Genomic DNA, 140,140 nt, shown 5'->3' on the forward strand with positions numbered 1-140,140 from the left:
TCCCTTTACCTTTACCATACCCGGAGGTTCTGATAATTGCAGGTAGAGAAACTTCTGGCTCCTCACCCTGAGACTTTACTCCCCATAGATGCTAAGGCAGCAATAGCTGAAACCCTGAAACTTTGGGTCAGACCTCCGAGATCCAACAACTTGAGTTTTCCCATGCTCACATGCAGTCCAGTTAAGATGTTTGTTTACCTGCAAGCAACTGCTGAGTTAGAGAAGAATTGAGATTTGCACCGAGCATTTCCACGTGTACAGCTTCCTCATTTAATTGAAGATCTTAATGTGACCTATGCTCGTGAGTCATCATGAAACCAGTGTGGCGTTGTGGTTACTGTGTTGGACTAGGATCTGGGAGACCAGGGTTCTTTCTAGTCCCCATTCAGCCTAAGGCCAGTCACCATCTTTCAGCCTAGTCTACCTCACAGGGTTGTTGTAAGCATGAGAAGAGGGATAACCATATATGTCACCTTGAGCTCCTTGGTGGAAAGGTAAATAAAAATAATAAATATTACCATAAACACTCATCCTCCCACCCCCATTATTCTGCCTGTATAGCATAAACTTCAATACCTTGATTCTAAGATATCAAAACTTTACACCAGGCATCCCCAAACTCGGCCCTCCAGATGTTTTGGGACTACAATTCCCATCATCCCTGACCACTGGTCCTGTTAGCTAGGGATGATGGGAGTTGTAGTCCCAAAACATCTGGAGGGCCGAGTTTGGGGGTGCCTGCTTTACACCATCATTTCTCACATTTTTAGGGTTGATGACCTCTCCTACGAAGGTTGCCCATGAAAATAAATTTGTCTATGCAGCAGAAACACGTTATGCCCTTTGGATGCTACACATAAAGCCTAGCAAGTGATTTTGATCTTTGATGCATGGTTGGATAATGAATGTAGCCTGTTCACTTGGAAGGCATGAGCCAGAAACCAAGATTCAAATCCTATTCAGTCATAAAATTAACGGAGTAAACTCAGGTCACACTTCCAGCAGCCTGAATTAATTCACATAACTGTTGCAAGGATAATAATAATACTAAAAAGTGGGGGGACGGGATCCATGCATACCAGTCTTAAGCTAAGAAGTGGGATACAGATGTAATAATTATGAGACCAAAAAGAGGTACATTTCAGACCATCATTTTTATTGTTTTAAGACAGCAAAGTCTGGTGATCTTACGCATTCATAAAAAAATTACAAGGGTTGATAAAAACTGAAGCCACAATAAACTTAGAAATGTGACAGTTTGGTTGTTTTTTTAAAATCCACAGTATGCTTTACATTTTAAGGCTTAGACATTTTATTTAGTATATTAAGTGCATTGCTCTAACATGCTACATTTTATCAACCCCCTCAAAACATAAAAAAATAAAAAGGCCAATCTGGGGAGTTCAGGAGTATTGCTTAGCAGCTTGAGATAACAGCATGGCTAAAAATTCAAAAAACATTTTCCATAGAAGCAATCTTTCCTACAGATGGTACCCGAGGTCCTCACATTCAAGCAGAACAATGAATGTACAACAGGTGTTACTAAATTCCAAGTTTCTGTAAAATTACCTCTGCAACTGATGTTTTATGCCAAGTTAAATCCAACAAAATTGCTCTGGGTTGCTGAGGAATCTCATGACTATAAATGGCCAGGAATCCACAATAAACTTCTGATTCACAGTCTGGTTTGGACTGAGCTGCTATCCAACAATTCAAAGGAGCGGGCTCTTAATATATTAGTAACTGGAGGTTTCCACTTTGGCGTCAGCTGATGTATTTAATGGGCATTGATAACAGTTTCAAGAAATATAATATTGTGATTGATCAATATATTAACCTTTTCCATTCTCCATCTATACAAGTGAACCACAAAGAATCGAGACAAGGCAATAGCTATGCAAAGAGACAAGCTGTATGTGCATTCCTAAAAAATGTAATGTCACCCTAAATCCTGAACTCAGTCTACAAATACACCTTGGGAGACCCTGAAGTATCAATAAAGGACATTGAACATGCCTTCATCTTCTTTTCCCTATAAGGATTTGTTTAAGCATTAAGAAAGTGGTCTGCAGCTGGTTCAACTGTTGCTGGGCAGGGGGGAGAACGCTACCTGTGAGTGATTTAGAGAATATTCTCACACAGCCCCACCTGTACCGTTTATAGATGGAGGAGTTCATCAGCACTCCTCCACCTGTTCATCTATTTCCAACGTATAACCTGAGAGCTTCATATATATTAATTGGACCCATTTAAACAATTTCACTTTTTTAAAAAAGCAGGGGTGAAATCTACACACACATTGCTTGTGGGATGTACATCACACAATATAATTTAAGTATGTGAGGGACATAAATTTGAGGCTCATTCCTATTTTCACCCTCAAAGTGTTGATGCAGAAGGAAAGAGGGATACAAGCCTCACCATTTAGGGGGTTTGTGTATTCTGTTAAAAAAACAAACCACCAGAGCATAAAAAACTATGAAATAATTAAGTTTCCTTCGGATTTGCAGGAATAATTTGGTCTTTCATGTCATTTATTCTCCAAATTAAGATGTAATAGTATTGGTCCCAGATCTCCACAGTAAACTGATCAAGATATAATTCTGTAACATTTGAGAATATAAATCTGTAATATTTGAGAATATAAACCTGTAAGAAACCCATGCAGATATTTGGTAATTGTTGCAAAAGTTCAAGCAGCTTTCTTGCAGTAGAGGAATGAGAAGGCTGTGCTTCATTTCCAACAAGGAAAATTAGACTTTGATTTCTGACATTTGTATCCAACAGAGCAGTTCTTTCCTACAATTTATGCAAAAGTAGTCTTTGGCATCTGTAAACTTCTTTTCCCTTTTAATGTTAGATACAGAAAACATTAAACTGTCTATAAAAATACAGTATAGGACAAGCGCATTTCCCTGAAGTAAAATTTCACAATTTTAAACTGTAAACGTATTACATTCAAAACACAAAACTTTTAAAAGTTCTGAGGTTTTGGCAGTCCAGCACTTTGTGTACAGCAGAATTACATTATTCTAAAACTTTCACACAACAGAAAGTCTTGCTAAATTGAAGACATTTACGTGTCTCTACCAAGAGGAAAAGAATGGCTTCCGGCTGTGGAAAGTCTGTGTAAACGCATTGCTCAGGTGAACAATTCGTCCTTGACTTCCACCATGACTTCTTTCCACAATCACACGAGGCATCTGAACAAGCTGAAGAGGACTTCTTCCATCCTTTAATGCCTGAATAAGATTAAGTATCTGTAGGCACAAAAGTATATGGCATCAAACTGCCTATAAAGAGATAGCAGTATAGTACAAGCATCTTTTCCTGAAGTAAAATTTCAGAAAATTTCAGTAAAACTTGATGTGTGAATGGGACTGCTTTGTGGTGGCACCCTGGCAATATGACATTTGGGTAGCACCCACTTTGATAGCATTCAGGCACCAGCTCAAAACATGGTTTTTTAACCCGGGCTTTTGTGAATGGTCACTGGTGTGTAGTACCGTATTTTTTGCTCTATAGGACGCACCTGACCATAGGATGCACCTTGTTTTAGAGGGGGAGAACAAGAAAAAAAAAATCTCCCCCTCTCTGCTCAGCACCCCTTCAGCGAAGCGGCAGGAGAAAGAGAAACCCTTCCATTTCTCCTCCCGCTTGGCTGAAGGGGCACTGTGCAGTTCTCCCTCTCTGCTGAAGCCAGGAGAGTCTTGCTCTCCCGGCTTCATGCGGCTATCCCTGAAGCCTTCAGAGCGCAGTGCAAGTTCCCGCTGCGCACACCGACCCCTCTCGCTCTCCAGGCTTCAGCGAAAGCAACGTGAAGCCTCCGGAGCACGGAGGAAGCACTCCCTCTGCGCTTCGGAGGCTTCGCATTGCTATTGCTGAAGCCAAGGAGCCTGCATTCACTCCATAGGACGCACACACATTCCCCCTTAATTTTTGGAGGGGGAAAAAAAGTGTCCTATAGGGAAAAAGTGTGTCCTATAGAGTGAAAAATACGGTAATTGCTGTGATTTATGCAATTCCAGTGATTTTATGATCTTAGGTATATGGCATTTTATTGAATTTTGCCACTACCTGCCCTGAGATCTTCAGATGAAGGGCAAGATGCGAACTGTCTAAATAAGAATTTAACATGTTTAGAGGGGACAGGTGGTTTGCACAAGAAGTTTAGGGGACAGGTGGTTTGCATTAGGAGATGGCTGTTTCCTTGCCGTACTATCCAGTACTGGGGCCCCAAGTATCAGAAGTACTATGAGGTGCCTTTCTGACCTTTCAAGTAGAGGTATAGAAGCTTTTGAAGGAGGGACAGTTGCTAGGAACTAATGTTCTCAGCTGTGTGGCTACCCTAGGATGCAAAGGTATTGGATATTTTTAACTGACCTACTGCTAAATTTTAGGCTAACTTATATTTCTGATATATTTGAAATGAAAATTGTTTAATGATCAAGTTGTATCATAGTGATGTAGTGTGACTACATGGAAATATTTAGACTTCCATTTTCTATTAACTACTCTGAATACAAATGTATTTGTAGACAATGCAATATACAAATAAATTAGAATGGGCAATACGGCAACATCCATAAGGGTTGAAGTGTGTGGTGATCCTTACTAGGTCAACTGCAAGATGATCAGCAAAGTCAAGAAACTACTTGGAGGAACAGGGGGTTTGTTATACAGACTGACACATTAGTTTCCAGGCTGTTTAAGAATATGAAGTTATTGGTTACGTGGCCCATCAGTTTATAGTACCGGTTAAGTCATAACCAGATTCAATGTAGTTTATAGCACAATGCTATATACCTCTAATCAGAAGTACCATTAAGTCCTAGATAAGTCTGAATAGGATTACTGACTTTGTCTTTAATAAAGAGCAACTGAGGAATAATTGTTTTCCGTGCATATATATTGCAAAGTGTATTTTTAAAGGAACAGTTACAATGAAAAGCATTCTTACCTGTCCTCTCATCACAGACATTTGCTTTTCAAATGTAGCCTTGTCAAAACCTTTGTCGGTCTTAATTGAAAGAAATGAAAAAGTAAAGTTTCAGAAAGTTTCTTAACTCAAACCAAACTTATCCCTTATGCAACCAGAGATTTATAGCAGTACACAGCATGCCACCTTAAATAATAAATCATATTTTGCCAGGGGTCCAAATTTGTCATAAATATTTTGCGGGCAGAATGCTTTCACAGCTATCGCCAATTCAGAACATTTACATTTCCTGCCAGGTATCGCACACTACTTTAACTAGTTCTGCCGAATATATATTTGAAGTTACCTTGAACAATTCATAAAGATCTTCGCAAAGATCCTGTACAAAGTTCATGTCAGAAATACGAGGAAGAATCAAATCTATTGTTTCTTGAGAAAAGGGGACCTTTGCTTGTGGAAGCCAAGCCCAATGAAATGGATCTAGCGGAAGATAGGAAGAAAAAAAGGTGGTTTACATAGTCAAGCTTTTAGATGCATTTGCTGACTTCAGGAAATGCAACTTGATATACACAATCCTGCTTACAACCTTGTGCTAAAAATTAACTAAAATTAACCTGTTAACTGACAAGTTGAAAGACTGAAAAAAAAACGCAGCTGAGAAGAGCAATTTATGCCAATTTAGTGCTTAAAACACAATAAATACAAAATATAATAAATATAAAACAACCAGCTACAAGTTAATAATAGATAACATCGTTCTCTTTCTTTTCAAAAGCAGTTATAAATAATGACATTCTGCTAAGATGATGAAAGCTCAAAAAAGTGGGGGAATAGTGAACTTCCTTTGAAAGGGTTTTTCAAAAGGATGGGTAAAAAGGTAAAGGACCCGTGACAGTCAAGTCCAGTTGTGAACGACTATGGAGTTGCGGTGCTCATCTCACTTTACTGGCTGAGGGAGCTGACATTTGTCCACAGTTTTTCCGGGTCATGTGGCCAGCATGACTAAGCCGCTTCTGGCGAACCAGAGCAGCGCACGGAAACGCCATTTACCTTTCTGCCAGAGTGGTACCTATTTATCTACTTGCACTTTGATGTGCTTTCGAACTGCTAGGTTGGCAGGAGCTGGGACTGAGAAACGGGAGCTCACCCCGTCACAGGGATTCGAACTGCCGACCTTCCGATCGGCAAGCCCTAGGCTCAGTGGTTTAGACCACAGCGCCACCCGCGTCCATATAAAATGCCCCACTATGCACCTTTGCCACTACAAGAGACAGAATGCAGAGTCTTGCATTCCCAGCAGACCTTAGTGCTTAGGGAGGTTCACATAGGCAACAGTGATAGCTCTCAGATTTTATACCATCTATGAGCAAAATGCATAATCACTATGATGAACCACTAGACAAAAAAGTTATTTAGAAAGAGATAGTCACACATATGAAAAGTAGATACATTTATTCAACTTCTTGTTGTGTTTTTTTAAAACTTACATGCTCTCCATTCATCAGGATGTTTGAAAGGAAAAGCTAAACCATTATCAATTGCTGCAATTTTAATAATAGGTTCTTTTTTATCAATCCACTGAATATCCTGAAAGAAAAGTACTTTTAGTTTTAAAATTATTTTTATTCTGAATAGTCACAGAAACAGGATTATACAATAAACAAAGATACTTATAATGCTACATAGGTGAAAACCAACTCAAAAAATATCAAATATATTAATTACTGGTTATAACATGCTCATTATCACATCACAAGCTCGATCCAACAATATAAAAAATTCCACGTTGTACATATATTCCACCACTGGATAGAACTTAACTCTTGCCTTATTGCAACACTAGCTTAGTGTTTTTATTAGTCTGAGAGGGCGTGCTCACTTGTGTTGCTCTTGGCCTAATGTAACGGGATGATAGTTGTTATCAACTATTTGTTCTACCTGCGGTAATTCACATAACATTAATAATTTTGAATGTAACATGTGGTATAGCATAGTAAGTGTAATCTTTGTGGGGGATAAAAAAAAAACCTTCAAATATGATATCTGACATAACAACAAAGCTTTCATATTTGAATTTAGGGTTTAGGAAACATCACTGCAACATAGCTGTGTGCCTGTTATTTCATTTCTCTCCAACTGTCATCTATCAGCAGCCATTATACGAGGCTACAGCTGAGAGACACACACATGCATATGGGGCTTCAGGACTGAGCTGAGAGATCAGCAACCTTTGGCTCCTCCTCTTGTGGAACTCTTTCAATTTATTCTGGTTGTTACAAGAACTAAGAACTACTGCCTACGCCTGCTATTTTCCTCCTCCCTCCCATTTCCTTTTCCTTTCCCCTCATGGCATTTAGATAGTAAGCCTGAACGCAGACACTGTCTTATTACCAATATCTGTATTATTTAATGATAGCACAAGCATCTTTTGTCTTACCTTATCAGAAAGTTCACTCTCATCACTCTGCTTTTCATATCTGACTAGCCAATTGTCATTGCCTCTATCTTCAAATAAAATAAGGGAGGAAGGGGGCAGAATCAGTGAAATGCATTAGAATAAAGCATATATTTGAAATGAAAAAAATCCAATATAATTATCATAAATGTATCATTTTTTAGAGAACTGGGATAGTTAAATAAATAAAAATTGCATATAAATTACAATGCCACGTTTTTTCATGAAGCAGCAATAGTCAGAACATGCAATCCTCATGATACAATTCATATTTTGAATTTCATTATATGGGGAGTTTTTTGTCCTCCCTCTTTAACTACAAGGGGGACTTTATTTGTGCTGAGGCAGAAGTTCACAAAAATATTTGGGTCCCTTTTTCAGAACAGTAAGAATCCTTTGCTTAAATACTCCTTTACTTATAAAGGAAGAAACACAACAATTTCCTCCTCCTCTCACTAAACATTTGAGGAAGCTACAGCAGAATGGAGCTGGACATGGGCCAAGATTCAACTAACATAAATATTGATAAAGCTAAAGGAAAATGTTTATTAAAAGCTATACCAATCTAACACCATGCTGATCAAGTCACATATATCCAACTGTGCAAAACTGTTTCTGCAAAGTCCACAGATCTCTTTCAGATTTTATACTGTACACATATTTTTACACTGTCCAATAATAATAAAAAAATATTGGAGGACAATTTGTAATTCCATTACAGAAATAATAGTGGATCCAATACCATATGACCTTAAAACACTACTATTGTGTTATCTGAAATATACAGTACTGGGGGGAGATCTGGAAGTAATACATTACCTCCCAGCTCTGAAAATATGTATTGTCAAAGCTTGTAAAAACATGATGGGACCATTAGTTTCAGAAAGGCTGTGGAGAATCTGGGATGTTGTACTAATGACAAAATTAATGTACTACAGAAAAGCAAGCAATGAACAAAGTTTCTTGGAACGATGGTTTTTATTTATGTTATTTTGGAATGAAAAATTCCAGGACAATATCAATATAACCTAGTCCTATTATAACACTGTCTTATGAACTGCATCATGTCCATGTCTGGTTTTTTTTTAAAATGATAAAATAAATAAGCATTTGAGGAAGGAGCTTCCTTCTACCTATCAGAACAACTGGTGGGACAGTTTTTGGAGACTTAAGAATATATGGGACTATCAGAAAGAAGAAACAGGAGCTGGTACCCAACACTAGTTAATTCTCCTCTGCAGCTCCAGTTGCCTTTTAGAAGTGACATTTTCTAACAGGAGCCATTTCCCGCTACAGTGGTGCCTCGCAAGACGAAAAGAATCCGTTCCGCGAGTCTCTTCGTCTTGCGGTTTTTTCGTCTTGTGAAGCAAGCCCATTAGCGGCTTAGCGGATCAGCTGATAAGCGGCTTAGCAGATCAGCTGTTAAGCAGCTTAGCGGATCAGCTGTTAAGCGACTTAGCGGATCAGCTGTTAAGCGGCTTGGAAAAAGGGGGGGAGGGGAAAAAACCCGCAGGAACTCGCAAGACATTTTCGTCTTGCAAAGCAAGCCCATAGGAAATTCGTTTTGCAAAGTCCCTCCAAAACGGAAAACCCTTTCGTCTAGCGGGTTTTCCATCTTGCGAGGCATTTGTCTTGCGGGGCACCACTGTATGTCAAAGTAGCTGCTAAGAGATCAAATGGGAACCTTAAAAAAGATATCCACAAGTGTAAGCATTGGGGAATCATAGAATCATAGGATTGCAGACTTGGAAGGGACCACGAGCGTCATCTAGTCCAACCCCCTGCAATGCAGGATCCTTTCGCCCAGCGTGGAGCTCAAATCCACGACCCGGAGATTAATAAGAATCTCATGCTCTACCAACTGAGCTATCTTCAGCTGAGTGTGAAGGTCAAACATCTCTGAAGAACCTCTGCTGCAAATAACACTATGTTGCTACAGTGTATATCATTTTAATGGTCCCATAGATCAGTGTTTTTCAACCACTGTTCCGCGGCACACTAGTGTGCCGCGAGATGTTGCCTAGTGTGCCGTGGGAAAAATTGAAAAATTCGAAAGATTTAAAAATAAAGTATTTTATAATTTTTTCATATTTCTGTTTACTTACTATTTCATAATAAAGTAATTATAAAATACTTTCTTTGTGTTTATTTGATTCCTATTCAAGAGAATTACTTTATATATAGTCAATATAGGCACAGAGTTAAATTTTTTAACATTTTCTAATGGTGGTGTGCTTCGTGATTTTTTTCATGAAACAAGTGTGCCTTTGCCCAAAAAAGGTTGAAAAACACTGCCATAGATAAATCTCACAGTGAGGCAGTAGATCAGAGATTTCCAAACTTTTCATGTCAGTGGTACGCTTTTCAGACATGCATCATTCCACAACAAAGTAATTCAGTTTTACAGTGGTACCTACTTTAGGGAGTTGTTCCAAGGATTACTTAAGCTTGGTCTGAACATGCAAAAGAAAGAATGGTATGGTGGAACAGACTATACCACCTTAGGATTCAGGTGAAGGGATGTGTTTTGGGTTTGTTGATCACAGAGTTTAAGACTTGTGTTCATGGCATTATCCCCATAATAACCCTAACGAGGTGGATTAGACTGAGGCAGAGTGACTAGCCCAGGTCATCCAGTGAGCTACCAGGCCAAGTGGGGATTTGAAGCTGGGTCTCCCCAGTTGTGATCCAACAGCAAGTAACGTATCCAATTGGTCCAATAAAATATTCCCAACACGCAAGTACATGGGGATGAAAGGCTCCAGCCCGGTCTCCTGGTTTCCTACACCTGCAAGAAGCTTCTTTTTAAAAAATAAAAAATAAAGATCAGCAATCACAAGCAGCCAGCACCTGCCACCTCATTCTGTTGCACCAGGTTTGCGGACCAGGGGGAATTAAGCACTTGGAAAGCTAAAAACAACAACTACAGTGATACCTCAGGTCAAGTACTTAATTCGTTCCGGAGGTCCGTACTTAACCTGAAACTGTTCTTAACCTGAAGCACCACTTTAGCTAATGGGGCCTCCTGCTGCCGCTGCACCGCCGGAGCACAATTTCTGTTCTCATCCTGAAGCAAAGTTCTTAACCTGAAGCACTATTTCTGTGTTAGCGGAGTCTGTAAACTGAAGCATATGTAACCCGAGGTACCACTGTACTAGCAAACTGGAGGTTACACTAACCCCTTTCCAACCCCAGGAGGAGTGTGGGGAGCGCTTGTGCGACACACTGCAGCCGATACACTAACGGTGTTGTGACACACAGTTTGGGAAGTTCTGCGGTAGATGAAGCCACAGCTATTCTGCTACATGGGCCAGTTATGACATTTTGCTGCCCACACCAGCTAAACTACTGAGAGCACACTGATGAGGAAGCCCTTGAACACAACCATCTTGACTATGATGTGACAGTTTCTGTTTGGTTGAGCCCACACTTTCTCATTTGTTCCTAGGAACAAATATGAAAACCTGATGATGATGATGAAACGGTAAAGATTTCTACTCCCCTACGAGCAACAAAAGAATACTGCTGCTGCAAGAGACAAACACAGCTACCCTTCTAGAAAGGGTTTATGCATAAATGAGCTACCTTTTATAATCTCAGGAACAGAGAGAGATGCAAGTATCAGTCCAACCCAAACATTTGACTGGCAACAACTCTCAGAAGCCCTTCTCAAATTAACAGTATGTGAAGCCTTTCCTCTAAAATGCAGAGGAATGCCTTGCTTGATTCATAGTACGTCATTAGTACATGACAGCAAAGAATGGACATTCATAGCAATTGCCCTTTTTGGGGCACAGAGATAGGACCCTGGGGCCAAATGCAGCCCTGTGTCTGGCCCTTGGGACTCTTCCTAGGCTCACCAGCCCTGCTTTGCACCCTCCTTGAGTAGTTTTGCAAAGCTGAAATATGACCCTGGGTTCTGACAATGCTTCTTGTTTTCCCAGCTGGGGGGTAGTCTACTATACAAAATTAAAATCCACATCTATTGTCTGCTCAAGCCTACCACTGCCATGCGGCCTCCAAAAGGTTGCTCAAATGGGAATGTGATCCTTAAGCTGAAACAGATTCCCCATCCCTGCTCTAGCACAGTATAAGCATATTCCTTCAAACAGTGTCAAATCTCTCAAATAGGGTTTGAAAACCTCCAGCCAAGGACCTAATGAATACTGGCATGTCTCCCAATTTTATCTGTGAGGCTGTTCCCCACAAACCACCACCACTTGTCCCAGCCCTGACTTCACCTGTGTGGGGCAAGTACAGATAGGGCTACAAAGGAACAAATGAGAATTTAAGGATCAGCACTAACATGGACCCCCACGAGCTGTCCTAGGAAATTTCCCACTGGGAGCCCACCTAATTATTTGTTGAGCAGGTATGCCAGAAAAATGAGTATGAGCTATGGAAGTAAAAAACAAACAAACTATTAAATACCAGTGTTTCTGATTACGTAATCAAGCACTACCAATCTTTCAAACTGAGACTGAAACTGTTTCCTTGTATTCTCGGGCAAAGGGTCTGTTTCAAATTTCCTGAGCCAATAGTCAGCTTCTTTGTAGCCTTCCACAAATAGCTGAAAGGAGCCAACCTGAAATTTAAAATAAACCCTGCATTAAGAAAAGGAACAAAATCGATTCTTAAAGTACCTAATATCCAAAGTAGTGTTCTGTTCTCGATTTGCATGATATCAACTACTTATTTTAACTTTATTAATTTAAATTGTTTATTTATTTAGCATCCTGCCTCAAGAACAAATGTAGCATATGAACAAAAGAGCACCCCTGCTGATTCTGACATAAATAAGAACATAAAAGAGCCTGCTGGTTCAGGTTAGTAGCCCTTCCAGTCCAGCATCTTGTTGTCGCAGTGGCCAACAGAGGCCTACAGAAAGCCCACAACCAGGATACAAGTTGCACCCACAAGCAGCATGCACCCACTTTTATCCTTAGCACCTGGTATTCAGAGGCATATTGGAGAAATAATAATAATCATAACCAGAAGCTTTTAATAGACTTATCCTCCAAAACTTTGGACTTGGAATAGATTCAGCCCATGAAACTGATTCAAGTTGAGATCTGAGAGCTGTTAAATTTGAGTTAAAATAGACAAAAATATTCCAGTATGTGCTAGGGGAAAAGAAAACTGAAGCAATAGGTAAGGCTGGGGTTGCCATATTTCAATACAGTAACCGAAAATCTGGACACAAAAATTATTGAGCAAAAAAGAGCTATTTTTAAGGATAATTGCCAAAATGACACTGCCGAGATGGGTTGCCATACATCTGGATTTCCTTGGACATTTCAGCGATTTCCACCCAGACACTGTTTCTGACAGCCGAATCCTGGCTATGTCCAGAAAATTCTGGACGTATGGCAACCCTAGATAAGTCTGGCGGTTGTGGAACTATTAGAGACATTCCCTGTTACAGACACATTAGAACTCTGAATTTGAACAGCCTGGTTGTGGAAACCTGTGAAAATAATGCAAGTTTGAGATATATCTCTTGATTTGTATTATTTTGACTATGCTAATCATGGTGGGAGGCATGAACTATGCAGGAAATTGCATCACCGCCTGCAACAACTGAAAATGTTATTCAGCAATTTTCTTGGCCATATTCTTGTTTCTGCACTTCTTCTGAATTGTGCCAAACAGACAGCTGTGCCTATATTTTCCTAGAGCCTGGGTAACTTCTCAGTGTCATTTGTAGGACTCTTTTGAGCAACGGGGATTATACAGAAATCTGAAGATAATAAGAGTTAATGGGAAGTGGCAGCAATAAGGAGATAGTAATAACAGTCTTAATAAGGCCAAACAAACAAAGAAGATCAAAGAAAAGACATACAAAACACACAAAGTATTATTTCGGAACGAAAGTAAAACCATGAGCATTGGTATACCCAGTGAGGTGCTTAGTTTTCTTTCTAACTTTTCTTGAGACGCAATCCCACTTTTAAGAATTGGGCATTTGGTATGAGGAGATAGTGCTTTTTGAATTCTGACCATCAGAAAGGGAGGAAATCCCTTGAAACACTATGGAAATAAAGCATTTCAAAGGGCTTACCTTAGGAGGTAGTCCTATTCGATGAAATTTTTTGCCAACTTTTGGCACTTTTTCCAAAGCATATTTTTTGCCTCTTGATTTAGCACGATCTATTGCACTGTAGTTGAAGGTCTCACTAACTATCCAGATAACCTTAAAACAAACAACATAAAACAGGATTTAGAGTCTTTAGCTTTGGAGACTATAAGTGTGGACACTTAATATAAGGAATAAGGTGTTGGCTTAGATAACTGGGCCTCAACCATTTTGAACTTCAAAGATTAAAAACACTTTGTCTAATCCAGAAACAACAGGAAGCCAGTTTAAATGTTCTGAACGTAAGTGCAATGTGCTTCCTTCAGCTTAATCCTGTAATTAAATGGGCAGCCTCAGTTTGAACTGACTTAAGTATAGGGATAGGCTTCAAAAGCAGCCCGTGTAGAAAATGTTGCAGCTGTCCTGGTTAGTCATTAAGATATGTGCTACAGTGACTTTGGTCATTACTTCCTAGGAACAGAATCCCAGTGCCCAAGTCCCATTTTGCTCTGGCGCCTTGCAGGCCCACATTGCTTTTTCGGGCAGCACGAAACCTGCAGGTTCCCAAGCCACCGCATCACTTCCAGGTGGCTTGGGCACAGTAAGTGGGCCCCCCCCCCCGCTGTGGCTCCCAGTGCCCCTCCCCCACCCTCCCTGCACCCCTTAGTTACACAGTTTAGGTTGCAAAGTCTTATTTCTACAGAGTCAGCTCCTGGTACAAATCTTTCTTACCTTTGTTTTAGGCACCACTCCCAATCCCAATTTACTGTCCACAAGATAGGCACCAGTTTCAGAGAGGTATCCTTGATTAGGAACAAGACAGCCTCTGCCAAAACAGCAAGGGCAACACATTTTGTGAAAATACTTGGTCCATTTTGGGTTTAGGTGACCATAAGGCTCTTCGGATTTTGGTTTAAATACTCCAATAGATTTCTGAGGAAAGAAGTACATAAGTAGTTTGTATTTATTGCAATGCCTTCATTCTGAAAGCAGTCAAAGAACGTATTATGTCCACCTGGTATTTTACAATCTATGGAACAGTTTGGCTCCTGAATAGCCTTGGCTAGAGTTCTCACTAGGGCCACACCTATTACAACTCACACTGTGGAATGCAACCATGTTGTTGTGTGCTGTGTGATGTGACTTAGCGTCACACAGTTGGAGAGAACAACAAGACTATTTCTCTGGGTTTTGTTAAGGTGACTAGCAGCTCTTACAAAATCTCTTCTTTGTGGCTCAAGTACAATATAAATACACTTTAAATAAAGGCAGCAAAACAGGAAACAAAACGTCAACATCTTCATTTGGTACAGTATAAAATTGTCTGCAAATTCTAAATTCGTGAGAAAAATGGTCCATGAATGTGTGAGCATTCCCTTCAAACAAGTACACACACTTTCTCAAACAGTGTACACAGTAACACATATTTCACATTTTAAGCGGGAGGAATCAGATTCTGTGCCTTTAGCTTCTGAGTTCCAATGCCTTCACTAAACTACTCAAGTGAGGGGCCTAACAGAATGGCTTAGAGAATATACGCAGCAGAAATACAACCTGCTTTACCCATAGAAATTGAGTATTTAAAAAATAAAAAGACAAAAGGAATTGCTTTTTGTTTTATCTGGGATCACAACTGATCTATGTTAGAATGGAAATAATATAATGCAATTCTATTCAGCTGAACTCTATTTCTTTTCAGCTGAACTTATATTTAGCTGAACTCTAGCTCTGCATATGAGCATTGAAAGTGGCAATTTTATTAGATTTACCTTTGCAGCAACCAGAAGTATGCTGAAAGACTGACTATGCACTGAACCGAGTACTAACTGAGAATAATGTCAATTTGGCCAATCCTTATTCTTATCTATGAGGTTTGCTATACTGAACGACCAAAATGATGATGAAACCTACAGTAAAATACCCTAAGGCACTATGGATAACGACTAAAAATGTGCAAATGGAGTTTTCAAAAGTAATTCATTTACAGCTTGCATCAAAATACTGTATATAATTAAGCTCAAACTCTTTTTAGAAGGAAGCATTCTGCTAAAACATACAATGCAAGCTTTGCTGTAAAGTGTGTACATGACTGGCTGCTTTGGGTTGATCTGCTGACAGTAAAAGACCCCTAGAGAGAGATGATAGATATCAAGCCTAAGTCACTGACAAGAGTATGACTGGACCCAGTATCTACTGCTTTATTACCAAGGGCTCATTCATAAATACAGTACATTCACCAGTTACACATCCTGCAATCAATGACCTCCATTAGACACTGTCCAAAGGAATAGTTAAGTAAGAGAATTAGTGAGCATACATTTTGCATTAAAATAGGATTATAACAAAAGGAAGAGCATTCAGTCACTTTAAGTCAGACAGAAAGTCTTAGTTACAAATAGGTAGCCGTGTTGGTCTGCCATAGTCAAAGAAAAAAAAATCCTTCCAGTAGCACCTTAAAGACCAACTAAGTTAGTTCTTGGTATGAGCTTTCGTGTGCATGCACACTTCTTCAGATGCACACGAAGGCTCATACCAAGAACTAACTTAGTTGGTATCTGAAGAAGTGTGCATGCACACGAAAGCTCATACCAAGAACTAACTTAGTTGGTCTTTAAGGTGCTACTGGAAGAAAGTCTTAGGTTGGCAATCAGTATTTGAGTTCATTAGATCACCATTATCTTTCACTATATTAAATTGCTTTGTCTGCAGCATCCTTCAGCTCACATAAACATACACAACCACTTTCTCAGTTCCAGTTGACTTCCTGAAAATGATAAGTAAGTTGTTCCCTAGAGACAAGTCTTTAAAATGTAGTGAGACATATGGGTGGCCTGAAGATGTGCAATGCAGTTCTACTATTGAAGTTGAGCAGGCCTGTACCTGTAAACTGCTTAAATGGGAGAGAACGAGGAAAAGGGGAGTAGTTTAATAATGATTTCTTGTTTTGTGTTGGAACAACATGGCACAGGGCAAACAACTGAACTCACTGCTATAGTAGTGTGGGGTATGTCATCTGCATTCTAAACAAAAGAGAAATTTGAGTTCATATTTTAATAAGGATGAGCCAAAAACCCACGTCACAGCAAATCAGCCAACCTCTAAGGTGCCACAATACCTTTTGTCTTATTGGTTCTACTGCTCAGAACGGTTCTCTTAGGATTTTACGAACCATTAGCCTCTCTATATAATAAAAGTTCTGCTAGAAATCTTCTATAGGTAAGAAGTAAAGGTAAAGGGACCCCTGACCATTAGGTCCAGTCATGACCGACTCTGGGGATCATCTCGCTTTATGGCCGCGGGAGCCGGCGTACAGCTTCCAGGTCATGTGGCCAGCAGGACTAAGCCGCTTCTGGCGAACCAGAGCAGCGCATGGATATGCCATTTACCTTCCCGCCGGAGTGGTACCTATTTATCTACTTGCACTTTGACGTGCTTTCGAACTGCTAGGTTGGCAGGAGCAGGGACTGAGCAACGGGAGCTCACCCTGTTGCATGGATTCGAACCGCTGACCTTCTGATCAGCACGTCCTAGGCTCTGTGGTTTAACCCACAGCGCCATCCGCGTCCCTCGTAGGTAAGAAACATTAGCTAAATAAGACAAATTTAAAAGGCTCAGAATGGCTGAGTCAGTACCTTGGTTTCTCTTTTGCTACCAATGGTACACACATGGCATGGCACGGGACAATCCCCCTGCCAATAATCATTAATATGGTATACCAGAAACTAGATGCTGCCTCAGGGAAATGAGCTTCTGGCTCTGAATATACATTAGCTATTGTCTCTTACAGCTAATCACATAGCTCCAGCTAAAATGGTTGCTACTAAAAACACCTGTGCCTGCTAGTCAATATTCTATTTTCTGACCTTACTATCCTATCTACAGCCCTGTGTCTTCCCCCTTTTTATAGCCAGCCCTGTATCGGGCAGTTTTTAATGTTTCATTATGTTTTTATATTTTGCTGGAAGCCGCCCAGGGTGGTTGGGTTAACCCAACCAGATGGGCAAGGTATAAATATCACTATTACTAAAGTACGAGTTTCCAGAAAAACTCCCAGTGCCCTAAGGTCAACTGCGATCTTGACTTAACACAGTTCATTTATATTCAGCAAACCAAACTGAAATAATACACCATGTTAATAGAATTGTAGAGTTGGAAGGGACGCAAGGGTCATCTAGTCCAAATTAACATTTGATGTTAATTTGATGTCCATATATAAATATATCAAATGCTTTTCAGAACAGTCAAAAGTTGCTGAACTCAGAGGTCCTGCTGAATTAAATGGAGTATACTCCCAGGTAAAGTGGAGTTAGGATTATAACCTAAACCTGTGCTCACCCACACAATTCTCCAAACTATCCCTAAACAAGGACACAAGCCACACGAGTTACAACTACACCCCGGCACTCCTGATGTATTCTGGAACATACTTTGGCAATATAGCTGTTGCAGAGCTCTCACTTAGATATTGCATGTGAATACAAATGAGTTGAGAAAGAGACAAAGATTTGCTTATTGCCACAGGTAGTCATGAGAAAGTCACAGAACTGGTTTGAAATACAATGCTGCAACCCAACAGATTTCATGTTAAAGCTGCTTTACTTGAATTCTTCAAGCCCAATTTCTTCACTCAAGAGACCACGAGACCATGGCAAGAAATAAATATTTTCTGCCACTCTCTGGTCCACATTTTTCAATCTCCTTCTCAAGGATGCCATGCTGGATGAAATCTTCCTGAAGTTTAGTTAATATACCAAAATGTATTCTATTAAGCAAAGGCCATAACAATTTCATACGCAACTTGTTCCTTTGTCTTTAAGATCTTACGTTATAAAAGTAAGCAAGTGTTTTTTGACCCTTTACCATCATTTTAATATGATCATTTGAGGGGGGGTGTATTTTTTTCCAGGCTCTTCATTTCATCTGCAGAAACCGTAGTGTGGGATTAACAAAACAAGCCCCAATATGACAATGCGTACTTAACTTTGCCCATTAGTTCAGCATTCCACCTTTTGTTTTTTTACCAATCAGGTATACACTTGTCTGGGAACCAATGCACTCACTCTCTTAGGATCTTTGACGAAGTAGCTCCCACTGGATCCCTGTGAGATTCTTTCCGGAAAGACTCCACTTTCTATGGCTTGTTCTGCTTGCTGCATGATTTCAGCAAATTCTGGATCATCCAAGAAGAAGTTCATTTCTGCAATACTTCCAACATTTCCTGTATGTGCTAAATAAAACAGTTTAAATTAGGACTCTCAACAGCGTTTATCACTTACCACACAATCCTTGGCATGTCTTTGCAAAATTAATTCCCATTAGGTCCCAACATAGAGTATACTCCCAGGTAAGCAGGCATGGGATTACAATAATAGTTATAAAGCACCTATATTTCCTAAGTGCTATAGGTAAAGGTAAAGGGACCCCTGACCGTTAGGTCCAGTTGCAGACGACTCTGTGGTTGCGGTGCTCATCTCGCTTTACTGGCCGAGGGAGCCAGTACAGCTTCCGGGTCATGTGGCCAGCATGACTAAGCCGCTTCTGGGGAACCAGAGCAGCGCACGGAAACGCCGTTTACCTTTCTGCCAGAGTGGTACCTATTTATCTACTTGAACTTTGACATGCTTTCGAACTGCTAGGTTGGCAGGAGCAGGGACCGAGCAACGGGAGCTCACCCCATTGCGGGGATTCGAACCGCCGACCTTCTGATCGGCAAGCCCTAGGCTCAGTGGTTTAGACCACAGTGCCACCCACATCCCAATTCCTAAGTGCTATACAGAGGTTAAAATACGAGGTAGCCAGCTGCTGCCTGAAGGTTCACAATCTATCATATGAGAAAAAGGAATGGGAGAGAGAAAAGCAAACTAATTCAGGTACCAATTCAGGTTATCTAAACTTTGTACCTATTAGCAACTGTTCACTATGATAGCAAAATGGAATATCTATACCTACTGAAAAAAACCATGTCTGTTTGCCAGACACAAGGGCCAAACAGTGCTTTCATGCACTGTTTTGCTAGCATGCATCTGACCAGCCATATCATCAGGTGGACTTTTTGCTTTAAGACAGAATGGCATTTCTGAATTGGGGACTTCTTGGTTCACAACTCACTTCTAAAAGGAGCTCATGGAGTAAGCAAAGACAGATTATTAATCCTCCCCTTCACGTGCAATGTACAGATAACAGCAGTAACCTACTTTAGGGAGTTGTTCCAAGGATTACTTAAGCTTGGTCTGAACATGCAAAAGAAAGAATGACATGGTGGAATATACTATACCACCTTAGTATTCAGGCGAAGGGATGTGTTTTGGGTTTGTTGATCACAGAGTTTAAGACTTGTGTTCATGGCATTATCCCCATAATAACCCTAACGAGGTGGATTAGACTGAGGCAGAGTGACTAGCCCAGGTCATCCAGTGAGCTACCAGGCCGAGTGGGGATTTGAAGCTGGGTCTCCCCAGTTGTGATCCAACAGCAAGTAACGTATCCAATTGGTCCAATAAAATATCCCCAACATGCAAGTACATGGGGGCAGTGGCGTAGCGTGGGTTGTCAGCACCCGGGGCAAGGCAAGTAATTTGTGCCCTCTAACCCTAACCCCCAGATGTTGCGCCCGGTGCGGATGGCCCCCCTGCACCCCCACGCTACGCCACTGCATGGGGGTGAAAGGCTCCAGCCCGGTCTCCTGGCTTCCTACACCTGCAAGAAGCTTCTTTTTTAAAAAAAATAAAGATTAGCAATCACAAGCAGCCAGCACCTGCCACCTCATTCTGTTGCACCAGGTTTGCAGACCAGGGGGAATTAAGCACTTGGAAAGCTAAAAACAACAACTACAGTGATACCTCAGGTCAAGTACTTAATTCGTTCCGGAGGTCCGTACTTAACCTGAAACTGTTCTTAACCTGAAGCACCACTTTAGCTACTGGGGCCTCCTGCTGCTGCTGCCAAGCCGCCGGAGCACGATTTCTGTTCTCATCCTGAAGCAAAGTTCTTAACCTGAAGCACTATTTCCGGGTTAGCGGAGTCTGTAACCTGAGGCACCACTTTATTTACGGATGCTAAAAATCAGGAGGACTTAAAAGAAAGTCGAAATGCAGATGATACGCAAGATAAAAGCGGATGGCAGTGGGCACACAAATGTCAAAAACACAAGCAGAAAAAATAGCTTTTTCCCTGCTCTCCCCCCCCCCCCAGATTAACCTGACAAGAGAAGCCACGTCCTGTTTTCATTGGAGGGGGGGCAAGGGGCAAGGTTACACTCGAGGAAGCAAAACGGACGGTTCTATTTCAGCTGCGGGGATGTGGGAAAATTCACATACTGGGGGGAAGCCCACCACCTTAATTAAGAGAAAGGGGGGAGTGGACATTCGTAAAGAAACCGGAGGCTTTTCTCTTGGGCATGGTCGGCCAACTGGTACCAAAAAAGGATAGGACATTTTTTATGTATGCAACTACAGCAGCAAGAATCCTGTTGGCAAAGTATTGGAAGATGCAAGAACTACCTACTCTAGAAGAATGGCAGACGAAGGTGACGGAATATATGGGACTGGCAGAGATGACCGGCGGATAATCCGCGACCAGAGGAAAGAGACAGTGGAGGAGGACTGGGGAAAATTTAAAGTATATCTTAAAAACTGTTGTAAAATTGTGGATTGATAAGATGTTAAGGGGTAAGAAACAGAGAATTACAGCTGTAAATGTTACTCTTAAGACAATTCAAAAGAGAGTTAATTAGAAAAATTGATTTAAGGGTTGCTAAAAAATGGAAAAATGAGGATGCGGTAAAAGGGAGGTATGGGGAAGTCAATTTTATTGGTATGTTTTTGTTTGTTGAGATATATGTGTTTTCTTTTGTATGTTATATGATTTGAAAATCATTAAAAATTATTATTAAAAAAAAATTAAGAGAAAGGGGGGAGGAGCTCTAACCCCCTCCCCCTCTTTTTTTTTTTTAGGGAAAAATAATAATAAATTAAAATACTCACGAGGCCCCGGGTGACAGCCCGACCACCACCTCCCCCCCCCCCACCTGGGCGCTGCGAACTCGCCTCACCCTGGAAACGAGCAAACAAACCGGGGCAGAACCCGGGCGCGCGGAGGCGGCTCTGACCTGTGGCGCTGCGGCGGCGGCGGCGGCCGCCCCTCCGGCCCGAGCCCAGCAGAGGCTCCTCTTCTTCGTCGTCGTCGTCGTCGCTCCCGTCGCCCTCCGCGTCGCCGGCTCTCCCCTCGTAGTCCAGCTGCGGCCCAGCCGCCGCCCTGCCGACCCTGACGGCGCCGCCCGGAGCCCCCCTGGCGGCCCGGCTGCCGGGCGCCGCCTCCGTCCCCAGCTGGAGCAGCTCCTCGTCGTCAGCCTCTTCCTCGTCCTCTGGGCCGAGAACCGGCTCGGCCCCGGACTCCGCCATGAGGGGAAAGGAGCAGCGCGCGCTTCGGGGAGGGGGGGGAGGGGAGGAGGAAAAGGTCCGGCCGCCTCTCCCTCTCGCGAAGTTGAGGGGAAAGTCAGGGCAGCATTGGGAGAGCGAGGGGGAGCGCGGGTGGCCTACTGCGCGTGCGCACGGTGGGCGCGGGAGGAGGGGAGGAGGCAGGCAGGCAGGCAGGGCGGAAGCGCCTTACCTGAGAATTTAAAGGGCCAGTATCCCGTTGCTACAGGTGGTGGTGGAGGAAGGCCTGTCATCGCCCGGGAGGGGAAACTCAGTTTTATTATTAGTATTTCCCCCCCCCCAAAGAAATGTTTAGGGGTACTCTCATCCTGGATGAGGCTGTTGCAGGAATTTATGTATAGGTTGGGGCAGGGGCGCCGACTTATAAAAAATATTGGGGGGCCCAAGACCTCCAAACCACTGCTGCTGGGGGAATGAAAGGGGCGAGCCCCGGGCTGCCCCGACCTTAAGTGAACCTGTGAGGGCCCGCCCTTTGCGGCAACCGATTGGCTGCCACCGTGGGCGGTGAATATTAATGAGCTAGGCGGAATCCCCGCTTCTCGCGGGGCTGACGCCAGCCCCGCGAGATTGTTGATGGGTCGAGAGCCCGCAACCCCACCCCCTCTCTAGATCGGGAGTGGCTTTGTTTTAACTCATTACTGAATGTATTTTAAAAGGTAACTATCGTCAAACAAGGAAAATAAAAAATACCAACATAATTTTGTGATTTTACAAAGCATAATATAACTAATAATTTTCTTAAATTATTGGGGGCGGAGCCTCCCCAAACGAATTTTTGAGGGGGCTCGGGCCCCCTCAGGCGCCATGGAGTCGGCGCCTATGGGTTGGGGGGGTGTTTGCCCCTCCAGCAGATATCATGCACATACAGCCCACTACCAAAATCAGCACCATCACTTTTGGGACTTTGGTGATTTGAAACTTCATCACAGTTTCTTCCATAGCTGTCCACTTACTGATTTGAAAATAAGGGACCATCAGCCTCGAAAATAAGGGATCAGCAGCCAAAACAAGGGATTTTAGTCGACCACCTGAAATACGAATCTAAGTTTGGCCTTGTTAACGAAGAAATCTGAGGGGTCCCTTGGACAAAAAACAAGGACACCAGCCAGGCATACCAGAGCAAAACAACAGCCAGTAGGCTTGGTCTTTATTGAAGACTGTCATGACAGCTCTCCCACCTGCCTCAAGGTGGAACAAGATGGAAGCCCCAAACAAAAGAGCCCCCAGACTTTTATTAGCTGCTAATCCCCATGTTACACTCCCCAAAACTACATCACTCATACATCACGGTTACATCATGAAAGGGGAGATCTGGTGGCAGTAATCTGAGCATCCTGGACCCTGCCCTGTGGTTCTCCTTGCCCTCCACCAAACACCCATCAAGTGTAACATGGCTACATGTTTGATGGAGTAGCGCGTAGAATAGCCTACCTCTCAGAGTTCTTGTGAGGATGAAATTGGGAAGGAGGAGGCCATCTATACCACCACCTCAAGCTCCTTGGAAGGAAAATAGGTTGCAAATAAATAAACTGTAGCCCACCCCTTTCCAATGCAGGCTCCTGGACTAGATCATCCATGACAGATGGTGTGGAGGTAACACTCCGCTTTGTGAAGGCAAACCTCGCACCAGACATGCAACAGTATATCAAGGAGCGTTAATGCCTGCTTTCCCTGACCTTTTGCCTTCTTGGCTAGAAAACAGGGTTTCCCCCCTGACCCTTTGTCCTCTTACAATTTGTTTGTTAGACATATCGCTTGGCTGGGGTATGACAGGGGACGCAGACGTAATCAGGTATTGGGGGGGAATATTTGAGGGAAACACCTGCTGACGTGTATTTGCTGACGCTGGAAATGTACTTAGATGGAAGTATGTTAAGTTCAGGGTGATTTCACTACTGTTTCCATTTGTTGACTTCTGCTAATAAAAGGAGCCTCTGCAGAGCTAGACGGCAGCTTGCTTGGAGCATGCTTGCCAGTGTGCTTCTGCACAGCTCACCTGCATTCAACCTCCTGTCGTCTCTGTTATTCCTACAAGATGGCCATCCAACCTCTGCTTTTAAACCTCTAGGGAGGGAGAGTCTGTTAAAGAACAATGCTGCAGTCCCACACACTTTTATATGGGAGTAAATCCTTTGGGTAGGAGCAGTGGAAGGCAAATAGGGAAGTGTCCTATCAAGCACAGTATAATCCATGGGTTGGCAACCTAAGGCCCGGGGGGCTGGATGCGGCCCAATCGTCTTCTCAGTTGGCCTGAGCACAGGCCAGGCCATGGTGTTTTATACCTGTTGCTGGGATTGACAAAGCTGCCTCTGATTGGTTGCAATGCTGCTGGGATTGACAAAGCTGCCTCTGATTGGTTGACAAGGCATTCTTTGATTGACAAGGCATCTGACCCTCCCCTTCATCTCATAGCTCACCAATTAACCACTTAACCAAGGCATAGCCAAACCAATCAACCCACTTGAAGGATTACTGTTAATCTCTTTTCCTTAGGGTGTCCCTATTTTCAATGGAGAAATGTTGGGGGGTATGGCGTTCTCCGACTCCCGAGCCTCTGAAGGCAATCCTGTACAGTGAAGGGTGTTTTTTTTTAAACGTCTAGTGTTTTATTATGTTTTTATACATGTTGGATGCCGCCCAGAGTGGCTGGAGCAACCCAGTCAGTCGTGTGGGGTATAAAGAATAAAATTATCATTATGGAATGGGGCGTCCCTCTTTTCATCAGAGAAATGTTGGGGGCATACTTGGTATATTTCAAAAAGGAAAGGGTATGAAAAGCTCTGGATTGGGAAAAGGTAACGTGTGGGAACGCACTGAACTGATTTGGAGGAGAAGGGCAAGAAGAGCTTGCTATCCACATTACACAACAATCCAGAGGAGATCTGGACGTCTGGGTGACCTTGGGCCAGAAACCCAATCTCATCTACCCCATCAATGTTATTGTTCTTCCTAACCGTGAACTCAAGATGACGGGTGCACCTCAATTGCAGCCAAAGGAGGGTACTGAGAAATATTACTATGCTTGGGAGAACTTGTGTTTCGTGTGTGTGTGTGTGTGTGTGTGTGTGTGTGTAATGCACTTGGAGGGAAGAGCTGGCTGGAACTCTAAACAGAAGCAGCAGAACGCAGGAATTGGGCAGCCTGAGCACAGGCCATGGATGTTCTGGGAATCAGAGTGTTTTTACATGAGTAGAATGTGTGCTTTTATTTGTGACTTTAAGAAAGAATGGGAACTTTTTACAAATTATCTAAAAAGACAACAAAATGAACTGGACTCCTTGGCAGGTTTTGAATAAACATACACAAATTTATTGGTTGAGAACATGAAAGATACATAGACAAGGCAAGGATATGTATAGTTTTATAACATGCAGAGAATAATATGTGCAGAGAAATCAGAGAGAGGAGCTGAGGGAAGTCCCTGGTGGGGGGGGGGAGGGAGGGAGGGATGGAAGTGGGGGAGGAAAAAAGGGAAATAATGTATGTGATTATATGATTTGATAATTTGTTATGTTGAAATTGCTTAATAAAAATACTTATAAAAATAAAATAAAATGCATCTCTGGGTTATTTGTGGGGAATAGGAATTCGTTCATTTTTTTTTTTTCAAAATACAGTCCAGCCCCCTCACAAGGTCTGAAGGACAGTGCATCGGCCCCCTGCTGAAAAAGTTTGCTGACCCCTGGTACAATCTCATCCAGCCGCCACCTGCCTACCATCTTACTTACACCCAGTCCAAGGGGTGGCACCTTCCTCTCTTTGGAGAACTCAGCAGGGAGGAGAAAGAAGACAAAACTAGAAATTGGCTCCCCTGCCTGTCATTGACTTCCTGGTGACCTTCCTTCCTTCTGTCCGACCAGTTCCAATAGTCATCAGTCACCACAGGATATGAGTAATGCACACGATTGCACTGAAATTAATGGACATGCCCTAGGGGTAAGGAATGGAATGATGTACCTGTAAAATAGAAATTTTTATTAGTTGTATTTTAAAAGCTTTTTTCTGTTTAGTTATGGAAGATGCTAGAGGTTTTGAATAAAGCATTCCATGGAAATGAATGATGCAGAAGTTTTGTAAACTGTAATTTTGTAAAAATTCTATCCTTCCCTTTGTCATAAAGAAGCCCAGGATGGCAAACAGCAAAACACTGCATTTTTAATAATAATAATAATAAAACAATCAAAAACTCTCAAATATCCCCACAGCTAATAATGTCACACTTGCACACTTAGTAATCAGTAAACAGGAATATTGCTAAATTTCTCCTGAATTTCAATAATGAGTGAGGAATATTAATACTGAGATCAACAGACACATCACCACCAGGGATGACATGCCATACAGAAGGAACCACTACCAAAAATCATAATTTGGTTATTAGTAATAGATTAATTATATGTATTCTTACACATATAATGCATTTATATGACTTAAATGAGATTTCATGCTTGTTGTTTAACTTGTTGTACCTAAAAGGTATGTCAGCTTTTCTCTCTTTCTCTAGCCTTGTGTTCAGTTGTGGCTGTAGGAGGATTAAAGGCAATTTAATGAAAATATTGTAAATTAGTGTGTGATTGAGTTGTACGATGGCGCCCTCTTGTGATACATATTCAACACACACTGTAGGCGGCATTGCAGAACAGCATCATGAAGCAAAAATATTTCCTGTTTGAAAACATCACTAAATATTTACATCACTAAATTCTGAGCACATTAATTCCACGATACATTGTCAAATTATGATCAGGGCCACAGATCTTCAAATTCTAAACACAAAACTTTGATCCCATGCAAGCAAACAAGGTTAGGGCAACTTTAAAACTCAATTTTAATTTTCAGTCGTTAAAAATATAGCAAAACAGGGAGGGGATGCACAAAACTAATAATTAAAATGGGGGGGGGGAGGGATGGAAAACCTTAGCATCATGGGTGTAGCCGGGGAGGGCAAAGGGGTAGCTGCCCCTCCCTAAATCAATAAAACTAACTCAGGTTCTGCCCCTTCAACAAAAGCCTACCCCCCCAATAAAAATCACGGTTATGCCCATGCAGTGAGAGGAAATCACAGCTATGCCCAGGCAGTGAGAGATTTTACTTTCTTGGGCTCCATGATCACTGCAGATGGTGACAGCAGTCACGAAATTAAAAGACGCCTACTCCTTGGGAGAAAGGCGATGGCAAACCTAGACAGCATCTTAAAAAGCAGAGACATCACCTTGCCAACAAAGGTCCGTCTAGTTAAAGCTATGGTTTTCCCAGTAGTGATGTATGGGAGTGAGAGCTGGACCATAAAGAAGGCTGATCGCCGAAGAATTGATGCTTTTGAATTATGGTGCTGGAGGAGACTCTTGAGAGACCCATGGACTGCAAGAAGATCAAACCTATCCATTCTGAAGGAAATCAGCCCTGAGTGCTCACTGGAAGGACAGATCCTGAAGCTGAGACTCCAATACTTAGGCCACCTCATGAGAAGAGAAGACTCCCTGGAAAAGACCCTGATGTTGGGAAAGATGGAGGGCACAAGGAGAAGGGGACGACAGAGGACGAGATGGTTGGACAGTGTTCTCGAAGCTACCAGCATGAGTTTGACCAAACTGCAGGAGGCAGTGGAAGACAGGAGTGCCTGGTGTGCTCTGGTCCATGGGGTCACGAAGAGTCGGACACGACTAAACGACTAAACAACAACATGTCCATGCTTAGCATCTTTTCAGGATTCTGTCCACATGATCACTACACCTTGGGCACTTTTTGCTCATTTTGATGACCTGCCCAGACTCGTTAACTTGACTGAAAGCTCCTTGACAAAGTTTTCATTCAAATACACTCAAAACAAGACATGGCAGCACCTTTTGTCTGCAGTACTTCCTTCTGTTCTCTGTCCAGCCCCCTTCTTTAAAATGTTTGGCCTGAGAAGGAGGCCTGAGAAATCCAAAACGCTGCTCACTCCTGGTAACTTTGCCCTGGACAATATATAAAGCGACTAACAAATGCGATAAATTGCTGTGAACTGCCCTGAAATCTACTGATGATGGGTTTAATAAATGAAATAAATAATAATAATATTGCTGCTGGAGTTTCTCCGCACCAGGGCTAGGGGAACCAGCAGGAGGGACCCACTGGCTCTCCAGATGTTGTCAAGAGACTCCAAGGATGAAGATACTGTGGTCCAACATCTGTAGAGCCCCATCCCTGACCTAACTGCGCGTGCGCAGAACGAAAGCTACGTTCTGTGGAGCGGCGCCGTTGGAAAAGCGGGCGGCGAGTCCCTTCCCCCTTCGTCCTCCTCTCCGATAGGGGGCGCCAGTCGCTCACGTTCTTCTAACGTCCAGAGCGCCCCTCTGTCTCACTGCCACTGACCGACGAAAGCGTCGCGCGCGGAGTGCGCATGCGCACGGAAACCCAGCCCCGCCTCTTCATTCCCTCGCTTTCCTCCGCCATGAATACGGAGAACTTCGTGGCCAGCGAGAGGCTCGTGAACGCGGCCTACGTGCGGCAGGGGTCGCAGGGGCGCCGCGCGCACGAGCTCCGCTTGCGGGCCTTGCTGGAGCAGGTAAAAAGCCGGGCCGGCGGGGAGTTACTCGTCGTTTCTTTCTGAGGGAAAGCGGGAGCTGGGGGCGTGGCCTCGTCTCCGGAGGCTCCGCCCACCCGCCCGCCTGCTTTTCAGGCCACGCCCCCCGGAGGTGTCATTCTCATGGAACAGGCATAAGCAAACGGCCCTCCAGATTGGACTACAACTCCCATCATCCCCTGAGCACTGTTCCTGTTAGCTAGGGATGATGGGACTTGTAGTCCCAAAACAGCTGGAGGGCTGAGTTTGCCTATGCCTGTCATGGAACACAGAACGTAGGGAGCTGCCTAACAACAAAAAGCAAGGTTCTAGTCCTCATGGTCTGAATAAAAGGCTAATTTAAGGAGGAATATCTGACTTTTCTGGGACACGGGTGGCACTGTGGGTTAAACCACAGAGCCTAGGACTTGCCAGTCAGAAGGTCGGTGGTTCGAATCCCCGTGACAGGGTGAGCTCCCGTTGCTTGTGCCAACCTAGCAGTTCGAAAGCACGTCAAAGTGCAAGTAGATAAATAGGTACCACTCCGGTGGGAAGGTAAACGGCGTTTCCGTGTGCTGCTCTGGTTCGCCAGAAGCGGCTTAGTCATGCTGGCCACATGACCCGGAAGCTGTACGCCGGCTCCCTCGGCCATTAAAGGGAGATGAGTGCCGCAACCCCAGAGTCGGTCACGACTGGGCCTAATGGTCAGCGGTCCTTTACCGTTTTATCTGACTTTTAGAAGACATCTGAAGGCAGCCCTGTATCTGGAAGTTTTTAATGTTTGATGTTTTATCTTGTTTTTAATATTCTGCCGGGAGCCTCTCAGAGTAATTGGGGAAACCCAGCCAGATGGGCAGGGTATAAATAAATTATTATTATTATTACAGAGTCATTTAGTCCATCTAGCCCAGTATTGTCCACACTAACTGGCAGCAGCTCTCCAGGGCATGGGTAGGCAATCTAAGGCCCAGGGGCCAGATCAAGCCCTTCGCCTTCTAAATCTGGCCCGTGAATCAGCGTTTTTTTTACATGACTAGAATGTGTCCTTTTATTTAAAATGGGTTATTTGTGGGGCATAAGAATTCTTTCATTCTTTCTTTCTTTCTTTTCAAAATATGGTCCGGCCCCTCACAAGTTCTGAGGGACAGAGGACCGGCCCCCTGCTGAAAAAGTTTGCTGACCCCTGCTCCAGGGTTTAGACTCCACCTGGAGGTGCCATCGGGGACTGAACATGGCAAGGCAGACACTATGCCACTGAGATACGGCTCTTATGCAGCCCTGGGCGCAAAAGGACACCCCATCCCGGCCGTTCTGTTTCTGAGCGTAGTTGTGGTGGGAGCGCCTCTGATTTCAGTGATGTAAAACCCTGGAGGCCAATAATAATAATAAATTTTATTTATACCCCGCCCTCCCCAGCCAAGACCGGGCTCAGGGTGGCTAACAACCAATAATAAAAACAAGTTCATTCAAATACAATTTAAACAGGATTAAAATACAACATTAAAACATTAGGATGCAGCCTCTTCACCGGAGGAGAAAGGAAAAAAAAGAAAGAGGGGGAGGGAATCAAACTGATTCTAAGCCAAAGGCCAGGTGGAACAACTCTGTCTTATAGGCCCTGTGGAAAGAAATCAGATCCCGCAGGGCCCTGGTCTCATGAGACAGAGCGTTCCACCACGCTGGAGACAGTGTTGAGAAGGCCCTGGCTCTGGTTGAGGCTAATCTAACTTCCTTAGGGCCCGGGACCTCTAGGGTGTTGCTATTTATGGACCTTAAGGTGGCTTCTCCACATAGCAGGGAGGTCAGAAGCTTCCCACTGGCGCCTTGGTATGGTTTTAGCTACTGGCAGCCTTTGTCTCTTTGCAGTTAAGGGCCATTTACTCTGCCACGTCTCTGAATGCACTTTAAAGTGCATCCAACACACATTTGAAGTGTGTGACCCCCCCAAAAAAACAGAACGCCGGGAACTGTAGTTTTTTAAGGGTTCTGGGTCTTGTAGCTCTGTGAGTGGGCAGCTATAGTTTCTCAGGGCTCTTTGGGGGACGTCATGTGCTTTAAATGCTTCTTGGGTGTTCTTAAAATGTATGGTATGGGTCTGAGAATTGTCTACTCATAGAAGAAGCAGCACACTATAAACAGTGATGAGTTTTGTATTATATATATTTTGTGATTTTCCATACCTAGCCAGGCCCATCGAGATGCAGAGGAGGAAAGGCAGGAAGTAATAATGCCTTATTTTTGGCAGAAACCTTTGTTCTTCTGACGTGTTAGTTACATCTGTTAGGTCCGGCCAGCTTAATACGTAACCTAATACTATTGAGTAAGCATTCATAGAAAGTCCCACTGAATTTGTTTGCTTACTCTCTACCTACCTAAGACACTTTACTGAAGAAAATAACCTTGAATAATTTGCACAGTCTTTTTTCATCCTCAGAATAATGTGTGATCTACATATGCACACTTAATTGTGAACATAGCTTGAGATAACTTCATCCTTCTGCTTCTGGACTAGGTTTCCCTGTTAGCTTTGAAATTCAAGGAAAAGTGGTAGCTATATTGCAGGCACGTCCAATAGGTGGATCGTGAACTACCGGTAGATCACTGGATGTGTGTGGTAAATCAGTGGCTCCCCTCAAATAAGCTGTACAACTTTTGCTCCCCTAGAAAAAGCTCAATTTTTTTGCCTTGCATCCCCCAAACAGGGCTTTCCTTCCTTAAAAAAAGGAATTTTGACCTGAACCCCCCAAAAGGGGGTAGATCACTGCCAGCAGATCGCAGTCTCTTGGGAGTTGGCCACCCCTGCTATATTGGAAATGGTGCCTCAGTTCAGACAGTCTTTCACTGTTTTCTAAACAACTAAACTAAACTAATCTAATTTGTAATTGAGATTTTCTCTTTTCTACGTTTTGTTTTAATCATGGTTAAAGCCTTGTGGTTTAGAGCTTACCAGGATTTGGGAAGAAATTGTGGTTTCAGGCAATCCTGGTCAACTGTTGTTTTTAGCCCCAATGAAGATGTAACCCTAAACTGTGGTTATAATGAGCCATAGAAGGGAGTTCAAAATTTGCATTTGAGAGGGGGAAAGGAAGTGTGCAAACCTGCTGCATGTTCACCTCCAAACCATGGGTACAGCACCAGAAGTGAGCCAATGTTGCAATCCTGCAAGGCAAATGGTGTGAGTTTGAACCCCTTGATATTTTTCTGCATGGAACTAAATGACAATGGTGGGTTTAAAAAGAAGTTTCTTTGCAGTAATAGAGTACTTTTCAATTAAAAACATGTGTTTTTTTCAAGTTACAGTTTCATTTTTCCTTATTCTAGTTTAGCTTATCTAAGAAAATAAAACAACAATGTACTTTATGTATGTACTTTAACTGTACTGTATTTAATTGTACTGTTTTCTGAAGGGCAAATGTCCTGAAGATGGATGGGATGAAAGCACTATTGAACTTTTTCTACATGAACTGGCAATTATGGACAGCAATAATTTCCTAGGCAACTGTGGTGTGGGTGAGAGGGAAGGAAGAGTGGCATCAGGGCTAGTAGCCCGCCGACATTACAGGTAAATATGGCATTTTTAATATGACAAGTGACTTATTTCTCTTTTTACCTGTTTTCCTCCCGTGAAGGAATGTGCATAACTAGGTAACAACTAGATTTTATATTCCCCAAAATGAGGGCTCAGCCATTGTATTGCTATGTGTTTATGGGTGCTAGAATTTACCGGTAATTAAGGTTTGGGGTGTGAAAGCTAGTTTTCTTGGAGGTGATACCCAGTGTGTATCTAAGCCAGGGGTCTGCAAGGTTTACTGGTCATGGGCTGGATCACTCCCACGGAGATTATCCGTGGGCCAGACCAGTGCAGTGCGACACCAAAAATAACGTCTGCGCATGTCCGTGGCGCCAGAAATTGCTTCTGCGCATGCCCAGACGCTGAAAATCATGCCTGCGCAGAAGCGATTTTCAGCATCTGGACATGCGCAGATGTGATTTCCAGTATCTGTGTGTGCGCAGACGCGATTTCCAGTGCCGCTCAGCGAGTCTGGTTTAGCAGTGTGCGGGTGACTCAGTGAGTGGGCGGCTCGGTTCAGGGGTGGCTCGTGGGCCGGTAAAATGGTCTTCATGGGCCGCACGTTGCCAACCCCTGATCACATGTACTAGCCAGTGTGGTGTAGTGGTTAAGAGCGGTAGTCTCGTAATCTGGAGAACCGGGTTCGAGTCTCTGCTCCTCCACATGCAGCTGCTGGGTGACCTTGGGCCAGTCACGCTTCTTTGAAGTCTCTCAGCCCCACTCACCCCACAGAGTGTTTGTTGTGGGGGAGGAAGGGAAAGGAGAATGTTAGCCGCTTTGAGACTCCTTAAAGGGAGTGAAAGGCGGGATATCAAATCCAAACTCTTCTTCTTCTTCTTCTTCTTCTTCTTCGTTAAGCCAAGTATAAAAGCTGACTAACTCAGATAATTTCTTTTTGAGGTGTTAGCCTAGGGATGAACCGTTTAGGCAACACAAAGGATCAAAAGCATATCTCACTTGGAAATGAGTGGGTTTCCTTCCTTCCTCAAAGAGGTTTAGTTTAAAAGACAATGCTGGTGTTTTCGGAAAGGTTAGCGTTTAGAATGGCAGTTAGGAGTTAAGCAGCAGAGTTACTAAGCAGTGGACTTGGGAGAGAGTCAGAAAGCAGGATGCTGATGTCTTAATCCAACACTGACTATGGAGAAACCATAACCTCTTGCATTGTAATGCTGAAGGTCCCTCTATGGTAGTCTTAGGTTGTAAATATGTTTAAATAAACCATATATCATAAGGACAACACAGTTTCCACTGCTCCTCATTGTTCAAAAGGAAACACAGACCCTGGATAAACGTAGCTGGTATTCCTGGAATCTGGAATCTTTCACTACTCAGAAGTAGGGGTAGCATGTAACAGTATATTCCTTCTTCCCAGCATCCTTCGGTGCAGTCTGAAACCTCCATAGCACACAAGAGTCTTGTTTGAATGTTGACTACTTCCTCCCATGTTCCACCTTGAGCTCTTCAATCTTAGTTCCATTGTTTAACAACTGAAAATTCAAAAATCTTCACAGCATTTTCTGACATTTTGATTTGTTTAATGTACCAGTATCATCTTTAGAATGGTTCTTATGGGTTATGATAGCTAGCTCTACTTTTTTTGCTGCTTTTTCAAGTTGCTTGGTTTTTTTTTTAATACAGATATTGTGTTTAAATCTCCTTTTTATTTTTAAAACAAACAGTGCAACAAACTCAGTACATATCACTTAAACAAAAAGATTGGCACTTTAACCTGGCTTATTGGCCAATTCCAATGCTTACTAGAGTAGCAATATATATATGGTTTGCTTCACCATTACTTTCTCACGAAACATGGCGTCACACTAATGTTTGTTTTATTTAGATCATTAGTATACCACATTAGATTTTCTTTTTTTAAAAAAATCTTAAGCAGTTTACAGCATATCTTAAAATATTTGAAGTACAACATTACTGAATATCAGAATAGATTTTCAGATTTATTTCTATACAAATTACAAATCGTATACAAAAGTGCAATAGTAACCCACATTTAAAAACAACATAATCACTGTTGAAACAAAATGTCCTCTTAAAGATTACAAAAAAGAAGTAAAAATCAAATAGAAAAAAAAATAAAAATCCTTATAAAACATTATTAGCAACTAAACAAAATCACTGAAGTAGAAGTTATGCCCATGCTTTCCTTCATAGTAATGTCTCCTAAACACATCCTTAGTACTCTCTAACATACAGATCTCAGCCATTCACACCAACCGTATCCATAATGCAGATATCTGTTGCAGACAGATAACAGTATTGCAGTTGTGTAGCCCTGGTCCAGTTTGTGGATTGCAGGTAGAATCTCATTACGCTAATTTACGGGTTTGGGTTTGTCCATTTGCAAATTTCTGAATTTGCTTATACTGTACATTTATAGCTTGATATTGTGTTATGAGCAGAAATAATTTTCATTATTCCAATATTCCCTTCATCCAAGGCAAAAGAGTTAAGGGTAGGATGGGAGATGCATACAGCACTTGGGGGATATATTCATGGTGCTTCTCGCACCATGTGTGCATTACTTAACAGAAGGTCAGCCAACTATAACAAGTAGGAGCAGTCTTCTGCTCAAGTACATCTTTCTTCCAACAGAGTTGGTTTCATCTTAAGGACATAAGGACAGGTATTTCAGTTTAACTGTGTACCTGTTCTCTGTCATCCTAAACCATAACTGTAGGTTCATGGTTCCTGAAAAGAGAGACCACAATTATAAAAAGGTCCTTTTCTCAGATGTCATGTTCCTAATGCGAGTAGAATGCTTGTATGAGCAGGTTTTTATATCTTTTTGAACATATGAACCCCTGCTTGGTATGCTAAAAATGTGAAAATAATTTCTTTGCTGCTATGTTAACAAATATTAGCATAGTGAAATTGAATTTTTGGATGAAGAAATAAATGATGTATTCTTCTCTTCCACTTCAGCTTAATTAGTTTTACAGTGGAACATTTACCCTTCACCAGCACACTAATCAGAATTTCTTCTATCCCATATATTAAAACAAAAACATATTAAACATCAGTTACATGCATATATTGAATTATGGGAGTTGCATTTTTAAATGACCCTTATGACAGATTAATTGCGGCTAACATGAACAAAAGCCCATTAAAATTGATTTTATTCAAATGAAGCAGAGCTTATGGGCAAACTCAGCTTCTAAGGGCCTAAAATCCCAGGTCATCTGGCACTCGATTGGGCTGTTGTATAATTTACAGCCAACACATTTTTAAATATAAGCTTACTCTGCTGCTCCAAACAGTATGCATTTGTTGTTCCAGCTGTCATTATAAGTGACACTCTGTCACTTACAATTATTCCAACACTGTAAGAATTATAATTCTTACAGTGTTGGAATATTTGTAAGTGATAAAATGACAAAGAGCTCCAGGTTTTTTGGCATGCCCACCCCTTATATGTGGTTGCCACCTGCCCCTCACCTAAGTCTTCTGTGCGTGTTAAAGAAGTGGGGAGAATGGGATCAATATGTCTCCCTTAATGGCTTAGCAGAAGGCAGAATCAATGCAGAGACCTATTTTGCTTCTGTCCTTGCAAGAAACCTCCATGTGAAATGGAACTACGCATCCTTTGCATTCAGGTCCTCTGGCATGAACAGAGGACTTCGACAGAGCTCAGGGTCTTGTTTTACCTTGCCCAGCTCCTTAAGGAAGCCAAACATTGGGATGAGGGGCTTGTAATGTTTGGAATGTATTGAGGAACCATCAAATGCAACTGCAAGAGCATCCTGTAGGAGAGGGAGACAGGGAACCTAGACAGTTCGTTTCATTCTGTGTCATGTAACCATGGATGAGATACTGGCCACAGATCATGGTTAAGACAAAGAGACCTTAATCATAAACCTTGACTCAGCTGCCAATCCACTCTGTGCTGAAAGGACCGTCAAGTAGCAAAGTGAATGCAAACTCCTCTACTGGAGTCAGCATGTTCACGTGGTGCAAGTAAACCAGAGTTTAGCATACCATGATAATGCAAACTAGGTCACTGGGTCCCTCCAGGGGCTCAGCATCCCCTCTTGTGTTTGCAGGGTAGGCAGCAGAACTGGCTAAATTGCCGAGCTGCCATAGACAGCTGTTGGCTGCCTTCAAGTTGGTGGGTCGCAAGTTTTGTAGGTCTACATAGTGGTAGATACAATAATTGAATTTACAGTAAGCCACATAGGTAAAGGTAAAGGGACCCCTGACCATTAGGACCAGTCGTGACCGACTGTATTGGCCGAGGGAGCTGGCGTACAGTTTCCGGGTCATGTGGCCACCATGACTAAGCCGCTTCTGGCAAACCAGAGCTGCACACAGAAACACCGTTTACCTTCTTGCCGGAGCAGTACCTATTTATCTACTTGCACTGGTGTGCTTTCGAACTGCTAGGTGGGCAGGAGCAGGGACCGAGCAACGGAAGCTCACCCCATCGCAGGGATTCAAACCGCCAACCTTCTGATCGGCAAGCTCTAGGCTCTGTTGTTTAACCCACAGCGCCAAGTCACATATTTTGAAGTTAATGGCAGTACAATTCATGAAGTTGGTTCTCACTAAGTCACAGTGCAAAACTCTGTATCTGAGTATCTATTTTTCTGTTAAAAGTTGCATTTCCCTCCCAACCTTCTGTTTTGTTTCCAGGCTGATCCATGGGATTGGAAGGTCAGGCGATATTTCTGCTGTTCAGCCAAAAGCCGCAGGCTCCAGTCTCTTGAACAAACTTACTAATTCAGTTGCCTTGGATATCATAAAACTTGCCGGTAAGCGTGGAGCCAAGCGCATGTGTTCCCTTACAGGTACTTGCAATATTTTAAGAGCATTTGTTTTTCACATCTGATTTTTGTCTTTTACCTGCAGGTGTCAGGACAGCGAGTAGCTGCTTTGTGGTCCCCATGGCAACTGGCATGAGCCTAACATTATGCTTCCTAACCCTGCGGCACAAGAGACCGAAGGCAAAATACATTATCTGGCCCCGTATAGACCAGAAATCCTGTTTCAAGTCAATGATCACTGCAGGTAAAAGGGTTTGTGTGGAGTGCTGGGGATTCTTGTTGCTTGCTTAGCGCAAGCTCTGAACATGTTGTTTGATTCTTGGTAAACCTCTAGCTGTTGATGCCTTCCTGGGACTGCAATAAAAGGTTGTCAAATACCTTGCAATACATGACTAGAGGTTTTGTTTTTGTTTTTTGCATGGTAGGTCAGAAATTGTGTAGGTCTGCAATATATATAACTTTCCGGAAGCCTGAAACAAGCTATGATTTTAAGTAATTATATGCAAAATTCAGTTTCCTTCCTTCTCTTCTTCTATAGTTTTCTGGCTTACCAGTTGTCTTTGAAACACACAGTCTCTTTTGTCCCTGGGCCACACAAACCTTACACTTCTCGGCAGAAATCGTACCGATTTTCAATATTCTATTGCTCACCTTCTATTTGAAGTGTGAGAATGTGTGTGAACATTCTGTAGCATCTTAACAGCTTGTCTAGAGGCTGATTTAAGAACTTGCAGACAAGCACTTGTGGTAGAGATCAACAAAATCTGCAATAGCTGCTAAGAAGCGAAATAACCAATAAGCTCCTGAAAGGCTAACTTACAATACGTTTGTGAATTTTTTGAGATTTACGTCAAGTGTGATGTAAACTGCCTCAACACCTTTGCTATATTCTGCAGCATTTCTTTTCAGAGTGTTCAAACCACTGTTGACACACTTAGAATATTATGTCCACCTTCCAGTTTTTTTTACTGGAAGCTGGATGTTTACTCCATCTTGCAGGACGTTTCTGCTAGCAATATTTTAAATTGAGTCTAGAGAGAGTAGCCCTTAATTTTAATTTTCCATGGGATGTTGTATGGCGAGTGCCAGTGAGATAATTTCCTGGACTGATGGTGCAATACCAGTTTATTTACTGATATCCATAGTGGCTAATATTAAAGTTTAATACTAATTTTAATAGAATAGTCTCTGTAATTTTAAATAGAATAGGTGTCTCTGTAGTAAGCAATGAGAATAAAATCAAACAAAGGAGGCACACTGCAGTGAAGATAGGCACATAGAGTGAAGATTAAATTGTAGGAGAATCCAGGATGCCCACTCATATATTGTTTTTGTTGGCTGGACTAGGTTTTGAGCCCGTGGTGGTAGAAAATGTATTAGAAGGTGACGAGCTGCGTACAGACCTCAAGGCAGTGGAAGCTAAAATCCAGGATCTTGAGGCTGATAATATACTCTGTGTTCATTCTACCACATCATGTTTTGCTCCAAGGGTGCCTGACAGGTAAATAAAGCAACATGTAAACTATTGGTAGCTATAATTTATATTTGACTTTGAGGGTAGTAATGATACTTTGAGGGTAGTAATGTGATTGACTAAGTTTCCCTAATGTCCAAGAGCAGGCATAGGCAAGCTACAGCCCTCCAGATGTTTTGAGACTACAATTCCCATCATCCCTGACCACTGGTCCTGTTAGCTAGGGATGATGGGAATTGTAGTTCAAAACATCTGGAGGGCTGGAGTTTGCCTATGCCTGTCCACGAGGGATCAGATAATGGAGAAGGGTCTCTGGCTGTCGTTGGTTGAGCTTCTCATGTCCTAGAATGAGTCATCCACAGGCAGAGGGACAGGAGGAAATAGAAAATAGAGAGACAGGATCGTGAGCAGGCCTCAAGCTAATGGAAGCAGTGTAGGGGAGATGGGGATGGGAACTAGGAAAGAAAGACTGGGAATTGTCCAGAGCTGCGAGAAGGACCAAGGAACATACTTTATCGAGGAAGGAAAGTGGGGATAAAGTTGGCAGAAACAAGAGGTCCACATGGCCAGGAACTCAGGAAGGAGTATGTAATCGACACAGTCTGCCAGATATTTGATGGAGATCTATGACTGAGATACATTTTATGGTCTGGTTTTAAGCTGACTGTATCCTTGCTAGAGTAAGAGTTCAACCACAAGACTGGGGGAATCTCTTTGTACAGCTCTTACGATACTACTCTAGACTACAGGTAAGGAATTGTATGTTTGAATGCTCTCTTGTATTAAAGCGAAACCTCCTACACTTAAAAAAATAGCATTTTATAGGTAAGGTTCTGTTGTGCTGGCTTATTTGCGCAGAGAAATCTTAAATGTGAGAATATTTGCATGTTAGTATTCAACAATTCACGGAAAGACAGGAGGGAGTTCCTGATTAGGATATGAATATTACCAGGTGGAACAAAAGTCAGACAAACGATTTTTATCATACCTGCTTTAGATTAATGATCCTCCACAACTGTACTTTGGAGTAAAGTTATTCTTGCAAATTGCTTTTCCTGAGGGCCTCTAATTAGGATGGAGATCATCTTTAGCTGCTGGAATTATTGATAGAAAAGCAACTTCTTTAACATCTAATGTTTCTGCTACCTCTCTGTTGATGTTCATTTGATAAGCCTATAGGAAGTGCTGACTAACTGTGCAATCCTAATCGTGCCTACTCTGAAGTAAGTAAGCTCTGTTGAATTCAGCGGGGCTCACACCCATGTAGGTGGAGCTAGGATTGAAGCCTAAGCCATTCCATTCCGAGCAGTTAAAACAAAGGCAATTAACAAAATTTTAAATTCCCTAAAAATGCATCACTATTCATTTTGTCAACTCTTCATCTGTGGTTGTCAGCAAAAATTTGTTCGGAACACTTCTGGACTCCACAAAATATAACACTTCAAGTCTGCTTTTCTCTTCAAAGTTGAAGCATATTCCAATTTTGTGGGTAAATGATTTGGGCTTGTGGATGGGAGACAAAGAGTCGGCTGAGAAACTAATAAATTGTGATTGCGGTTGCAGAGGGTAAGAAAATTTATCCTCTAAATTGGATTGTCTTTCAAGTAGTGGTGGTAAAAATGATCTGTAGTATAAACTGTGTAAATAACTTCCTTCATGCATGCAAATATGTATCTGCAGTACGTAATGAGGAGCACAGTCAAGGGTTTTACAGGTTTAGTGATTCATATTAACACATTTACCACTGTTACATATTATAGCAATGGCCAAAAGCATCTCCTAGCATAAGATAGTCTTCCTCTGTTTAGACCTTTATCTTGCCTTACTTCTTCTTTTTTCTTCCTCATTTCCATATTACTTTTTTGTATTTTTTAAATTTAGTTGTTTCAGAAATGGCAGATCCATAGGATTTTGCATCCTGTGATCTTAATCCAGAATGTTCTGCATATAATCCTTGACCTAGCTATATATTATGGGGTAGATAGGATAGTAGTTTTAGACTGCGTCCAAGGAATTTCTGGGGTTTCACAGAAAGCTAGTGGAAGGGATATTCTCCAGTGAATGTATCGGTAATGACTGACAAGTTTCCCTGCAAAACACCTTGTGTACCAGTACCTCCTGCACTCTGTGCCCCTCCTGCAGTAACACTGTCCTAGTGAGGCCTGTCAGGCCCCGCCCTGGGCCAGATGGTAAGTGGCAGGAAGGAGCAGGGCCCTCAGGCATTCACTCAGGGGAGTCCTCCTGGGCAGCAGGCAGCAAGCACCACGCAGTCCTTGTGAGGCCTGTCAGGCCCCGCCCTGGGCCAGATGGTAAGTGGCAGAAAAGAGCAGGGCCCTCAGGCACTCACTCAGGGGAGTCCTCCTGGGCAGCAGGCAGCAAGCACCACGCAGTCCTTGTGAGGCCTGTCAGGCCCCGCCCTGGGCCACCTGATGGTAAGTGGCAGAAAGGAGCAGGGCCCTCAGGCACTCACTCAGGGGAGTCCTCCTGGGCAGCAGGCAGCAAGCACCACGCAGTCCTTGTGAGGCCTGTCAGGCCCCGCCCTGGGCCACCTGATGGTAAGTGGCAGAAAGGAGCAGGGCCCTCAGGCACTCACTCAGGGGAGTCCTCCTGGGCAGCAGGCAGCAAGCACCACGCAGTCCTTGTGAGGCCTGTCAGGCCCCGCCCTGGGCCACCTGATGGTAAGTGGCAGAAAGGAGCAGGGCCCTCAGGCACTCACTCAGGGGAGTCCTCCTGGGCAGCAGGCAGCAAGCACCACGCAGTCCTTGTGAGGCCTGTCAGGCCCCGCCCTGGGCCAGATGGTAAGTGGCAGAAAAGAGCAGGGCCCTCAGGCACTCACTCAGGGGAGTCCTCCTGGGCAGCAGGCAGCAAGCACCACGCAGTCCTTGTGAGGCCTGTCAGGCCCCGCCCCGGGCCAGATGGTAAGTGAAGAAAGGAGCAGGGCCCTCGGCACTCACTCAGGGGAGTCCTCCTGGGCAGCAGGCAGCAAGCAGCACGCAGTCCTTATGAGGCCTGTCAGGCCCCGCCCCAGGCCAGATGGTAAGTGGGACATGTTTCACAGGGGGGAATGCACTGGGACAACCGATCTCAGTGATCACGGGTAGGAGGAGGAGTTACGCTAAGACCAGACCATGTCATTACAGAGGAGGCAGGTTTAGTCGTTGTCTGAGGACTATTCCTACCTCCGGGTCTGGTCCTGACCGGATGGATACTAGAATCAGCAAGGGATACCCACATGACCTGAAAGTGTTGCTGTGCAATGCCAGGTCAATGATTCATAAGACCACTGCCATCCATGACTTGATCATGGATGGAGGATTTGACCTGGCATGTGTGACAGAGACTTGGTTGGATGAAGCAGATGGGCCTGTCCTTGCCGCTGCTTGCCCACCACGTTTCTCTTACGCACAGCAACCCAGGTCATGTGGGCGGGGAGGGGGGGTTGCAGTGATTTTTAGGAAGTCATTAGTCTGCACCAGGCGTCCTATTGGGAAGACCCAGTTTTCTGAGTGCATGTTCTGGAAGTTGGGCAATAGGGGCAGTACAGGATTCCTACTGGTGTACCGACCTCCCCGCTGCACCAAGGATTCCCTGCCCGAGCTGCTTCAGGTCGTGGCGGATATGCTCCTGGAGACACCTAGCCTGGTTGTCCTGGGGGATTTTAACATCCATGCCGACACGACCTTACAAGGGGCCGCTCGGGACTTCGTGGAAAGCATGGCCTCCATGGGGCTGTCCCTGAATAAGTCTGGCCCAACTCATAGCCACGGACATGCCTTAGACTTGGTGTTTACCTCTACGGATGCTGGTGATCTGACATTAACTAAAAGCGAAACAAAAGAAGTGCCATGGTCAGATCACTTCCTGGTGCAACTGGACTTCTCCGCAACCCTTCCCCTCCGCAGGGAGGTGGGACCGATTCGGATGGTCCGCCCCCGCCACTTAATGGATCCAATTGGCTTCCAGAGAGTGGTAGGGGATGCTCTATCCCAAGTTGATGGCCTTTCAGCTGATTCCCTGGTGGCCCGCTGGAATGCGGAGTTATCCAGGGCTATTGACTGTCTGGCTCCGAAGCGCCCTCTCCGACTGCATGGAGCCCGGACAGCCCCGTGGTTTTCCCCGGAGCTGAGGGTGATGAAACAATCGTTGAGACGGCTAGAGCGCCGGTGGCGGAAAACTCATTCTGAATCAGACCGGACACGGGTTAGAGCTCAACGTCGAGCCTACCAAGTGGCAATGGCGACGGCGAAGAGGGCCTTCTTCACCGCCTCCATTGCATCTGCAGAAAACAGCAGCAGGAGACTTTTTCAGGTGGTTCGCAATCTATCAGAACCACCTGTACCACCGGGGCCTGGTAGGGACCCCAAGATCTCCTGCAATGCTTTTGCAAAGTTTTTTGCAGATAAAATCGCTCAGATTCAGAAGGAGGTAGACTCCACCGTGGGAGCAGGGCCAGGGCGGGAGAGTGCTAGAGTTCTGTCTGGTCCTGTTACATGGGATCAATTCCAATCTGTTACCTCCGAGGATGTGGACAGGCTGCTTGGACGAGTGAAACCGACCACCTGTCTCCTTGATCCTTGCCCATCCTGGCTGATAAAAGCGAGCCGGGAAGGGCTGGGCGATGGGCTCTGCGGGGTGGTGAATGCTTCCCTCTGTGAGGGAGCCTTCCCAGACCCGCTGAAAGAGGCGGTCATTAAACCGCTTCTTAAAAAAAACATCTTTAGACCCGACCAATTTGGCCAACTATCGCCCAGTCTCAAATCTGCCATTCTTGGGTAAGGTGATTGAGCGGGTGGTTGCTGAACAACTCCAAGCACGCCTGGAGGAAACGGACCATTTGGATCCCTTCCAATCGGGATTCAGGCCTCACCATGGGACTGAAACTGCCTTGGTCGCGCTGGTTGATGATCTCCTGCGGGCTAGGGACAAAGGTGAGAGCTGTTTCCTAGTTCTGCTGGATCTCTCAGTGGCGTTTGACACCATCGACCATAACATCCTTCTGGACCGTCTAGAGGGGCTGGGAGCTGGGGGCACTGTTATACAGTGGTTCCGCTCCTTCCTCCTGGTCCGTGTCCAGAAGGTGGTGGTGGGGGGTGAGTGTTCAGACCCCTGGGCTCTCACTTGTGGGGTGCCTCAGGGTTCTGTCCTCTCCCCCATGCTTTTTAATATCTATATGAAGCCGCTGGGAGAGATCATCAGGGGGTTTGGACTGGGTGTTCATCAGTATGCAGATGACACCCAGCTCTACCTCTCCTTTAAATCAGAACCAGTGAAGGCGGTGAAGGTCCTGTGTGAGTGCCTGGAGGCGGTTGGAGGTTGGATGGCGGCTAACAGATTGAGGTTGAATCCTGACAAGACAGAAGTACTGTTTTTGGGGGACAGGAGGCGGGCAGGTGTGGAGGATTCCCTGGTCCTGAATGGGGTAACTGTGCCCCTGAAGGACCAGGTGCGCAGCCTGGGAGTCATTTTGGACTCACAGCTGTCCATGGAGGCGCAGATTAACTCTGTGTCCAGGGCAGCTGTCTACCAGCTCCACCTGGTACGCAGGCTTAGACCCTACCTCCCCGCAGACTGTCTCGCCAGAGTGGTGCATGCTCTAGTTATCTCCCGCTTGGACTACTGCAATGCACTCTACGTGGGGCTACCTTTGAAGGTGACCCGGAAACTGCAATTAATCCAGAATGCGGCAGCTAGACTGGTAACTGGGAGTGGCCGCCGGGACCACATAACACCGGTTCTGAGAGATCTGCATTGGCTCCCAGTACGTTTCCGAGCACAATTCAAAGTGTTGGTGCTGACCTTTAAAGCCCTAAACGGCCTCGGTCCTGTATACCTGAAGGAGCGTCTCCACCCCCATCGTTCAGCCCGGACACTGAGATCCAGCGCCGAGGGCCTTCTGGCGGTTCCCTCATTGCGAGAAGTGAGGTTACAGGGAACCAGACAGAGGGCCTTCTCGGTAGTGGCGCCCGCCCTGTGGAACGCCCTCCCATCAGATGTCAAAGAGATAAAGAATTACCTGACGTTCAGAAGACATCTTAAGGCAGCCCTGTTTAGGGATGTTTTTAATATGTAATGCTGTATTGTTTTTAATACTGATTGGGAGCCGCCCAGAGTGGCTGGGGAAACTCAGCCAGATGGGCGGGGTATAAATAATAAATTATTATTATTATTATTATTATTACCCATCTTCTCCCACAGGACATGGGTGTGTGGGTGTCTGGTATGTCCAAAGTTTCATGGCAGGCAAGCTAGGAAAGTATTTCCTAAAGGCGAAAAGTTTGAAAATTACTGATGTAGGGGAAAGATGATCAAGATCAACTGAAACAGCAACACACACACACACACACCAGCATTGAACTGTTGGATTGTGACCTCAGTGTCAAGTACTAGCTGGAATTTGCAGTCCTCCTCTGGAAGTCTGCATTTAGAAATATAAAAAGGTAAAGGGACCCCTGACCATTAGGTCCAGTCGTGACCGACTCTGGGGTTGCGGCGCTCATCTTGCTCTATTGGCCGAGGGAGCTGGTGTACAGCTTCCGGGACATGTGGTCAGCATGACTAAGCCGCTTCTGGTGAACCAGAGCAGTGCACGGAAACACCGTTTACCTTCCCACCAGAGTGGTACCTATTTATCTACTTGCACTTTGACATGCTTTTGAACTGTTAGGTTGGCAAGAGCAGGGACCAAGCAACGGGAGCTCACCCCGGCGCGGGGATTCGAACTGCCAACCTTCTGATCGGCAAGTCCTAGGCTCTGTGGTTTAACCCACAGCGCCACCCGTGTCCCTTCTTTAGAAATATAGTCACATATAAAAGTTGAACTTCTGAGTAAGAATCTTTTTTTCCTTTTACTGTAAATTAATTTCGGCTAGACTGAATTGGTTTTTGAAATATATTGTTTATTGATTGATTTAATAAACGTGTGTACAAGTATGTGGTAAAAGGATATAAAGTTGGTCCAATAATTCTGTCTTTGTGTCGTGAATGTTGTCTAAACTGAGTTGGGAAAAAATTCTGAATTGAACCAGGGATGTGAAAATAAAAATAACCTAATCTCAGGCCATTGCAATTTGCCGTTCACTTCTCTGCCGCCAGCTTTGTAATCCGGTACATTGTTGTGCGCTGTCTCATTCCTGAAACTATGAATTTAAAATATTCAATGGCATTTGAAGGGCCTTTTTTTTTATTAAAGGACTGCTGTCAACCCCTGAAGGTCACACATTTATCTTTTCAGCAGGATTGCCCCCATTGCTGCAACCTCAGAAAATGTATTTCAACTTTGCTATAACATTTTGTCTAGGTATCAGATGAAATGGCATTTTCCTTTTATAACTTTTATATGGTCATTTCTTCCAGCACTATACCTTTGCATGTAAAGATTATTTGAACTCCCATGTTAGGGACCCCTGCCTGAGGAAAGTTTAGGCATAATTGTATTCCTTCCTCCAAAGTTTCATACTTCATATAATTATTTCTCGGGAGCACCTGTCTCCTCAGCCAGCTCACTTGTTCTACCCTTAGACTGCAATCCATTGAACTCTTACTTCTCAGTAAGCATGTATAAGATCATGCAGTTACAATGCAAACCAAACTAGAAATAGGTGTTGTCAGGGGCTCAGGAGCAGAGGCACAGGAAATGTAAGCGATGACAGTGGTCCGAGGTCTCTGAGTCTTTCCAGCGAATCGGAAGATTCACAGAAAGGGGCTCCCATGGTCAGAGCAAGGGGGGTGCCTAGGGGGACACCCCAGGAAGAAGGGGCCAGAGGGGACTCAGAGAGCAGCAGTTGGAAATCAGGACCAGCTTCCCCACCAGAGCGCAGTAGGGGGGAGGAGTCCCAGGTATCGGGATCAGGCTGCTCACCACCAGCGGGAGGAGATGAGTCAGGATTGGCCACGCCTCCATCGGAGAGCGGGGAAACGGTCAAGAGGAATGTTGGAGGCTGGGCGCGCGCGCCAAGTTCAAATGTACAGGCGAGCGGCACAGTCGGTAGCCCGAATAGGGAGCCAGGTCCTAAAGCCCGCCGAAAGGAGGGACAGGAGTCAGGGGGGTCAGCGTCAGAAGAGTCCAGAAAGGAGGAGACCCAGGGGGGCAGAAGGACCCAGAGGAGAAAGGAGAGACGGAAGAGGTGGAGTAAGGCTAGAGTCTTAAATTGGTGTACAGGGGGTGGAGACTCAGACGGAGCTTCGCCGATCTAGCTTCTAGACGTAGAGCTGCACGCTGCAGCTTGTAAATGGAAACTGAACTTCAATAAAGACTTTTGTACATTACTACCGGCTAGCGTTGGTCCTCTGTGAGCTGGGACCTGGAGGCAGCTCTGACAGGTGTGCACATTGATTTGAGTGGTTCTAAATGCACCTTACTTGTTGATTGGATTGCGACCTGTTGCTGTTGTTCTAAACCAGAGATGGCAAATGCCCATATTCTTAAGCTAATATATTCTGCAAAAATTCAGTAGCCAGATCTACCTGAGCCTAGGGTTTGCCGACCGGAAGGTCGACGGTTCAAACCCCCACAATGGAGTGAGCTCCTGTGGTTTGGTCTCAGCTCCTGCCCACCTAGCAGTTCGAAAGCACATCATAGTGCAAGTAGATAAATAGGTACCACTGTGGTGGGAAGGTAAACGGCATTTCCGTGTGCTGCTCTGGTTCGCCAGAAGCAGCTTAGTCATGCTGGCCACATGACCTGGAAGCTGTCTGCGGACAAACGCCGGCTCCCTCGGCCTATAGAGCGAGATGAGCGCTGCAACCCCAGAGTTGGTCATGACTGGACCTAACAGTCAGGGGGACCTTTACCTTTTACATATCTATATAAAATAAAGCACACAGCAGATGGTTTTAAAACATTCTTTTCCTCCTGCATTTCACTTTAAAGACATTTGAGAGTGGCCCTTTGAATCTCTTTGAACTCTGGCATCTCTGCAACCTACTGTTCAAAGCTCCTGCAACCAAGAGCAAAAGTAATTGATGTTCCTGCAAGGAGGACATCCTAGTCTATAACATCAAACTTAATGATTGCTGCCCGAACTCGCAAACCATTAAATGTTGAGAAAAGTGGTGGTTCAGTTGCTATACAGCAGCCTACCTTGCATTGGTTTCTGAAGCAGGGCGTGCTTAGCAAATGGGCTGTAACATTTTTAAAAACAATATTTGGAATGGTTTCACTTGGGGTTGGTACTGGTTTGTAGGCAAGCACCCCACACTTTGGGAAAAGGAAGAAGGAGCAGGCATGTGAACCCTGCAGCTTGTGTCTGCTCATTGTTAAACTGCCATCCTACTGCAGTTTGGCATTATGTCTGAATATTATTAGGCTACAGTGAGCTTCGTAGCTGAATGAGGATTTGACCCCAAGCCTCTCTGATACATGTTCAACATGCTATTTACTGCACCAGTATTTCCCAGGCTTATAAAAATCGTATATCCCTTTTGAGACTTTAGTACCTCTTTTTGGGCAAAGATAATTTGGGGGGGGGGGTAGTTTTCATAATACTGTTTTATCTCTGATTCTCTCTCTCTCTCTCTCTCTCTCTGTGTGTGTGTGTGGCTGTGTACCCTTTGAAACCCTTTCTCCTACCCCCCCCCCCACTGGTACTTTAAATAATAACCTGATTTTTGCAGTTCAGACTTCGTACTCCTCCACTTGCTTCGCTACAGTAGTAAAGACCTACTTCAGAATAGAGTGACCTTTGGATTAGTTGCTTGTGTACATAGATTACCAGCTCATTTAAACTAAGGCGGTAGGAAGAGAATGATAATTTTAATTGCTGACAAATTAGCTTGGATTGGATTTATAGCTCAGAGGCGCAATTTTTCATCTCTTGGGCCAGGGTGGATTAAAAATGGATGATTTTATATAAATGGATTTTTGAATAAATGAAATTATACCAAGTGCTCCCTAAAATAACTTGGTTTTAAGTTGTTTCTGAGTTTGAAAAAGCCATTAGAATCTACATTTACATTCTCTTAAAACCAAATCTGTTATCCCCCTGCTCAATATAGTACATTGAACCTAAGCCTGATTTCCTATGTTAAAGAATGAATGAGAAGCAAAAAAAAAAAAGGGGTCATGAAGTTGAGCATTACACAGATGACACAATAGGTTATGAATCGTATTAATTGTTGTGAAAATTGTACATATGTAGGCAGTCCAGTCAACCTAGCAGTTCGAAAGCACCTCCGGGTGCAAGTAGATAAATAGGGACCGCTTACCAGCGGGAAGGTAAACGGCGTTTCCGTGTGCGGCTCTGGCTCGCCAGAGCAGCGATGTCACGCTGGCCACGTGACCCGGAAGTGTCTCCGGACAGCGCAGGCCCCTGGCCTCTTAAGTGAGATGGGCGCACAACCCCAGAATCTGCCAAGACTGGCCCGTACGGGCAGGGGTACCTTTACCTTTAGGCAGTCCAGTAGATAGGCAGTCCAGTAGACAGGATGTTATAGCGGTATACTGTTCTTGGTAGCGCTGCAGCTGTACAGTGAATCAGATAAAAAAATTGGGACTTCCATTTTCTCTCCTCCTGTGTCGAGGGCTCCCAGGGGGCTGGAGGGGTCAGGAGAAGAACCACCTATGGAACCGCATGATTGGATATGGTCCTTAATTTCACAGCTGTTCCTGTAACTAGACCTAGATTCTGTAGTATAAAAGACATGGGAGCTGCACCCTAAGATCTTTGGGTTTTTGTTGTTTAGTCGTTTAGTCGTGTCCGACTCTTCGTGACCCCATGGACCAGAGAACGCCAGGCACCTCTGTCCTCCACTGCCTCCCGCAGTTTGGTCAAACTCATGCTGGTAACCTTGAAAACACTATCCAACCATCTCGTCCTCTCCCGTCCCCTTCTCCTTCTGCCCTCCATCTTTCCCAACATCAGGGTCTTTTCCAGGGAGTCTTCTCTTCTCATGAGGTGGCCAAAGTACTGGAGCCTCAGCTTCACAATCTGTCCTTCCAGTGAGCACTCAGGGTTGATTTCCTTCAGTATGGAGAGGTTTGATCTTCTTGCAGTCCATGGGACTCTCAAGAGTCTCCTCCAGCACCATAATTCAAAAGCATCAATTCTTCGGCGATCAGCCTTCTTTATGGTCCAGCTCTCACTTCCATACATCACTACTGGGAAAACCATAGCTTTAACTATACAAACCTTTGTTGGCAAGGTGATGTCTCTACTTCTCAAGATGCTGTCTAGGCCTGTCATTGCCCTTCTCCCAAGAAGCAGGCGTCTTTTAATTTTGTGGCTGCTGTCACCATCTGCAGTGATCATGGAGCCCAAGAAAGTAAAATCTCTCACTACCTCCATTTCTTCCCCTTCTATTTGCCAGGAGGTGATGGGACCAGTGGCCATGATCTTCGTTTTTTTGATGTTGAGCTTCAGACCATATTTTGCGCTCTCCTCTTTCACCCTCATTAAAAGGTCCTTTAATTCCTCCTCACTTTCTGCCATCAAGGTTGTGTCATCTGCATATCTGAGGTTGTTGATATTTCTTCCGGCAATCTTAATTCCATCTTGGGATTCATCCAGCCCAGCCTTTCGCATGATGAATTCTGCATATAAGTTAAATAAGCAGGGAGACAAAATACAGCCTTGTCGTACTCCTTTCCCAATTTTGAACCAATCAGTTGTTCCATATCCAGTTCTAACTGTAGCTTCTTGTCCCACATAGAGATTTCTCAGGAGACAGATGAGGTGATCTGGCACTCCCATTTCTTTAAGAACTTGCCATAGTTTGCCGTGGTCGACACAGTCAAAGGCTTTTGCATAGTCAATGAAGCAGAAGTAGATGTCTTTCTGGAACTCTCTAGCTTTCTCCATAATCCAGCGCATGTTTGCAATTTGGTCTCTGGTTCCTCTGCCTCTTCTAAATCCAGCTTGCACTTCTGGGAGTTCTCGGTCCACATACTGCTTGAGCCTTCCTTGTAGAATTTTAAGCATAACCTTGCTAGCGTGTGAAATGAGTGCAATTGTGCGGTAGTTGGAGCATTCTTTGGCACTGCCCTTCTTTGGGATTGGGATGTAGACTGATCTTCTCCAATCTTCTGGCCACTGCTGAGTTTTCCAAACTTGCTGGCATATTGAGTGTAGCACCTTAACAGCATCATCTTTTAAAATTTTAAATAGTTCAGCTGGAATACCATCACTTCCACTGGCCTTGTTATTTGCAGTGCTTTTTAAGGCCCATTTGACTTCACTTTCCAGGATGTCTGGCTCAAGGTCAGCAACCACACTACCTGGGGTATACGAGACATCCATTTCTTTCTGGTATAATTCCTCTGTGTATTCTTGCCACCTCTTCTTGATGTCTTCTGCTTCTGTTAGGTCCTTTCCACTTTTGTCCTTTATTATGGAAATCTTTGTATGAAATGTTCCTTTCATATCTCCAATTTTCTTGAACAGATCTCTGGTTCTTCCCATTCTATTGCTTTCCTCTATTTCTTTGCATTCCTCGTTTAAGAAGGTCTTCTTGTCTCTCCTTGCTATTCTTTGGAAATCTGCATTCAATTTCCTGTATCTTTCACCATCTCCCTCGCATTTTGCTTGCCTTCTCTCCCCCGCTATTTGTAAGGCCTCATTGGACAGCCACTTTGCTTTCTTGCATTTCCTTTTCATTGGGATGGTTTTCGTTGCTGCCTCCTGTATAATGTTACGAGCCTCCATCCATAGTTCTTCAGGCATTCTGTCCACCAAATCTAAATCCTTAAACCTGGGTACTGTTCAAGTATTTTAGCTGTTCTAGCATTCAATTAGTAGGCATACATTCCCCCTGCCCCAAAAAATGCCCTAATCAGAAAGTTGGATTTTTTTGGTTTAAATCATTTCAATATGTCCTGAACTATTTAATTTTCACAACAGACTTTATACCAGGCATAGGCAAACTCGCCCTTCCAGATGTTTTGGGACTACAACTCCCATCATCCCTAGCTAACAGGACTGGTGTTCAGGGATGATGGGAGCTGTAGTCCCAAAACATCTGGAGGGTGGAGTTTGCCTATGCCTGCATTATATGTTTGGACCCCATTGAAGTTGAAATCTAGATAGATGGGAAGGTTGTGATTTAAAAAGAAATTGAACGCCTCTAAATAATTACAACTATGTTTATATAATTACCACTACAGTGGTACCTTGGTTGTTGAATGGCTTGGCTCCCGAACAAATTGGCTCCCGAACGCCGCAAACCCAGAAGTGAGTGTTCCGGTTTGTGAACGTTTTTCAGAAGCCAAATGTATTCCGCAGCTTCCGATTGAATGCAGGAAGCTTCTGCACTCAATCGGAAGCCGCGCCTTGGTTTTTGAACAGCTCCGGGCTTCGAACGGACTCCCGGAATGGATTAAATTCGACAACGAAGGTACCACTGTATTGGACCGTAAAATAAGTGCTTTTTAAACTGAATTCTTAGTCCAAATACACATTAGAAAAATAGATAAGAATGCAACTTTAGCTAACGTCTAAATAACTCTTGAACTAATACCATAGTCTAAGGGCTTTGGTCTCAAACAGCATGAAACTTAGGAAGTTGCAAAAGCTTTTGGTGATATGCTCTTCTGTTCAAAGTCAATGCCAAACATGTCACCGGGTTTCCATAATCTCCTTGTAGGTTATGCAGCGATTTGAACTGTTTGAACTGTTTCTATCCCATCTTAAGCAGTAGGAGGCTAACTGAGATACTCGGCTTTGTTTCCCTTACATTTCCTTTTAATTTATTTCAGTCTTTCCTCCCAGGTTAGTTCTATTACTTTTCTCTCATTGACTGTGTTTGCCCAAATTTCAATTTTATATTTGCAGATTGGAAGAATTGGCCGAGATTTGTGCAAGATATGACATCCCCCACATTGTCAATAATGCATATGGAGTCCAGTCCTCCAAATGTATGCATCTCATTCAGCAGGTAAGGGACATTTACCTTTATCTTGGATGTTGTGTCTCTAGATTAACTAGAGTTTTACACCAAACTTTGAAACTTGGAGCTTTCTAGCTGGCAATACTGTGTTTCTTTTATTATTATTATTATTATTATTAATTATACCCCGCCCATCTGGCTGGGTTTCCCCATCCACTCTGGGCGGCTTCCAACAAAATATTAAAATGCAGTAGTCTATCAAACATTAAAAGCTTCCCTAAACCGGGCTGCCTTCAGATGTCTTCTAAAAATCTGGTAGTTGTTTTTCTCTTTGACATCTGGTAGGAGCGCATTCTACAGGGCGGGTGCCACTACCGAGAAGGCCCTCTGCCTGGTTCCCTGTAACTTTGCTTCTCGCAGCAAGGAAACTGCCAGAAGGCCCTTGGCACTGGACCTCAGTGTCCGGGCAGAATGATGGGGGTGGAGACGCTCATTCAGGTATACTGGACCGAGGCCATTTAGGGCTTTAAAGGTCAGCACCAACACTTTGAATTGTGCTCAGAAACGTACTGGGAGCCAGTGTAGGTCTTTCAAGACCGGTGTTATATGGTCCCGGCGGCTGCTCTCAGTCACCAGTCTAGCTGCCACATTCTGGATTAATTGTAGTTTCCGGGTCACCTTCAAAGGTAGCCCTACATAGAGCACATTGAGTAGTCCAAGCGAGAGATAACCAGAGCATGCACCACTCTGGCGAGACAGTCTGCGGGCAGGCAGGGTCTCAGCCTGCGTACCAGATGGAGCTGGTAAGCAGCTGCCCTGGACACAGAATTGACCTGTGCCTCCATGGACAGCTGTGAGTCCAGAATGACTCCCAGGCTGCGCACTGGTCCTTCAGGGGCACAGTTACCCCATTCAGGACCAGGGAGTCCCCCACATCCGCCCGCCCCCTGTCCCCCCAAAACAGTACTTCTGTCTTGTCAGGATTCAACCTCAATCTGTTAGCCGCCATCCATCCTCCAACCGCCTCCAGACACTCACACAGAAAACCAGGGCTTCTACAGGATCATCAGCTTTCTCCACTGGAAGACCCCCCCCCCCCCGGAACAATCAGGAACCCTCAGTTTCCTGGAGGATAGGGCATCTGAATGGGCCCCCACCCTTGCATGGAGGAATTGCTGCTACCAGTCCAAACTTTGCACCTGCAGTATGATGCTGGGGTGTGTGACGATAATAATACTGTCATGAGAGATTTTTTGTAAAGATATATACATGTCTTAAGAGACTGAAAAGGTGCTATATAAATACAAGGTGTTTATTATTGTTGTTTAATAATGTGATTCCTGCGTATGAATTGGCACCCATCTAATTTTTCTAAACCGACGGGCAGCTCAGCCCACAAATAAGTTCACCCAATAGTAAGGCCATTTTGAGCTCTCGGATATGGTTTTCCCAATTTGGGAGCTTTTGCCACCAGTACTTCTTCGTGCAAAATGACGTCACTGTTTGTGAAACTTCCTTTGTTGCAAAATTTGAGCTCCTTTAAATTGTTCAGCTGCTCAGATTTGCCACTGTTGTCTCTGTGTGATTGCGCTGATGTATAGGTTATGGATATGCAGCCAGAAGCAGCAGATTGAGTTAACACCTGCCCTTTAGCAGCATGCGATGGAGATGCCTGCTGAGGCAGGAGTCTTGTGCCCCTTTCCAACTGCCTATCTTGAGTATGAGTATAAATACTGTGGAACTTTTCTGCATCAGTAGTCCTTGTCTAGCCATCTGGCTAGCCAGTTTTCATAAGCTTTCTGCTTTCTTGATCTCTCCCCTCCCTCCATTTGGGGGTGACCCCTATGTTCAGATAGGCCAGACTTCTTGGGATTTTAGGAATGTGGCTCAGATTATTGCTGAAATCTGTTTGTTAAGGATATTTTAATCACATACGTAGTTATGGAATCTGAACTTTTAAAAAGCTGCATTTGGAAAGATGCAATTCTTGGTGACAGCAGTCACGAAATTAAAAGACACCCGCTTCTTGGGAGAAAAGCAATGACAAACATAGACAGCATCTTAAAAAGCAGAGAGATCACCTTGCCAACAAAGGACCGTATAGCTATAGGTATGGTTTTCCCAGTAGTGATGTATGGAAGTAAGAGCTGGAACATAAAGAAGGCTGATCGCCGAAGAATTGATGCTTTTGCATTATGGTGCTGGAGGAGACTCTTGAGAGTCCCATGGACTGCAAGAAGATCAAACCTATCCATTCTGAAGGAAATCAGCCCTGAGTGCTCACTGGAAGGACAGATCGTGAAGCTGAGGCTCCAATACTTTGGCCACCTCATGAGAAGAGAAGACGCCCTGGAAAAGACCCTGATGTTGGGAAAGATGGAGGGCACAGGGAGATGGGGACGACAGAGGACGAGATGGTTGGACAGTGTTCTCGAAGCTACCAGCATGAGTTTGACCAAACTGTGGGAGGCAGTGGAAGACAGGAGTGCCTGGCGTGCTCTGGTCCATGGGGTCACGAGTCGGACACAACTAAACAACAACAACAATTCTTGTCCTGTGGCCGATAAAGCCATACGGCAAAACAAGGGATGCATCAAAATACTTGAAGTGGGGAATTCACGTTGGTGTGGGGTCTGTTTCCCTGTATCCCTTATGTCACAGCACCCATGACACCTTCCTTCCCTAACTGTTCAACATACAGTGATATTAACCTACTCCAGCTGCTGGCATTAGATTCTGTTGGATGAGAAAACAAGCTAGCACCAACACACGCAGAACAAAACTATAATTAATACCAACAAGATTAGGGTTGTGGGAATTTGCTTTGGGGTAGGCATGTAGCCTCAGGGGTGGATCCTGATTTGCAAAACATGGTTTGGGGAGGGACGATCGTACGGTGGCTGCACCACATAGAACCGAGTGGGGTGGGGGTAATCTTGATGTATCAGGACAGAAAATTCCAGAGATAAAAGAATTATCTAATGAAAGAACTTGAAGATGAGAGACCTCTGTAACACAGACTTGTTATTAAATTGCCTGAGGAAGGTAAGAACTGGCGCTGGGGAACCAGGTGGGGCTTGCGCCCACCCTATCTTTTTCCCCCTAAGTCCTTGAACGCCAGAAATGAGATGCGTGTGAAGACAGTAGTATGGCAGACAATGAACAAGCAATAGGCCGGACAGTCACCACTCTTCCCATCCTCACAAACATATTTTCAGAGCTGGCTGTAGCCAATTTAACATTTGTATTGTGGAAAGCTCCACTGTTACATAGGAACGCTGAGATCAAAATGTGAAGAACAATTTAACTTTCTACATCACCTGTAATGGAAATAATAAATCACTTCTAATGATAGCCTTGTCAAGAAAATACTGAGTAGCACAATTGGTCCATTAGTCCACTGGGTTGCACACTGCTTTCTGTTTTGCTCCTGTTTGTTTATGATTTATGTTAAGACATTCAAAGGGATCACTTTTACTTATATTTTTAAATGTTTTCTGCTTTGCATTGGGAAAACGGATCTGCTTTGCTGATGGGAGATGCACAATTTATAGTAAACATGTGGGTTCTTGGGGTGGTAGTCAACTAAGTTGTACTCAGAGTTGACCTATTAAAATTAATATATAACTTAGTTGTGCTCATTAATCTCAATGGATCTACAGTGGTACCTTGGTTTGCATAAGTTTTGGATTACAAACACGGAAGTGCATGTCCCAGTTTGCAACCTTTTTTTTTGGATTACAACCCTTTTTTGGGGGGGGGATTATGACCATTATTTTTTTTTGAGGCCCCATTGGTGAAAGCACGCCTTGGGTTACAACCTGTTTTGGTTTACAAACAGACCTCCAGAACGGATTATGGTTGTAAACCAAAGTACCACTGTACTCAAAATAGAGCTGAATGTCACTCTAAAGCTCAATCTAGGCAGGGTGGTAGTGTTGGTAGATGGTTGACCACACCTGGGAGATAAGTGTTCAAACCTTTTTGAATAGATTTCCACTCCTTGAGGGTCAAATTCACAGACTGGAGGTGCTGTTAGATGCAGCCTGAATGGCTCTGTGTGCAATTCTATGTACAATTCAAAGGACTGGCTTTACCATAATCTATAAAGCCCTGTGTAGCTTGGGATCAACTCTGAAACAATGCATCCCCTGATGCTATCTGAGATGGTCATTGTCCTGAGTTCTCCCACCAGATGAAGAAAAGGAGGTGGGGAACAGGAGGACAGGTCCTTTTCTGTGTTGGCACCCTGCTTGTGGAGCACACACCATCGGACTGCACACTTGGTGCCTATAATGAGTTTTTGCCACTAAGGTGGTGGTGGGGGACAACATGTTTATCTGCACAGATGTTTTAACTTAGCATATGTTGTTCTGTTGTTTTATTCCTTGCTGATTTTAGGATCTTAGCTGGATTATTTTATTCTGCTGCTGTTCTATCTTAGCATGTTTTCTATTCTTAAAATGCCAGCCGCCTCCTAAGTCTCCTTGGTTAGGTGGGCTAGAAATACGTTAATGTAAATAAATCTTTCTGTTAAAAGACTCGTGCTTCCTAAACAGTTCAGCTTGAGAATGCAGATTAATTTAGAGAAGGTGATCCTCCAACTGTAAATTGAGATATGCAGTTTTGATCTTACAGAAAGGTCTCTTAGTGAACAGGAATTTTGTGGCTAAAACCTCATGGCACGTTTTGGAGAAGAGTGGTGTTGCAAGAGACCTGTCCTGTGGTTTTAATCTCTATTGTTTAACATGGTTTTCCAAAACAGTTTTAAGAAGGAACAAAGGAGCCCCTGTAAAGAAACCTGGGCACAATCTACCAGACACTTCTCCTGTCTCAAGCTCCATTGACGTGAATGGGAATCTGTCCCTTATTGATGATGTCCCTTAAATTTCCCGGGTTTCAAAGGAAGCAGCTCCTCTCCCTCCCTCCCTCCCTCCCTGCCGGCCAGGAAGGAGGGAGGCTCCAACTGTGTTGCTTGGCTGCGTTGCTCACCCAATAAGGAGTCTAAGAACGACTGGGGGGTGGAGCTTGCATGCCTTGTGCCGATCAAATCGGCCGCGTTGCCTGGGGACTCGCCCTTAAATTTCCCGGGTTTCAAAGGAAGCAGCTCCTCTCCCTCCCTCCCTCCCTGCCAGCCAGGGAGGAGGGAGGCTCCAACTGTGTTGCTTGGCTGCATTGCTCACCCAATAAGGAGTCTAAGAACGACTGGGGGGTGGATCTTGCATGCCTTGTGCCGATCAAATCGGCCGCGTTGCCTGGGGACTCGCCTTTGCTCAGCGCTTCCCAGCGGAGAGGTGACGGTGGTTTTCCTTGCTGCATCGCCTTTGCTGGGTTGCTGCACTGTGGGAACCACTGCTTGAGGCTTTGTTTGGCTGCTGGCTGGGCTTTCTGCCTTTGGCTCGGAGGGGCTCAGAAGCTAAACATACCTGTGCTTGGAAAATCCCTTATTTTGGCTGCTGATCCCTTATTTCCGAGGCTGCTGGTCCCTTATTTTCAAATCTGTAAGTTGTCAGCTCTGCAACACACTTATTTTTGGCTCCTCCTCTCCCAGAACTATTTCCCTTCCAACTGGTCATTCTAAAAAACTTCAAGACGTTTAAGAACAAATGCCTGAGTTTCCTTTCTTTCCTCCTCCTTCCCTATCTATTTTCTTTTGAAGGCAGACTGTCATTTTTAGTGAGCTGTCTGGGAGCCTTTGCAGCTAAAGAGTTGCTTTAAATAAATATGTGCCAAGAAGGACTGACAATTCTAATTTTCCTGGTAGGCTGTACTGATGGTTAGTGGCTTTGACTAATACTTTGTTCATCTGCCTACTGGGTTTATTTATCTTTTAATTAGCCGGCAAAAGAGAACCATAAAACAAATATAAAACCGATCAAAAACATCAGAAACAAAAGCAATTATCGTAGCAACAGTAAAAATACAAAAAGCAGCAGATATAAAATAAGCTAAAACTGGATTTTTTAAAGACCAGCTCCTTGTTTAATCACATAGATTAAGGATCGGTCCTGTTGGTTCTCATCTTGGTTCTGTGTCTGTCTTTCTAGGGAGCACGAAGAGGTCGAATTGATGTGTTTGTGCAAAGTTTGGACAAAAACTTCATGGTTCCAGTAGGTGGTGCTATCATTGCTGGCTTCAGTGACTCCTTCATACAGGAGATCAGCAAAATGTACCCAGGTATATAGTTTTTAAATGGATTTTTCTTCAGGAAACAATCCTGAAAGAAACTCAAATAGCTTATTCTCCCCAATGAGAAAAGAAATGATTTATATCTTATTTCTCTCTTCCCCACCCCCAGGAAGAGCATCAGCCTCTCCTTCATTAGATCTTCTCATTACATTGCTGACCTTGGGCACAAAGGGGTATCAACAGCTGCTAAAAGAAAGAAAGGTAATATTTCAAAATTAACTGACGGCAAATTACATCTTAAGCTGTAATAAACATGTAACAAATATTTTTGGAGCCTCAGCTGCAATAGGCACATGAAGCTTTTTTGTTTGGCCTGTAGCTAGGTCTTTGTTGTTGTTTTTAAATGGGCTGACAACCAGGGCTCTGTTTTCTCAGTACCTTGGATCCTGAACACCTTGCGAGTCGAAAGTTTTGGCTCCTGAACGCCGCAAACCCAGAAGTGAGTGTTTTGGAACACGAACGTCCGACGTGGCTTCTGATTGGAAGCCACACCTTGGTTTCTGAATATTTAGGAAGTCGAATGGACTTCCGGAACGGATTCCGTTCAACTTCCGAGGTACCACTGGATGTGCCATATTTCCACAGTGGGCTGGTATGCATGCAAAATTTATCCATAGTTCAGCAGTACAGTGGTACTTCGGGTTACAGACGCTTCAGGTTACAGACGCTTCAGGTTACAGACTCCACTAACCCAGAAATAGTACCTCGGGTTAAGAACTTTGCATCAGGATGAGAACAGAAATCGGGCAGCAGCGGCAGCAGGAGGCCCCATTAGCTAAAGTGGTGCTTCAGGTTAAGAACAGTTTCAGGTTAAGAACAGACCTCCAGAACAAATTAAGTTCTTAACCTGAGGTACCACTGTATACGGATGAGTCTCAGTGAGGCTGGGGCACTCCCCGCTCTTCTTGCTTTGTCCCATGTACAAACCAGGAATGCTCAAACCAGGAATCTTGACTTACAACAAACAATGGTAACTTGCCAATCAAACCAACTTCAGATCATGGGTTATGAAAGAAACTCAAATAACTTATTCTCCCCAATTCGAAAAGAAATGATTTATATCTTACTTCTCTCTTCCCTACCCCAGGAAGAGCATCGGCCTCTCCATCAGCTTCTTTAGCAAACAGGTGTTTGTTCTAAACCAAGATTCCTTGTTCACAAATAGCACTAAGCTGAGATTCTTTGAAACTAAAAGTTAACTTAGTTGAAGTCTAGGGCTGGGTGGTATCTGGTTTTCAACACTGCACTATATCACCAGCTAAACATTGTGATATACCAATGTCTGAAATAAGGATGGAGCTATGTAGAGGCATTGGCTGGCTTCACTGTTATTCTCACATCATGATTTTTGCTCTTGTGATTCGCTGGCCCCTGCAGGAGGCAGGGGAGAGCTGAGCTGGCAGAGTTAAAGGGGGCTGCAAGAACCGAGAAAAGCATTGGCTGGCTTTCCGGTTTTTCCCACGTTGTGATTTTAGCATAGCACACAAACACACATACACATCATGATTCAGGTTATATTGCCAGGTCAAAAATTATGAAACAGAAATTATATGGACTTCAAAACGGTTTGGGACGATATATCACCCTGCCCTTCTGAAGTCTCCCATGAGAGCCTGGAGCTTTGCTCAGCCTTGCCCATGTAGTTCTAAGTCATGGTTTAGCATTACATTCTGACCAACCTGGTGCCTTCCATCCTGGAAGCTGCAGGTTGTTCCGCATGAGTCACAACCTTTAAAGCCCTATAGGGCCTAGGACCCTCGTACCTACAGGACCGCCTCTCCTGGTATGTCCCACGGAGGACCTTACGGTCTTCAGACAAAAACATTGTGGAGGTTCCGGGCCCCAGGGAGGTTAGGCTGGCCTCGACCAGAGCCTGGGCTTATTCAGCTGTGGCCCCAATCTGGTGGAACGCTCTATCACAAGAGACTAGGGCCCTGCGGGACTTGACATCTTTCTGCAGGGCCTGCAAGACAGAGCTGTTCCACCAGGCCTTTGGCCGAGGCACAGTCTGACCCCCTCCTTTGGTAATCCTCATAGAACGCTAGCCCAATGGTTGCCATTAATTTGATTCTGAATTGATTTTAGAATGAATTGATTTTAGAATGTATTTCAATTAATTGATTGTGATTTTATGTAAATTGTGTTACTTTTACTGTTGTTAGCCGCTCTGAGCCCAGCTTCGGCTGGGGAGGGCGGGATATAAATAAGTTTATTATTATTATTATTATTATTATTATTATTATTATTATTATTATTATTATTAAGGCTCTGTGTGCAGTGGTGGTCCTGCCACCCCACTGAGCCCTTCCATTCTGTCTGGGGTTTGAATTATGGTCTTAGACTATAATAGCTAAGACATACCCAAGACCACCCAATAAGATTTTTCTGATAATCGGATTACCTAGCCCTCTAATTTCAAATTTGCAAGTATATTTTTCCCACGCTTGCCTTGATTTGCTGTCACCCTGGTTTATCTGCATTAAGTGCCTGGCTGCAACCTCAAATGAAACTGTGTGCTGGGTCTACGTGATGAGACCGTTGGGAAAAGAGAGCTGGATGTTAATGCAGCATGTAGTGGACATGTCTCGATCACAACATGTTTGGGGAATGGGACCTTGCATCAAAAACTGCCAGCAACCACCCAGCACTTCCCTGCCAGAAATGATGAGAGTAATTCAGGAACGTCCCTGCAAACCACCACCAAGTCTTGCAGTTGAGATGCCATCACCTTGTGATAAATGAGGCTGCAACAAGGCCTAATAAGATCAATAGAGGATGATTTCCCTTATTGATTCCTAGCTAAAAATAATCAAACAGGTCCACAAGCACAGTCTCAGTGCAACAACCAGCCCTGCGCAGGGGGGAAAGAACTGTGAGTGTTGAGATGCACTTGAGGTTGCAGAGGGACCATTTGGTCAACAACCCATTAATCACACCACAACATCTTTAAACTCTAGGCAACACAAAAACGACAATTGGAAGTACAATTTTAATTTGGCATCCCCGCTGTGTGTCTCGTTCATAATAGAATCTCCTAAATTTGTTCCTAACTTTGTAAAATTACTAAGACGAGACCCAGCTATATGCGTGTTGCTGCCCTTTCTTGAACTGCAACACTTCAGAGAGTGTGTTTGTATGTGGGAGAGGGTGCTTAATAGAGTGGTTCTCAAGCATTGGGGTTTTTTTAAGGGTCTGTTCTGGGAGTATTTGTAGGCTAACAAACTTGGGACATCAAAATGCAACTGGGACCTAGAGGAAGAAGAAGAAAACAAAATGGTAGCCAAATTATATTTGCAAGGTTTCCTCTGCTTTAACTGAAATGCATTTGTGGAAATCTGACTAATCTCTAATAATTGACCTGAATTGGCAGTACATCAACAAATACGGTATCATTGCTTTCCCCCACTTTAGCGTGATGTGAGAGATCTTCTGATTTGCTGATGTAAGGGATTCTTGACAAATGCATGTTACTTCAGTTCTCGCATCTCTGAACTCTTGAATATTTAATATATTATTTTATTGTTTTGCAAGCTTAGAGCTATTCTCGTGTTAGGCAGAAACAAAGTGACTCGCTGCTACCTAAAATAGAAGCCTCTCTAATTCATGCCTAAGACGCCTGTGCCGTTGTGCGGTTGCTTTGTGTAAGCAAAACAAAAAAATTCCAACCTGTGGCCTGCAGACAAATGGTTGAATGTGACATGTGGTGCTGCCTCCTCATTTTCTGCTGCAACAAGAATGTCAAGATATACTGTGTCTAGGTCGGTAGTTTCTTAGTAGTGCATGTCACAAGATATACCGGTAAATAAGATAAGCGCCTTGTGAATCTAGAGTACCCCACATGCATGCATATACGAAGGAAGCCACTCTCTACATCACTGCATGATTCACTGCTTTGATCTTAACTCCTCCCAAAGTTTGTGTGTGTGTGTGTGTGTGTGTGTTGGGATGTGAGGAAAGCTGATGTCAATTCTGCTGTGACCGCATCAGATGGGATGGGATCTGTCAGTCACTCCTGCTGAAAACTCATGGCAGATTTCGCCACCATACTCAAGAGGAGGCTGCCTATTTCTTCTCTGCATGAGTCATTGTACAGAGTTTGCTTCCTTCGAGCCAGGAGGCCCAGGCAGATCAGTGACTCGTGTTGAAGAAGCAGGGAGGGAAAGCTCCTGCAAGGGCAATATGTTCTTCCTCTTACATGTTAAAGGTAGTCAGAGAAGAGGGAAATATACCCAATCTTTAATACAGAAATGTTGAGACTAGTCTGGCCAGAAATCTGAGGAGCAGTGGTCTAGGTACCAGCAGGAACAGCTAATTTGTAATTGTTCTAGTAAAGTCCCATAGTGGTACCTTGGCATAAAATTAAGTGAAATTCCTAATGATTCTTCACAAATATACTATTAAAAATGAAGACAATTGTACTGTTCCAGTCCACATACACACAGGTTTCAAAAGTCAGTCTATACTTCTTTAAAGTTGAGGGTTAGATTCATAGCGTCAGTGCTTAGGGTTTTATTGAATGTAGAGCTGTGGCTAAGGTTCTGTCGGCATAAGGATTTTGCTTGTTCAATGAACCTTTCTACTCAGACCATCCCAAAAAACTATTCTGTTCTGGTGTTTTCTCAAAACCTTCCAAAGAATATCTGGGGACAGCATAAAGTGCACTTGAAGAGAGGAGGAAGAAAGGATCATTTTGAATTGCCGGGAACCACCAATTGCTTTGGTAGATGACAAAGCTCAATGAAGACCATGTATCTTTAAAAATGATTAATATGTCACTCATTTGTTATTGCTTTAGTTAATATAACAAATAAAGAATTAGATGCTAACAATTTTGGTGAAGAAGCAAATCTAAGCAACTCAACCATATATTTTCACTGAAACAGTAGTTCTGCTCCATAAGCATTATTTTCTAAATGTTGTGAATCAGTTTCTTGTTTCAGATTTGTTGTAGAAATAAGAACTATCACCTTGCTTTTCTTTAGTGTACTTTGAATGTGTGTGTTCCTGAATGGTAAAATTTAATAGTGGTGGTTTATTGCCTTTTGCTCTGTGAAAGCTGAGGCACAGCTATTATGTTCTCAGCAGGAGCTATTTATAGCTTGACATTGAGTGCTCTTTTCTATATTGGTTCCACTACACCTTCTCAAATAAAGAAGCCAGGCTATTAAAAAAAAAATCAGAATAATTTTCTCCCTTTTCTTGCCTTATCCTCATGTCAAATCTTATTGCAGGTTATTTGAGCTCGCATCAATAAAGAGCCTAGCCAGTGTCTTGCAGAGGGGAGGTTAATCTCTGCAGCAGAACCTGATAGCTCGGCCCAGATTCCTCCTCCCTCTGCATGACGCAAAGGAACATGTTTCATGCTCTCCACCTCCGTGAGCGATAAATGGATCCATGACAGCCTTTTGCAAGGCCAGAGCAAGTACTGGAGGCTTTCAGTGCTTTTGTAATACTGTTGACAAATAAACAGGCTGCCTAGGGGCTAGGGAGTGTTTGCCCTAAGGCAGCATCCATCCCCTAAAATGGCAATCTATCCTTCTCCCATCCCAGTTATAACCACCCATTAAGCTCCACTACTGAACAGGCAGTTTGAATGCAGGCATTGCTAGCCCACCTAGCCTTATCCACTGTACTGCACTGCCTATCTTAGTAGTTTCATGCAACTCTTGTGCAATGGAGGAGCTGTGTAGTGCTTTTCGGCAAGCTTATCTATCAGTAATCTGTCTTGTCTGGTTGAGATGACGCAGGATCCAAACTCCCCACTTGTCTGTGTGGAATAGTCCTTTCACACCTGCACAGGTGGAGAAAGATCATTTCCTTCCCGCAGCCACTATTATGGTAGTGGTGGGGCGATACTTGGAAAGGAAGCATAGAATCATAGAATCATAGAGTTGGAAGAGACCACAAGGGCCATCGAGTCCAACCCCCTGCCAAGCAGGAAACACCATCAGAGCACTCCTGACATATGGTTGTCAAGCCTCTGTTTAAAGACCTCCAAAGAAGGAGACTCCACCACACTCCTTGGCAGCAAATTCCACTGTTGAACAGCTCTTACTGTCAGGAAGTTCTTCCTAATGCTTAGGTGGAATCTTCTTTCTTGTAGTTTGGAACCATTGCTCCAAAATGCCCTATGGGTAAGTAAAGTGCCTGTGCATTGCTCTTTGGATCCCAACCATTCATTTGCTGGGTTTTTTTTCCAAGCTCCACTTAAGATTTTGGAAAGTCTAGTTAGATGAAACACTAAACCATGTCCACTATTAATGATTACAGATGAAAGAAAAAGAAAACCTCACATGTCTAGGGCTTTGCCTGCACACTGGGAACTTCCATTCACACAAATCAAGCACAGGCCAAACAGCACTGCTCCAGAAGCTTACTATATATTAAAATGTATGCCACTTCATGGAACCTTCAGGCCCCATAAAGCAGTATACAATTATATTAAAAAATGGAACAAGCGCACCATAATTAAAAGGATCAGTACAATTAAACTGCAATCAGCAGAAAAGCCGCATGTCATGTAACCATGCAGAGAAAACAAGTTAATTTAGACCAGTGCTTTTTTTCTTGGGGGGATGCAGGGGTACACATACCCCTAAACATTTTGTAAATCTAAGTTTGGCCTCATTGAGGGGCAGTATTTCAATGAGTAGGAAAATGAGAGTACCCCTAAACATTTTTTAAGGAACAAAACACTGATTTAGACTAGAGGCCCACCAGTCTTGAAAAGGTTAGTGGCAAAGAGGTTAGACCTGCCTCTCAAGGGATCTATTTCCAGAATCTAAGGGTCACAAAAGCAAAGCCCTGCCCCACTTACCTGCCACCCAGAGTTTAGATCATGGGTAGGCAAACTAAGGCCTGGGGGCTGGATTCGGCCCAATCGCCTTCTAAATCCGGCCCATGGACGGTCCGGGAATCAGCGTGTTTTTACATGAGTAGAATATGTGCTTTTATTTAGAATGCATCTCTGGGTTATTTGTGAGGCAAAGGAATTTGTTTTTTTCCTTTCCAAAATATAATCTGGCTCCCCACCAGGGACAGTAGACCAGCCCCCTGCCGAAAAAGTTTGCTGACCCCTGCACTAAACCATGGTTGGCATGATGAACATGCACCAGGCACAAGACTCTGGCTCTCTGATCTTGGCATATGGGGAAAGGAGGACGGCAAAGAGAAAACATTGGATTCCGTTTTGTGGTCCAATGGTTTGCCACTTCATCTAGATAGGCAAACTTTGCCACAAAAAGCAATTAGAAGTTTCTAATCTTGGCACGAAAAAGGAATGGAAAGGGGATGGGGAAACAGTTGACCCCAAAGCTCATTCTCATACTGCCAAACCATGGCTTCTCCGTACATCAGAGTAGCATATGGTTCTGTTCTAACAAAGAGTCAGCCGAATGCTCCTGAAAATAACTCACTCAACACGTCTACTCACTCAAACTGTGTAACATGGGACACACACATTTGAGACATCTGTTTTCTTTTGTGTGAAAACTGCAATTTGTGAATATCTCTGGGTTACTGGTTGTTGAAATCCATACTCAATTATACTCATTTAAGAGCTGTGGATATGCCACACATTTTGGAGCTAACTTTTTTTTTTTGTTTTCCCCTCAAACGCTGCTGATCTAGCATAAAGCATTGTTTTACTTGCCTTTTTAATCTAATCTCTTCACTTCCCCGATTGGAAATTTAGCTGGCATTTTAGTGCTTAGGTTGTTCAATACTCTTCTAGTATGATAAGATCCTTTTGTGTCTTGAGTTAAATATAGCACTTGCAATGTAGAAAAATCAATGGAATTCGGTTACATTTCTCTTAAGTAAAACTTGTGTTTGGAGTCCTCGTAATTTCTTCACAGAGTAGCCAGATTTTCTAATAGAGGTTAGATATGGATTTGGCCTCACAAAAACTATTGCCGAATACATGGCACTACTAATTTATCGTACGGTAAACTGCTTAGTTAGCTGCTTGTAAGATCTAGACGCGTATTAAAATGGGGAAAAAATAATTCTGAAAGGCAGATCATTTAATAAATCACGGGTGTTTACTGTTTCGTTCCCCCTTGTTTCACCATGTCACTTCAGTCAGCCAGCCACAATTAATTAATAGCTTTAACGTCCTGGTTTTAAATTAGCTGGTTTTACTGCTGCGAAAAGCTCCTAAAAGCTCAGCTCTGAAAGCTGCTTTGTTTGGGCTTCCTTGTGGTAGTCTTGCTTGGGGGATTAGCCAAGGGGTGAAGATTTCTGCCAAATCCACTATCCATGGCGTGTATATTGTTCCTTGGCTTTTGTGAGGAGGTGGACATGGGTTGCTCTTCAGTCCTCATAATGTTGGATCTGTGAGAGGTGGCTGGTCTAATCCCTGCCTCCGAAACTTTTCCTGCCACTACACTGTCTGAGAAATTAATTTGATTTGAACTCAGGGCTCATCCAGACTTCATTTTGTGCTGTGTTTCTGGGCACAGGTCTGTGTCCTAGTGTTTGTTTTTTTCTTTTCTTGTCCTGGTGCTTTCCCCAGGAAAATCTGTGTTTTGCTGCTGAATCGGAGCAAACAGCAATTGGGTTTTCTGCCATTTGCTCCGATTCAGTAGTAAAACACAGATTTCCCAGGGGGGGGGGAGCACCTACTTTGGGATACAAGCTTTATCTGGGACCAACTAAGTTTCCCTGGTCTTTGGTTGCATCCTTCCAGCTGGTCCCTGTAAAATAATAATAATTTAATAATTTATTATTTATACCCCACCCATCTGGCTGAGTTTCCCCAGCCACTCTGGGCGGCTCCCAATCAAGTGTTAAAAACAATGCAGCATTAAATATTTAAAACTAATAATAATAATAATAATAATAATAATAATAATAATAATAATAATAATTCCTGTAAAAGGATGCAGGAAAACACTGCTCTTGGGTTTCCTCAATGCTGTTAGATTAGCCAGCAGCGCCTGGTCTTTGTTGACCTCAAACCTGCTTGATGCTGCTTTTGTTTTAATGGAGTAGTCTAAATATTAAGTAGGAAATACTTGGCGGCAAACTTGAAGACACAAATGTCCGGTGAAGAATAGCAAAAAAAGAATTAAAAGCAGTTGATCCCCTTCTCTCCCCCTAGGAAATGTTTTCCTACCTTTCGGAGAATGTGAAGAAATTAGCGGAAGCTTACAACGAGAGGCTGCTGGAAACACCTCACAATCCCATCTCCTTAGGTAATTAGGGTGGTGTGGGATGGTTGCATCTGCAGAGAAGAAATCTGCAGTGTAATAAAGCAAAGGGTGATCATATCATGGTAAATGTGGTTTGTGACTTTTACTTCTGAACTGTCCAGGGAAGGATTTGTTGTTGTTGTTAATGGGAATTACAGTGATACCTCGGGTTACAGATGCTTCAGGTTACAGAATCCACTAACCTAGAAATAGTACCTCAGGTTAAGAACTTTGCTTCAGGGTGAGAACAGAAATCGCACGGCGGCGGCAGCAGCGGGAGGCCCCATTAGCTAAAGTGGTACCTCAGGTTAAGAACAGTTTCAGGTTAAGAACGGACCTCTGGAACGAATTAAGTTCTTAACTTGAGGTACCACTGTATAGAAATGTTTAAAATAAATAAATAGGCTGATTCCCCCCCCCCCCATATGAATGGGACGCTTAGGCATCCCTCCCCTCTCTCTCTCTCTCTCTCTCTCTCTCTCTCACACACACACACACACACACACACTTTTCCAAACCTTTCTACTAATGTTTGCTGTAGAAAGGAATTATTATAAATTACAGTAACCTTGTTAACTTGTATTTTCAGCTATGTCACTCAGAGAGCTAGATAAACAAAGTGGGACAGCTGTCACGCAGCTTGGATCTATGCTTTTCACCAGACAAGTGTCTGGCGCAAGGTAAGTACTTCCGTTAACGTCTCAGGTTCAAAAACGCATTGAAGCAAATTTTCTGGGCGCAAGCCGCACGTCAGTTGGAGCCAGTTTCAAAATTGACCCAAAAGATATGCAGAGGTTGGCAGGACAGAGCTTGCATGCAACTTGGTTCTGTGCATGTTTACTCTGAAGCAAATCCCACTGATTTCAGTGGCACTCGCACCCAGGTGAGGGCAGCTGGAACCCAAACCTCCCTTATGTGGGGCGTTGGTAGTATGCTGCCTGCAGAAAGTCGCAAAGTGTGGCATTCCAAGGGCAGGGCTGAGATGGCCCTGGATCAACTGGATCCCAAGTTGGTCTCACAACCAATGACTGCCAGCATTGGTGGTTGAGAGTCTGGATTGGGCCCTTAGTAGGTTTGCTTTCCTTTTGTTGTTATTTAGTCATGTCCGACTCTTCGTGACCCCATGGACCAGAGCACGCCAGGCACTCCTGTCTTCCACTGCCTCCCGCAGTTTTGGTCAAACTCATGCTGGTAGCTTCGAGAACACTGTCCAACCATCTCGTCCTCTGTCATCCCCTTCTCCTTGTGCCCTCAGTCTTTCCCAACATCAGGGTCTTTTCCAGGGAGTCTTCTCTTCTCATGAGGTGGCCAAAGTATTGGAGCCTCAGCTTCACGATCTGTCCTTCCAGTGAGCACTCAGGGCTGATTTCCTTCAGAATGGATAGGTTTGATCTTCTTGCAGTCCATGGGACTCTCAAGAGTCTCCTCCAGCACCAGAATTCAAAAGCATCAATTCTTCGGCGATCAGCCTTCTTTATGGTCCAGCTCTCACTTCCATACATCACTACTGGGAAAACCATAGCTTTAACTATACGGACCTTTGTTGGCAAGGTGATGTCTCTGCTTTTTAAGATGCTGTCTAGGTTTGTCATTGCTTTTCTCCCAAGAAGCAGGCGTCTTTTCATTTTGTGGCTGCTGTCACCATCTGCAATGATCATGGAGCCCTTTCACCCTCATTAACAGGTTCTTTAATTCCTCCTCACTTTCTGCCATCAAGGTTGTGTCATCTGCATATATGAGGTTGTTGATATTTCTTCCGGCAATCTTAATTCCAGCTTGGGATTCATCAAGCCCAGCCTTTCGCATGATGAATTCTGCATATAAGTTAAATAAGCAGGGAGACAAAATACAGCCTTGTCATACTCCTTTTCCAATTTTGAACCAATCAGTTGTTCCATATCCAGTTCTAACTGTAGCTTCTTGTCCCACATAGAGATTTCTCAGGAGACAGATGAGGTGATCTGGCACTCCCATTACTTTAAGAACTTGCCATAGTTTGCTGTGGTCGACACAATCAAAGGCTTTTGCATAGTCAATGAAGCAGAAGTAGATGTCTTTCTGGAACTCTCTAGCTTTCTCCATAATCCAGCGCATGTTTGCAATTTGGTCTCTGGTTCCTCTGCCCCTTCGAAATCCAGCTTGCACTTCTGGGAGTTCTCGTTCCACATACTGCTTAAGCCTGCCTTGTAGAATTTGAAGCATAACCTTGCTAGCGTGTGAAATGAGTGCAATTGTGCGGTAGTTGGAGCATTCTTTGGCACTGCCCTTATTTGGGATTGGGATGTAGACTGATCTTCTCCAATCCTCTGGCCACCGCTGAGTTTTCCAAATTTGCTGGCATATTGAGTGTAGCACCTTAACAGCATCATCTTTAAAATTTTAAATAGTTCAGCTGGAATATCATCACTTCCACTGGCCTTGTTATTAGCAGTGCTTTCTAAGGCCCATTTGACTTCACTCTCCAGGATGTCTGGCTCTTTCCTTTAAGTCACCATAATTACCCCTGAAATGTTCAACAAGTTAGGTTGTTCTGTGTGTTTTTTTCTGGGTGTATTTCTGTATGTAACTTTTTTTCCTTTTCCCCTCCCCTTTCAGGGTCGTTCCCCTTGGGTCTCAGCAAACAGTGAGTGGTTACACTTTCAAAGGCTTCATGGCCCATACAAACAAATACCACTGTGCCTACCTCAATGCTGCTTCAGCCATTGGAATGACGAAGGAAGATGTTGACGTGTTCTTGAAAAGACTTGATAAGTGCTTGAAGGCTCTAAGCAAAGGGAAGAACGATGAAAAAGGTTCCCCGGCGCTGAATGAAGAAGTGGCCTCCGGTATGGAAAAGTGCAATTTAGTTGAAGAAGACGACCGAAAATAGCTTAAGGAAGATGCTTCCCAACTTAGGAGGTTCAGCATTTATATCAGGGTCATGTCGTGCAACCTGCAGTACAATTAATGGGGGGAAATAATCAAAATGTTAAGTGATGCAGGACACATTCCTGTGATGCATTAATTCCTTTTAAAAGAATGGGAGGTGTTCAAGTGCCCATTGGTGCTGTTGTGCAGCTCCCATTCATTTCAGTGGGTCTTGCACTTTCCTTTTTATGTTTACACATTCGCATTCCCTTGTGAATGATAAATATTGGAGCGTGGCTTTATTTTCACCTAAGAAACCAGTTCTTTGGTTAGGGAATTTTCCTTTCTGTATAACGCAGGTTATTCAGTGATAACAGGTTATTCTCTACCTACCATTTTGCATGTGAGCGAAAACGGAAAGGGATTTCATTTTTAATTCATCCATAGTCCAATAGGCTTTGCTTTTTTTTGACTCAACAGACCTCTTACAGATGGAAGCTTTATGGGTTGCCCTGTGATGGTGCCTTGCGTTCTGTTTTAGAGTTCAGGAGAAGCCAACATGATGTGCAGAGATTGTTGGACTCCCATCAGCCACAGCCAGCATAGTCAACGGTCAGGGACATGGGAGTTGTACAACAACATCTGGAGGATGCCATATTGACTACCACTGCTGTAGCGCCTCAAAAGGGGGACCATTTCTCCTGTGAGCTGATTTTAATATGTTATTATGCATTGCTGCTTTCCGCGTATTGGATTCCATATTATGACAGTAACACCAAAACGCAATTCTGAAGTCCAGAGTTATCGTCAGAGTCAGCTAGCATTCCTTCCACCTCTGGGTTGGCCCCTAGCATTGTAGCACTGCCTACGTTCAGCGAATTTAGAAGGTTATCTCAAGTGGTGTGAGATTCAGGCAGAAGGAAATGGTAACCATGGAAGTTGGGTATAAATTTACCCTTTATGTGCTAAAGAATATATGGCAGTAGCTATTCTTGCTTGTAATCCTGTAACACTATACTACGACTGTAGTATATGTGTGATTGCCATTTATGCATAACGGAGCCAGGATACTCAGTGACTGATTCATAACTGTTGCAGCAACAGTACTGAGTTATTGTGCTATTGGCACAGGGGGTGCAATGTTTGTTTCTTGTTCTCTCTCTTGTGTCGGGAAAAGTCGTCTAGATAACATTTATGTGTTACGCATCTGTATTTTGCAGTCTGGCATTCAAACTTGGTTATATGGGATGTTATGACATACATAACTACACTCTACCTTATTTGCTGCAACCTTCCTGTTCCATTTTCACTCACCCAGCACCCTTAGGTGAGTTTTAAAGTGAAGCATCAACTTTATTATAAGGGAAGCAAGGTAAAAGATGGTGTAGTTCTGCCAGTGAGAACAAGACAACTTCAAAGGTCGCCCACGCACAAGACTCAATACAAGGTTATTATGCATGCTGCAGAACCTCTGAATTCTTTAGACTTAAGAGCTTTAATTCAAATAATTGAGTTTGATTTGTAACGGGTTGCTGTAGACATAAGTAATTACTATCAGTGGATGTTCTCAGGTAAATTTAGGTGAGCGCTCTGGTCATCTTAATTGAATAAATTATAAGTTTTTCCTTGGTTTTTTGTGGTGAATGTTTTCTACCCCTCACCTTGCCACCCACCAAAACTCAATTTTTCCCAATTTGTGTATCATTTGTGAGAGGATGACTCAAAAGACCTCTTCATTTATGTGTGCAATATCACCATTTCAATTGAGAATCCCGTGCTTAGGGCTGGTGTGCAGCTTTTATGGTAATGTGATAGCTCTTTTATATAAAGTCTCCCACGAGGCAGCTTTCACCATCGTGGAAGCTGATGACATTATGTGACAGCTCACGCTAATTGTGCAATTTTCTTAAGTAGGCAAATTCCCTTTAAGGCTATGAGCATTTAGGAACTTCAAGCTTCCCTGCTATTTATATACTCATTTATTAGAGTTATATTCCACCTTTCCATCGGGCAGCTCAAGGAAGTGTACATGGTTCTCCTCTTCCTCATTTCATCTCCACAACAACCCTGAAAGGTAGGCTGAGAGGCAGTGACTGGTCACCCAGTAAACTTCTTAGCTGAGTGGAGATTTGAACACTGGTCTCCTAGGCCCTAGTCTGACACTCATCCACTACACCATGCTGCTCTTTAAGCTAGGTAGAGCAATATTCCCCAACCTGGGGGCCTTCAGAGATTTGGGAATTAAGCTCCCATTAGCCCTGATTTTTGGCTGTTCCAGCTGGTCCTGATGGGAACTGCGGGGTTATAAAAATGATGACTGGTGTGGAGAGCTGAAACAACTTCTGGAAAACGTTGGTTCTCCCACCGAAGCTAATAAATGGTTGGGTTAAATTCATGGAGGATAGTTGCATCTATAAATAATCAAATTGCCAGGTGTTTTATTCTTCATGGCGTGCTTAGGAGCTTTCCAGAGACATCCGATGGCTAGCCATAGTTGGCAATGAGTGAGTTGGATAGATCTCAATCTGCTCAAGCAAGGTGATTCTTATTGTCCCTAACCTAATGCACCACTCCCAACCCCAGGCCAACTGTGTCAGATTGCCAGGGCTGGCTCCAGCAGTAGCAGATGATTGCCTGTGTTGCTGCTGTATACTGGGGTACAGAAGTGGAGATGCAAGGTCAGCAAATGGCAAATGCGCCAGCCCTTCTGGATAGATCCCACATATTTATTTATTTTTTCATAAAATTTATATACCACTTGGTTGTGGGCAAAAACTCAGAGCGGTTTATAAAAGGTAAAACGGGGGGAAATTTGCAACCCTACTTTGAAATAGACAAAAGTTAAAATACAAACCAACAGCTCAACTTTCTAAGCATGTGGGTCGGCTTGTCTACACAGGAAACTTTTTTATCAGGTGCCTAAAAGGCTGCAGTGAAGACACCTGTTTGATCTCAAGAGGCAGAGTTCAGGTGCTGCCACACAAAACAATCGAATTCCTACAAATGCAGAACGGGTATTATGTGGCGCTTGTAGGAGTGCCAATTCTGCCAATAAAAGTGGCCAAGTAGCTAGGTGTAGGTCAAGGCGATCTCATAGGTAAACTGGTCCCAGCTTGTTAAGGGCTTATATACTAATAGTAACACCTTGAACTTGGCCCAATAGCAAATCGGCAAGCAGTGCAGATCTCTGAGCACAGATGTTCTATGTTGGAAAGGCCTTACCCTTGTCAGCAATTGTGCTGCAGCATTCTGCACTAACTGCAGCTTCTGGATCAAGTGTGAGGGAAGCCCCACATAGAGTGCATTGCAGTAATCTAGTTTTGAAATGACCAACGCATGATCTACTGTGGCAAGGCTTTCCCGGTCCAGAAATGGCCACAGCTGTCAAACCAGCCGCAATTGGTAAAAGGCATTAATGTCCCTATAATGCTACATTCACAAATGTGAGTCCTCATAGTCCCATGGATTATTGGTCGTAAGGAGGGTGTTGACTGGTGTAACTCCTCCTAGCTAGGGTGGTGTATGTGATGTGATTCCTGGGAGCTTTGGGAGGAGTAGCACCTGAAAACCTCAACTTCCATCTTTATAAAACAATAATAATAATTTATTATTTGTACCCCGCCCATCTGGTTGGGTTTCCTCAGTCACTCTGGGCGGCTTCCAACAAAGATTAAAAATACATTAAAATGTCACACATTAAAAACTGCCTTCAGATGTCTTCTGAATGTCAGGTAGTTGTTTATCTCTTTGACATCTGATGAGAAGGCATTCCACAGGGTGGGCGCCACTACCCAGAAGGCCCTCTGCCTGGTTTCCTGTAGCTTTGCTTCTCGCAATGAGGGAACCACCAGAAGGCCCTCTGCGCTGGACCTCAGCATCAAGTTTCTAGTCTTTTATAGCTGTGTAAAGGTTAGCATTTATAATAAAGTAAGTGCCTTAAACCTGTTAAGCTCTGTTAGGAGATCAAACAACAAAAGCAGTTCCTGGCTGCAGGTTTACAATCTAAAAGGTATGGCACAAAAGAAATGGGAAAGGAATTGGAAAGCAAGCAAATTTAAGCCCCCATTCCTAAAGTTACATTCATTGTTTTTAGGCTACCAGCAGCTCTGTATGTATGTGGGGGTGCTTTTAGTTGGGATCGCAGTATGGGAGGAAAGGGTTGAGTGTTCTGCAGTTCTAATGAAAATAGTGTCCCCCTCGTGCCTGATGAAGATATATTCAGTGTTGCATCTACTTCTGTCCCTATACTGAATAGAAAACCTGGGAATAGATACTGAATAGAAAACCTGCAGCACAGAACATTGAGAAGAAATAAAAACCTACCAAATTCAGTGAGCAGCCTTGTGTCAAGGAAGCAAAAAAGGCTGCAAATGTAAAAGGGTTGGCACTGCACCTTAACATATGCAAGCCAAGTGATCTATACTGTGTAATCATCAGTTTTCACAGAAAGGGATAAAGCCCGGAAGCTTACCAAATGCTCCCGTCTTACATCAGCATTTACAGTTGGTTGGGTTGCTGTATATGTCTTGAATTTCTCCCCTGCTTTTCAGATAAGCTGATTCCAAAATAAAAATAATTCTGATGGGGGTAATCGGGAGAACATGCTTTATTTATTTATAAAAGTTTATACTGCCTATTAAGGGACACGGGTGGCGCTGTGGGTTAAACCACAGAGCCTAGGACTTGCCGACCAGGAGGTCGGTGGTTCGAATCCCCGCGACGGGGTGAGCTGCTGATAAATAGGTACCGCTCCGGCGGGAAGGTAAACGGCATTTCTGTGCGCTGCTCTGGTTCGCCAGAAGCGGCTTAGTCATATGAGCTGGCCACATGACCCAGAAGCTGTACGCCGGTTCCCCCATCAATAAAGCGAGATGAGCGCCGCAACCCCAGAGTCGGTCACGACTGGACCTAATGGTCAGGGGTCCCTTTACCTTTATGCTGCCTATTACAGTCTGTCTCAAGGCAGTGTACAAGTTAAAATGATAAAATAAGATCTCAGTATATGTAAAATTCTACTGATATCCCCAGGGCCACCATTAATTAATTCCTGGCATTAAATCCCAGAAAAGTGAACAGAGATGCTTTTATCAAACCCTAAAATATCATCAGTAGCAGTGTTTGGAAGGGTTCTAAAGGGAAGTGACTCCGAAGAAGAAGAAGAAGAAGAAGAAGAAGATGAGAGTTTGGATTTGATATCCCGCTTTATCACTACCCGAAGGAGTCTCAAAGCGGCTAACAATCTCCTTTCCCTTCCTCCCCCACAACAAACACTCTGTGAGGTGAGTGAGGCTGAGAGACTTCAGAGAAGTGTGACCAGCCCAAAGTCATCCAGCAGCTGCATGTGGAGGAGCGGGGAAGTGAACCCGGTTCCCCAGATTACGAGTCTACCGCTCTTAACCACTACACCACACTGGCTCCCTTCATAGGAAGGGGGCTGCCTGCAAACAGGTTCTCCCCCTAGCTGCAACCAAGCACAATGCTTGTATGATGCATCTTTCCCCAACCTTGGGTCTCCAGATGTTGCTGTTCTCCCAATTCCAGCCAATATGGCCAACGATCAACTCCCACTCCCCTTGCACCTTGTAGCATCTTTAGATGACTATGTACAAAAAAGTGAACAAGTGATCTGACAACAAACTGGGGAAGAGGCCTAGGCAGGCTCCAGTTTATATCCAGGAGCAGGGCCGAGTGACGCCTTTTGGCCAGTTGGACCGTCCCCGTGGGATGCTAGGTCTGCCTACAACTGGTCGATCTGCAGCCAGGCTGCAATTCTCCCCAGCAGAATGCCAGATCACAGACATGGACTTCGCCAGGCTGTGCTGCCTGACCATTGAAGGTAAGCGGACTTCTCTTATTCTGCCTTCCAGAGATGAACGAGCTTAATAAAAGAATTCAGCGTGAAATGGAAAGCAAAGTGACTCAAGGGCCTAAAATTATCCTGGAACTCTTTTCCTGCATTTTTCTGCATTTTTATATCTCATATCAGTCTTTTGGGTCCATAAGCATACTAGAGAATGGTACGTGTTAAGGATGGTTTGTTAACTTAGGGCAATCGATGCAGACCCTATGAAGGAAAAAAGGAATGATGGAGACGAGAATTAGGGATGCCGGCCTTTTACCTAGGAGAGCTTCTGTGTCTAATCAACAGATTCATCTGCAAGAAGGGGGAAGCTTCACCCGCTGAATTCAGCTTTCAAGATACAGGAGGTCTATCAGATCAAAGTCTTGGCCACTTTCAGAACTCTTTTGACTAATAATAATAATAATAATAATAAATTTTATTTATACCCCGTCCTCCCCAGCCAAGGCCGGGCTCAGGGTGGCTAGCAACCAATAATAAAAACAAGTTGAATGAATACAACTTAAAAACAAGATTAAAATACAACATTAAAACATTAAAATACAGCCTCATCACAGGAGGAGAAAGGAAAAAAGAAAGAGGGGGAGGGAATCAAATTGACTCCAAGCCAAAGGCCAGGCAGAACAACTCTGTCTTACAGGCCCTATGGAAAGAAATCAGATCTTGCAGGGCCCTGGTCTCATGAGGCAGAGCATTCCACCAAGGTGGAGCCAGTGTTGAAAAAGCCCTGGCTCTGGTTGAGGCTAATCTAACTTCCTTAGGGCCTGGGACCTCTAGGGTGTTGCTATTTATGGACCTTAAGGTCCTCCATGGGGCATACCGGGAGAGGCGGTCCTGTAGGTATGAGGGTCCTAGGCCATGAAGGGCTTTAAAGGTCAAAACCAGCACCTTAAAACTGACCCTGTACTCCACCAGGAGCCAGTGCAGCTGGAAAAGCACTGGGTGAATATGCTCCCATGGCAGAGACCCCGTGAGGAGCCTCGCTGCAGCATTCTGCACCCACTGGAGTTTCTGGGACAGCTTCAAAGGCAGCCCCGCGTTGAGCAAATTACAGTAGTCAAGCCTGGAGGTGATCGTCACATGGATCACTGTGGCCAGGTCAGGGCAGGAAAGGTAAGGGACCAACTGCTTGATGCGGCGAAGGTGGAAAATCTGGCCTCCCCTTCCCAAAATATTTATTTCACAGTCTCTTGCGTATGCACAGCCATTATCTCCGAACTCTGAGGAACGCATAGTTGGCTCCCTCACTGTTTGTAGGATTGACAGATAGATGAATATGAGAGCAAGAAAATGACATCTGGAAAGCCAATTGATGGCCAGTTAAACTGTTCCGTTTCAGTAATTGAGAAAGAAAGTGCTCTAAGATTGTTTTCTTCCTCCTCCTCGTGATATATCCCATTTGGCTCTTTACTGCAAGTCAACCTCCCCCGCCCCCCCCCCAAGCTTCTTGTCAAGAAATACAGGTCAGCATTCCAAACAGCCGAATCCTAGGCAGTATTTAGGAGAATTTGCTTACTCTAGACAGAAATACTGCGGCAAAGAAGGCAATATATATAAAAAACGATCTTATCAGGGGGAAACAGGTGCTGTGGTCACCATATCAAGGTCACTAGCATTTTTTAAAAACTGCTCCAAAATGTTTATCAGACATTTGATCCTATCGAATGATTGGAGATTTGCCCACAGAATGCATTCAGGCCACAATCCTGCATACAATTGCTTTGGAGGTAAGCCCCATGTTACGTCTCCCAGGGACAGAACCACAGCATGTTTTATAGCCCCAGATATATTTGTTTAACTGTGGAGTATTGAGAATCGAGCACCGGGGTGTTCCTGAATGGAAAGGCTAAATAGAAATAAAAATTTGCATCTGGTATGGCAAATGCCACCTGCCGCCAGAATTTTTCCTGGGGAAAACTAGACTGCAGTAATACTTGTCAGCTTGATCTCTTGGGTGGGATTAAAGTGGAGGTACTGAGCCTCTTAAGGGACACGGGTGGCACTGTGGGTTAAACCACAGCCTGACTTGCCGATCAGAAGGTTGGCGGTTCGAATCCCCACGACAGGGTGAGCTCCCGTTGCTTGGTCCCTGCTCCTTCGAAAGCACATCAAACTGCAAGTAGATAAACCACAGCCTAGGACTTTCCGATCAGAAGGTTGGCGGTTCGAATCCCCACAACAGGGTGAGCTCCCGTTGCTTGGTCCCTGCTCCTTCGAAAGCACATCAAACTGCAAGTAGATAAATAGGTACCTTCCAGCGGGAAGGTAAACAGCATTTCTGTGCGCTGCTCTGGTTCTCCAGAAGTGGGTTAGTCATGCTGGCCACATGACCCGCAAGCTGTACGCCAGCTGCCTCGGCCAATAAAGCGAGATGAACACTGCAACCCCAGTCGGTCACGACTGGACCTAATGGTCAGGGGTCTCTTTACCTTTACCTTTTACTGGGCCTCTTGGGCTTGCCAATCTTAAAGTTGGCAACTCAAATCTGTGCAATGGGTTGAGCTCCCATTGCTCTATTCCAGCTTCTGCCAACCTAGCTGTTCAAAAGCATACCAGTGCGAGTAGATAAATGGGTACCACTGCGACAGGAAGCTAAACGGTGCTCCTGTGCGCTGTGGCACTCATCATGGTGTTTCGTTGCACCAGAAGTGATTTAGTCATGCTGGCCACATGACCCAGAAAAGCTGTCTGCGGACAAACGCCGGCTCTTTTCACCTGAAAGCAGAGATGAGCACCACACCCTATAGTTGAATTCGATCGTACTTAACCATCCAAGGGTCCTTAACCTTTTTACCTTACCTAAAGATGCAGACATTTAAAGGGCCCCCAAGAATCCTGGCAACTGTAGTTTATTCCTCCCAGCACCCTTAACAAACTAGTTCCCACAATTATTTTTTGGGAGAAGGGATATGCTTTAAATGTATGGGATGTTTGCAACCTCTGTCTGCAATCCTAATCTTTTTTACCTGGAAATAAACCCCATTGAATTCAATAGTAGATCTGAGTACTTACCGGTAGTTAGGATTACACTGATGGCGGATAAAGGAAGTGGCAATGACAGTACTGGTAAATATTACAAGTCATGGGCTGCAGGTGGGACCTGGCAACTCTGGGATACCTTTCCGGGGGGTGGGTCTTGAACTTTACTAATTTCCACAGCCTGATACTGACTACCTTACAAGAATGCAGTTTTGCTGTAAATACCTGTTAAACTACACAGGAACATCAGTCTTAAATTACAAGAGCGGTGTGTTATCTCCACATTCTAGATGTATACATGATGCCAAAAGTGATGCAAGGCCAGGAAATTTTGCTACTTAAAAGTGTAGAAAAAGGGAACCAAATATAAACGATACCAAGTCAGCAGATTTCTTATTTAATGTATTCTGGGGAAAACAGTTACACAATATCAAAAGAGATGGCAACTCCCGTTTCTAATTGCCAAAACTGATGGTGTTCCATAGATCATATTGAGCGGCCTCTTCCCACTTTGTTACTCACATCATACACATTCTGAGAGGAATAATGGGTTGGTTGGAAGGTCTGCTACTTGGCATTGCTCATTGGCATCAGTGGACCCCACCCCTACCCCCCTAAAACCCTAAAGGCCAATAATGATGGAACTTGTCATTATGCAGCATCTGGAGGGCCAAGATCCCCTACAGCTGCCCATGTGAGATCTGCCAGAACCATCTAAACCAGGGGTCAGTAAACTTTTTCAGCAGGGGGCTGGTCCACTGCCCCTCACACCTTGTGGGGGGCTGGACTATTTTTTTTTGGGGGGGTGAACAAATTCCTATGCCCCACAAATAACCCAGAGATGCATTTTAAATAAAAGCACACATTCTACTCATGAAAAAACACACTGATTCCTGGACCGTCCGCAGGCGATTGGGCCAAATCCAGCCCCCAGGCCATAGTTTGCCCACCCATGATCTAAACTGTGGGTGACAGATAAGTGGGGCAGGGCTTTGCTGTTGTGACCCTTAGATTCTGGAAATAGGGGTATGCATACCCCACGCCCCCCCCAGAAATAAAGCACTGGTCTAAATTAACTTGTTTTCTATGCATGGTTACGTGTCATGTTGCTTTTCTGCTGATTGCACTTTAATTGTGCTGATCCTTTTAATTATAGTGCGCTTTCTCCATTTTTTAATATAATTGTATACTGCTTTATGGGACCCGGGTGGCACTGTGGGTTAAACCACAGAGCCTAGGGCTTGCCGATCAGAAGGTTGGTGGTTTGAATCCCCGCGAAGGGGTGAGCTCCCGTTGCTCGGTCCCTGCTCCTGCCCACCTAGCAGTTTGAAAGCACATCAAAGTACAAGTAGATAAATAGGTAGCACTCCGGCGGGAAGGTAAACGGTGTTTCCGTGCGCTGCTCTGGTTCGCCAGAAGCGGCTTAGTCATGCTGGCCACATGACCCGGAAGCTGTACGCCTGCTCCCTCGGCCAATAAAGCGAGATGAGCGCCACAACCCAAGAGTTGGACACGACTGGACCTAATGGTCAGGGGACCCTTTACCTTTACCTATACTGCTTTATGGGGCCTGAAGGTTCCATGAAGTGGCATACATTTTAATATATAGTAAGTTTCTGGAGCAGTGCTGTTTGGCCTGTGCTTGATTTGTGTGAATGGAAGTTCCCAGTGTGCAGGCAAAGCCCTAGACATGTGAGGTTTTCTTTTTCTTTCATCTGCAATCATTCACTTGAGCTTAATAGTGGACATGGTTATACATCAAATTCTATGGAAATGAGCGAAACAACTACCTGGATGGAAAGCAGGTACAGTCGTCGTGATCAATCCTGAGCAAAATTTTCAGAAAAGCAATTACAGGACACATAGATTTATAGGACAGCAACAGAGAAGATCAGCCTTGTGAAGCAAATTTGATTTCATGTTTTTATTTTAGTCGATAAACAATAAATTGCAAAGCGCAGGACTTCAGCCTGCACGCTGCTTAACAAAGTAGAAGTCGATAAGGAGTTTAGTAGATTCAGAACTAGTTATGCTGGGGAGGGCTAGCTAACTTTTTTATGCTTGGGTGCCACAGACTCCCAGGGTCAGTAGGAGAAAAATGATCCCAGATGGAGTTCAAATGCCTTTCCATTCCCTACCAATGATGGAGCACTGGCCCTTGGAGCCATCTTTCCCAGAGCTTATGGTTTACCCCTTAACATAGCTGTCAACCGTCCCTTATTTGGCGCGAAACTCCCTTATCCCAGTGCCATGTCCCGCTGCTGTCCCTTATTGATGATGTCCCTTAAATTTCCCGGGTTTCAAAGGAAGCAGCTCCTCTCCCTCCCTCCCTGCCGGCCAGGGAGGAGGGAGGCTCCAACTGTGTTGCTTGGCTGCCCGGCCTGCCCCCCTCTGGCCTCCTCTCACCAGCCTCGGCCCCCAGGAGTCCCTCTGTGCCGGGACTGGCGAGAGCCTCGGGCCCTTCCGCCGCCATCCTCCTCGCGGCCGCCGAACTGAGCATCTCTGCCTGGAGCCTCCCCTCTGCCTGTCACCGCCACCACTCCCGCTAAGCCGTACTGTGGCTACGCTGCCGAAGGACCCGGATGAGATGGGCAGCCACTGCTGAGGAGCCTTGAGAGGAGAGAGAGGGCAACCATAGAGAAAGCAGTTCAGAGAGAGGAGGAGGAGGCGGAGGCGGAGGCGCGGGCTGGTCTTCCAAGGGCTAACCATAGAGGGGGAAAGTGGAGGAAGGACCGCAAGCGCTTCTCCCATAGATTTGTAAGTGGTAGACTAGCATAGATGGTCTGATCTCCAGGTTTACTTTGGGCGCTATTTCCCCCCCTCCCGCCCCGCCTGATGGAACTGAGAGCTGCAGATGGAGCACGAGAGAAAAGATACAGAACTGCAGCAGCATCTTCGTAGCTTGGACTTCGTTTTGCGTGAAAAGTGGTTGCTGCTTGTAGTTATTTAATTGCAGTGTTTCATCTGCTGGTGTCTTGAGCAGCAACCTCTGGACACGAAGGGCTAAAAACTAGTGCTGCCCTCCCAAATTATCTGGTCCCTTTTAACTTTGTATTTCAGCTGGTTGACTAAAATCCCTTATTTTGGCTGCTGATCCCTTATTTTCAAGGCTGCTGGTCCCTTATTTTCAAATCTGTAAGTTGACAGCTATGCCCCCTAAGCAGTGGAAGGCATTTTCAACCTTGGTGAAAGCATTTCTGGCTAACGTCTCAGAGGCTGCCACACCGACGCTTCCATGACATACTTTGGGAAGAATTCTGGAAGTCCAAAAAGCGGTGCTCTTACATTAAAGATTTCAGCTAACAGCCCAAACCCAGAAAATTGTGATTGGGGGCTTAAGGGCAGCCAGTAAGGATGAGGAAGTAGGGGTGGAAATAAATACATGTAGTCCAACCTGCTTGAAGCTTCCCAACTCTGCCTTAAGGTATCTAAGAGTATTGAATTATTTAATAAATGTGTGTATACATTTAAATCTCATCCTGTGATATTTGTGTTCAATAGTCCGAATGCTGGATGGAAATAACTGGTTTGCTTCTTGCAAAGCAGTTGGACAGAGCACTGAGTGTACAGTGGTACCTCAGGTTACATACGTTTCAGGTTACAGACTCCACTAACCCAGAAATAGTACCTCGGGTTAAGAACTTTGCTTCAGGATGAGAACAGAAATCGCACAGCAGCGGCGCTGCAGCAGTGGGAGGCCCCATTAGCTAAAGTGGTGCTTCAGGTTAAGAACAGTTTCAGGTTAAGAATGGACCTCCAGAACGAATTAAGTACGTAACCAGAGGTACCACTGTACATGGACCTTTATCTCTGCTAGGCAGCAGACTTGTGTTTTAAAAGCAAATGGTAAGAATTCAGGCAAGGGGCCTGGGACATCCCCAAAGGGACCAAGCCTCCAGAGAGGCAGCCAGTCCCACAAAATGCTTCAAGAAAGGGAGAAAATACCCAAAACTGGGTCAAGGCACATTGAGCAAGTGGAGCTCTATTCTCTCCAGAGTTCTTGTCATCCAAGGTAAAGGTAAAGGGACCCCTGAACAACTCTGGGGTTGTAGCGCTCATCTCGCTTTATTGGCCGAGGGAGCCAGCGTACAGCTTCCGGGTCATGTGGCCAGCATGACTAGGCCGCTTCTGGTGAACCAGAGCAGCGCACAGAAACACCGTTTACCTTCCTGCTGGAGCAGTACCTATTTATCTACTTGCACTTTTACGTGCTTTTGAACTGCTAGGTTGGCAGGAGCAGGGACTGAGCAACGGGAGCTCACCCTGTCTCAGGGATTCGAACCGCCAAATTCTGATCGGCAAGTCCTAGGCTCAGTGGTTTAACCCACAGCGCCACCCACGTCCCTCTGTCATCCAAGGTATCACTGCACAATTAGGAATGATTATCCTCTTCTTCCAGCAGCTCTTGAACAACAGCCCACACTGTTTATGAGAGTCCCATCACGAGTGGGAGAGACTTTGTCCGGTTCACAGTGGATCCAGCACCGTGGGAGTGGTGTGTGTCTTACCATTTGGTGTAAGCCACCCTAGAAGTTCTACTGAAGGGAAGTGTGCAACTGTTATAAATAAATAAACCACAACCAACCAAGAAATACCAAGAGTTAAGCTTGAAAGTGTTTGGTGATGGCGTGCACTCCAATGGGTGCTATATTTCTTTCGTTTTTGACATTTCTGGGTTGCAAGTTAATTTGAGTCGCTGAACCCATAGGTGTTTTCTACTTAATATATTCATTTCGTAGGAAGAATGCGTCACTGGTCTTAATGCCTTCTGACAGAAGCTAGAATAGAAGCACACTTGTGGAGACAGCAAAATGAGAACTGAGTGGAGGCAGCAGCTGTTGCGCACAACAACTTTGGAGCCAGTCTCGCCCAATGCATTGTGGTTTATTTCCAATTTAACTGGCACAGGATAGGCCAAGAGATGCTCCACAAAATGCCTCTTCTCAAGTCAGATACTTCTAAGCACTGCTGCTTTCCAACAACTCTAGTTGTGCCGATTGCATACTGACTTCAGCAACCTCTTCCTTGTCGTTTGAGTGCCAGGAAAGCTATTACTGTTTCCTGAGAAGCTAGGCAGATAAGCCATAAGTAAAGAGCAAAATGTGCACTCAGATTATGAAGAGTTGCTTCCTAGAAGCTGTGCTTAAAAATCCAGACAATAGATGTAGCAGCCTGGTGGAGGTGGTATTATTTTACTGTTATTCCTGTTATTTATATATAATCATCTGCATGCATGGTGTTTTGCAGTCGAAAAGGGCAGGTGCAAGTCACAAAGAGCTTAATCTTCTGTTTCAACCCTTTTTCATCGTCTATAATTTTGTCCAATTATAAGCCATTTGTGGCACTTTCTAGCTGACGTTTTCCAAAGACACTTTTCAATTCCATGCTTGTTTGACAGTAAGAAGTGCAGAACAACATTGTGGTCTACAATATGCAGGGTGAAAAGATGAAAGTATTGCTCAAGACTCCTTCTATTGTTCTGCCCGGACACTGAGGTCCAGCGCCGAGGGCCTTCTGGCGGTTCCCTCACTGCGAGAAGCCAAGTTACAGGGAAGCAGGCAGAGGGCCTTCTCGGTAGTGGCACCCGCCCTGTGGAACGCCCTCCCACCAGATGTCAAAGAGAAAAACAACTACCTGACATTCAGAAGACATCTGAAGGCAGCCCTATTTAGGGAAGCTTTTAACGTTTAACAGTCTATTGTATCTTCATATTTTGTTGGAAGCCGCCCAGAGTGGCTGGGGAAACCCAGCCAGATGGGCGGGGTATAAATAATAAATTCTTCTTCTAGAACAGGGCACACAGGAACTGTGACCCACCAAGCAGAGTCTACCCAGTGGCTCCCGTTTACTATGTGTTGTTTTGTGGGTCACAAATTCTTCAAATCTTCCTTGGAATAACTAAGAGTGCAATCCTGTACATTTCTACTCCAAAGTCATTCCTGTTAACAGGAAGGGTGCAAGAATCATGAATCTTGGCTAGGCACAGTTGAAGTCAGGGACAGGTGAGTCGGGTATGCACTATGCCATCCTGGAGCTGCTGTAACAGTAAAGGTAAAGGGACCGCTGGCCATTAGGTCCAGTCGTGGCCGACTCTGGGGTTGCGGCGCTCATCTCGCTTTATTGGCCAAGGGAGCCGGCGTACAGCTTCCGGGTCATGTAATCAGCATGACTAAGCCGCTTCTGGCGAACCAGAGCAGCGCACAGAAACACCGTTTACCTTCCCGCCAGAGAGGTACCTATTTATCTACTTGCACTTTGACGTGCTTTTGAACTGCTAGGTTGGCAGGAGAAGGGACCGAGCAACAGGAGCTCACCCCGTCGTGGGGATTTGAACCGCTGACCTTCTGAGCGGCAAGCCCTAGGCTCTGTGGTTTAACCCACAGTGCCACCCAATGTGTGAACCACTGATTAAAAACCCAGCCTTGGAAATGAAATGAGGGCGCAGCAAACGGGAGTGTGAACACAGGTTCAGTTTGCATTCATCTGCTTTGAGGATTTCCATGCGCTGCATGCGTTCCTTGAATCTTTTGCCAAGTCTCGCTTTCCCCCAGTCTACGGCTTATGAAGTAATCAAATACATAATTCCCTGCCGTCCTCTGCAAACTAGTTTTGCCCCACCTTAATAAACAGGCAGCCAACAGGGATGTTTTACTAAATGCAAGAGCCAATCAGAGGGCAAGCAGGCACTTCAGCGCATTCTACTGCCAAGTGACAGACAGGGAAGCCTACATCGGAGCCAGAGTTGTGAGAATGAGTCTATCAGCCAAGCCGCCTAGGAGACTTGGGTGAAGTATGTGTACGTGATGCCAAATGTTAAAAGAAATGCAAACGGAAAAGCATGCAACAGGCTGCTTTAAAATATCTTGATTCAAATTCACAGGTGTCATTGGGAATATGCAATCAGGAAATTATAGCTAGGGCAAGAATAAGCAAAACAAATAAGAATCTGCCAGGCAAAATACGTTGAGGATTTGGAGGCATATTATGGGATGCACACAGTTTATGTGACACTCTGACCTGGAATTGTTGGATCTCACTGTCATCCCCCTGCGACCAAAAAGTATGTCCCCTTGGACAAACTTCACATTCTCCTGTGGCTGGGTTATGACAGGAAAGACTGGTAGCAATGGGCAAGATACACACACACACACACACACACACACACACACACAGAGAGAGAGAGAGAGAGAGAGAAAGAGAGTCATACCTCGGGTTACAGATGCTTCAGGTTGCGTTTTTTCGGGTTACGGATGCGCCGAAACCCAGAAGTACCGGAACGGGTTACTTCCGGGTTTCAGCAGCCGCGCATGCACAGAAGCACTAAATTGCACTTTGCACATGTGCAGAAGTGCCGAATCACAACCTGCGCATACACAGACGCACCGCTGCAGGTTGCGAACGCTGCGGGTTGCGAGCGTGCATCCCGCACGGATCATGTTAGCAACCTGAGCGTCCACCGTATATATATATTGAGGGCACTCATCAGTTACTTATGCTCTCCATTACGTTTCTGAGAGACACCAGAGTCCTCTGGATCTCATTTTGGAAACCACTGGCTTATGTAATTGAAGCAGAGGCCCAAGGAAAGCCACAGCTGATCTCTGCAACATCAGATGCAGATGCTTTCTGCTCTATATGCTGAATGACGCTTTCAAAATAAACCCATTTCCTAGCGAGTGCTTCATCATTTCACCCCTGTAACCCTGTTTATTGTCTGAAAGAGGGCGTTTTTATTACAAAGGCATCTGAGGAACGAAAACATAGCAGCCTCTTCTAATGTGCTGCCATTGATCTTTAATCTGCAGTGGCCATTCCTTGAGCGTTTTTCCACAATGGGGCCTCTCCGGCAGAAATGTGTGGCTACAGGGGGAAGCAAGCGATCCGAGTGCCAGCGCTGCTCTTTTCTCCTCACGGAAAGCCTGAAATTGCTTTGTGTAAATGTGTGGAAAATGCTGATATTTTGTTTCTATAAATATCTCGCCTCCCGCGTGCCATATTTCATTTGTGCGGTTTCCTAGGAGTATTTGGCTTCTTATCATCGGGGCTCAGGGTGTGGAATACAAATGAGCTTCCCCTGCTAAGAGTTTACCCGGCAACCAGCTCTTGGAACATTGAGGAAGGCTGTGTGTTCGCTGAGTGAAATGAACTATTGACTGAATCAAATTTCACTGAAACACAGGAGATTAGAAAACATACAGTTCTGGTATAAACAGCCAAGATTATATTCAAGCCCCTTTTCCTCAGCACGCCAAGGAAGGCAGGTTTTTGCTCCTATCCAATTACGGCTCTTACCCTTTTGCTTTTGCCGTAAATTCCTCCTCATGTGAAGGTTCGTGAAGGAGCCCAATCTAGTACTTTACAAACCATATCCCTGCGAATTCCTCAGCAGCTTATCAGGGATTTCCCTGATGAGAAGATCAGTCACAGCAAGCAAACTGTCCTGAAAGACAACTGGCCTGCTGCTACCAATCTTTCTGCTCCAGGCAAGAATGCTGAATCCTTGAAACCTGATCTGCAGAACTGTGTCCCAAATGCCCACACCATATTTCAGGCTCGTAACTCAATGTTCAATTGAAATAGTATATAACAAGCAAACATACGCCCCGGTGCTGAATAATGAGAAATATTATCTGGTTGGAAATGGAGATATCAGAATGAAAGTTGATGTGTAGGCTTCAGTCACAATTATGCATTTGATGTTCAAACACCAGCTCAGTCGACACGCCTGTTTTCAAGAGGCCCGGGAAAGATGATATAAAACACACTGCAATGTGATATTTCCTTGCAGCACTGAGAGATCGGAATTAAAGCCGCCACATACTTGGGCAATGTGGGTCATCGTTTTAATCTTTAACACCAACTAGAAGCCCACCCCTCACCCGGCATGTTCATTTTCAAAAGGTGGCAGGAAAAAGATGCAAAATAAATGTGAGGTAAAGCAGCTCAAAAGAACCTTTTATTGAGGGTGAAAGAGGAGAGCGCAAAATATGGTCTGAAGCTCAACATCAAAAAAACACACAAAGATCATGGCCACTGGGCCCATCACCTCCTGGCAAATAGAAGGGGAAGAAATGGAGGCAGTCAGAGATTTTACTTTCTTGGGCTCCATGATCACTGCAGATGGTGACAGCAGTCACGAAATTAAAAGACGACTGCTCCCTAGGAGAAAGGCGATGGCAAACCTAGACAGTATCTTAAAAAGCAGAGACATCTCCTTGCCAACAAAGGTCTGTGTAGTTAAAGCTATGGTTTTCCCAGTAGTGATGTATGGAAATGAAAGCTGGACCATAAAGAAGGCTGATTGCTGAAGAATTGATGCTTTTGAATTATGGTGCTGGAGGAGACTCTTGAGAGTCCCATGGACTGCAAGAAGATCAAACCTCTCCATTCTGAAGGAAATCAGCCCTGAGTGCTCACTGGAAGGACAGATCCTGAAGCTGAGGTTCCAATACTTTGGCCATCTTATGAGAAGAGAAGACACCTTGGAAAAGACCCTGATGTTGGGAAAGATGGAGGGCACAAGGAGAAGGGGACGACAGAGGATGAGATTGTTGGACAGTGTTCTTGAAGCTACCAGCATGAGTTTGACCAAACTGCAGGAGGCGGTGGAAGACAGGAGTCCCTGGCGTGCTCTGGTCCATGGGGTCACAAAGAGTCGGACACGACTAAACGACTAAGCAACAACAACAACAACAAAGCAGCTCAAAGATTCTGCATTACTAGCATTGAGCCAGCCATTGAGACAACCACAATCATATCTTGTGGAGGAGAATTCCACCGGCTAATTATGAATTGTGCGAAAGACTTCCTTCTCTCTGCCCACTATAGTGACAGAACTTATGGCCTTGGTGTTAACCTTGTAGAAATGCTCTCTTTTCTGTGCAAAATTGGGAACCACGTGAAGTGCTCTTTCATAACCTGGATTCCTCCAATAATTATTATTTTTCCGCAGTGACAAATCTTTTGGCAGACTAAGTGAAAACGCTTACATGCACATTTTTAAAAAAGTTTTAAGCCCGATATCTTTTCTTGAACAAGGATTGCCTGTGCTATGTACACAAATCTTCTGAGTATTTGTGCTTCTAAAAGCTTAGTGCTGCATCATAGAGCTTAAACTGCCCCCCCCCGTCCCAAGCCAATTGATCTAAGCAAGCATTAACCTTCAAATAAGTTAGGAAAAAAGACATAATGTAAAACAATTTTCATGCCAAACTGAGGCTGCAACCTAGCTCTGTTGGAATGCGTGTTCAACATTTCAACAGGATACATTGCTCCTTTCTAAATACAGTGATACCTCAGGTTAAGTGCTTAATTCGTTCTGGAGGTCCGTTCTTAACCTGAAACTGTTCTTAACCTGAGGTACCACTTTAGCTAATGGGGCCTCCTGCTGCCGCTGCGCCGCCAGAGCACAATTTCTATTCTCATCCTGAAGCAAAGTTCTTAACCTGAAGCACTATTTCTGGGTTAGCGGAGTTTGTAACCTGAAGCTTATGTAACCTGAAGCGTATGTAACCCGAGGTACCACTGTAGCCTTAATTGTTCCTTCCAGCATTGCCTTCTGGAGGTCACTGGTCACGGTATCTGCCTCCCAATTCAATTCTTGAGTAGCTTCTGCATGCAACAGAAGATCCAACTCCTAGGGGCTGGAGTCCCTTCACCACCCCTCCAATAAAATATTTGAGGGGGCCTTGCACTTGGGTTTTGCATAAGTAGATTTTTAAAAGAAATTCACTCGAGTTTTATTTGTAATAATAGGGGAAATGGGATGGGTGGGGTTAAATATAAGGTTCAACTTTGCAGCCCAATAGATCCAACAGAATTTCATTGCACAAAATGGCATCCCATGAGTGTGGGGCCAGATTTAGCTACTGAAGGTAATAGGGACCTTTATATGTCCAGCTGTCCTTTGTCAACAACAATTTGTCACTGTTTTTCTGTTGAATATATGCTATATGGTAGTTTATGGACTGAATAGGTCCATACACAACATAAAACACTGTTGCTGTATGTAGGTTTTATTTGTTTTTTCTGATACTTTGGAAATGTACATCGAGGTTTTTTCCTTTAGTTTTTTTGGAGGCCCCCAAGAGAGTGGGATCCTAAGCTATAGCTTGTTTAGCTTATACGTAAATCCGGCACTGCATGTGTGAAAATGTACTTCTATACTGTTTGTATTTTTGTTAAAGAAAAAAATGAGTGGCAGACAATATTTTATTGTTTCAAGCTGCCCAGGGAACATTGTTATAAGTGACATGCAAACACTTTAAGCAAGCAAACAAAAAAATCCTTCGAATGGCCATCCTGAGGGAACTGAACTCTGGAGAGCAGCAGAGCAACTCCTGTGTCATCTTTCAAGGCTACTTCAGCTAGAAAAAACAGCTGACTTTAGGGAGAAATGCTCTTTTAGCTTTAGTAGCAGAAATGGTACACAACACAGATCATTAAAAATAATAGGATTGCTCCCTGTTGGGACACAGCATGTGTCTGTTTGTATGGGTGGTAAAGACCAAGGGAACACAGCTAAGATTAAAACATTCTTGTTCTCTCTCAGATCTAAATAAAGAATACAATTACAAGAGTAAATGTACTCGCCCCTCACAGCGCCTGAATCCTGAGAGCCACAAGATGCTGTCAAAGGGAAGAAATTACTGAACAGATATACCTTGTTGATGTTGAAGTATCTTTGCATGTCTCTCTAGTCTAGATGAAAGCTGTGGGCAAATAGTCTTGCGTGTCGAGACCCCGCAGCCACCCCCTCGTTGGAAATAATTCAGATAAGGACACAGATATTAGGTTTATCTTATTGGGCAAATTTTGGCCACAGCTTCATTGAAATTACAGAATGTGAGCGGTATTGGCTTAGGCATTGATTGGACCTGACTATATCGGACTCTTGCCCATTGTGCAGGAAGTTCAGTAAGGGTAAGCCACTGGTAGGGGGAGCCCTGTCGATGCAAACCAACTCAAGCTTCCCCTGGTGTTCCCGTCGGGGTGGTGTCAAGGCCTTAGCCCCCCAGCTGGGCTTCAGACTAGATCAACACCCCTGGATTCCTTTAACGGAATACCCTTAAGCATGGCGGGACAGGTGATGGCCACACCTCCCCTCCCCCACACAAGGTCAAACAATGCCTAACCGCAACCCTAACAAAGTTGTGACGATTGCTACAAGGTAGGCGAAAACCAAGTGGCCAGTGCCAATTTGCCAAGTGGAAAAATTCCTACCAGGCCCCTCGGACAACCAAGGCGACCAACCGAAGTCCATAGCAAGGCCAGTGCCTAACCTGCAAAATAGGGAGGGAGGGTGGGTGATTGAGGAAGCGAGCCAAAGAGGAAGTCCTCTGGCTCGCTCCTCCGTTTAAACGGCCCCAACCACGTCCCCCTCCAGCCAGCGGATTGGCTGGCTGGGCTCTGACATGGCCGGGATCCCCCAGGCAACGGCGGACAAAGTCCCCCGCCCCCGGTGGGGAGTGGGTGGCCACGCGGTCCACCGCAACGCCTCCCCACTGGGAAGTGGAACGGATTTGTCAGAATTCACCACCCTATTTGTGGGGAGAGAAAATGGGGGATAATTTCACCCAATTTCTCCAACTGTTTCTCAGGGGTGGGGAGACCAGGGCTGACCCCAGACATTTTGGCAACTGAGGCGAACCAGAAAATGACGCCCTGCTCCCTGCCAAGGAAGATGGGGTGAGTGAAGATCTACATGAGGAACAAGGAGGGAATAAAGATCTACATCTGGATCTGCTGCCCTGTGGATCCTGCCACCTGAGGTGGTTGCCTCACCTTGTCTCATGCGTGGGCCAGCCCTGGCAGTGACTATAGCACAGCACTTTCCTTATTCAGAAGTGGTATTGTGCTGTTGTGGTTTTTCCGTCACTACAAGCAACAACAGTAGCAGCCTGACCACCATTTTGCCTTTTCCATGGTGGCTTGATCCGAGCATCGTTCCAACACAGTGTGTGTGTGTGTGTGTGTGTGTGTGTTGGTGGGGTCGGGTGTTTAAATGGCAGCTGTCACCCCCCCAAAAAAAATGCTCCAATGATTCCAAAAATTGTTGGAAATGCAGCGTGAAAGAGGGCAGTTTCTTTCACATGTGGTGGCTATGCGACAAGGTGAAAAATTTTGGGGGAAACATATACAACGAATTATAGGGATGCGGGTGGCACTGTGGGTTAAACCACAGAACCTAGGACTTGCCGATCAGAAGGTTGGCAGTTTGAATCCCCGTGACGAGATGAGCTCCCATTGCTTGGTCCCAGCTCCTGCCAACCTAGCAGTTCGGAAGCACGTCAAAGTGCAAGTAGATAAATAGGTACCGCTCCGGCGGGAAGGTAAACAGCGTTTCTGTGCACTGCTCTGGTTCTCCAGAAGTGGCTTAGTCATGCTGGCCACATGACCCGGAAGCTGTACTCCGGCTCCCTCGGCCAATAAAGCGAGATGAGCGCTGCAACCCCAGAGTCAGTCAAGACTGGACCTAACGGTCAGGGGTCCCTTTACCTTTACACAAGAAATCAAAGAAAGATCTTTAGATATACGTTCCAGAAAAAACCAGAAGCATTCTCATTGGGAATGGCTGGGGAAGATATTGCAAAGAATGATCAGAAATTGTTTCTATACGCAACAACAGCAGCGAGGTTATTGTTAGCACAGGTCTGGAAACAACAGCGATTACCAACAGTGGAAGTTTGGCAACAGAAGGTAATGGAGTACAGTATGCGGAAATAGCCAAATTAACGGGGAAAATTCAACAGGGCGATGAAACATCTCAAAAAGAATGGAAGAAATTTATGCTGTACATAGGAAAGCTATATGTGAAATAGAGAAATGAGTAGAATCGAATTAAACCTGCGTAATATATCTTTACTGGAAAAGAATAACAACAATAGGAAGTATAATGTATATTGTAATCAAAGTAACCAGTGGTAGATGCTAATAATATATAGATAGACAACAAGAGTTGTGTATATATAGAAGGATTTATTTACCTACAGATAATTTTTGGACAATGCGTAAACAGAACAACAATATATAGAATGGATAAAAGACGCTGCGAAAAATTTAGATGTGACAAAAACAAGTCAGAAGAGGGAAGGAGGGAAGTCAGCTCATAGGAGCAAATTGCAAATGTAAAATGGAACATAATGTGTATTTGAAGTGTGAAATTTGGAAAATTAATAAAATGTCGTATTGAGGGGGGGACGGGACAAAATGGCCTTTGCTCCAATGTGGGCTCAGAATAAAGAACCCAGAAAGATTCTCAGAAAAGTTTCTTCTAAGAAATTTCAACTCTGCTCTACTTTAGAAGCCAGCCAAATATGCTTGGTCTCCATCAAAACAATAAATAGGTGGAATTAAAAAAAAATGTTACACATTTGGCATGGGAAACAATAATATGTGGTGAACAGGTGTGTGCAGTAATGAGCATTGCTGATGCCTCTGCCCTTTGCAGATGATGGAGATGCTGTTATAACAATGTGTTTTGGCAGCATACACTCCCATTAATCCATGTTTCTGGAACAGAATACTTAACCCAAAATATACTTTCTGTTCATAGTCTGAAGAAGTGCAAAGGAGGACACAGCTATTGCTTCGTAGATGTGCAGTAGAGGAGTCCCATATAGGGTGGGGCAATGTGTTCCCCTATATTTTAAACCATATGTAAATGAAGAAATAAATAACATTTTGCAATGACACTTTTTTTTTAACAAATACAATTTTAGCATTGCATTTAAAGAAATAAAAATCAATTACATATATTCTTGATGAGATTTTTCAGCTCTGTGAAGGACTGATCTGTAATTTGTTTGAAACAGTTTTTAATATTATTGAATATTGAACTGTAAATTGCTGTAACTCACCCTGGGACACTGTGGTGAAGAGCAGGTAAAAGATCAATACCACTACCACCACATTGATAACAATATTCCTGAGAAATGCCTATATTTCTAGGCAAAACATGTTAATAATAATGGGAACATCTATATCCTATACATCCTATGCCCTTTTAAAATGTGGTTTTTAATGGAGGGGCTATTGGGTTGTTGTTTTTATTTTTATTATGTATTTTGCCGTTTTATATCTTGATTTTATTCTGTGAACTGCCCTGAGACCCCAGGGTATAAAAAGGTAAAGGTTAAAGGGACCCCTGTAGGGTGGAATAATAATAATAATAATAATAATAATAATAATAATAATAATAATAATAATAATAATAGGATAGCATGCCAAAAGCACACATTTCTATTCTAAAAGCTCTAAAAAAATGGATTGTGTGCTGTGCATTTTAAGAGCATCTGCGGTAGTTTGTTATACTGAATAATAGCTCATATTAGTTCCCATTCGGTTCAATTCCCCGCAATGGGGTGAGCTCCCATTGTTCAGTTCCTGCTCCTGCCAACCTAGCAGTTCAAAAGCAAGTCAAAGTGCTAGTAGATAAATAGGTACCACTCCGGTGAGAAGGTAAACGGAGTTTCTGTGCGCTGCTCTGGTTCGCCAGAAGCGGCTTAGTCATGCTGGCCACATGACCTGGAAGCTGTACGCCGGCTCCCTCAGCCAATAAAGTGAGATGAGCGCCGCAACCCCAGAGTCGGTCACGACTGGACCTAATGGTCAGGGGTCCCTTTACTTTTACCTTTACTAGTACCTATTCATTTCCTTGTCCTTGAGAAAGGATTACAGTGTTGAGGATTACAATGTGGAGACACTCTGCTTCTGTTGAACTGCACCATATCTGAGAAGGAAAATGCATACCACCGAAAAACAGCATTTTAAAAAGAGCAGACATGGTTACGTCTGGAAACATCACCAAAGTCTACCCATCGAAGACTTTGCCAATGATGTTGCCCACATGCAACCACACACAGAGAGAGGAAACTAATCCATGTAGGACAAGCCAGAGGGATGTCTCTCACCCAATACCGAATAAATGCATATAACCTTGCAGCCAAGAAGACACTCAGGTGCTGTGCACTAAAGCAGGCAGAGGCCAGCAAACTCCGAGGACTGCTGATTAAGTCCCTGCTAGAACAGAACTTTTGCCTCCCTGCCCAGCGTCGGTGGAACAAATACATGCTGTGGTCTAAACCACTGAGCCTAGGGTTTGCTGATCAGAAGGTCGGTGGTTCAAATCCCCGCGACGGGGTGAGCTCCCGTTGCTTGGTCCCTGCTCCTGCCGACCTAGCAGTTTGAAAGCACATCAAAGTGCAAGTAGATAAATAGGTACCACTCCAGTGGGAAGGTAAACGGCGTTTCCATGCGCTGCTCTGGTTTCACCAGAAGCGGCTTAGTCATGCTGGCCACATGACCTGGAAAAACTGTCTGCGGACAAACGTCGGCTCCCTTGGCCAGTAAAGTGAGATGAGCGCCGCAACCCCAGAGTCATTCACAACTGGACTTAACTGTCAGGGGTCCTTTACCTTTAGGCAGTAACAACAAAGCATGCGAAGCAAACACAAACATTATCATTCAAATCCAGGTGATCTCCCTCCATCGGGTAGCCATTGATTATTGTTCAAGCAATATCGTCCCTTTAAGATACAGTACAGTATTCACAAACACACATGGGAGAGTGTTAAGACAGATCTGCTTTGTAACATACCCTTGCTCACTTGTGTGTGTGCGCGTGCGAGAGAAGTGGCAGAGATGTGTTAGCAATGTACTTCAACAGCTGCAGTGAGGTATCACTATGCAGCTGCATGTCCATCATAGATCCTCCAGATGTTTCAGAATCTTTCCCCTTCAGCAACTAGAGGTGAAAATGTAATCCAGATCAAGGAACCCTGTTCTCTTTCTGCATCCCATCCCCCTACCTGTCTAACCCTGAAAATATGGGCCGCTTCAGAAAATATGAGCTACATATAGGCTATTTTCCTACATCTCTCAAAGAGACTCACGTTCCATTCAACTGAAAAGAAGTGGTTTTGAATGACACCTCCCCTCACCCCTTGTTCTTTCCTCCGCTCAGCACTCACAGGTGTAGCTGGAGGCCAGAAAAGGCTCCTTCTTATTCGCAGGTGAATAAAGAACGAGACATACAATATTCTTTACGTGCCTCTCAGTGTGCAGGCATCACATTCAGAACGGAGTCGTATTACTTTGCTCTCCTGCGTGTGAGAAAAGTTGTTTGAAAAAGTCGTTTTGTTTACCGCGGGAGGAAAGGCAGAAAGTAGTTATGTACGTTAAAACGAAACGGAACAAAACCCCACCACCATGAATGTGTAAAATGCTCCAGAAGAAAGCAAAACAACACAACACAACACAACACAACACATGGCTCCTGAAAACTGCACTGTCATGCTCCAGTTGCTGGTTCTCTTTTTTGAATTGTATTGCATTATTAAGTATTTATTATTCATATAGCACCACCACCACCACATAATGCATTTATGCTGCACCTGCCTGAAGAGTTTTAGGCCCTGGTCTTTAAGCATAGATCTGAATAGCACCACAGTAGAATGACAAAAGCAAAGAGCACTGGAGCACTTGAGACGAGCACTTGAATTAGTGGTCACATTTTTGTGCTCTCCGCACACCACCCACAAAAGCAACTTTAAAAGCTCATACTGATCCTGCCACCCTGGATGTGAACTGCCCTTCCAAGGGAAGCTTGCCCAGTGCCCGCACCCTAATATTTTCAGCACCAAGTGAGTATTTTGGAATAAGATCAATGTGTAAAATAACGGCACAGAACTCTGCGTAATCCAAGAAATGTATGACTCAATTCACTGTGCTCAAGTTATTGTTTGATTCTGTTCTGTTCTGAAAATTGAGTAATAACATACTTACAAAAATGGCATTTGCAGTAACACTGTACAAAGTCTAAAAATACAGATGGGGAGTAATTTAAAAACTGAAGCATGAGCATCATAATAGAAGCAATAAAAATGTTGATCACTAACTCCTACATACAAAGTATTTGCTAGACAGACACCCTCCTTGCATGGCAGAAGGAAGGAAGGGTCTAACTAAGCATGATGTTTTTCCCAAAGCTATGGTTTTCCCAGTAGTGATGTATGGAAGTGAGAGCTGGACCATAAAGAAGGCTGATCGCCAAAGAATTGATGCTTTTGAATTATGGTGCTGGAGGAGACTCTTGAGAGTCCCATGGACTGCAAGAAGATCAAACCTATCCATTCTGAAGGAAATCAGCCCTGAGTGCTCACTGGAAGGACAAATCATGAAGCTGAGACTCCAATACTTTGGCCACCTCATGAGAAGAGAAGACTCCCTGGAAAAGACCCTGATGTTGGGAAAGATGGAGGGCACAAGGAGAAGGGGACGACAGAGGATGAGGTGGTTGGACAGCGTTCTTGAAGCCAGCAGCATGAGTTTGACCAAACTGCAGGAGGCAGTGGAAGACAGGAGTGTCCGGCGTGCTCTGGTCCATGGGGTCACGAAGAGTCGGACAGGACTAAACGACTAAACAGCCACAAGCATGATGTGAGAGATTTGTGTTTGAGATCTCCTGCGACTTTTGTGTAAGCAAGGGGCTGCTTTGAAGATCAGTGTACTGTAGTGGTGCTCAGTGAGAGGGTGTTTAACCCTTTCCCCAACCTAAATTGCTCCCGGAAGCTGCTTTTTGCTCTGCAGCAATGCATTTGCAGCAGGGTGCCATGAGACTGATACAGCAGACTTACTTTATCCCAGATGTGACAGGCATCATACATCAGAATCTGTTGTGAACCATCATAGCTCAAATCAGCCCCTCCAGATGTTTCAAATACCTTTCACATTTAACAGCTCCTTGGGAGAGATCGAAATTAAACCACTAGCCAAATGGAAGACTCAGACCATTTCGGACAGCTGACCCCATATTTGAGAAACAGAAATAACCCTACAATTCTATGGATCTTGAGGAGAGGGAAATGAGTAGAAATGACAAGTGGAAGGAACAAAGAAGATTGTTGAGACGATCTCCATAACATGCATAGTAGAAAGTTCCCTGAAAATGTCAATGTGCTGGTCCGGGGGGGGGGGGGGTTACCGTGCGGCGTGGTCAGAGTCCGGTCCTGGCTTGAGGGTCTGGAGGCTGTCCATCAGGGGTGAAGTGGGGTCCAAGGCAAGGAGCCGGGCGTGGTCAGGAACTCTGGAAGAGCAGGACAGGGTCTGACAGGAACAGGTTTCCAACGTCGTTGCTCCCACAACCTGGGACTGGGCTGGCTGGCCTTTATCTCCTCTGAGGCATAGGGCAGCCCCAGTCCACAGGTGATTCGCCTTCCCTGGCCTGGAGGCAAGCACTCCTCCTGCGAAAACTTAGTTCCCTCCGCCTCTCTGCCCTGAGCCTCTGCAGCTCCGGAGAGGCTGGAGGGTTACTGGACCCAGAGGCAACCTCACCTTCTCCTGACAGGGCTGGGAGAGGAGCACCTACAGGGAATGGGTCTTCCATCACCTCCAGAGCCAGAGCGGATTCAGATGGTGTCTGCTCCTGAGGATCCAGCACAGGTGAGGGCCCTTCAGGTTCAAGCCCCTGCCCCAGCTCAGCTGGTTCTGGAGGCGGGGACTCCTGTGCAGGCTGGGATTCCTCAGGTTCAGCCTCAGAGTCCGAATCCCAGGCCATCACAGTCAAGCTCGAGCCAAATAAGATGTGATGATAAAAATGCATGAATGCATCACTACATATTTTGCCTTTTGTGGTTAACACACACAGGACTCCTTGATTTAGATCAGGATTTTAGCATGGAGAAGGAAGCCCCTACAGGACTTTTCTTCCAGTGAATACTATCCTGGTAGAAATACAGACCCATGTAGGCGTGTTCTCCTACTGGCTTAATAAGCAGCTTTGGGATCAATTTCCACTGGGAAAACAGCATGGAAGGAAAGGTTAAACCTATGCAGAATGTTTCCTCACCAGAATTCAAAGAGGTGAGGCAGCTGTGGCTGCTATATTGTTAAGTTCCAGTTTGAATGGTTTCATGTGGTTTTTAACCGTAATTATTTTATCTGTAATATACTGTATTGTCTGGCGTATAAGACTACTTTTTAACCCAGGAAAATCTTCTCAAAAGTCGGGGGTAGTCTTATACGCCGGCTACAGCAGCAGCTCCTGCAGCAACTCCCCACCAAAGGATAAAACAACAGCAAATCAGAGGACACCAAGCTCTCAACATGAAGCAGAAATACGTTTGAAAATTGGCCCCAGAAGCCCCCGGCCGCTGGGAAGTGGAGCGGATTTCCGAGCCGGACTGGAGACTGGTTTTTTAAATTTTTATTTGGTGTGTGTGTTGGAAGAGGGGTAGTCTTATACGGCAAGTATATCCCAAACACTATATTTTAACCGGAAAAGTTGGGGGGTCATCTTATACGCCCAGTCGTCTTATATGCCGGGAAATAGGCCGGTATGAACCGGTCCAAGCTGGTTTGAACAGGTGTGAACTGATCTTGGCCGGTTTGAACCGGTTTGAACCGGACTAGGCCGGTTTCTGCTGGTCTTAGCCAGTTTGAACCAGTCCAGGCCAGTTTGAAGCAGTTTGAACCGGTCTAGGCCAGTATAAACCGGTCCAAGCCATTTTGAACCGGTTTGAACCGGTCTAGGCCGGTTTGAACTGGATTGAACTGGTCTAGGCCAGTTTCTGCTGGTCTAAGCCAGTTTGAACCGGTTTGAACTGTCAAAGCCGGTTTGAACCAGGTTGAACCGGGCCAGGCCGGTTTGAACCGGTCCAGGCCGGTTTGAACTGGTCCAAGCCGGTTTGAACCAGTTTGAACCGGTCCAAGCCTGTTTGATCCAGTTTGAACTGATCCAAGCCAGTTTGAACTGGTTTGAACCAGTCTAGGCCGGTTTGAACCATCCAAACTGGTTTGGACTGGTCTAGGCTGGTTTAAGCCAGTTTGAACTGGTCCAGGCCAGTTTGAACCGGTTTGAACCGGTCTAGGCCGGTAGGAACCGGTCCAAGCCGGTTTGAACCGCTTTGAACTGGTCTAGGCCAGTTTGAACCAGTCCAAACTGGTTTGAACCGGCCTAGGCCGGTTTCTGATGGTCTAAGCCAGTTTGAACTGGTTTGAACCGGTCCAAGCCGGTATGAACCGGTCCAGGCCAGTTTGAACAGGTCCAAGCCGGTTTGAACCGGTTTGAACCAGTCCAAGCCAGTTTGAACCGGTTTAAACCGGTCCAAACTGGTTTGAACCAGTTTGAACCGGTCCAAACCAGTTTGAACTGGTCTAGGCCGGCTTGAACTGGATTGAACCAGTCTAGGCCGGTTTGAACGGGATTGAACTGGTCTAGGCCGGTTTGAACCAGTCCAAACTGGTTTGACCCGGTCTAAGCCAGTTTCTGCTGGTCTAATCCAGTTTGAACCGGTCCACGCCGGTTTGAACCAGTTTGAACCGGTCTACGCCGGTTTGAACCAGTCCAAACCGGTTTGAAAGGGTCTAGGCCAGTTTTTAACTGGTCTAGGCCGGTTTCTGCTGGTCTAAGCCAGTTTGAACTGGTCCAGGCCAGTTTGAACCAGTCCAAACCGGTTTGAAAGGGTCTAGGCCAGTTTGAACCTGTCCAAGCCGGTTTGAACCGGTTTGAACTGGCCTAGTCCGGTTTGAATGGGACTGAACTGGTCTAGGCCGGTTTGAACGGGCTTGAACTGGTCTAGGCCGGTTTGAACCAGTTCAAACTGGTTTGAACTGGTCTAGTCCGGTTTCTGCTGGTCTAAGCCAGTTTGAACCGGTTCAGGCCAGTTTGAACGAGTTCAGGCCAGTTTGAACCAGATTGAACCGGTCGAGGCCGGTTTGAACAAGTCCAACCTGTTTTTAACTGGTCTATGCCGGTTTCTGCTGGTCTAAGCCAGTTTGAACTGGTCCAGGTCTAGGCCGGTATGAGGGATTGAACTGGTCTAGGCCGGTTTCTGTTGGTCTAAGCCAGTTTGAACCGGTCCATGCCGGTTTGAACCGGTTTGAACCAGTCTAGGCCGGTTTGAACTGGATTGAACCGGTCTAGGCTGGTTTGAATCTGTCCAAACTGGTTTGAACCGGTCTAGGCCAGTTTCTGCTGGTCTACGCCAGTTTGAACCGGTCTAGGCCGGTTTGAACCAGTCCAAACTTGTTTGAACCAGCCTAGGCCAGTTTCTGCTGGTGTAAGCCAGTTTGAACCGGTTTGAACCGGTTTGAACCGGTCGAGGCCGGTTTGAACCGCGTAACCTGCCCTGGGACCCTAAGATGGGCAGGTAAGAAATACTGTAAATAAATAAATAAATAAATGGTAGAATGAAAATAAAAAAAGATTGGGATGCGCTCAATGCTTCTGTCATGTCTAGCCTGGCCTTCACTTTTGTTACAGAACCGAAAAGACAAAATAGATGAAAGGACTATTGAAACGGAAAATATGATAGCGCCATCATATAAATGCACGGTGCAGCCATATTTAAAGCATTTTGGTTGCACCCTCAAAAAATGTATATAAAACTTCCAAAGGTCCAAAAAGTACAGCAAATGTTGATAATAAAGGATCACCAGCAGGACAACCGATAAATAATATGAGGAAGAGTTAGATCATTTGTGGCTTCTTGGTCTGAAAATGAAGACAATAAACCAGGCACATGGTGAAAGAGGTCTGCAAAATGATGAATAAATAGAGAGGAATCATTCCCATTCACAATATTAGAACTTGACGTCATCTAGTGAAATTGATTGACAGTAAAGTTCCCAGCAGATGACAGTTAAGTACTTTTTTGGTGTGATACAGGATTAACCTACAAATTAATTGCCACAAGATGTCATTATGACTGCCTCTAAAAAGGCTCTTATATAAACCAGATAAATGCACTAATTATTATAGTTTAAAATGACAGCTCCATATTTACAGTGACCTCCACCCCGTCCTTTGGCCGGGCACTTTTGGAAACAACGCACGTAACCTGAAAGAACTTGATATAGTCCAGAGAGGTAATTTCTACATTTCCTATAAATTTTCAGTAACTCTGAAGAAATCAACAGGAAGTCCATCCTAGCCTGCAAGGTCATTTCACCCCCAAACCTCAATTTCCAGTATTGATGGCAGTGTGCCTTTGAAGACCAGTTGCTGGAAATCATGAACAGGGAGAATGCTTTTGCACTCAAGGTCAACATGCAAGCTTCATTCTCCATAGCTGTCAACTTACAGATTTGAAAATAAGGGACCAGCAGCCTCGGAAATAAGGGATCAGCAGCCAAAATAAAGGATTTTCCAAGCGCAGGTATGTTCAACTTCTGAGCCCCTCTGAGCCAAAGGCTTTAGGAAGCCCAGCCAGCAGCCAAAATGAAGCCACAAGCGGTGGTTCCCACAGCGCAGCAACCCGGCGAAGGGGATGCAGCAAGGAAAACCACCGTCACCTCTCCGCTGGGAAGCGCTGAGCAAAGGTGAGTCCCCAGGCAATGCAGTTGATTTGATCGGCACAAGGCATGCAAGCTCCACCCCCCCGTCGTTCTTAGACTCCTTATTGGGTGAGCAATGCAGCCAAGCAACACAGTTGGAGCCTCCCTCCTCCCTGGCCGGCAGGGAGGGAGGGAGAGGAGCTGCTTCCTTTGAAACCCGGGAAATTTAAGGGACATCATCAATAAGGGACAGCAGCGGGACCTGGCGCTGGGATAAGGGAGTTTCCCGCCAAATAAGGGACGGTTGACAGCTATGTCATTCTCATAGGCATCTAGTTGGTCACTGTGAGAACAGGATGCTGGACTAGATCTGGTCTGATCCAGCAGGGCTCTTTATATGTTCAGACCGTGTGAGTCAGTTGCTCATCAAATACATAATGACCCTGATGTGCGGAGTGGACTGCACTGGGGAAATTGTGATTGTAACCCTAGACTCACTCACCTAGGAGCAAATCCCAATGAACTCAATGGGATTAACTGCAGAGTAAGAGATGTCTGCGACTGCTGTTTCCAGAACTGGTCTAGGCCGGTTTGAACCAGTTCAAACTGGTTTGAACTGGTCTAGTCCGGTTTCTGCTGGTCTAAGCCAGTTTGAACCAGTTCAGGCCAGTTTGAACCGGTTCAGGCCAGTTTGAACCGGATTGAACCGGTTGAGGCCGGTTTGAACCAGTCCAACCTGTTTTTAACTGGTCTATGCCGGTTTCTGCTGGTCTAAGCGAGTTTGAACTGGTCCAGGTCTAGGCCGGTATGAGGGATTGAACTGGTCTAGGCCGGTTTCTGTTGGTCTAAGCCAGTTTGAACCGGTCCATGCCGGTTTGAACCGGTTTGAACCAGTCTAGGCCGGTTTGAACCGGTCTAGGCCGGTTTTACCGGTCTATGCCGGTAGGAACCGGTCCAAGCCGGTTTGAACCGCTTTGAACTGGTCTAGGCCGGTTTGAACCAGTCCAAACTGGTTTGAACCGGCCAAGCCGGTTTCTGCTGGTCTAAGCCAGTTTGAACTGGTTTGAACCGGTCCAAGCCGGGATGAACCGGTTTGAACCGGTCCAGGCCGGTTTGAACAGGTTCAAGCAGGGCATGCAGATCAAGACATGTGCTGTTCCTCCACCTGGATGGATCTCTCAGGAAGGTGGGACCTGAACCAATTGCATTCAAGTTACAGGAAAAGAGATTCCAACTAAATATATCAGGAAGAACTTCCTGACAGCAAGAGCTGTTTGATAGTGGAACAGTCTCCCTCAGGAGGTGGTGAACTCTTGTTTCCTTGGAGGTTTTAAAGCAGAGGTTGGATGGCATAGCTGTGTTGCTTGGCTGTGTTGCTCACCCAATAAGGAGTCTAAGAACGACTGGGGGGTGGAGCTTGCATGCCTTGTGCCAATCAAATAGGCCGCGTTGCCAGGGGACTCGCCTTTGCTCAGCGCTTCCCAGCAGAGAGGTGATGGTGGTTTTCCTTGCTGCATCCCCTTTGCCGGGTTGCTGCACTGTGGGAATCACCGCTTGAGGCTTCGTTTGGCTGCTGGCTGGGCTTTCTGCCTTTGGCATGGAGGGGCTCAGAAGGTGAACATACCTGTGCTCTGAAAATTCTTTATTTTGGCTGCTGATCCCTTATTTTCAAGGCTGCTGGTCCCTTATTTTCAATCTGTAAGTTGACAGCTATGTTGGATGGCCATCTGTCATGGATGCTTTGACTGAAATTCCTGCATTGCAGGGGCTTGAACTAGATAAAACTCAGGGTCTCGTCTGATTCTACAATTGTATGATTCTATAACATGTTTCTCAACATGTCATTTGAAATAAACATTACCTGATGAAGTCTTTAAGAGGGCTCACCATCATTCACATGCAAGTCCCCCTTTGAACTTGCACCTTTTCCAGCTCAGGCAAAGAAAGAATGATTATGGATTAGTCATAATTTGAGATATCGGTCTGTAACAAGCAAAGATTTGCCTTGGTCTATAATTTTCTGTGAAATTAGCAGGGCTTTTTTCCTGCTGCCGCCGCACCGCTGGAGAACAATTTCTGTTCTCATCCTGAAGCAAAGTTCTTAACCTGAGGTAATATTTCTGCGTTAGCAGAGTCTGTAACCTGAAGCGAATGTAACCTGAAGTGTATGTAACCCGAAGTACCGCTGTAGTAGTGAGAAAGGCTTTTGCAGGCAAAATAAAGAATAGCAGCAAGCATACTCAAGAGGGAGAACGAATAAATAAGGCTTTGCATTGATATAACGAACAATGCTTGTCAAGACTAATCTGAAATCTGATATTGCTGCGTAAGATTATTATCTATCCAATAATAATAATAATAATAATAATAATAATAATAATAATTTATTATTTATACCCCACCCATCAGGTTGGGTTTCCCCAGCCACTCTGGGCGGCTTCCAGCAGAATATTAAAATACTGTACAATGTCATTGACATTCCATCCTTCTTCCAAGAAACTCAAGGTGTTGTACATGGCACCCCCAATCCAATTTTATCCTCACAACAGACCTGTAAGGTAGGTTTGACCAAGTGGGACTGACTGGGCAAATATCACACAGTGAGCTTTGTTGCTGAGGAGGAATTTGAACCCATGTTTCCCAGATCTGAATCTAACACTTTTCCTCACTCAAGTCCATTTAATAAGAGCCTGCAATAGATACTGGGCATTAATGGATATTTGCCTGCTGTAATAAATATCGGCCTGTTTCTCTGCTTCATGTCGAGTAATAATAAATAAAACCACACCTGGAGTACCACAATTTAAGAAGAATATTAACAAGCTGGAATATTTGCAGAGAAGGGTGACCAAGATGATCGAGCGACCAAGATGGAAACCAAGCCATAAGGGTATGTTTAGCCTGGAAAAGAAGAGACTGAGAGGTGTTATGATAGCCTTTTTGAAGTATCTTAGTATCCTGAGGGACACGGGTGGCGCTGTGGGTTAAACCACAGAGCCTAGGACTTGCCAGTCAGAAGGTCGGCGGTTCGAATCCCCACGATGGGGTCAGCTCCCGTTGCTTGGTCCCTGCTCCTGCCAACCTAGCAGATGAAAAGCACATCAAAGTGCAAGTAGATAAATAGGTACCACTCCAGCAGGAAGGTAAACGGTGTTTCTGTGTGCTGCTCTGGTTTGCCAGAAGTGGCTTAGTCATGTTGTACACCGGCTTCCTCGGCCAAATAAAGTGAGATAAGCGCTGCAACCCCGGAGTCGGTCACGACTGGACCTAATGGTCAGGGGACCCTTTACCTAAAGGGCTGTCACATGGAGGATGGAGGAAGCATGTTTTCTCCTGCTTCGGAGGCTAGAACCCAAACCAATGGATTCAAATTAAAAGAAAGGAGATTCCGACCAGGAAGAACTTTCTGACCCTAAGAGCTGTTTGACAGTGAAATGGACTCCACTGGAAGGTGGTGGACTCTCATTCATTGGAGGTTTTTAAGCAGAGGCTAGATGGCCATTTGTCATGTAATTGAGATTCCTACATTGCAGGGGGTGGACTAAATGACCCTCGGTGCCCCTTCCAAACTGCAATGCTATGATCGTTACAAGTCGCCCTGAATTATGCTCAGTGCATACAGACATCACATCCTTGATGCCATCCTTGCACAAGACTTTGGTAATACGGCGCCCTGGGCGAGGACATAATGTAGTGCCCATCCCTTAATGATTCTTATTTGCACAATAATATTTGGTACAGTGGGACCTCAGGTTAAGTACTTAATTTGTTCCGGAGGTCTGTTCTTAACCTGAAACTGTTCTTAACCTGAAGTACCACTTTAGATAACGGGGCTTCCTGCTGCCTTTGTGCCGCCGCTGCACAATTTCTGTTCTCATCCTGAATCAAAGTTCTTAACCCGAGGTACTATTTCTGGGTTAGTGGAGTCTGTAACCTGAAGCATATATAACATGAAGCGTATGTAACATGAGGTACCACTGTATTTTTATTTGGTACTTTGAGTAGGTAAATGTAAAGGGACCCCTGACCATTAGATCCAGTCGTGACCAACTCTGGGCTTGCGGTGCTCATCTCGCTTTACTGGCCGAGGGAGCCGGCGTACAGCTTCCGGGTCATGTGGCCAGCATGACTAAGCCGCTTCTGGCGAAACCAGAGCATCACACAGAAGAAACGCCGTTTACCTTCCTGCCGGAGCGGTACCTATTGATCTACTTGCACTTTGACGTGCTTTCGAGCTGCTAGGTTGGCAGGAGCAGGGACCGAGCAACGGGAGCTCACCCCGTCGTGGGGATTCGAACCGCCGACCTTCTGATTGGCAAGTCTTAGGCTCTGTGGTTTAACCCACAGCACCACCCACATCCCTGTAACCTGAGGTACCACTGTATAAATATAGGTATCATCATCATCATCAACAACATCCCCCACCATTTGGGCAGCCCTCACTGTGCTATGGGAAGCTGCCCAGAATTCCCCCCATGACCCTTTGCTGTGGGAATTCGCCCCATAACCCTACCAATGAGTTGGACCTTCCTTTAGAACTACAGTGGTACCTCGGGTTAAGCACTTAATTCGTTCTGGAGGTCTGTTCTTAACCTGAAACTGTTCTTAACCTGAGGTACCACTTTAGCTAATGGGGTCTCATGCTGTTGCGCCGCCGCCACTGCACAGATTTCTGTTCTCATCCTGAAGCAAAGTTCTTAACCCGAGGTACTATTTCTGGCTTAGCGGAGTCTGTAACCTGAAGCGTATGTAACCTGAAGCGTATGTAACCCGAGGTACCACTGTATTATTATTTGGTACTTTGTATAAATATAGGTATCATCATTATCCCCCACCGTTTGGGCAGCCCTCACTGCGCTCTGGGAAGCCGCCCAGAATTCCCCCATGCCCCTTTGCTATGGGAATTCGCCCCACAACCCCACCAATGAGATGGACTTTCTTTTAGAACTATTGACTGGGCTGGGTGAGGTTGTAGGGCGGGGGTTGAGGGGGGGGGCGGATATGGGAAACTCCGATGGAGAGGATGGGCTCCTCGCCTCCGATTGCGCAGGGTCGGTGGGTAGCCGGCGATTTCTTCAAACTCTCCTTTGGATGTATTATTCATGAGACCAAAAAAGAAAGAAAGAAAAGCAGAAGAAGGGGTGGGGTGGGGAGGAGGATGAGGAGCTGTGGGGGGGTGGGGGGGAGCGGGAGGCCTCGGCGCTGATGTCAGTCCGGAGGAAGGAGCCTGAGCGCACAGCAGGATCCTGGGCGCTGCTTCCAGTGCTGCAGAGAGGGAGAGAGAGGGGGCAGCTTCAGGGTGCAGCATGCTGCCTGGCTCCCGTTCCAGCCTCTCCAGTAGCAGCGGCGGAGGCGGCTGCATTGCTCGGGCCAGGAGCGCAGCAGGGCCAAAGGGGGACCACGCGGCGGAGGCGGCGGCCGAGGGCGCACGATGGCTAGCTGGCTGGGCAACGGCTGTCTCTGGCTCCTGGCGTTGGCGTGCCTTCTGCAGCGCGCCCAGGTGAGGAAGCCGGTGCGGTGTCCGGCCATCTGCAGCTGCACCAAAGAGTCCATCATTTGCGTCGGAGCGGCGGCGGTGCCGCGGAGCCCCGGAGACATCAGCTCCTTGTAAGTCGAGCCAAGAAGGGTGATGGGTGGCTGGCTGGCTGGCGCGCAACGCAGCGCACGGATGGCACCAGACCTTCCCTTCTGGGGCGGCGCGTGTGCATGCTTTACTTGAGATTCCTGCATTGCAGGGGGGTGGGCTGGATGACCCTCGGGGGTCTCCCCCTTCCGACACTCACTCCGCGATTCTAGGATTCTGACGTTCAGAGGATGCTAGAAAAAGGACAGCACCAAACTTGCCCCCTCCGGCTGGTCCGGGCAAACAGTGCGCATGGGAAGGGAGGCGCCCGCCTGGCGTTTCCGGAGATGCCTGCGCGGTAGCTCAGCCGGAGATGTTGTTTTAGGGCGAGCAGAAAATGCTGCAGCAGCAGGCAGTTCCAGAGATGTCAAAAGACTGGAGAGGGGCGGGTGATGCGGAAGAAAAAGCCCAGCCTATGAAACTCAAAGAATTGGGGAGATGTAGCGAGTAAGTGGCCATCTTCTCACTAGAGGGGAAGAGATGATTTTCAGCTGGTCTGAACTATCTTGGAACAAACAGGATTCAGGGTCCTGGAAGTTGAGAGTGAGTTCACTGCCTTTGGTAATGTATGGACTTTTCAACTTGCCTCGCTTTAAAATCTGCTGGGCTTCAAAACCCTCCAGTCAGTCTTCAGTTCTGATTCTCTCACTGATTGCTTCTGTTCACTCATATGTCATCTGTATCTACAGCTATAGCACAAAGGCACACATATATTACAATGCATATATGTAATAGGTAGGAAAATAAATCCATAATATAAGGGGACGAAGAAAGCAGATCTCAATTCACTTTTCAGACAGAGGCAGCCAAATGCACACTATATTTCAGATTAATTGATAAATACGGCGAAAGGAGAAAACTTCCGGAGGAGCAGGTTAAGAACTGTAAGGAAGGTCATGGAAAAGCTGTTAAGAAAGAGAGTCATAATGATGATGGTAATAATAACAAGAAAAAGTGTTGTAATTAGTTCCTATGGATTTTCCCTTGTATTTTCCCCCTCAGGAGCCTGGTAAATGGAACATTTTCTGAAATAAAAGAGAGAATGTTTTCACATTTGCCTTCCCTGCAGTTGCTGTAAGTATTAAATTTTTATTTTTATATATATAAAAAGAGATGATCAAAGCTCTTGCCTGAGAAGAGGCATCATGGGACTTTGAAATAACTGTTTCCAAATCACAGACTGAGACTCACAATTGATGAACGTTAATTTCTAAAACCACATAAAGAGCTGAGGAGTCATTGCTTTGAAAGGAAAGGAAAGGTTAGTGCAGAATCCAAAATAAATTGACATGCAATTATAAAGCTTATTCTCAAATCCAGTTTCATATTTTTTTAGAGGTGCACATTACAAACACTTCTCTTGTTTGACATTCGTTTGAAGGATTATGCTAAAATATTGGAAGGAAATTCTGCTCCAACAGCAATGCTACATTGTTGAGAAGACCAAAAGAAACTGGATTCTTAAACACCACCACCACAAGCAACACCTTTTTAGTATTCCTACTTAACAGCTTCCTTCTTATATCTCTGCCATAGCATATTTGGTTCCTTCCATATCCAAGTTGGCATGAGTATGCTTAGTTCCCACCATGCTTTTGAATCGCAATTCGCATTGTTGTCTCAAACTCCTTGGGCCTTCCTTTCTTCTGAGAAAGAGGAGCTGCCTCCCAGGCTCTCAGTCGTGGGTGGGAAGGAGACAGGAGTTTGCTTGATGGCTTGGCAGTTGCCAGAATTCACACCCCACACTGTAATTTTATTTTGGTTTGGGAATTGTTGGTGAAGTTGACTAAACAGCAGCCGTGCTGTCTCTCCTGCCCACCTAACAACCAAGGCAGATGACCTGGTGAACCAGCCACAAAACTTGCATGGCCCACAGACTGGAAAACAGGTCATGTATATGCTTCCAATTCTCTAGATGACTCTCTTGGGAGGAGTGCAGTGAACTGCCAAGCCATGCAATCAATGCACTGTGTTACACAACAGTTAACAAAGGGATAGGCTGAGATTATTGTTGCGAACTGTGAAGATCAGCATCTTAACCTTCCTGTACGATACTATCCAATGCCCTTCAGGTTGTAAGTAATTGTGGTTGACTTTTGTCCGACTTTACTGAAACTTTTGCAATCATTTTCCATTTTATGATTTGCGGTTGCCATAATATTTGCACTCCTGTTTTGTGATAACTGTATTTTTGTGTGTGTTTAACTAATAAAATGTAGAATTTTGCAAAAAGAATCAGCACAGCGCAGGCTGCAAGCACCAGCACATGCTCGTGACGCCATCAATTTGTGCTGATGTCAGTCGGCTTCTAGACAGACCTAGAAAGGTCTGCAAACACCTGCTGTAATCTGCTGGAGCCTTCTTATGAATTATAGTCCGTCTCCCCATGTATAGTGCCCAGTTCCACCCAAGCTGGAACTAGGAAATCCGGTCAAAATTTCAACTTTGGAAAGAATTCAATGGTCAGGGTAGAAATTAATGGTAACTGTGGAAAAGTGACAACAATTTAGCCTTAGAGTTTGTTGGTTCCACAAGCACCTCTGCCCTAGCCTGTCCCTCTGTGGACTTTTGGTCTACAGTTGCTTTACACCAGGAAGAGAGCTGGATTATACCCATCTGAGGAGAAGGATGGCACCACCCATCTTTGCTTCCCTTTCCCTTGAGGGGGGAGAGAAGCCCCAAGAAATGTGTTTATGGCCTGAAAGTTGGGAGAGTCCCTGCAGATTTGCACTTTACTACAGAGTTGTAGTGCAATTCTGTTCTTTTATGCATTTCTGCTGCACTGGGTTCACTATGATGAACTATTCTTTTCTAGTAGTCATAGATTCTGTTCCTCTTATTCTGCTATCCAAGAGCACCTTTAACCCCCCTTTTTAATCCAATAGCGTCATATCTTGCCACTCTGCTCTTCCAAGGTGGTCCTGGCTTGTTCTATCGAGGTTCCGAGAGCATTTTCCACACAAATCATTATATCAACATTCATATTAATATTTTCTACGGTTATTAAACGATGACTATATTTTGGCATTGATTTTTTTGGTACTGTTTTACTCGGCTCTCTTTTTAAACTATAAAACATTAAACGACACTACAGGAATCCAAGTCAGCAGAAATGCTAAATGAATGTTTGACAGTGATGTAGAACTGTGACTAATCTATCAATCAACCAACCAACCCGTTCAATGCATTCCATTGTGGCTTCCCAACACTCTGCCACACCCCAGTGTGGTAAAGAAACAGAACCCAGGGTACAGCTGTGCAGACAGAAGGGGGAGGCAGAACACACAGTGAGGTGGCCATAATCCATCATTCAACTGAGTTGACCTCTCCTCTCCTCCAGCTGCCACCACGAGGCTACCTAAGGACCATCTTGCCCTGAAAGGGGGTGGGGGGTGGGGAGACAGAACAGCCTGGTGAGTTGCCCAAATTTTATCTCCTGGTGTTCCAGCTAAAGTGGTCTCTCCTCAAACCGCCAGCCCATGGCTACACAAAAAACATCTTGCCCTAGGAGAGGAGAGATCTAACTATATCCTAAATAAATAAAATAAAATCCTATATTTAAAATACAGTCATACTTCTGGTTGAAGTAGCTTTGGGTTGAGTGTTTTCAGGTTGCGCTCCATGGCGACCCGGAAGTAATGGAACGCGTTACTTCCAGATTTCGCCGCATGCACAGATGCTCAAAATGACGTCATGCGCATGCGCGGAAGCAGCGAATTGCAACCTGCGCAAACGCAGTTTGCGTTCGCTTCAGGATGCGAACAGGGCTCTGGAACGGATCCTGTTCGCATCCAGAGGTACCACTGTAAATGGCTATCACTCATTCCTATGGGGGGAAGTAAATCACTGCACTTGACAACATTCTGGTGGGCCACCAACATCCCCAGTCCCTCTAAAATTGAGGTGACCTAGCTATCACATACAAGGCACATCCTGGAAGGGAGCAAGGTTCCACTTTCTCCACTTCCTGCCATTCACAAAGTTGAAAGATTCAGGACAGGATAAAGGGAGTATTTCTTCATGGAGCACAGAAGGCAGTGGTGGCCACCAAATCCTATGGTTTTAGAAGGGAATTGGACAAATTCATGGAGGATAACGCTAGCAGTGGCTACTAGCCAGAATGGCTGTGCTCTGCCTAAGCTGTGAGGGGCAGTATGCTTCTGAATACTAGTTGCTGAAAACCACAGGAGGGGAGCCTTTACTTTGAAAAAAATAGAGTGTTCAAAGCAGGCCGGTCACCAGAATACTCCAGCTGGGAATAATGGAATAGGACTCTGGTTCTATTTTGTTGGTTTTCGGAACTGGGGCCATGATTAAGAGGGACGCCGGGGGCATTCGTATTGTGCCGCTAGAGGTGAAATTCTTGGACGAACCAGAGCAAAAGCATTTGCCAAGAATGTTTTCATTAATCAAGAACGAGAGTCGGAGGTTCGAAGACGATCAGATACCGTCGTAGTTCCGACCATAAACGATGCCGACTAGTGATCCGGTGGCGTTATTCCCATAACTTACCTTTGCTGATATCTACAGGAGCCTGGCTAAAGGAACTTTAAAGACTGACTCTTCCTTTTGGACACAATTTGAATGAGTTTTCTGTTTGTGGCTTCTGTAGCAGATCTTGTACATAGCTCTCTCAATTTTTGGATTATTAATATAAGATTTAGAACGTAGAATGGTTTGGTAGCATTTTGTGTGCCGCTTATGTGCTGCTTACTTCATACTGGCCTTCCTACTCGTGGGCTTCCCACAGGTAGCTGGCTGGTAGCTGTGTGCTGGACTAAAAGGGACATTGGCCTGCTCCAGCAGGCTCTTGGGACGCGGGTGGCGCTGTGGGTTAAACCACAGAGCCTAGGACTTGCCAATCAGAAGGTCGGCGGTTCGAATCCCTGCTACGGGGTGAGCTCCCGTTGCTCGGTCCCTGCTCCTGCCAACCTAGCAGTTTGAAAGCACGTCAAAGTGCAAGTAGATAAATAGGCGGGAAGGTAAACGACGTTTCCGTGTGCTGCTCTGGTTTGCCAGAAGCGGCTTAGTCATGCTGGCCACATGACCCGGAAGCTGTACGCCGGCTCCCTCAGCCAGTAAAGCAAGATGAGCGCCGCAACCCCAGTCGGTCACGATTGGACCTAATGGTCAGGGGTCCCTTTACCTTTACCTTTATCAGGCTCTTAGTTCTTATGTCCTACTACCTACAGAGTCATATTTGATAACAAAGCAATGTGTGCTTAGTTGCACCAAAGCAGGGTGTGAGAGAGAGAGTATTAAACGCTCACTGATGACTTGTTAATGGTTCTTTTTATGCATTCTGAAGAAACTGACTAAGGGAAATTCAGCTTTGCCTAGCATTTCTTCACAGTGCTTTAAATTGTATGGCAGCCTTTTACAAACATTCTCCCCCCCCCCCTAATGTTTGCATTCCGTTTTTTAGACTGCTGAATTCTAACTCATTTACTATCATACGGGATGATGCCTTTGGTGGTCTGTTCCATCTCGAGTACTTGTAAGTTTCTTCTTTTGTTTACTGTAGTAAACTAAGATTTCTTAAATGGATGAAGCTACTTTGATGATTTACCAGTACACTGTCCTGGAAGGAAATGTTCCTTTTCTCTAGATGACATTACATGTTGTGACTCAGGCGGGGCAAGTGAATGCATGTGAACATTCTCATATTTCTGCTTTCCACTGCAAGATATAATGTGCATACTAGGAACTAATACAATTCCCCAACTGAAGATGCCTGCGCTTCAGAAACAGGGAGCTCTCGTGCATTTCTCCGCAGGAAATGTACATGAATTCCCATTTAGCACATTGCAACTTGCAGTGGAAAGCTGACGTTCAATATTGCTTGCCTTTCTTTTTCTTCAGCACTTAACGTCTAATTATTTCCAGAGGGCTAGCTATGCTTGTCTGTTTCAGCAAAACCAACAGTCTTGCGGCACCTTCAAGTTTGCTAGTCTTTAAGGTGCCACACAGCTCTTTGTTGTTAAGCACTGTATAAGGTTTTGCACAAAACTGGAGAAGTTATAGCTTACTTTGAACATGTATTTTGTGTTACGTTTCATGTGTTAAGGGTCAGGACTCCATGCACTGCAAAGGGGCATTGAATTGTCTTTTCACAAACTACAGGCCCCCTACCACATTGGAAACTGCTTTTAAAACCGAAGGGACTTTCAAAAGCAGATTGTGGTAGGCATGGGGCAGGGTGTCTGCTGTTGTTTTAAAAAAATCCCACTGATCACGTTTGAGTCCTTTGGTGTGCCTGAAGTAGCTCTTTGGATCCCAGCCAACATGATAATGATTAAGAGCTGGTGATAAATTTGGCACCTCATTCCAGCTGAGACGTATTGTGTGTGGACTCAATAGGAGAGCATTTAAAGCTCACGAAATGTGCCGAATTACTGTGAGTTAAATGAGGGAGTTTCACAGAAAAATGGGGAATTTGACCCAAACAAATATATGTTTTCTAAGTGCAGTCATAAAGGGATGTGGGTGGCGTTGTGGTCTAAACCAGTGTTTTTCAACCACTGTTCCGCGGCATACTAGTGTGCCGCGAGATGTTGCCTGGTGTGCCGTGGGAAAAATTGAAAAATTCGAAAGATTTTTTTTTTTAAAAAAGTCAATTTTTCGCCCACTAGGCGGGCACCAGACTGTGTCCTGGGTATGTGGGGGTGGGGTTTTTGACCCCACCCTCGGCCAGCAGGGGTGCCGATTGGCGCTCCTCAGGGGGACACCCTCCACTTTTCTGATGTAATTATAAAATACTTTCTTTGTGTTTATTTGATTCCTATTCAAGAGAATTACTTTATATATAGTCACTATAGGCACAGAGTTAATTTTTTAAACATTTTCTAATGGTGGTGTGCCTTGTGATTTTTTTCATGAAACAAGTGTGACTTTGCCCAAAAAAGGTTGAAAAACACTGGTCTAAACCACTGAGCCTCTTGGGCTTGCCGATCAGAAGGTTGGCGGTTCGAATCCCCACAACAGGGTGAGCTCCCATTGCTTGGTCCCTGCTCCTGCCAACCTAACAGTTTGAAAGCACGTCAAAGTGCAAGTAGATAAATAGGTACCTCTCTGGCGGGAAGGTAAACGATGTTTCCGTGCGCTGCTCTGGTTTGCCAGAAGCGGCTTATTCATGCTGGCCACATGACCCGGAAGCTGTCTGTGGACAAACGCCGGCTCCCTCGGCCTTTAGAGCAAGATGAGTGCTGCAACCCCAGAGTCGTCTGCGACTGGACCTAACGGTCAGGGGTCCCTTTACCCTTGCCTAAGCGCAGTCATGTGCTCTGTTGCATCCCAGTTGGTGCATTTCCCCCTCTGTACCATAGAATTAATGTCAAAAGTAGCAAATAAGGAAGACAGGAATAGCTATACCCCTTAATATTACCACTGCATGGTACTGTTGCTGTTTACATTAAAAAAATGGAAACACAGCCTCAGCTGTGGTGCATCATCAGCCAATGCGGCCCTTCGCCACACTTACTAGCCTCTTAGAACCAGATGCCTTCTGATTAAACAAAAAAGATGACTCCCCACCTTCTCACTGACCTCCTTTTCATTCTATATCCTAACCACAAAATCAAAATGCTCACATGCATATATCTCATGCTGCTTCAGAAGGCCAATCCATATTACATATGGTTTTGATTAAGTTAATGCCACGATGACAAGGCAGGCTTACAGATTGGGTGCAAAAAGCAAATGTATTCCCTCTGCCCAAACTTGATTTATACTGTTCCTCCATAACAAAGATCCAACCCAATTCATATTTTAAGTGTGACAACCCTTGGTTTTATGCCAAATCGTCTTAATTTGTTGCTGGGTTGTTGTTTTTTATAAGAAATCGATTTTAGTGACGTAGCCTACTTTAGCTGTGCTTTGCACATTTTATGAGAGTCTTTGTATGGTGCTTTGAGTTGTTTATGTAATAAAAAAAGGAAGGTATAAATGTTGAAATCAGTGAGTCCTTTTCAGTCCTACTGATTTCGGTAGGAGAGATAATCACATGGTTTAATATCTCCCATTGGAACCAGTGGGACTTAAAAGTTCTGGGTCATGAATTTCCTTTTATATTGGTTCTAGAATTTTGCAGCTTCAGCTCAGGAGAGTGGGGTTACAAATGTGTGAAGAACTATAACAGCACAAGCCTATGCATGCTTACTCAGAAGTATATCCCATTATATTCGCTGGGGTTTACTTTCTAGGTGTCCATAGGAGTACAGCTGGGAAGGCAATGTATTCATTATGCTGCAAGCTCCTGGTTTCCTTCATTTCTTTTGCACCTAGTGCCTCTTAAAAAATATGTTTACAGTTTTCTTCCAAAAACAAAAATGTGGCCAAATTCTTGTGCATTGAAACAACACCAGTCCAACATGGTGATGTTATGAACATAGGCCAAGTGGCAAAGAGTTAGCCACTGTCTAGTTGGGGCTATTTAAGCAGTATATATGTGTGGGACGCGGGTGGCGCTGTGGGTTAAACCACAGAGCCTAGGACTTGCCAATCAGAAGGTCGGCGGTTCGAATCCCCGCAACGGGGTGAGCTCCCGTTGCCCAGTCCCTGCTCCTGCTCCTGCCAACCTAGCAGTTCAAAAGCACGTCAAAGTGCAAGTAGATAAATAGGTACCACTCAGGCGGGAAGGTAAACGGTGTTTCCGTGTGCTGCTCTGGTTCGCCAGAAGCAGCTTAGTCATGCTGGCCACATGACCCGGAAGCTGTACGCCGCCTCCCTCGGCCAGTAAAGCGAGATGAGCGCCGCAACTCCAGAGTCGGCCACGACTGGACCTAATGGTCAGGAGTCCCTTTACCTTTACGTCTGACTCACAGGGGCAGTTGTTACATGACAAGCAATAAAAGCATACTGAAGCCTGACCCAAAGTCTAGCAAGAGCCCTGCTGCTCACACAAACCTCCTGAGGGCGACTCTCGTGTGTGCACTGAAATGAGCAGTTTGGTTAATGGAGGCTTTTGTTAATCAGACCACATCAGACACTTAAGCCAAGAAAAGGGGAATAATTGGTGCTATTTTTATAGAAAAAGAGGTGCTGGAACTCATGGCAATGGCACCCACATGAGAGGTGCCAGAATAGAGTTCCAGCGAGTTCTGTCTGGGGAAAAAGTCCTGGGAATAATGCTGTTCACGTTTTATTCAGTATTTGCTTTTGTTCTTCTACCAGACGAACTGAAACATTCTCTTTAACGTGTGTCTTTCAATCAAATCTTTCTGCATAGATTTATTGAAGGAAACAAGGTAGAAACCATTTCAAGAAACGCATTTCGTGGCCTTCGAGATTTGACACACCTGTAAGTCTTTTAATGCTACTTTGAATTATTTATATCTTGCCCCAAACTAGATTTTCCAGTACCTGCACTGTAGGTACAGCTATGGCATTTTTCTCACTTTACTACATAAGCTGCAGTGGGCTGTGCAAAAATGTGAAACAAGAAATGTTCTAGCCCTCATTGTTGGATAAAGTCATTTTTTTTTGGTTAAGACTAAAGAATCAAATGAACCTAGAATAGGTGGTGGGAGGCAATGTATTCTGTGTTCATGTGCTCTACAAGACCCTTAGATTGCAATCACCTCATGGTTTACATATGAAGAGAAACACATTGTGTGGAGTCAATTTTTAGGGTGTTTCTTTCATGGTCAATGATTACAGTCATAGCTTGGGTTAAAGTTGCTTCTGGTTGAGAATTTTCGGGTTGCACGCCGCAGCGACCCAGAAGTAACGGAACACGTTACTTCCGGGTTGCGCCACTCGTGCATGCGCAGATGCTCAGAATGACATCGCACGCATGCGCAGAAGCAGTGAATCACGACCTGTGCCGACGCGGATTGCGTTCTCTTCAGGATGCGAACGGGGCTCCCGTTTGCATCCAGAGGTACCACTGTATTAGTGTCATAAGACAATGTCTGAATATTTCACGGCTGGTTCAAAATATAAACTATTTCGTAATGTGGGGAGTAAACGTGTCAGATTTTGCAAGAGTCGGGGACAAGCGTGGCATTTAGCAACATCTTTAGGCATCAGCTGGTTGCCCTGCACTGGTCAAGAAGGTCGGGTCAGAGGTCTCCGACTCACCAACCCAGAACACCAGAAATTGCAAATCAACATGATAATTTTCAATATCCTTATCTGCATGTTCCAACATATGCACAAGGCAACATGTATGTCTAATTACTTGCCCTCCTCTTCATTTCTGGACCCAATGAGAAGCAAGAAGAGCCATAATGCCTGCTCAGGGGCTTAATGAAGCAGCCAATGAGCATTTCCTGTTAAAAGCAGGAAGAACTTGTTTCTAAAGTTGATTGTGTGAGGGAGGCTGGGCATGTGGCCTAGAAGGAGTGAGTGCAAATTCAGCAGGCTCATTACTGTACTTAAAATATGTAATTCTACATGCAACCTTTGTAGGTGTACTTTCTTCATCCTAAGCCAGAAAAACAAAACGAAATCTGTTTGATGGCACCTTGAGACTGGTTTTTGCAAAGCTTGTTATTACAAACTTATAAACAAGAGCCACGACTTTCTATTCTCATGAATTAAGTGAAGAGTGTTTAGGATTTCCATTAACGTTCAAGGGTTTTACGTAATTCATTCATAATCCTATTAGTCACTGTCAACATTGGGAATTGGGCATCACCCAACGGTTAACATTAGCTAAGTGCTTGCTCTATTTAGTGATTATCATCTCTTCAACTATTTTAACACCTAACTTTACTTTTTCCAGTTCTTTGGCCAATAACCAGATTAAAGCTTTGCCAAGGGATATCTTCAGTGATTTAGATTCTCTGATTGAACTGTAAGTAAAGCCAACCAAACCATTTGTGTTGTTGTTATTGCAAGCCTGTCCTTGTGTGGGTTTCTAAACTCCGAGTTTGGAATTTTGAATATTGTTTGTAGTTTGAACTGATTCTGGAAACAAATACCGTATTTTTTGCGCCACAACACTCACTTTTTTCTTCCTAGAAAGTAAGGGGAAATGTCAGTGCGTGTTATGGAGCGAATGCCTATGGATGGCAGGGGGATCTGCTGCAGTCGTGAGCAGAGGATCCATGGTTCCCCTTCCTTCCCTCCTCCGTGGCTTGCTTTGAAACAGCAAAGCGGGAGAAGAGCCGCTGAGTGGGGAGGAGAGAGGGACAGAGAGCCTGCTTGCTTTAAAGGAGCAAAGCGGGAGAGGAGAGGAGCCGCTTACACGAGTGTAAGCGGCTCCTGTCCGGTTGGCTCCTTTTAAGCAAGCAGGCTCTCTGTCCCACTCTCCTCCGCACTCAGCTGGCTAAATAGTAGCAAAGTTTTTCAGCGAGCCGGGGAGGAGGAAGAGAAGCAGAGCCTGCTTGCTTCTCCTCTTATACCCCTCTTCTGCATTATTAACAGCATCCTTCTCCCCCCACCCCACGTGTGTTCCTTGTCCCTTGAGTGCTTTTCCTTCCCTCCCCACTTAAAACGTGGTTACAAAGCACGGATCCACATGGATCCTCAGGATTTTTGCATTGGGCTACCTCAAACTCACCGTCAGATCACATGTCTGTGGCCACAGCATGAACCACAAAAATCATACATCCACTGTTTCGTTTAGAATATTTTTTTTTCTTGTTTTCCTCCTCTAAAAACTATATGCGTGTTATGGTCGGGTGCGTGTTATAGAGCGAAAAATACGATACATCAATTGGCACTTGCTTTCTGGTAGCCTGATTCCAGATTGCCAAGTGAAATATTTTTCATTACCTTTTTGCTAATGATCTCACGATAGCAATAGTCATGGTAATTAATTCTTATGCATGGGTGCTTTATCTAACATTTGGATGCATGTGACCTCCCACTTTTAAATTATATATTGCTAAGTAAATATATATGTTCTCAAGTAACATGTACATCACTTGAGTTGCCATCTCTCAATTATTCAACACTTGATGACTGAAAGCTGAATATATGAAATGACCCCACAAAAGAATGTGCCCTTATCCGACACAAAGAAACGTTTGCAAACTAGGGGCATTTGCACATTTTACCAAACTTTTTTCAGATATCACTTAGAATTACAGCCCATTGACAGCATTTCCGGTGTACGTCTGGACAAATCTAATGTTAAATTGAATTACTTTGTTACTTTCCTCCATATTTCTTTTCAACCAAAAGCAGTACAGTGGTACCTTGGGTTAAGTACTTAATTCGTTCCGGAGGTCCTTTCTTAACCTGAAACTGTTCTTAACCTGAAGCACCACTTTAGCTAATGGGGCCTCCTGCTGCCACCGCACCGCCGGAGTACGATTTCTGTTCTCATCCTGAAGCAAAGTTCTTAACCTGAGGTACTAGTTCTGGGTTAGCGGAGTCTGTAACCTGAAGCGTTTGTAACCTGAAACATATGTAACCCGAGGTACCACTGTATTGACAAGCTGCCACTCAGGACTGAAGAAGGGCATGTAGAGATAGGCTGCTTAACTCTTGCCTTCATGCTATCTTTCAACTCAAAATTGCCCACCTTGCAAGGGGAAAGATATGAGGATCCTTCATCTTTTCACCCAAACATGGGAAAGTAGCTTGGTGTGTGTGTGGACAAAATGCAGGAATGGAAATGGTTTAGCAGCCCCCTTCAGTTCTGCATTCCAGTCTCTGGGGAAAACAAATAAGGAAGGAGGGTTGGAAAAGAGAACCGCAAGGTCTAGTACAGTGGTACCTCAGGTTACATACGCTTCAGGTTACATACACTTCAGGTTACAGACTCCACTAACCCAGAATTATTACCTCGGGTTAAGAACTTTGCTTCAGGATGAGAACAGAAATCATGCAGCGGTGGTGCGGCGGCAGTGGGAGGCCCCATTAGCTAAAGTGGTGCTTCAGGTTAAGAACAGTTTCAGGTTAAGAACAGACCTCCAGAACGAATTAAGTTTTTAACCTGAGGTACCACTGTATAGTTGACTGACTGGTTTCAAAAAAGTATAAGTGGATCAGGGACGCAACCCTCACAGCCATACTCTGTTTCCAGTGTCACACCAGTCACAATGGCCTAGTTTAAGCACTTATTCAACAGTGCATTTTTGTAAAAGTGCAGATATACCAAAAGCCGCATTCAGCAGTAACCTTTTAGAGATCTACTTGGGAAGAGGCTCTGTTCCAAAATTCTAAATGTACTCAAAGGTTTCTTTGCATGGTCTGGGTTGTTTTTTTTAAAAAATGTTGCTAGAAATTGCACTTGGGCAAAAAAAAATGAGAGGCACAAATACAAGATGGGTGACACCTGGCTTGAGAGCAGTACATGTGAAAAGGATCTAGGAGTCTTGGTTGACCACAAACTTGACATGAGCCAACAGTGTGACGCGGCAGCTAAAAAAGCCAATGCAATTCTGGGCTGCATCAATAGGAGTATAGCATCTAGATCAAGGGAAGTAATAGTGCCAATGTATTCTGCTCTGGTCAGACCTCACCTGGAGTACTGTGTCCAGTTCTGGGCACCACAGTTCAAGAAGGGCACTGACAAACTGGAACGTGTCCAGAGGAGGGCAACCAAAATGGTCAAAGGCCTGGAAACGATGCCTTATGAGGAACGGCTAAGGGAGCTGGGCATGTTTAGCCTGGAGAAGAGGAGGTTAAGGGGTGATATGATAGCCATGTTCAAATATATAAAAGAATGTCACATAGAGGAGGGAGAAAGGTTGTTTTCTGCTGCTCCAGAGAAGCGGACACGGAGCAATGGATCCAAACTACAAGAAAGAAGATTCCACCTAAACATTAGGAAGAACTTCCTGACAGTAAGAGCTGTTCGACAGTGGAATTTGCTGCCAAGGAGTGTGGTGGAGTCTCCTTCTTTGGAGGTCTTTAAGCAGAGGCTTGACAACCATATGTCAGGAGTGCTCTGATGGTGTTTCCTGCTTGGCAGGGGGTTGGACTCGATGGCCCTTGTGGTCTCTTCCAACTCTATGATTCTATGAGAAATGCTTGTGATATTTTGTAGTTTATGCAAGAACAGCTGGCATGATGGGGCAGGGAAGTACGATGGTGGAGGCTGGGGCTCTGCGGTGCCCCACCCTGATAAGCAGCAGTGATGCTGGTGTCAGGAGAGCAACACTGTCCTCCTACACCAGCCGCTCCTGGGTTTCTGCCACCTAATACAGTGGTGCTTCAGGTTACATACGCTTCAGGTTACAGACTCCGCTAACCCAGAAATAGTGCTTCAGGTTAAGAACTTTGCTTCAGGATAAGAACAGAAATCGTGCTCCGGTGGCGCGGCAGCAGCAGGAGGCCCCATTAGCTAAAGTGGTGCTTCAGGTTAAGAACAGTTTCAGGTTAATTACGGACCTCCGGAACGAATTAAGTACTTAACCCGAGGTACCACTGTATTACCAAAAATCATAACACAGGAGGAAATAAATAAATGACTCTCCCATACAGGAAATCTATATTGCATTTACAGTGGTACCTCGGGTTACAGAGGCTTCAGGTTACAGATGCTTCAGGTTACAGACTCCGCTAACCCAGAAATAGAACCTCGGGTTAAGAACTTTGCTTTAGGATGAGAACAGAAATCGTGCTCCAGCGGCGCAGCAGGAGGCCCCATTAGCTAAAGTGGTGCTTCAAGGTTAAGAACGGTTTCAGGTTAAGAACGGACCTCCAGAACGAATTAAGTTCTTAACCCGAGGTACCACTGTACTATTTAGATATATATAGATGATAGATGATAGATAGATTAGATAGATAGATAGATAGATAGATAGATAGATAGATGATAGATAGATAGGTAGATGATAGATGATTGATAGATAGATAGATAGATAGATAGATGATAGATAGATAGATAGATAGATAGATAGATAGATAGATAGATAGATAGATAGATATAGATAGATAGATAGATAGATAGATATAAATAGATAGATAGATGATAGATAGATAGATAGATAGATAGATGATAGATAGATAGATAGATAGATAGATAGATAGATAGATAGATGATAGATAGATAGATGATAGATGATAGAGTGCCTTTTCCACAGGGCAATATGCATGCTGTCAATCATCCCACCCACATTTTACATTTACCACAACCCTGTCAGGTAGCTAACACTGAGAGAGAAAGTGACGTGTCCAAGGTTACCCATATAAGAGTTCATCGGAGGAAGTGGGTAATGGTAACCTTCAGCTACCAGTATAATAATCCTTGGAAAGTATTATATTAGATCTCATAAATAATGGGAAACGATTGTTCCAACAAATTAATAAGTGTGTTCTTTAGGTTATGCACAATAGACTTTGTGACAGCTTGTATTCACAGATATATTTACAGCATAGAGTTATCTCAACAAATTTGCAGCATGTTACAACCTAATATGTATTTCACCTACACAGCCTCCATTCATTTCAACATCACCACCTCCCCACCCCATGTAGAAAGCAGGGTTTGTGGGCTGTCAACTCTTTGACCAGAATCAGTTTTGAACTGTTCTAATGTTCTTTGAATTAAATATTACAAGTAACTTGAAGAAATATTTGACTGTTGGCTCAATAACAACCTTTTCAAATCTGTTTATTTTATTTTTATGTGTCCTTTTAGAGATTTAAGGGGAAATAAGTTTGAATGTGACTGCAAAGCCAAGTGGTTGTTTTTGTGGTTAAAGATGACAAATTCCACTGTTTCTGATGTCCTGTGTGTTGGTCCAGCAGAATTTCAGGACAAGAAGTTAAATGATGTCTCAAGTTTTGATGATGAATGCACCACTACAGGTATATTTTATAGCAAATGAATAATGAGAAGTGTGAGCTATGCAAGTCCACAAACCAAGAACGCTGATAAGGTGTTTTCCCAGACCGTTGTTCTGTTAGCATTGACATAAATGTCCTATTTTTAATTGTCTCATTTTATTATTTACATGGAAAGTGATGACAGATTAGTTAAAAAGCTAATACGTATTTCTCAAAAATCCACTCCTTTGTGTAAAAAATTTTCTTCTTTTACCTAATTCTTAATCTTCTCCTACATCCCTGCTTGCTGACACCTTCTGTTCTGTTGTTTTTCTGAAACACTTACTAGTAAGGCCTAGTAAGTTCGGATTAAACATATGTAGTATTAAATTACTTCGGATTAAACATATGTAGTATTGCACTGTTAGAATGGATTTGTCTTCCTGGATCTGCTCAGACAAAGGAAGGTAAGACAAGACTAATGGTAGAATTAAAGGCTATGGACAACATGGCTCTGTTGGCAAAAACCGTGATCTAGTGTCTCATTCCCAGTAGCATGTAGTGACGCAATTACCCTGTGTCATCACTTCACCACAACTGTATATTTTCCCTCCCTTGCTAGTGGCAGCTAATGTAGAGAAGCGGAGTGGGGAAACAGTTTAGGGACTGCATGCTGTGCGATGCGTCTCGCTCAGGGCACAGGGGAGAACTAAATATAGACAGTGATGTTTTCAACACCAACCCCGCGTCCTTTTGTCACATCTAGTTCAACTTTAAGTTCTCCATTTCGCTAGTATGAACCTGGATTCAAAGAATGGACAGCTTTTTCTCCCTGCATGTGAAGTCAAAGCTTCAAGTGCCATTTAATACTTAATAATAATAATAATAATAAAGGGACACGGGTGGCGCTGTGGGTTAAACCACAGCCTAGGACTTGCCGATCAGAAGGTGATCAAACTCATACTGGTAGCTTCGAGAACACTGTCCAACCATCTCGTCCTCTGTCGTCCCCTTCTCCTTGTGCCCTCCATCTTTCCCAACATCAGGGTATTTTCCAGGGAGTCTTCTCTTCTCATCAGCTGGCCAAAGTATTGGAGCCTCAGCTTCAGGATCTGTCCTTCCAGTGAGCACTCAGGGCTGATTTCCTTCAGAATGGATAGGTTTGATCTTCTTGCAGTCCATGGGACTCTCAAGAGTCTCCTCCAGCACCATAACTCAAAAGCATCAATTCTTCGGTGATCAGCCTTCTTTATGGTCCAGCTCTCACTTCCATACATCACTACCGGGAAAACCATAGCTTTAACTATACGGGCCTTTGTTGGCAAGGTGATGTCTCTGCTTTTTAAGGACCATGCTTAGGCCATGCAATTATTATCAGTGGGGTATCAGCAATGGTAAACTAACTGTTGCGTGTTTAGTAGAGTTATAGCTTCTGTCATTTACTTCTCCAGAAGTGTGTAGTGATTATTTTGAGTTGAGTGGGGGATGTGCATAAATACTGGTGACTGTTAGATTTTACATGACGATGTAAAGAGTCTTTACTAATAGGGGTCTTCTGCAACATGCCTAGTCTTCCAAGTGCTGTTGAGGTGTATGTACAGGTAGACAATGTCAACCAGAAAGTAGGTATACTGGTATGTCAACATAAATAGGAGATTGGGCCTGGCTGTTGCACAGAACTGACACAAATGCCATGCTTATTCGCTGAACCATGTTTGAAACATTTCTGATACTTTCACATTCTCTAGCATTTGCTGACCATTATCTTCACTCACCAGACCATGTGTAAAATTCTCTGTTGATGCTGTCGGTTGGTGCACATACTCCTAGTGCCTTCCTGTGAATGTGCACAATCACCTGTGTTTACCGTATTTTTCGCCCCATAGGACGCACTTTTTCCCCTCCAAAAATGAAGGGGAAATGTGTGTGCGTCCTATGGGGCGAATGCAGGCTTTCGCTGAAGCCTGGAGAACAAGAGGCATCGGTGCGCACCGACCCCTCTTGCTCTCCAGGCTTCAGGAAGCTGTCCGCAAGCCTTGCGCGCCCGGCAGGAGCTCCCGCCGAGCGCGCAAGGCTTGGGGCGGCAGCCTGTTGCCCGAAGCATAGGGAGCCCTCCGGAGGGCTCCCCGTGCTTCGGGCGAGTGTCTGCAAGCCTTGCACGCCCGGCAGGAGCTCCCGCCAGGTGCGCGAGGCTTGGGGCGGCAGCCTGTTGCCCGAAGCACAGGGAGCCCTCCGGAGGGCTCCCTGTGCTTCGGGCGAGTGTCTGCAAGCCTTGCGCGCCCGGCAGGAGCTCCCGCCGAGCGCGCAAGGCTTGGGGCGGCAGCCTGTTGCCCGAAGCATAGGGAGCCCTCCGGAGGGCTCCCCGTGCTTCGGGCGAGTGTCTGCAAGCCTTGCACGCCCGGCAGGAGCTCCCGCCAGGTGCGCGAGGCTTGGGGCGGCAGCCTGTTGCCCGAAGCACAGGGAGCCCTCCGGAGGGCTCCCTGTGCTTCGGGCGAGTGTCTGCAAGCCTTGCGCGCCCGGCAGGAGCTCCCGCCAGGCGCGCGAGGCTTGGGGCGGCAGCCTGTTGCCCGAAGCACAGGGAGCCCTCCGGAGGGCTCCCTGTGCTTCGGGCGAGTGTCTGCAAGCCTTGCGCGCCCGGCAGGAGCTCCCGCCGGGCACGCGAGGCTTGGGGTGGCAGCCTGCCGCCCGAAGCACGTGGAGCCCTCCGGAGGGTGCCCCGTGCTTCGGGCAGGCGTGTGCAAGGCTTGGGGCGGCAACCGCGGCTGGAGGGGGGAAATAATTTTTTTTAATTCATTCCCCACCCCAAAAAAGAGGTGCGTCCTATGGGCCGGTGCGTCCTATAGGACGAAAAATACGGTATATACATTCACCAATTCATTGATGCTGCATACCTAATTTGAGGCCGTAGTTAAGATCATATTCTGTGAGTTGCGATTCTCTGGTTCAAGACCTGACTGAACCATGTGGGATGTCTTTAAGCAAGTAACTATCTCTCACCAAAGGGGCGTGGGTGGCGCTGTGGGTTAAACCACAGAGCATAAGACTTGCCGATCAGAAGGTTGGCGGCTCGAATCCCCACGATGGGGTGAGCTCTCGTTGCTCAGTCCCAGCTCCTGCCAACCTAGCAGTTTGAAAGCACATCAAAGTGCAAGTAGATAAACCGGTACCACTCCGGTAGGAAGGTAAACAGCGTTTCTGTGCGCTGCTCTGGTTCGCCAGAAGTGGCTTAGTCATGCTGGCCACATGACCCGGAAGCTGTACGCCGGCTCCCTCGGCCAATAAAGTGAGATGAGGTCATGACTGGACCTAATGGTCAGGGGTCCCTTTACCTTTACCTCTCACCACCACTACTGCTCATGGGCATAATATATTGGCCTACTATGCTGTTAGGATTATGGAAAATGTGGGGAAAGTAGTATCTAAATACTAAAAAAATTATTGTTTATATTTACTCCATGTACTGTAACCTGTAAATATCACACAGCAAACTACAGGCTGGTGGCTTGTAGTCTTTGGTGGGTTGAAACTTGCATAGTAACTGACCAAAGGCTTTTTGAACATGGTAGTCAGAGGGGCATCATCCAGCCACACAGCTGATCAACAGCTACACATGAGAATTTTGGATAATATCAGTGAAATGTGTTCTAGTTTTCAAAACAACTGCAGGAGAAGAAAAATGCTGAGAAAGCAAAGCAATTCTATTAGTGAAGGAACAATCTGACGGCCCACCTCTAGAAAGGAAATGCATTTTTTAATAGAGTGTTCCAGCAGTGTGAAGTGACATTCTTTAGAATCCATACTGTGAAACAAATTGCTGGGATACCCTCCTTTGCTACTGACTTCTGTCATTTCAGAGCAAACTGGATACATCATTTAAGACTTTCCTTTTCAGAGTCCCCCCACAAAAGGGTAGGACCATCTGTATATATTAGTTAATTCAAAATTTCAAACTTTAAGACTTACAAGATACTGTAGGTATCAGAAACCAAAAGAGGCACAGAGGATATAGTCACAGAAAGGCACAGTGTGTGGAAACATGTGTCTTTTAGCACATAATATATCATTGGAGTTAAGACCAAAATTGTGTAGGACATTGTCAGACTCGTGTCTTTAACTGTGCAGGTCTTCTTCTGATCAGGTGAAAGTGACTTCAAGTGAAAAAAAAGGAGTAAGGTAAAGGTAAAGGGACCCCTGACCACTAAGTCCAGTCGTAGCCGACTGGGGTTGTGCCGCTCATCTCGCTTTATTAGCCGAGGAAGGCAGCATACAGGTTCCGGGTCATGTGGCCAGCATGACTAAGCTGCTTCTGGTGAACCAGAGCAAGGCACAGAAACGCCGTTTACGTTCCCGCCAGAGCAGTACCTATTTATCTACTTGCAATTTGACGTGCTTTCGAACTGCTAGGTTGGCAGGAGCAGGGACCGAGCAATGGGAGCTCACCCCATCACGGGGATTCGAACCGCCGACCTTCTGATCGGCAAGTCCTAGGCTCTGTGGTTTAACCCACAGCGCCACCCGCGTCCCCCCCCCCAAGGAGTACATGGGTTTAAATTCATACTTCATTCTGCTGTTCCCACCCCCCCCCCCGAAGACTGTTCCCCAAAGTAATTTTTCCAAGCCAGGGTTTTCCAGAGAGAAATCAGCACAACGTGTCTGTTTTATGTTTTCCGCCATGTTCAATTGTAACAGTTTTGTTGTTTTTAATTACAAACATTTCTTTTCAGATTTTGTGGTTCATCAGATTTTACCCTACCAGTCAGTTTCAGTGGACACATACCACTCAAACAATGACGTGTATGTCGCCATTGCCCAGCCCAGCATGGAAAATTGCATGGTGCTAGAATGGGATCACATTGAGAAGAACTTCAGGAGTTATGACAACATTACTGGTAAAAATGAACACATAATTCTTATTTGTTATATTACTTAATTGATTATTAGTGTCTTTTTTTTTAAGTATCCAAGTATCAGGAAAAAATGCATATTGAAAAGAATATCTCTTGCTGATCTCTGCTGAATTTAGGTTGGATCCATTGAAAAATAAAAAATAGTTTAGTCTAGTTCACTAACAAAATGGTTATCATTATGATGGATAGAATATGAGTTCATATATTGCAGGATCCGCAGAGGGTCACAAGATGCCACACTCTAGTTTGACCAAGAAATGGAATGCAAAGCAGAGCTATGCAGCAACAAGTAAACTTGATTCTTCAGAATGGAGTACAGTAACACTATAGACCAAAGCAGATGAAATGTTAGAGATCAAATCTCTTTTAACTCTTAAAAAAACAAAAAGCAACCCTCAGCATCAGAGGTGGGGGGGGGGGTTAAATTCAAACCTTGGAACTTAGATAGGGGGTATTAACCTTGCCATACTTTTTCTCAATACAGGGGGACAGGGCTTCCAGACTGTCACTATTTTGGGGTGGGATTCAATCATATACTGGCAAATTCAGGGTATGCAATTAAAGTTGATGGGCATTTTTATGCAACAACCCAGCTTGACCCAAATACTGGATATATATTTTTGCTCTAAAGGAAGCGATACAAAGATACACTGGACAGTGTGCTTGATTTGACAAAATGTCATCTGACCTCCCCATAAGCAAATTAGAATGAATGCTCATCAGATAGCCAATGTCATCTAATCTCCCTGCAACTAGAGGTGGTGCCATCATAGTCTTAGAGAGACAGCCCCAAATATTGTCGTTTGGCCCTGCCCAGATCAACCAAGCATTCTTTGCCCCCTCTTACCTTGAGTCCTCCTCCTGAAGGTTTGAGCTGGGTGTCTTTTTGGTCTCCAACCAAAATCTCCATGTTCCCTCATACAAACACTTTGCTCGCACCTGTAAGGAGATGAGGCAAGAGCAGCAACAAAATTGTTGCTTAGAATTGTAGAGTTGGAAGGGACCTTGAGGATCTGTGCAGGTCCGGGGGGGGGGTTACCGTGCAGCGTGGTCCGTGTCCGGTCTGAGGCTGAAGCAGGGTCCAAGGCAGGGAGTCGGGCGTGGTCAGGAACTCTGGCAGAAGAGCAGGGCAGGGTGCTGGCAGGAACAGGTAACCAACAATGTTGCTCCCGCAACTTGGGCTGGCCGGCTTTTGTCTGCCCCGAGGCATAGGGCAGCCCCAGTCCACAGGTGACTCGCCTCTCCTGGCCTGGAGGTGAGCACTCCTCCTGTGAGAACTTAGTTCCCTCCGCCTCTCTGCCCTGAGCCTCTGCAGCTCAAGAGAGGGTGGAGGGTTACTGGACCCAGAGGCAACCTCAGCTTCCCCTGACATGGCTGGGAGAGGAGCACCTGCAGGCAATGGGTCCTCCATCACCTCAGGAGCCAGAGTGGATTCAGCTGGTGTCTGCTCCTGAGGATCCAGCACAGGTGAGGGCCTTTCAGGTTCAAGCCCCTGCCCCTGCCCCTGCTCAGCCAGCCCTGGAGGCGGGGACTCCTGTGCAGGCTGGGATTCCTCAGGTTCAGCCTCTGAATCAGATTCCCAGGCCATCACAGGATCATCTAGTCGAACCACCTGCAATGCAGGAATATGCAGGTGTCCTATTTGGGGACTGAACCTGCAACCTTGGCATTATCAGCACCACGTTCTAACCAACTGAGCTATCCAGGCTGATGCGCTTGAGAAAAATGAATCACAAACCTTTGTAATGAAAGATGCGCCATTGCATTTATTCATGGACTTCTCTCACTTCATAGGATTCTATCAATTTGGCAAGCAGGAATCCACAATGGCCAACTCAAAATGTTAGTCAATGACTTCCTGCCCCTTTCTCCCTCCCATTCCCACCTTATGACATGATGATGATGCTTTCTTCAAATCTTCTCCTTCCCTTCTCATTCTATTCTCCCTCTTTACACATGACAGCTCAAAACAAGCACTGCTCCATGTTACTAGTTGCTAGATAATAAATGACAATATGATGCTTATTGAACTACATTAGGTCTGATTATGGTAAACAGGCCCATTAGCATGCAAGAAACTGTTCCAATTTACTGTCATTCCCCATGCTCCTGGGGACACCTCTGCCAAAAAATCTAGACTCTGAACTAAAGTAGGGAGGTCTGAACTGATCTATCCTTTTACGTCTTAACTAGACTTTAGGGCAGAGATGGGGGAAATTGTAACTCATGAGCAACCTTCTGGGAGCCTTATGCCAGTAGAGAGTGGGACCAGAGACAAAAGTAGATGGAGCAATGGGTGTGTACAGTACAGCAGGCAACACAAATGTCATGGGTTTACTTACACACACACACACACACCCCTCTTCATCCTCTATCCAAGGAAGCAATAAGTATTATTGCTGTTTAAGGACAGATTTCAGCCAAGCCAAATACTCAAAGATGGTATAGTAAGGGGTGTAGCTTAGGGCTATATAGAGAGATTTGAGGGCTGCATTCAGCTCCCCATCCCTGCTTTAGGGGACTGTTGGGACTCATCCCTCAGAAGGGTGGAGTAAGCATGGACCAATGGTACCAAATAGTATGGGAAACAACCCTACTAGAAAAATTAACCAATAAACTGAAACTGACATGGGGACAAACAGAAGAAGACACCTTTACCCTGGTATGGCTCCCCTTTATCACATACACAGCCCAACAAGACAATGACAATAATCCACCAACAGTATATAAATCAATATGGCTAACCTGATCCAAAACACCCACCCACCCCACTCACACATGAAAACAAAGATCACCACAGCCAATCACAAGCAAACAATCACACCCTAGGCCAACCCCAATCTCTCTCACCACCAAAGGAACACAAGCAACACTGACACCAAACCCTACATACATTAAGCAAAATAGAAACATCGCCACCCAACCCCACCCCCACCCATCTTCCCTCCCTCCACCCCCTTTTTTTCTTCTCCCCCTAATGTCTCGACAAATGAAACGGATTTGTAAAAATGTTAAATGGAAAAAATACGAGGCATTACACTTACTTCTGTGAAACAAGAAAATCTTTAATAAAAAATAAAAATAAATACATCACAGAAGGGGTGTAGCCCAAGACCACCTCTAGTACATCATACGTACAGTGGTGCCCCGCAAGACGAACGCCTCGCAAAACGAAAAACTCGCAAGACGAAAGAGTTTTGCATTTTTGAGTCGTTCCGCAAGACGAATTTCCCTATGGGCTTGCTTCGCAAGAAGAAAGCCCATAGGGAAATCTCCGGGGACCTCTTTTAAATGCTGGCGGTGGGGAGCAAAGCCTTTCGCCCCCCTCCGGCCTTCAGAAGAGGTCCAGGAAGGCCGGCAGGGGGCCGAAAGGCTTTGCTCCCCACCGCCAGCATTTTAAAAGCGGTCCGGGATAGCAGGGAATTGCGCTGCGCTTTCCCGCTATCCCGGACCGCTTTTAAAATGCTGGCCGTCGGGAGCAAAGACTTTCGCCCACCGCCAGCCTTCAGAAGAGGTCTTTGCTTCCCCCCCCCCCCGCCTGCCTTCCCGGGACAGCGGAGACTTCTCCGCTGTCCCGGGCGATCTTAAAATGCTGGCGGGGGCCGCCCGCCAGCATTTTAAGATCGCCCGGGACAGCGGAGAAGTCTCCGCTGTCCCGGGAAGGCGGGCGGGGGGAGCAAAGACTTTCGCCCCCCGCCGGCCTTCAGAAGAGGTCCAGGAGCTTGCGGGGCGGGAGGTGGGGAGAAGGGCTTTTCTTCCCACCGCCAGCCTTCAGAACAGCCTTCTGAAGGCTGGTGGTGGGGAAAAAAGCCCTTGTCCCCCCCCCCCAGCCTTCAGAAGAGGTCGGGGGACAGACTGTCCCCGACCTGGTCTGAAGGCGGTTTCCATAGGAACGCATTGATTGATTTTCAATGCATTCCTATGGGAAACCATGCTTCGCAAGACGAAAAACTCGCAAGACGAAAAAACTTGCGGAACGAATTAATTTCGTCTTGCGAGGCACCACTGTACATCAGAAGGGATGGTCTAAAACAAAATCCTGAGTGTGTTGTTTATCTCCTGTCTGCCCGGTTACCATCCTGGCCACTCTTTTGTTATGATAACTACCGGTACTCAATTCCTGAATCCAGGCTACAGGCTCACCCTGTTCCAGGGGTCAGCAAGGCTTATCGGGCACGCCAGATCGCTCCCACAGAGATCCTCCGTGGGCTGGGCCAGCGCAGCGCAATGGCGGAAATCGCATCTGCGCATGTCTACGGCGCTGGAAATTGCTTCTGCGCATGCCCAGACGCCGGAAGGTGTGCATGCGCAGAAGCGATTTCCAGAGCCACTGAAGAGTGTCCCTGCGCTGGGCTTAGTCAAACTACTCTTAGCCTCTAACCAAGCATGCTACATCACTATGCACAAACTCAACCAAAATGTCCCAATTAAAAGGGACACTTTTTCCAGATGAGACCCCCTCCCCTCACTTGACCTCACCTCTAGCTTTGAAAGAGAAGGCACAATAACCACAAGGCACTTCAGACAACCCACCCTGTTATAGAAGGAAGCCCTTTTTTCACCAGGTTCCTGTATCCTGAACCAAAACTCACCCTCATGGAAAAACTCTGGTTCTAGACAGCACAGCGCCAGAAGAGGCAAGATGGAGAAAACCTCTCCCCTGCCCAAGGTTCTCACTTAAGCTGTATTAGGTGCCAAAGCCAGCACACTGAGATGCTCTAGCTCACTCTCACAGTGGTTTTGCACCCAGAAGATCTGTGGTCTGAGCCTGACAAAGAGGTTTTTAAGAGGTTGACACTGCATTCCTATGAATGTCTACTCAGAAGTAAAACCTGTTGAGTTCATGGGACTTATTCACAGGTAAGTGTCCAGGATTGCAGCCAAGGAATTGTTCAGCACTGCCTGTTTGCTGATTCTCAGCTCATATTTTCGCTGACCTTTCACTTGAAACTATTGCACTTGAAAAAAACAAATACAAAACATCATGTTTGTTGTTTGTTCAAGTTAGTCAATTTATGGTGTTTAGGTGAAGCTTTAAAAAAAAATGTTGGGTGTTGTAGAAAGATGATGTTCCCCTTAGCAAGGAACAGGAAGTAGGTTGCTGTATGGATAGGACATTTATAGAGTCAAATCAAGTCTATTTCAGCATGGCTGATTCTTTCAAAGAAAGGGCATTCTTGTTGATCAGCAGCAAACACCCAAGGTTGTTAAGGCTGAAAGGCTACTATGCTGATTTTTAAATCTGTAAATGTAGCAGTCCTTTCATTCAGTAGCTCTGCACCAGTCATGAATGCTCTTATGCTCTCCAAGATGTGTTTCCAAGACTGCTTTGGTGGATGCCTCCAGTCACAACATTTACTGGAAGGACCAGCAGCAATTATTTAAATGAGCTAACAACAGGAGGGGTCCATAAATATGACTGGCAGAGTTGACTCCAGTATTCCTTGTTTGGAACTTCAAGAATCGCATGGGTTGGGATATAGCCTAGTAAATTATCATCGATTGGGTATGCTCAGGCTACGGCTCCCTGTACAACAGATGGGAAACTTGTGGTCCTTCAGTTTTCAGGTTACAATTCCAAGATCCCTGAATGTTGGCCATGTTGGCTGGGAATGATAGAGGGCCACAGGTTCACCATCCTTGCTCTACAGGCACAGAAGTTACTTTTTTTTTGCTGTAAGTATTAGGAATCTGGCCTCTTGCCTTTACCTGATCAACAGAGGAATAATTTGACCTTCCTGCATTTCAGGCTCTGGCTACCAGCTCAAGCTAGAGAGTTTTCTAAGAACCTTAGCTTGATTGCCTAGATCAGAGATGAGGAGTCTGTAGCCCTCCAGATGGTGACAGACTCCAGTCCCCATCAGCATTATGACTGATGGTCAGAGATTATGAGAGTTGTACCCCAGCAACATTGTAAAGATCTATCTTTTTGCCCTGGCTTTCACTGACCCTTAAGATTGCTATTGTTTTAATTCCCAGAACTGCTGTTTTAGATGCATTTATACTACTGTTACACTGCTGATTTTATGTTGTATTCTTGTTTTAATGATGTACACCAAGTAGATAATAGTTTTAAAATATTAAGTGGTTTATAAATGCTTTTAAATAAATGAATAAATAAAAAAAATGGAGGGCCCGCTCTAGATTTTGATATAGCTGTCTAGAGCATCAGACTGACCCAAACATTTCTCCAGCATTGAAGTTTTTAGCCCTACCAACAACGTACTCCATTGGGTCCTCTTTAATGTTGACAGTAGTGCATTTCAGATCTTCAGAGGCAAGGTTAATATGGTATTCTCAGTGGAAAGAAACATGGTCGCTTCATAACTATCTTGACTGCCTGGTTTATGTTGGGTTTCATTCAAAAACAATGATGAATTGGTCAATATATTGTTTAAAAGATTTAATTGTACTCTGCTGATATTGCTACTTTGTTTGAGCCAACAGGTCAGTCCATAGTGGGATGCAAAGCTATCTTGATTGATGATCAGGTTTTTGTGGTGGTGGCTCAGCTTTTCGGTGGCTCACACATTTATAAGTATGAGGAAGGCTGGACAAAGTTTGTCAAATTCCAGGACATAGAAGTTTCCCGCATTTCAAAGCCGAATGACATAGAACTCTTTCAGATAGAGAGTGAAACCTTTTTTGTCATCGCAGATAGCTCAAAAGCTGGTCTGACGACAATTTATAAATGGAACAACAAGGGATTTTACTCTTACCAGTCCTTGCATGAATGGTTCCGGGACACAGATGCTGAGTTTGTTGATATAGATGGAAAATCTCATCTAATCCTGTCAAGCCGCTCGCAGATTCCCATTATCCTTCAATGGAACAAAAATTCCAGAAAGTTCCTCCCACACAGTGAGATACCCAACATGGAAGATGTGTTGGCTGTGAAAAGCTTTCGAATACAGGACAACCTCTACCTCTCACTTACAAGATTTATCGGCGACTCCAGAGTCATGATGTGGAATAGCAAACAGTTTGTGGAAATCCAAGCTCTGCCTTCCCGGGGCGCCATGACCCTTCAGCCGTTCTCCTTTAAGAATCATCACTACCTAGCCCTGGGAAGTGACTACACCTTCTCCCAAATATTCCAGTGGGATAATGAGAAGCAGCTCTTCAAAATATTCAAGGAAATCTACGTGCAGGCACCTCGTTCATTCACAGCTGTGTCAACCGATAGAAGAGATTTTTTCTTTGCTTCCAGCTTTAAAGGCCACACGCAAATATTTGAACACATAATTGTTGACTTGAGTTTATGAAGGAGCTGTGGGAGGGAGGTGGGAGGGGGCAACTCATGTACAGTGACATTTTCACATCAAAACAAATCAAAAGGACAGATTACTCATTTTCTTAAGTTAGGATGTGCCTGTGGCATTAGTCAGGAGTTTTCTGAACTTTATAGAAGTTTGCATATTTAATCAGGGATCGCATTAACTTGGTTAAATGCATGCCATGCCCATTTTACCATTGGTAAAGACACTTTAAAGCCTATAATTACTCAGAAAAAGTGTGCAATGCATTAGAATTAATTCTAACACATCGACAACATTGATGTAAAATCGAGAATGGAGAAGGGAAACCAAAAGAGGCAGGATAGCCATGCGTAGAAAGAAAAGAAGAGGAAATATCTCCAGTGTGCCAATCCTCCTGTGATCTGATCTTGGCAGAAACCATTTTTACGGACTAACTCAAAAAGCTTTTTTGGGATTTGTAAAAGTTAGCATCGAGATGAAAATGCTGTTACATCGTCTTTGCTTCATGCTGGTCAAGGAAGGCAGCAAGAAAATGAGCTCCGCTATTTGGTCTCTGGAGCAACTGTGATAGGAGGAGCCTCTAGAGAGCCCTGTCTGTTCAATGCTCAGTCTGATTTAGGGGAGTGGACATGTGATCTGTTCCCTAAATCTCTCCCAGGTGGCTAGTTCACAGCAGCTCCACGTTCAGGACTTCATCTGAACTAATCCAACCCACCTCTGCTAATATTTATGGCCTGACCATTGGTTTTGGGAGGCTAATAGCTGCTGCCAACCCTCAGATAATGTTTAGAAGCAAGTGGTGTGCTGCCACCACATGCAACATTTCCTACTCCCCATTTTTTTTTTTAACATTGGCTGTTCCCTCACATGGACCTGGATCTAGCCAAAGTTAAACTTTTCAAAGTACAGTTGATTTCACTGGGACAGAACAAGACATGTGCTTCCTTCTACCATTGAAAGACTTGCTGCTTATCTTTGGCAGGATCATGCCCTGTTAATTCTGCCTAATTCCTTTCCTTTGCTTCCTGATTACTTTGGAGAAGGCTCCCACGAGAACTGGTGTTTTGGTAATTTTCACGCTATTGGCCAATTTATGCTTTCAGTTTGTTTAATGCATGCTTAAGGGAATCTCCCGTGCAAAGCTCACACAATCTGAATGGCCTTTTCATTAAAATGTGGACCGCCTGATCAGGTGAAAGGGCCACAGAGGTTGAGACTGCGTGCAAGAATCAGCTCAGCTTTCAGCTGTTAAACATTCCGAGATTTATTGTAAAAAGGTTTTGTTTGCATTTAGTTCCCCATATTAAAACAGTGAAATGCAAAGCTGTACTGACATTGAGTGGATTCAGGATGATGGGGTGGCAGTGGCAGAATCCTATCATTCTTTTTTCTTACAATTTTATTGATTTCCCCCCGAGAAAAAAAAAATGTTTATCAACAAGGACATTTATACTAATAATCACAATGACAGCGACAACTTTAACCCAGTCCCACTGCTCAAAGACTTACAAATATAAGAAAGTTCATTATCATACACTACCAAACTAAACGTCTTAATTCTATAACATAGAAGGGATCCCTATTTTCATAAAATTTGACTCCTTTCTGAAGATTGTGAAGCAGATTTTGTTATGCTTGTCTGTGCAGAGTCCGCTATGGTTAGGTTTGTATTGCAATCTTGCATGTTTTCTAAACCAAAGAGCACCAGTGATAATGTTGGCAGGTTGCAAAGCAAGAGATCAGACCTTCACCTTTATAGACATTAACATGCAGTGAGACAGATTGCTGTATTCCACTGCTCAGCACCACCTTCCTAAAGTAAATGGGTCTTCAGTTTTACCCCCTGGTAGCTGGGACGCGGGTGGCGCTGTGGGTTAAACCACAGAGCCTAGGACTTGCTGATCAGAAGGTCGCGGTTCGAATCCCCGCGACGGGGTGAGCTCCCATTGCTCGGTCCCTGCTCCTGCCAACCTAGCAGTTCGAAAGCACATCAAAGTGCAAGTAGATAAATAGGTACCACTCCAGCGGGAAGGTAAATGGTGTTTCCGTGCACTGCTCTGCTTCACCAGAAGCGGCTTAGTCATGCTGGCCACATGACCCGGAAGTTGTACGCCGGCTCCCTCGGCCAATAAAGCGAGATGAGCGCTGCAACCCCAGAGTCGGCCGCGACTGGACCTAATGGTCAGGGGTCCCTTTACCTTTACCTAGCTGGGGAAGTAGGGTGACAACGCAAGAAGAAATATAAATTACGCAGCACAGTGACAGAAGCCCTACTTTTTGGTACAGGCAAATTTGTAATTGATGATTTGAAACCTGGCAGCTTTTACTAAGGAACACAAATTATCAGGAATATGTGCACATCATTATATCATCTTAACATGGACTTTTCCAAAAAGTGTATTGTGGTTCTGTTTTCATTGCAAAGGTCTGAAACTGCATTGTTTAGAAACAGAGCTTTTCAAATACCCACCACTCTTATTTTGAGCACTGTGCTTTACATAACATTTCCTTACCATGTGAGCCAAATCCTCTTTCTCCCTACCCGTTTTAGTCAAGCCAGTGAAGCGATGGCTGTTCGCATCGGTGTTAAATGAAGCACTGAAAATGTTAGCAGTAGGTCACTCCAGGCAATCCAGCTGTTAAAAAGCTATGAAGATGCCAAAATGAAGCACCTCCAGTGCATGACTCAAGAATCAAACTTTGTTCAGCAGCCTTTAAAAACAAATGCTACAGATGAGAGAATGCAGGTTGTGGCCTTCATTAATCACAATTAGAATGGACCTGCAGTGTGTGGCGGCTTTGTTGTAACCGGCTATGGGACCCTAACAAAAAGGTTTCGTTTTTCACTCAGGTTATAAATCAAAGCCATCCTATAGCAATACCAGTTATTTGGGCCTTATCCACACTTACTTTCCTTCTGCTCTTTCTAGGCATAGATCGCAATTTAAAGTTCCATGCCTGAGCACCTTCTCTCCCCCCCCCTTTTTTTTTTTTTTTGCTTTGGAGCTTTCTCCATGAAAACCCGCTCTTTAAATCTCAATTGGAGCAAATGTCAATCTGCAGAAAACCTAACTTGATGTTTGGTCTGATTCAGCTTTTAAAAGCGGGTTCTTGCAGAGAAAGCACAGGACAAAAAATAAAATGTTTGGACATGCAGTGTTAAAAGGTGGACCTCTGTCTGGAAAGAGTGGGGCAATCTGTAAGTGTGGATAAGCGCTTTATCTCAACAGCAAAAAAGATTGTGATCAAAAATAGGCTTAGCCCAGATGATTTGACTTTCCTCCACCATAGTCTACGGGTCGGAAACCACTCACAGGGGTTGGATACAGCAAAATCTGACATGGTACAGCAATAAATATTTTGATCAAAATTTGGAGAAAACAGCAAAGAATCTTTTAACACCGTAAAGATGAGCAGATTTATTGGGAAATAAGATTTGTAATACTACTACTACTACTACTACTAATAATAATAATTTATTATTTATACCCCGCCCATTCGGCTTAGGTTCCCCAGCCACTCTGGGCGGCTCTCAATGAAGTGTTAAAAACAATACAGCATTAAATATTAAATGCTTCCCTAAACAGGGCTGCCTTCAGATGTCTTTTAAAGATAGGATAGTTGCTTATTTCCTTCACATCTGAAGGGAGGGCGTTCCACAGGGCGGGCGCCACTACCGAGAAGGCCCTCTGTAGACTAGAGAACACTTTTTTCAAATGCAGTTATGAAAACTTATGTCAACAGTCCTAGTAGTATTCAAGGTGCCATAAAGCTGTTGTTTTTTCTGCAAAAGACTTAAGACAGCGTCCCCTCTGGAATCCAGAGAATATTTAACAGGTTTATATCCCACTGGAATCAAAGAGAACCAAGCAATTAATTCTTCCATTCTGTTTATTTCAATGAGCTATATATGTACCCAATTATCTCTGGATTGTTGCTGAAAATTCTCCCTCTGTGCCATTCCATTACAAATTAACTGTGAGACTTTCTGCAATACCCACAAATCATCTTAGAACCCCTTCACCTAAACCAGGCTATTTAACAGAAGCTCTGGTTGACCCCAGTTTTCCTGTTCATGGAAAGGGAGTACATATGGTCCGCTCTAAAAATGGCTCTTGACTTCTGTGTTATGATACATGGCATGTGAACAAATAGGTCATGAATTACAGAATAGTATTAGATAATAATATGAAACCTGAATCCTTTTATTAAAATGGAGCCTGAATTGTTTTGTGTTTGTATTTTC

At 44.7% G+C, this 140,140-nt stretch overlaps 3 protein-coding genes and 1 long non-coding RNA gene across 7 annotated transcripts; 3 read left to right on the plus strand and 1 right to left on the minus strand.

The window, feature by feature from the left end:
- Window positions 1-1,135: 1,135 nt before the first annotated feature.
- On the minus strand, window positions 1,136-21,896 carry PI4K2B (phosphatidylinositol 4-kinase type 2 beta). Of its 3 annotated transcripts, none has more exons than XM_081924541.1 (10): window positions 21,578-21,896; window positions 18,531-18,688; window positions 14,203-14,403; window positions 13,456-13,587; window positions 11,826-11,979; window positions 7,377-7,444; window positions 6,427-6,526; window positions 5,286-5,419; window positions 4,961-5,020; window positions 1,136-3,260 (listed from the first exon to the last, which is right to left on the minus strand). In XM_081924541.1, exons 1-10 carry the CDS (start codon window positions 21,867-21,869, stop codon window positions 3,087-3,089), a joined length of 1,473 nt encoding a protein of 490 aa, XP_081780667.1. In that variant the 5' UTR covers window positions 21,870-21,896; the 3' UTR covers window positions 1,136-3,086. The 3 variants fall into 3 exon arrangements, with proteins under 3 accessions (XP_081780667.1, XP_081780666.1, XP_081780665.1); XM_081924540.1 differs by having other exon boundaries at window positions 18,531-18,697; XM_081924539.1 differs by having other exon boundaries at window positions 18,531-18,697; window positions 21,521-21,896.
- LOC309377437 lies at window positions 20,668-21,418 on the plus strand. The gene is made up of 2 exons (XR_014171570.1): window positions 20,668-20,826; window positions 21,374-21,418. It is a non-coding gene; the product is annotated as an uncharacterized lncRNA (long non-coding RNA).
- A 6,265-nt stretch (window positions 21,897-28,161) lies between the features above and the next one.
- Window positions 28,162-71,954, plus strand: SEPSECS (Sep (O-phosphoserine) tRNA:Sec (selenocysteine) tRNA synthase). 2 transcript variants are annotated; one of them, XM_081924543.1, is made up of 12 exons: window positions 28,162-28,452; window positions 31,857-32,011; window positions 36,671-36,789; window positions 36,887-37,045; window positions 38,149-38,302; window positions 52,039-52,141; window positions 58,141-58,270; window positions 58,392-58,483; window positions 67,386-67,479; window positions 68,066-68,156; window positions 70,072-70,099; window positions 70,865-71,954. In XM_081924543.1, exons 1-12 carry the CDS (start codon window positions 28,288-28,290, stop codon window positions 70,982-70,984), a joined length of 1,410 nt encoding a protein of 469 aa, XP_081780669.1. In that variant the 5' UTR covers window positions 28,162-28,287; the 3' UTR covers window positions 70,985-71,954. The 2 variants fall into 2 exon arrangements, with proteins under 2 accessions (XP_081780669.1, XP_081780668.1); XM_081924542.1 differs by having other exon boundaries at window positions 28,175-28,452; window positions 70,072-71,954.
- A 35,675-nt stretch (window positions 71,955-107,629) lies between these two features.
- On the plus strand, window positions 107,630-139,036 carry LGI2 (leucine rich repeat LGI family member 2). Its single transcript, XM_081924534.1, has 8 exons — window positions 107,630-108,043; window positions 109,062-109,133; window positions 113,485-113,556; window positions 117,286-117,357; window positions 118,786-118,857; window positions 123,601-123,770; window positions 128,453-128,617; window positions 135,083-139,036. The coding sequence occupies exons 1-8, from the start codon at window positions 107,868-107,870 to the stop codon at window positions 135,898-135,900; spliced, it is 1,617 nt and encodes a 538-aa protein (XP_081780660.1). The 5' UTR covers window positions 107,630-107,867; the 3' UTR covers window positions 135,901-139,036.
- The last annotated feature ends 1,104 nt before the right edge of the window (window positions 139,037-140,140 follow it).

Source organism: Podarcis melisellensis (assembly GCF_964234715.1).
Source record: "Podarcis melisellensis genome assembly, chromosome: 9".
Lineage (NCBI taxonomy): Eukaryota > Metazoa > Chordata > Lepidosauria > Squamata > Lacertidae > Podarcis > Podarcis melisellensis.

Excerpts from the sequence above, each read along its gene's own strand:
- SEPSECS (XM_081924542.1), top strand. The coding sequence starts at position 28,288 with ATGCGCACGGAAACCCAGCCCCGCCTCTTCATTCCCTCGCTTTCCTCC. Across the intron at positions 38,303-52,038 it reads GCTCCAAGGGTGCCTGACAG|ATTGGAAGAATTGGCCGAGA; the intron begins GTAAATAAAGCA and ends TTATATTTGCAG. Across the intron at positions 52,142-58,140 it reads GTATGCATCTCATTCAGCAG|GGAGCACGAAGAGGTCGAAT; the intron begins GTAAGGGACATT and ends CTGTCTTTCTAG.
- LGI2 (XM_081924534.1), top strand. The coding sequence starts at position 107,868 with ATGGCTAGCTGGCTGGGCAACGGCTGTCTCTGGCTCCTGGCGTTGGCG. Across the intron at positions 108,044-109,061 it reads CCCGGAGACATCAGCTCCTT|GAGCCTGGTAAATGGAACAT; the intron begins GTAAGTCGAGCC and ends TTTCCCCCTCAG. Across the intron at positions 123,771-128,452 it reads TGATGAATGCACCACTACAG|ATTTTGTGGTTCATCAGATT; the intron begins GTATATTTTATA and ends ATTTCTTTTCAG.
- PI4K2B (XM_081924539.1), bottom strand. The coding sequence starts at position 21,869 with ATGGCGGAGTCCGGGGCCGAGCCGGTTCTCGGCCCAGAGGACGAGGAA. Across the intron at positions 11,980-13,455 it reads GAATAGGACTACCTCCTAAG|GTTGGCTCCTTTCAGCTATT; the intron begins GTAAGCCCTTTG and ends TTTAAATTTCAG. Across the intron at positions 6,527-7,376 it reads AGAGTGAACTTTCTGATAAG|GATATTCAGTGGATTGATAA; the intron begins GTAAGACAAAAG and ends CTTTTCTTTCAG.